General features: G+C 36.8%; 4 protein-coding genes and 1 non-coding gene across 6 annotated transcripts; 1 reads left to right on the top strand and 4 right to left on the bottom strand.

Moving 5' to 3' along the window:
- The first annotated feature begins 1,785 nt into the window (after window positions 1-1,785).
- Window positions 1,786-4,198, top strand: ppp1r15a (protein phosphatase 1, regulatory subunit 15A). Its single transcript, XM_055212191.2, has 3 exons — window positions 1,786-2,031; window positions 2,532-3,408; window positions 3,758-4,198. The coding sequence occupies exons 2-3, from the start codon at window positions 2,548-2,550 to the stop codon at window positions 3,968-3,970; spliced, it is 1,074 nt and encodes a 357-aa protein (XP_055068166.2). The 5' UTR covers window positions 1,786-2,031; window positions 2,532-2,547; the 3' UTR covers window positions 3,971-4,198.
- Window positions 4,199-4,526: 328 nt separating this feature from the next.
- On the bottom strand, window positions 4,527-29,722 carry acer2 (alkaline ceramidase 2). The gene is made up of 6 exons (XM_055212178.2): window positions 29,329-29,722; window positions 28,661-28,775; window positions 16,391-16,532; window positions 16,058-16,195; window positions 9,463-9,600; window positions 4,527-6,771 (listed from the first exon to the last, which is right to left on the bottom strand). Exons 1-6 carry the CDS (start codon window positions 29,431-29,433, stop codon window positions 6,585-6,587), a joined length of 825 nt encoding a protein of 274 aa, XP_055068153.1. The 5' UTR covers window positions 29,434-29,722; the 3' UTR covers window positions 4,527-6,584.
- A 2,399-nt stretch (window positions 29,723-32,121) lies between these two features.
- Window positions 32,122-98,810, bottom strand: dennd4c (DENN/MADD domain containing 4C). 2 transcript variants are annotated; one of them, XM_073859343.1, is made up of 34 exons: window positions 98,564-98,810; window positions 70,037-70,347; window positions 65,619-65,871; window positions 65,269-65,338; window positions 62,298-62,467; window positions 61,624-61,865; window positions 60,505-60,571; window positions 60,351-60,409; window positions 58,865-59,009; window positions 57,338-57,513; window positions 57,165-57,265; window positions 55,726-55,944; window positions 55,490-55,635; window positions 54,178-54,216; window positions 53,390-53,520; window positions 50,139-50,271; window positions 48,399-48,605; window positions 48,099-48,227; window positions 47,393-47,540; window positions 45,306-45,446; window positions 45,057-45,188; window positions 44,769-44,909; window positions 42,359-43,428; window positions 41,962-42,157; window positions 41,611-41,717; window positions 41,313-41,488; window positions 38,693-38,878; window positions 37,578-37,761; window positions 37,134-37,244; window positions 36,888-37,025; window positions 36,240-36,357; window positions 35,011-35,162; window positions 33,648-33,714; window positions 32,122-33,556 (listed from the first exon to the last, which is right to left on the bottom strand). In XM_073859343.1, exons 2-34 carry the CDS (start codon window positions 70,333-70,335, stop codon window positions 33,420-33,422), a joined length of 5,790 nt encoding a protein of 1,929 aa, XP_073715444.1. In that variant the 5' UTR covers window positions 70,336-70,347; window positions 98,564-98,810; the 3' UTR covers window positions 32,122-33,419. The 2 variants fall into 2 exon arrangements, with proteins under 2 accessions (XP_073715444.1, XP_073715445.1); XM_073859344.1 differs by having other exon boundaries at window positions 42,359-43,425.
- Window positions 98,811-99,637: 827 nt separating this feature from the next.
- Window positions 99,638-108,039, bottom strand: haus6 (HAUS augmin-like complex, subunit 6). The gene is made up of 16 exons (XM_073858840.1): window positions 107,560-108,039; window positions 107,155-107,250; window positions 106,994-107,072; window positions 106,161-106,293; window positions 105,643-105,787; window positions 104,786-104,848; window positions 104,654-104,708; window positions 104,363-104,536; window positions 102,960-103,153; window positions 102,454-102,586; window positions 102,193-102,295; window positions 102,023-102,107; window positions 101,769-101,928; window positions 101,276-101,374; window positions 100,684-100,810; window positions 99,638-100,581 (listed from the first exon to the last, which is right to left on the bottom strand). The coding sequence occupies exons 1-16, from the start codon at window positions 107,670-107,672 to the stop codon at window positions 99,944-99,946; spliced, it is 2,397 nt and encodes a 798-aa protein (XP_073714941.1). The 5' UTR covers window positions 107,673-108,039; the 3' UTR covers window positions 99,638-99,943.
- On the bottom strand, window positions 101,020-101,150 carry LOC129418171 (small Cajal body-specific RNA 8). The gene has a single exon (XR_008636014.2).
- Window positions 108,040-108,245: the final 206 nt, after the last annotated feature.

Genomic DNA, 108,245 nt, shown 5'->3' with positions numbered 1-108,245 from the left:
TCAGTGGCGGCTACTATAGCTACTCTATGCGTTTCAAAAGCAAGGGGTGAGCAGTGGACTGAGCTGTTGGTTGCAAATCGCAACGTAACCACTGGATGCCGCTAAAATTTACACACTACACCTTTAATGGCAGTGCCATGTTTGGATAGTGCAGATTAAGGGGCGGTATAATCCCCTTCTGAGATCACAAGGGAAGCCAAATTTCAATTACCTACTTTTTCACATGCTTGCAGAGAATGGTTTACCAAAACTAAGTTACTGGGTTATCTTTCACATTTTCTAGATTAATAAAAGCATTGCAGACTCAATTATAGCACTTTAACATGGCTTTTCATGACATGTCCCCTTTAAGTATTTTTCAAAAGTGTTCATTAAATGAATACACGTAGATAATCAAATGAAACCAAGAAACTGAGGGTGTGATTGGAAAAAAACACATGATTAGTTCAGTTACTGTATACAGATATTGTTTATATTTATTGTTTAACCTCAAACAAAACAGAATTTGTTTACATTTTGGAGAGTAAGTGATTTTAGGACATGGCATGAGTTAAATATCAGCGGGATTTCAGTAAAACATATTTAGGTTTTATTTTTAAATAAATTACTCTTTCTTTTATTTCTCATATAATTTTCTCTTATCATTCTTATTATTTTATTAAGCAGCAGACAGGTATTTAAAGTTGCTATTGTCTATGGAGTCCCAATAATCTCTTGATACAAGCCTTTTGTGCATAAAGCAAATTTTTGCCAACCATGAACTCACAAAAACAAACAATTGCTGTGTGTTTGGAAATACACAAAGACTAATTTTAAAACCTATATTATTCACTGATGAGTGATATGATATACTGGATGATCTAGAATGGATGGCGTTTTAAATGGTTGGTGAAGAGCCACCATGTTCAAACAAGACATCAGCAAGAGCAAGAGGTGGCAGAATGATGATTTGGACAAATCTGGGAAATTAATTTGGGACCACGAGGGTGTATAAATTATATTCTGCTATGGTCTAAAAAATAGAATCGTCTTTCGAAAAATATTTTTTAATGTAAGATAAAGTCCAAATCCAAACTGCAAAAACATCACTGACAGCTTTGTTGCTATAGGTATAAAATAAGAAAAAACTTTATAGAAGACCATCATCGAAAGATACATGAATATGGACAGTAACATCGAAACAGCAACTCTGGATGCCAATAGTGCCATTCTTAAATGAAATGAAAAAAGCAAATATACATGTTCATGTATGTTCAATGAATGAGAAAGTTATTAAAGTTATCTCAAAGTGGAATATTATTTTGTAACATGAATTGTAAATACAGAATCTTCATCATCATCATGTGGTTGCTCTTCATTCCTCACCATCATCCTCCTTTTCATATGCCAATGCAACACATATCATAGATTTTGATTTAAGTAATGATTACTAACCTAAAACTAATACTTTGTGTCTTAAAAGCAAACAAAATGAGACTGAGTGTTTGCATTGCAAATGTTTTTTCACTTTAATGGGGAAATTTTACTTCGCAGTAGTAATGTCCACACAAAATTACCCGTGTTTTCGCTTCGCTTGTTTTTGTTTACAGTCTCTGTTTGAATGTTTTTGTTCTCTACTTTGCTTTCCATATTTGGGCCTGACGCAATCCAGTATCAACCAGTTTTTCTTGTCCTAGCCCCTCCCACCACTCGTGTTTCTCGAAACGTCACGAAACGTGGGCTACGTGATTTCCCAAAAAACGCAAGTACCGCCTCCAAATGGAACGTCACCAGTAAGCTATATAAGCGCTAGACGTCAGTCAAGCAGCATTTCTATTTACGGCACAAAAGAATGAGATATACGATATACACACCGAGCGAGAGATGTTTTTGAACCAAGCCAGAATGGAGGATATGTTTAATACCGAATGCGAATCGTTGTCTTATTTCTCAAACAGTACTTTTGAGAACGTTAGGAAATTCCAGAGAGAACCAAATCTTCACTGGAGCGAATGCCAAGCGACAGGCTAACTGTTCATCAAAATAAGAAAGGTAAGACAATTGTTATTGACTCTTACGTTAGTTAATTTTTTATGTATTTACGTTATACGTAACGTTAATAAACACGTTTGTTTGTTATTAATTTAATGTATGTTTTCATTCGATGCGATATTTTTAAAGAAGCTAAAGATGATATGTTAGTTGTCATAATAATGATTAACATATTAATATGCTATATTTACATGAAACTCAAACCTATTACGTATTACCATAGTAGATTCCCAAATAACCACAGTATTACCATGGTATTATGTCAAACATGGACACGTGATGCTGGTATGTGTCATTGTTTCCAGGAAATCTTGACTGTACAGTCATGACATTTAAAAATAAACCAACCTAAATTTACCCTACATGGACTGTACACATAACTTATATAGTATAATAATAAATTCTATTATTTTTTTAACTGTACGTATTTTACATATTTGTGTACATTTATACTTCGTTTATTTTTAATTATTGACTTTTTTGTTTGTTTTACTTTTCAGAGTGAGTTTGAATACAATGGCGCCATTCATCTTTCATCCACATCGTCCACTGTCTTATCAGTGTCGTCTACCTCTGCCAGCTTTATACAAGCAAACCAAGATGACTTCTGAGTTGTCATTAAGTACACCAGAAACCCATCAAGATCTACCTCTTAGTCCTTATCATCCAACGTCCATTCTACTGAAGATCAGACTGCATCTGTGGCAGATCATTCGGAGAGTTATAAACTGTTGTGCGTGTGTGACCGAGCTTTTCAGCTCCAATATGTTTTTCTTCATTTGTGTGGGAAAAAACATTGCCATGACAGGCGAGTTAAAGAAGGGTACGGCCGAGGCCCAGGAGAGGCCCGGTTGGGAATTCACGAGTGGATCGATGGGATTGGTCGAAGAGATGAAAGATCTGGGGGTAAAGGTCATGGAGATGGATGAGTTGGCCAAGCCTGCTGAAATGATGGATTTGTCAGTGATTGATTCCGATGATGAAGAGGAGGAGGATGAAGCCAGGCTCTCAGAATGGGAGTCTGATGAAGAAACTGATGATGATGACTCTAATGATGAAGAAGAAGAGGAGGAGGAAGGTGGTGAGGATAATGAAGAGCAACCACATGATAATGATGATGAAGATTCTGAATGGTCAGATGATGAAGATGGTGATTCTGAAGGATCAGCTGAGAGCTTTGAGCTTTGGGAATCCTTTTTTAACAGCAGTGACCCGTACAACCCTCTGAGCTTCTCCTGTTCTACTGGATCTAAAACAAACACCACAAACAAGAACCAGCTAACTGCGAGCTTACAAATCAAACAAACAAAGTCTACACCAGCAACAAAAGCTGAAGAGCAATACCCAAAACCAAGCACAAAGGAGGGTGGGAAAAAGGTAAATTGAAACCTTCACAAAAGCATTCAGATTTTGTATAGTGCTAACAAAAAAGTCCACCTTAAATGACAGCAACTGCACTGTTAGGATTCTTTTTTTACCCCAGCAGTACCCAATTTGTCATGGTAAAGGTCCTAATATTTACCATTAGGTACCAAAATGTACTTCTGTGGTACAAATATTACCTCTTTAGGTTCAAAGGTGTACTTCTTGAAAGTGTTAGAAGTCAAAATAGTGCAAATTGCTTGTTTCACATTTGACGTGCTGCATTACAAATAGGTTACACTGAGGTTTCACTGGTCAGGTTTTGAGTAAATTAACTCAACTTCTCCTTTATTTTCTGTTTTAGGTATGTTTTAGTGACAAGGTAACTGTACGCCCCCTGGTGGCTTGGAGTTTTGCTAGCAGAGCAGCACGGGATGGTTCTTGTTGGATGCAGATGGCCAGAGACCGAGAGCGATTCAGAAGAAGAGTGAAGAGTATTGAGAGCATCATTGAGCCCTGCCTTACACCTGAACACAGAGCGGGCATTTGGAAGAGACTTCATAATACTCCAGCTTGATTTATTATTACTGTAAAATGTTGCAGTTGTACTGTGGTGTAACGTATCGTGCTTGTAACCTCAACACAATTTTTTGTGGGGGTATTTTTTACTGTTACAGTATTGTAGTGCACTTTATTTTGAATGGTCTTTGTTAAAGTTCCTTTTCATATGCTTTACATTTATTTATATTGTGTTGTACTACCATATTTTATGTAAAAACTGACATATTAAATTTTTTTTATAGCATTTAATGCCTTATGTGAGTTTCATTTTATTTGATATGGGTTAAATGTGCAATACAAAGAGTTCATAATTCTCTCACACACACAATGCAATTTTTAAGCTCTGCTTCAAAAAGAGGCAAAAAATCTAAAAGCGGGTTAGAAACAAATTTTTAATAAAAGTATAGCAGTTGAGCATTATGTTAGCAAAGCAAAAATCTATCTTTTTATATCTTTCTGGATTAAGTGCAAATGAAAGTTATTGTGGATTATATGAACTGCTGTAGTTACATTCAAAGAAAACATTCACGATAGATGCTTCAGCGTAAACGCGTAAAGAAAAACATGCAGTATTCAAGCTTGTTAATGAGCATATTTTATTAAATAAAATGTAAAAAATACAACTCATTTGGTTACAAACATTCATTAATCAGTGGTAAATAAAAAATATTAATAGGTTACGTCACAAAAATAAATAGCCTTTGTATAATTGGTCCCTTTGTTGCATTTGGGTCTGTGTGGCAGAGACCGAAAAATATACAAATACACATTCACATACGCTATAGCCATGACACTGGCTTACAGTACATATTGTGCATTGCTTGAGCAGAAAGTACCTCTGAAAAACTATGACTTGGAAGGCTGGATCAACGGCAGAAACGGGTAACAATTCAGTATCTCTTTTGTGGCATGGGTAAGGTTTGTATAAATTGGCATTGAATATGTATTAATATTGCATGGTGTAATTTGGCATTTATTCCTTAAAAAAATCCTTGACAGTTAATGGCAGTACAAATTTGTGATCACTGACATTTTGGTCTGAAGATACAAACTGGAAAAGGCATTTGAAAAGTGTTTTGTTGTAAAAAGTGTTAGGAAGTTGAGAAATCTAAATATTTATGTATAGATAATTACACTATATGGACATTCAAATGAAAAACTGACATTTGGCAAATATATGTCAATCATTCTCAAAAGAGCATTTCTTTACATTCAATTCAACAAACAATTTGCATGCACTGAATTCAAATCTTTCAATACATTGTGTGTCAAAAACACTGCTTAATTTCGTAGTAGTGCAACAAGGCTCAAAATATCTCGATTAAAACATCCAGTTTATGCTGCATTCATATAATTAATACATAAATGTCATGTATTAAACTTCATTATGTTACATTTTGTATCAGGAAGTATCAGGCATAGGAAGAATTATCCTCCAGATATGGGGGAAAAAAACAAACTAGTAAAACACCTTAGTAAAGTTGCACGTGTGCCACAAATGTGTAGCATTAACATGGTGTCATGGTTAGTTGCTCATGATTTTAATTCATTTACCAACAAATGTATATTTCTGATTAAGTTTGGCAGTCAATAGGGAAAATGTATATTAAGCATTAAATGAATAGATCCCCAAAAAAAGGAACATTTTGTCATAATTTACTAACCCTCACGTTGTTAAAACCCTGTATAAATTTCTCTGTTCTGCTGAAGACAAAGGAAGATATTTTAAGTGTTTTTGAGCACCATTGACCAATAACCAATATATTGTTAACATGTACAAAAATAGAGATGACACCAACAAAACTGATTCTGATTGGTCAATGAAAACATTCACCAGTCAAATGTATTACGTCTCTATTTTCTCACACATGAAAATAACTTTTATCTTATAAAATGTAATATTTCATGTCTATTTATTTATTGATTTGGCAATAATCTGTTTAATAAGCGGTACACACATAGTAATAAGAGATAAGTCACTTTTTTTTAAAGTTTCAAAAAATGGTCTTTCAACATTCACACAACCTTTCTGTGAAGTGTACAAAGCTTCTACAAACTATAAAAAGGCAAGAAAGAAAAACGTAAAGGTTCTTTGGAGAACCAAAAAAGGTTCTTCTATGACATCGCTGTGAAGAACTCTTTTAGAAGCTTTGTTTTAAAGACCGCAGCTGCCTGTTAACTCAGAAATACACGTAAATCCTTTTAGGGTGATATGTGCCTTTCACCTGTGTCCTGATCTCCCTGTATTAACAATAATTTGTATATTTTCCCTTATTGTATTGTATAGTGAAAAGTAATGAGATTTCAAAATTGTTAATGTAACAAACAACCTAAAGTATTCTCACACTTAAATAAAAGTCTAATTGCTGGTGTAAAAATCTGTTTTGAAAAGGATTGAACGTCCTTCACCCAAACAGGATCTTACTTAACGTGTTAATTGTGCAACATTGTGCGCCTGAGTAAACTCTCCATACTGAGGTCATTCAACACTTTTCACTTAAATGATGCTTCACATGATTTATATTGATTGCTTAACACGTTTCACCCAAAACAAACAAATCCACCTGGAAAAACAGGATTCTCCTTCTTGTGGACCAAACGTATTCAGATACCTTTGAACATGGCACAGTCTATGTCAGCTTAATGGAGGTCTTGCGGTGCACACAGAGAAGAGTGACGTATGGCACCCCAATAAAAGCCCATTTCTCACTGGGCCAGAATTTGAGAACGGGTCCCTGCTCTGGAGCCTCGGATGCGGCGTCGAAATAAGCAAAACACACACATCCCAGATACGAACCCAAGCAGATAAGAATATGCCTGTAAAAATGACAGGTGAGGGGGTTCAATGTTAAAAAAGCAAATAATAACCACAATCAAATAGTCATAGTGACATCAGCGCTGTTGAAAAAATGATACACCGCAGACTGGTGTGGTGGCATTGCAGAGAAAAGGGTTGGGCTGATGTAACATCCCTGACACAGACTTTGCATATCACTGAGGAAAATGTTTAAAAAAACAAACTTGCAGCAGGGTTACATTTGCTTCCAAAGCGACTTCAAGTGATTTGTTTTGTTCTGTGTTCTTTGGGATCAAACCTATGACCTATATGTTGGTAATGCAATGCTCTGCAAACTGACTACAAGAACACTAAATTTTAAAGTATAATGTATAAATATTAGCAACCAACTGTTAACTGTTAAAGTCCACTGTGCTGAAAAGCAAGTTATTATTGTTGCTTATATGTTCACGTGGTGCAAATTCATCACTCAACGGCATTGGCGAGTAGTTTCTGCATAAAATCTGAGTTTCCATAAGACAAAAATTGTGGTATGAAATCTCCTTGGTTTCCTATATCACAAACACGTAACCAATCACATCAACACAGTTGAACGAGTGAATTAGTTGTTCGAGCCATAGATTTAGAATTTAGCATCTATTTACAAATATATATATTATTTTCATATTCATATAGTCTGAGGTGGTGCGAAAGAGTGGATGAGGGGACTATTTCTCAAATTATATCTATGGTTTGAGGTGGTGTGAAACAGTGGAGGCGGAGACTAATTCTCAAATTTATATCTATGGTCCGAGGTGGTGTGAAAGAGTGGAGGCGGAGGCTAATTCTCAAATTTAAATCTATGGTCCAAGGTGGTGCGAAACAGTGAAGGCGGGGACTAATTCTCAAATTTATATCTATGATCCGAGGTGGTGCGAAAGAGTTGAGGCGGGGACTAATTCTCAAATTTATATATATGGTCCCAGTTGGTGCGAAACAGTGAAGGCGGGGACTAATTCTCAAATTTATATCTATGGTCCGAGGTGGTGCAAAACAGTGAAGGCGGGGACTAATTCTCAAATTTATATCTATGGTCCAAGGTGGTGTGAAACAGTGAAGGCGGGGACTAATTCTCAAATTTATATCTATGGTCTGAGGTGGTGCGAAATGGAGGCGGGGACTAATTCTCAAATTTATATCTATGGTCCGAGGTGGTGTGAAAAGTGAAGGCGGGGACTAATTCTCAAATTTATATCTATGGTCTAAGGTGGTGCGAAACAGTGAAGGCGGGGAATAATTCTCAAATTTATATCTATGGTCCGAGGTGGTACGAAATGGAGGCGGGGACTAATTCTCAAATTTATATCTATGGTCCGAGGTTGTGCGAAACAGTGAAGGCGGGAACTAATTCTCAAATTTATATCTATGGTCCGAGGTGGTGCGAAATGAAGGCGGGGACTAATTCTCAAATTTATATCTATGGTCCGAGGTGGTGCGAAATGGAGGCGGGGACTAATTCTCAAATTTATATCTATGGTCCGAGGTTGTGCGAAACAGTGAAGGCGGGGACTAATTCTCAAATTTATATCTATGGTCCGAGGTTGTGCGAAACAGTGGAGGCAGGGACTAACTTTCATATTCATACCTATGGTCCGAGGTGGTGCGAAACAGTGAAGGCGGGGACTAATTCTCAAATTTATATCTATGGTCCAAGGTGGTGCGAAACAGTGAAGGCGGGGACTAATTCTCAAATTTATATCTATAATTCGAGGTGGTGTGAAAGAGTGGAGGTGGGGACTAATTCTCAAATTTATATCTATGGTCCGAGGTGGTGCGAAACAGTGAAGGCGGGGACTAATTCTCAAATTTATATCTATGATCCGTGTTGCTGCGAAACAGTGGAGGCGGGGACTATTTCTCAAATTTATATCTATGGTCCGAGGTTGTGCGAAACAGTGAAGGCGGGGACTAATTCTCAAATTTATATCTATGGTCCCAGGTGGTGCGAAACAGTGAAGGCGGGGACTAATTCTCAAATTTATATCTATGGTCCGAGGTGGTGCGAAACAGTGAAGGCGGGGACTAATTCTCAAATTTATATCTATGATCCGTGTTGCTGCGAAACAGTGGAGGCGGGGACTATTTCTCAAATTTATATCTATGGTCCGAGGTTTTGCGAAACAGTGAAGGCGGGGACTAATTCTCAAATTTATATCTATGGTCCCAGGTGGTGCGAAACAGTGAAGGCGGGGACTAGGGGTGGGCGGTATGAGCAAAAATTCATATCAAGGTATTTTTGACTCTTCCACTCTCCAAACAGTTTCCATAAGACAAAAATCGTGGTATGAAATCTCCTTGGTTTCCTATATCACAAACACGTAACCAATCACATCAACACAGTTGAACGAGTGAATTAGTTGTTCGAGCCATAGATTTAGAATTTAGCATCTATTTACAAATATATATATCTATTATTTTCATATTCATATAGTCTGAGGTGGTGCGAAACAGTGGAGGCGGGGACTAATACTCATAATCATATCTATGGTCCGAGGGCGTGCGAAAGAGTGGACTAATTCTTATATTCAAATCTATGGTTTTAAGTGATAAATTTATCAACTACAGGGGGACTTTAAGAACCAAACTGTAAGTTGCGGCACACTGAGCATGCTCACAAAAGGGAGTATGAATGAGATAAATACATGTGAACAGAAGGAGGGAGGTGCACTTACCAGGCACAGTGTAGATAAGGAAAGTTGACAGACGACCACATTTCACAGAAAATGCGATCACTAATCCAGCACATCAATGCCAGAGTCCACCACAGCCCTGAGAGAAGACCCAGCTTGAACACACGTGGGTTTTCACACCTACAGTAAAACAAACAATAAAAATCTCCTTATGTAATATAATATTACCTTATACTGTAGCTCACATTTACTGTATTGTTAGATATTTCATCAAACATTGCATATTGGTGCACAACTCGTTCTCTACGTGGTTTGGATATAAACTAAATATGTTGCATATGTATTACATTCCAACCTGCTGAAGAGAGATCTGGCTTTTCTTTCATATGTGTAAACCAAAACACAGGTAAAAAACGATGAATTCGGTACTGGAGCTATATTAAAGAGGACATGTAATGAAAATCTGAGCTTAAGTGCTATAATTGGGTCCCCAGTGCATCTAACATAGAAAAGAACAACCCAGCAACTTAGTTTTGGTAAACCTTTCTCTGCAAGCATGTGAAAAAGTAGGTCATTGAAATTTTGCTCTCCTTGTGATCCAGAAGGGAATCTTGTTAAAAAAAAATACAAACGCAACTATCCAACCACCGCACTGCCATTTATTAGAGAGAGAGAGAAAATAATTGACAGCACAATTGAGTTTCAATTTCATGAAACTACGACGATCAGTGTTTGCATTTTATCAGTTTATTTGCATTGGAAAAGACACACCCAAAAAACGGCACAAAGTGCATGCTATAATAAACATGCTATAATAAATTATCTAAAAGGAATTTTGAGCTAAAACTTCACATACGTACTCTGGGAATACCAAAGATTTATTTTACATCTTAAAAAAGAAATCTCCCCTTTAAGAAACCAGAATATCAGAGATTTGGAGATGGGCTATTTTAATTTAGATCAGTATGCAACCTAGTAACTTTTTAGTTACCACCCAAAACCACCTAGCAACCACATAGCAGCATATAAACAACCTTTTTGAATATATAGCAATATTCAGCAACCACCGAGAACATGTAGCGAATAGCAGTCAATGGTGATATTTAACATCTATTAGTAAGTTAGAAAGGAAAGAACAGAAATGCTCTGTCAGAAAAATGGCTTTATCATTAGAAAAAAGTTGCTAACATACAGTGTATATATCATTCTTTTTGCTGAACATTAAATGGCTGCCAATAATGTTGTTTGGTTTGAGAGATTTTAGTCACGATTTTTCACACATAGGATCACGCTGCCGGTCATTTGTCATACAACTGCCCACACAGATTCAATTAAATTAGCAGTAAACAAACATAGCAGTTCTCAGATGAATGTTTCTTGAATATCGATCACTGCTGACATCAGTGGTTAATGTCATAATAACAAAACCCTTAAAAGAGTCAAAAGAAATGTCCAGAAGCAGAAAGTCAGCATTTAAAGTGTTAAAGCTGCTGGGTTAAGATGCGAGAAGAAGTGCTGACAGGATTGGAGCGAGAAAGAGAGAGACGGAAGAGACAGAGAGAGCGACAGAGACAGGAAGTTACTAAAAGTAGAACGGCTGTAACAAATAAATATAGGCTTGAATGTGTTTGCGATGTGTCACTGTATCATATGATCTCTGCGTTAGAAGATTTGTTTTTGCCTCGTTGTGAAACTCAAGCCCTGTTTTCTGCTTAATGCATTTTAAACGTGCCACATTTTAAAAAAATGTAAGCACCAAAAAAAAAAGTTTGAAGCATCAAACAACTATACTGTAACTTCCCATATTTAAAGAAACCATCAAAGACGCATGCGTTTAAAAAACTGGCCCAACTGTAATACAATGGGCCAAATTTACTCAACAAGCCAAACTAGCATGAAGGCATAATTTATAAAAAGCACAGATAGAAGTGGAAATTTCTGCAGCTGATTTACTAAAAAAGAGACACGAGTGCAACATCTCATTTCCATAATGACCAACCCACAAAATGGTTTTAAAAGTTAAATATTGGTGCAAAAAGTTAATTGATAAGCGCAAACGTTAGTAAATCACCTTTCGTGATTTAGTTAAATACTCTCCATACATAAATTTTGCGTTAGTAAAGCTGTTAATAAATCGCCCCCTATGTTTTCTAAACTAAAATAATTAATGATAGTCGTCATGTTACTGGTGACTAGTATCTCAAGAATCCCAGTATGACGCTACATGCACACCGCCAGTGACGCGATCTCATTCATCTAAATGGAAGCTTGTCAATTTCCGGCGACAGAGAATGCTCAGGAAGTGGGTTTGAGTACAGGGCTGCGTTCAGCCCCGACAGACATTGCACAATGTTTTTTTAACGGAAACATTGGTGCGTTGAACACCCTGTTCTGATGACGCAAGAATTGCAACTATGGCAGCTGAGAAGGCCATTCTTTGTGTTGTGTTGTTTTGATCAGAACCTGATGAAATCGGTATAAATACGTGTTCAATACGCTCAGTGTTACAGTCACTGCCCTTGCCGTCCAGAATTAAAGGACAAGTTCAGTATTTTACACTTAAAGCCCTGTTTTCAGATTGTTTATGATGAAATAGAACGGTTTTGATTGAAATTTGGACATATGATGCTGGCCCGAGAATTTTTGGGTGTATCACCTCCCACCTCTACAATGGGTGTATAGGTGCACTGGAACAATCCTTTCTAAAATGCATTAAACTTTCGTTTACAAAGACGTGAAACTCACCGAGTGGTCAGGGGTGTTCATTGATATGCTCACACAAAAATCCCTGCAAAAGATGCATATCAGTGAACACCCCTGACCACTCGGTGAGTTTCACATCTTTGTAAATGAAAGTTTAGTGCATTTTAAAAAGGATTGTTCCAGTGCACCTATAAACCCATTATAGAGGTGGGAGGTGATACAAGAAACACCCGAAAATTCTCGGGCAAGCATCATATGTCTAAAATTCAGTCAAAATCGTTCTATTTCATCATAAACAATCTGAAAACAGGGCTTTAAGTGTAACATACCGAACTTGTCCCCTAAAGAAAACATCCCAACTTGGACACATTGGGCGAGCTGTCTCTTTAGTACCGCATGTTTATCTACGTTTATCTATGTTGCTGCTGATTGGGTTGACAGTTTTGACACCCCAAACAAGAGAAAACGTATCTTAAACCCATTGCACTCTGTTCCAGGAAACATGTAGTTTAACCCGGAAACCATAGCAAAACTTCATTTCTCAAATGACAGAAACACTTCCGGAAGCGACAACCAATGAGAGTGAAGCAGTGGTGGTTAAGTCATCCATCTTTTGTCATTTACTGAGAGGATGGTTAGTCATTAGTTTATAGTTGTTACTAGGACAACCAAAATTAGGAATGCCTTCTAACAACTTCTAAGAGACTAGCGACACACAGCGATGAACTTACTGGCGTTGTGCATGCACAATTAGAAACAAACAGCTGATGTCTATTCAAACAAGAACCATGAATATTTCAGTCTGATCTTCACGGTTTACAAAGTGCACTTTAGCAAAGATAGTTTTGCTGTTCTCTCATGACATCAAGCAAGCAAACAAACAAACAAACAAATGCTGCTAATTTAACATGCAAAGACAATGTTTACATAGATGTCAAAGGCGCAGCAAAATATTTTATTCTTTTTACTGAGTCTGTGGGAAATCATGAAAAGTCTAGGCTAACATTATAAGTGGATCTCGAAACAAACATGTAATTATAAAAAAATGTATGATACAACCAGAGAAACCCATGTCACCAGCAATATTAAAGTTCATGCTTGATCTGAATTGAGAATACTAGAGTAAGAATAAATAAACTAAACTATCAAACTTTCAGAATTCCTTTACACATCCTTCACTATGATTCAATTGCTTGAATTGTAGATGTTGAAGTCCATACCATTGTAAGCCATTATTGTGTGCAACAGTCAAACACTATGCATCAACTGTTCATGTATTACTGCTAAGTGCTAGAATAAGTGCAGACAATGAAAACTTTATTCTAAGTTTAGTTAATATGATGGTATCAGATAAACTCTCTGAACATTTTGCAGAAAGTTGTAAGTCATTAAGGTCAATGGATTTGGCATCACAGCTGAACACACATTCTACTTCCTGTATTTTTTCTGAAATCCTTGGACACCAATAATACAATCCTGACCTCAGCAAGCAATTCATAACATAATTTATGACTTTCTGCAAAATACCAGTCAACACAAAAACCCTAGAAGAGCCAAATCAAACTTAAAGAAAAAAGGAACTGATGAGATGAGAAACAATTTTAGACTTCTTGGAAACTGGAATAGTTATTATTTCTATATAAAGCAATGTAATGTTATATTTAACTCTGTACTTTGAGATGTTTGGTGTTCGTTCTTATAAAAGCATTGTAATCTACTACAACTGTTGCAAATACGTTCACTCCAACAATGTTTAAAGAGCACCTATTTCAATGCTAAAAACAATGTTATTTTGTGTATTTGGTGGTACTGTATAATACAATTTGTCCGTGTGGTTTACGGTACATTCACACGGGGCACAAGCGTTGACGCTTCACATTTACTTTTAATGGGCGACGTCATGCATTGCCGAACTGAATCCGTTGGCACCACGTCCCTGCCGTTGCTCGCAGCAGAAGTTGAACATTTCCAATGCCTGCGTCAGCCAATCAGTTCGCCTTATGCAAATAACCTAGGCAGAGCCAGCCAATTACGTTTATGGAAGACCGGAGCATGTGTTGCGGCCACTGTGATTGGCCGTTGACCATGCTTAAAGGAACAGTATGAAAGAAATTTATATCAATTAATCATAAAATGACCCTGATATGTCACTAGACAACACATTAAGAAATCATTTTCATTTCAAATACTTATATCACTCAGAACAGTGGTCTGGATATTGTCATTTAAAAAGTGGAGTTGCAGCCCTCAACTACTGTTTATGTTGTCATGTTGTGTATTGCAGTACCAGTTTTAGCCACAAGTTTTGTGATTGCAGTACCAGTTTTGGCCACAATCCTACATACTGTTCCTTTAAGACAAGCCTTCCGTCAAGCGTTAATGCTTTCGCTCAGTGTGAATGTACCGTTAAGGTAAAAAAAAACATTATTTTTCACATACCGTTCATTTTTGTAGCTCCAGATTTTACTCTCTTCCTGAAACTCACGGATTTAAAAATCTCTGTGTCCCTGATTGGCCAGCTAATCTGTACGTTGCGATTGGTCTGAATACCTCAGCCGGACGTCAGCCGAAAATGTGACGCGCCTTACGATACGTTTGAAAGATTCATGCACAATGGTTACAAGCTGTGAATCCAAATTGGGAGGAATTATGATAATGTCGGTCTTTACTACATCACCAATCCCAAGAAGTAAACTGTTGCCTACAATCTGTGTGTTTGTTTTAGTTCAAGAAAAGAGATTTAAGTTGGAGACGGTAACTCGCGTCATCATTTACTTTGGGGTTTGTACCTTTTGCATATCGTTAACATGCAGGCTACTAATAATACACACTTACACTTAAATCATGAATCGGACAATATAGGTTCTCTTAGAAAGACAATGATGTAGTGAGAAAACTAAAAAAAGTATTTCCGTTAAAAATTGTATGTACACACGACAATGCTGTCAAAAATATCCTTGTTTACACGGATCTGTAAATATGACTAAATCCACTGTATTAGGTGTGTCAGGCCAGTAGATGGCGATGTTACCTTGTAAAGAAACACTACACTATTACTTTTATATTTTGCGGCCTGGAATTTTTTTTTTATGGAGTAGTTTGTAACTGTAACAGAATACATTTTAAAAGTAACCCTCACAAAACTGTTCACATGAGAAGGCGTCCTAATGAAAAACTTGCACTCAAACACGTATTTAAAAATGTGCGTTTTCAAGACCCAAAAACGTTGTCATAGTGTAAACACATAGCAAAACCAAGGCCGTAACCAAATCGTGATCATTGATTCTTGAACATTGGGGGGATCAAAACATTCAGGCCCCCCTCAATGTCTATTGTGGTTATGGCCCTAAGCAAATTGCATACAAAATGTCTAGTTAACGGTTGAAATCATTGTTGTGTAAATGACTCCTAAAACTACAACATCATTCAAGGTTTGCTAGAAGATAAAGCTGTATCTTACTGGTCAGAATGTAGAGCTAAGAGCTATCTGGTAAACAACAGCAGCTAATCTTGTTTTCAGGAAGGAATTGATAAAAATGTTTGTTCTTTTGCAGAGTGATGCAAATGAACTCCATGAACATCTGGACGTCTTTAGGGAATAGTTACTTGGGTTGTTGTGACTGAAGCGTGCAAAAGAACAAAAGTCACGTTGACATGCTGCTCTCAGTAAGAAAATTTTAATAAAATCTAGGTCTAAGGTTTACCTTGTAAAGTCAGATGGGCTGCATTGTGCGTCACTAAAGATTTTATCAAATTTTTTTGTCTTGTATTTTTAAATGACAAATGCAATGCTGCTTTAAGATTCAAGCTTTGAAACAAAATATAATTTATATTAAGGCAGTCAATGTTATTTGAATATGCAATGCAATATCATATAAACACTACAGAACTGATCATCAGCTTTCAGTGCATATATTTTTACATAGCCACCGACCTCTTTAGCTCAGTAATGAGAAGTGCAGTGCATGGGATTCCCAGTGTCATTAGGGATATGGAATTAATGGCAGGTTTGATGAAGGCCAGGCAGGTGGTGATCCCTGACAGAATGCCAATGACAAGTTTAAACCTCGACCTGGTGAGACAGAGACGGGAAGGAAAAGAGTAAAGTCAGGAAGGAGAATAAAGGAGAGACAATAGGGCAAGTACGCAAGTGATAATGCACCGCCTACAACTTGACGGGAATATCAAGCCTTGAACAAACAAATAAGGATGCACTAAATGTAAATTTTCAAGCAAAACGCGTAGGCTTATGGATGTGATGGCACACCTGTCTTTACGAAATATCTTAGGAAGATATCGCTTAGGAAACCACATGCCAATGGCACACATTAGCACCCACAATATGGCAAGTTCATCCAACATCTGTCCCAAGAAGCTCAGGGTGGCGTGGAAGTAAGTTGAGCCGATACCTAAACAAGATCAAGAGGATAATGTAAAAACAGTTTTATAGCATTTACACAATCCAATATACATTCAGTCAAGCATTAACCTTGGGCAAGAAATGTTTAAGTGCTGTATAAGGAGATGTAAACGATTCTGCTGTATTATTTCATTACTAAATGAAATAAAATACCTATACATATCCCCACTTATATTAAAGAAGTGAGCTGAGCCATATCTATTGACCAGGCGATCATATATATTTGGGAGTGATGCTTTTTGGCAAGTTCACAACACCCTAGCAATGTAGCAGCACAGGAGGCCAGCATCACAATAATAAGACTTTTGTTGTTATAAAATAGTTTTAACATATAAATCTTTATGTAATAATGTCAAATGACATTTTAACAAATATATTACTGTTCTTCACAAATGAATACCAATCTGTCCAGGTCTAATCCTTTAATCCAAAGGGATTATATGATGGTAAAAGAGATTTCGACTCTTAAAATCCTTCCCAGATTAATTAAGTCAGCAGCTTCTTCAACACCAGAAAAACTCTAAGCACATTTGTACAGAGCGGTGTTTGTGCCGAGTTGGCTACTTTCCCATGCTGTTCCTCAGTGAGGTTTTAATACACCAGTGGTTTGAGTTGAGTAAAACTCACCCTTTGCACAGATCTCTTACCAATTTTTCACGTGACCGTTGGCTTTAAGAAGAGAAAAGACAACAAGCAACTCCAAATAAAAAGTATGAAGGCCAAGGAACACAAACAAGCTTGATAAAATTGTAGCTTTGCTTTTCGCAAAGCAGTGAGGGTCACACTATGATGAGAGGAAGCTTTTGTAAACCAAAAGCACAGAGGGTGATAGGACCCTCACTGTTTAAATGGCAGATTCTCAAAAGACCAAACACAGTTGTGAGAATGGACTCTGGTCATGTGAATATTAACACACTTTACTGATGACTAAGGGAAATAAAGTTTGTGTGGCCTTCTGTGAACCAGAAAAACAAAAAATCTACTGACAGGGGTCCACTGAGTGCAGAAAAACACTACACTTTACAACTTACTGTGAATTCTTTAGTTTAAAGAGCCCCTATTTCATTGCTAAAAACAACGTTATTTTGTGTATTTGGTATAATACAATGTGTTTGTGTGGCCCGTGGCCAAAAAACACATTATTTTCCACATACCGTACATTTTTGTAGCTCCATATTTTACTCAGGGAACTACACTAACCTTTTCCACTGGTGGCACTTGCGCTACTAACTTTTTCAGTTACTGGCGCAAAACATGATTTGGTCGCACAAATTAGTTATATTATATTATGGATAATAATGAACAATAATGAAACTGTATTGCATACAGATATGCTTTTAATTTTACTTGCCATCTTTAAACCACATGCCGCCTTGTTTTTTTAACGTTGATCTGACAGATCTGAAATTCACTTGTGGTGGTAGCCTGTGAAAAGGGCAATTATTACCCACCGACACAAAATGGTCTACTATACATGTGACAAAGAACTAATAATGTGTGACACAACACACTACTTTGATTTATTGAACATTGATATTAATTTCACATTATAGTTTGTTAATCTAACCACCCCAAATTTTCTTTGAACAAAGCTGACACTGTTTAGCCCTTTTCACACACAAATTCCGTAAAATACACGGCATATGAATCCTGGATTTTTCCGGAATAGTTAGATTTTTTTTCATTCACACTGCCACGTTAATCCGGCATGTGATGGTCCCGGAAAGACACGTGACCTATTGAAAGTCCCGCCCTCTCTTCCACGCAGCATCTGAAGTTTGCATATTATATATTATTTCTCCCTCCAAGAACCACTCGCGTGCACTTTTGTTTATGATAAGATTATAAAGGAGCGTGTGACGCGCCGTTCTAATGCTGGTGAATGACCTCACTACGGCACGTGCGTCATTGTTTATGCGTCTCATTTATCATTTCCTGATTACTGCGTCAATCTAGTTTGCAACATTTCTCGTGATGAATGTTTATATGCATGTTATCTCGTTGTAAGGAGCTGAACCATAACTTGTGTTGTGATGATGACGCACCCGTCCTCACTTCGACACGCCCATTACGGCATTCTTGCGGCTTCTTGTTCACACAGAGGGTTATCCGTGTATCTGACTAGGTCCTCTTTCCGGCAACGATCCCAGAAGATTAACGGAACGAGTTTTTGTTCACACAGACGCTTGTCTGGCAATTTTACGGGTATTTTCTGGGACCAGAGGTCTGTGTGAATGAGGTTTTTGTTAAAGCACCACAAAAACACTTACTGTTTTTGCACTCATAAATGAAGCAATTAGATGACCCCTTTATATTGAAACTCAATATATACAATACTATGTGTAGTATATTAATAGACAGTGCAGGTCTATAGATTATAAATGTGACTGATGTTATAATGGTTATAATTTCTATTAGATAGGCACTTTTACTGCTTCTGCTCTATTGTTCTATTTCTCTCTTACCGATTAAAAAAGCTTAATCCACTCATTATTTCAGATTTAAAAGTCTACTTGCGGTCCTGGTGACAGGTGACTTTACTTACAGCTTTGCGTTTTTTTATATCTTGAGTCAGTTTGAGCTTTGCTCGTTCAGTGCAATGGTCCTGACATAAACATTGCTTTTTTGCTACCATATCTGTGCAAACATTTTAGAAAAGATATGGTTTATTAATAATAAGATTATAAAAAACGGGAGAAAGCAAATGCAGCACGTAGAAACCGGAGGCACGCTGAAACTGCACTGGAGCTGTTTTTTTTTTGTAGCGCTCGAGGCCGTTCTCCGATCGACTCGGGATTTACACAAAATATTAATCAGACTTGGGACCCGAAGTAATTAAACTAGGACCGACCCCGACGCGACTGACCATTTAAAATATAAACCCGGAACCGCACGGGTCCCGCGTCCTCAGTGAAGGCCTCTAATGGTAAAACTTTGCTCAAGTTCAGAAACATGGAAGGATACAATGTGACACTTGCTTCGCTTCGCACCGACCCAATTCATTGAGAAACAGAAAGCACGCTCACTGGAGAGACAAGACATGCTCTCACGCAAATTGAAGCCAACTTGATGTGTTGTAGGCTCAGAGCACGTTATAAAACGTATTCTTAAAATACACATGTCTGTTTTAATAAATCCTCATAGTAAATCATAGAATATTGCCTAAAACATAAGGTAGGCACAAAAATAATCAGTGATCCATTTGCGACCCAATAAAAATTAGGGTCGCAATGGCATTTCAAAAGGTCACATATGCGACCAAAATGGTCGCAGTGTAGTTCCCTGATTTTACTCTCTTCCTGAAACGCACGAATTTGAAAAGCTCTGTGTCCCTGATTGGCCAGCTAACCTGTACGTGATTGGTCTGAATACCTCTGACGTCAGCTGGAAACGTGATGCTCCTTACCATGTTTGAAAGATTCTGTGACAATGCAATGCTAACAGGATTTAACTTACGGGCTGTGAGTCCAAGCGGGAAGAATTATGATAATGTCGATCTTGTCTACATCACCAATCCCAGGAAGTAAACTACAATCCGTGTGTTTGTTGTAGTCCAGGAAAAGACGATAACTCGCATCATCGTTTACTTTGGGGTTTGCACCTTTTGCATATTGCCAACATGTACACACCTACACACCAAAGGAAATGTAAAAACGTGAATCGGACAATAGGCGCCCCTTAATCTTAAAGTGACTTTTAACTAGAGATGCACCGATAAATCAACCAATAACAGTTCATTTTTCACACGATTTAAAAACAGACGATAGTAATTGGCCGATATATCCTGTCAATCAAAAGAGACAAGGAAAATGCTATAAATTTGAGCTCTGCATATAGAAAATGTAAACAAACATCACTAGTTTAATGTTCAATATTAATGGTCATTATGGGACATTTTCCCGGACAGGTTTTATCCTATTAAAATACTAAAATGCATGTTTGAAGTGCGTTAATTTAAAATCAACTTGCACTGACATATCTTAAAGGGCGCCAATGATCTGATTCACAATTTCCTTTGGTGTGTAAGCGTGTATTAGTACATGTTAACGATATGCAAAATGTACAAATCCAAAAATTTGGTGTCACATTACTGGCTGACGTCAGAGGTATTTAAGCCAATCACAACGTAATGGTAAGCTGGCCAATCGGGGACACAGCAGCGCTTTTCAGATCAATGAGCTTTGTAACAAATCAGAGCGTTTGAGGAAGGCAGGGAAATCTGGAGCAACAAACATATACGGAATGTGGAAAATAATATGTTTTTTGAACCATAAACCAAGCAAATACATTGTATTATTCCAAATACACAAAATAACGTTTTTAGCAATGAAATAGGTGCTCTTTAACATTTTTTGTAAGGTTTGTTTGAGCCATTTTTACAAGACTTTAAGATGTCAAATAAATCTTTGGTGTCTTCAGAGTACGTATGTAAAGTTCTAGTTCAAAATATCATATAGATAATTTATTATAGCATGCTAAAATGTCCACTTTGTAGGTGCGAGCAAATATTTGGCGTTTTGGGTGTGTCCTTTTAAATGCAAATGAGCTGATTAAGGGGCGGTGTTATCCTCTTCTGACATCACAAGGGGAGCAAAATTCACAAATTTCAATGACCTATTTTTTCATATGCATGCAAAGAATGGTTTACCAAAACTAAGTTACTGGGTTGATCTTTTTCACAATTTCTAGGTTGATAAAAGCACTGGGGACCAAATTACAGCACTTAACAGAAAAAAGACAGATTTTCATGCCATGTTCCCTTAAAATGTCCCAATATAACTAAGGCCCAGTGCTGGATTAATTTAAACCCTGTCTGGGAAACTGCCCCTATATGAATAAATCTTCAGAATTTAGTTAATGCACGTTAATATAACCATTAAACTATTGGTATCAGCTTCGGTATTCGACAGATATCAGTCTGAATAATCGGCTTTCCAGTGTATGTCTACTTTTTGAATCCTGCAACACAGGTTTTATTCTGGGTTATAAAGCCGTGCTAAAGATCAGGTTTATACCGAGCCCGTAAGGGGTCACTTTGGTGTATTTTTTAGACCACACTATTGCGTTCCCACGCAATACTTTTGCGTTCCCACGCAATACTTTTTGCGTTCCCACGCAATACTTTTTGCGTTCCCACGCAATACTTTTTGCGTTCCCTCGCAAAACTTTTGCGTTCCCCAGAGAAACCTTTTGCGTTCGCTCGCAAAAAGAGAATACTGTTTCTCGAGAAAGCACAGCGCTTCACAGCGTCACCTGAGGCAGTTCATTAGGCAATGGCATCATTGATGCCCACTGTTTGAAGATTTGATATATAACTACTGTTATTAAAGAATTATACAGTATTTCTTTGTATTTAAGTCCAAGTTCAAATGAATAGTGGCATGTAAGACTAGTTTTGCATATTTATTTCACTCCAAAATGGTCTAGTATTGTCACTTAACTTATGCTGCTTGACTTCTCAGCATAAAGATCATTATTAAATTAATATTAAATATTTCAAATTTAGAAATAGGCTACCCCATGCCATCTAATAAAGAAGTGGGTACCCCGTGCGTGCCGTGTACCCAGCACTACACCATATGGCATCATTGATGTCCGCTGTTAGTGGATATATAACTACTGTTATTAAATAATTGTATTGTATTTCTTTGTATTTGGGTCCAAGTTCAAAATGAAACTCTATAAACCGCTCCGTTGTGAAATGGAGCGGTTTGTGGAGTTTTATTTTGAACTTGGACATAGATACAAAAGATACAATGTAATTATTTGATAGCAAAGTTGTATATCTACTAACAGCGGACATCGATAATGCCATATGGCCCGGCGTTGCATTGCCCCCTCAGATCTGATTTGTACCCCCTCTGTTTCATTTTTGTATTCATGGTTAAAATGTTCAACCTCTTGATTTAATGTGCATTCAGTGCGCCGAAAATATTGTATTTAATTCACACTTAAGTGTATTAAAGTTTATTATATTTATGTAACAAGCACACCCCACAAAAGTACATTTAAGCACACTTATTCCTCGCAAGGGAGGCGCGCACCCCCGTCTTTCAAACATGTATCATTATAACCTTTATAACAATAAAGTAAACTTTATACTTCCACTGTGTTTGTCTGATATGAATAACATACGTCGTCAAATTATTATTATTTGAAAATAATATTTATTTATTATTTGGAAATTACTATCTTATTTGAATAGATTTGTATTGCTGCTTCCACAGACATCAGTGTGTATTTTACAAACTAAATGTAGGCTATTGTTTTACCAGTTCGTATGTGTATTTAAATGTCTGAAATCTAAAATAAACATTATGAGGTTGAAAACTCTGCATAGTGTTGCTATATGACAGCGCTGAGCTCGTCCGTCTGGCTCAGCGCGAAAGACGTTTGAATCTGACAGTAATGTCACCAGGGGCGAAAATCTCATCTAAATGTTGGGGGGGACAATAAACATAAAATTTTTCAAGAACAATTTTTGAAGGGGACACCAATAATACAGGCAAAATTGTACTTGCAAGGAAATGGGTACAGATAGAAAACGTTTCTCTTTCTCTATGAACGGACGCAAATTTAATTTTAATACATATGAATGCAGAGGTGAAAAGAGTAATAAAATTTTCTACTTAAGTAAGAGTAAAGTTACTTTAATAATATTTTACTTAAGTAAAAGGAAAGTTACTTGTCTAAAAATCTACTCAAGTAAAAAGTAAGTCATTTTAATTTTAAGAGTAAAGTTACTTTTTTACAGCGGGGAGAGGTTTCTAGTATAGTTCACAAAGGAAGGATATACATCTCAAACTATGTTTTTAATTGTAAACATCTCTACAATTAAAGTGCAATAACAAATGTTAATAAAATAAAAAGCTTTTTTATAACTAAGAAACATTTATGGAATTATTTAATGAGTTTTACAGGTGAGTTATGCACTTTTGAAGCAAAAATAATATGAGGTCAGCAGCTAGTAAATACAATCATTATAGTAAGGTTGTAATTGATGTATTGCTGGTAACATACATTATGTTATTAAACTATATACATAAATGAGCATATAATGAGATGAGTGCCATGGCTATACACTATACATCCTTTACACGTTTATTAGCTCCCAGACCTGTGTACCTGATGTCTTTCAATCTATCTCTCGCGCGCTCGCTCTCTCTCTCTCTCTCTCTCTCTCTCTGCAATGTCTAATGATCTGCGCATTTTTGAGGACGTTCTTAAATTGTTTGACTTGACGCGAAGCTGCTAGACCTCGGAAGATAATGCACATGTATTAAAAACGCATCGTGCAAATTAGCGGTTAAAACCCGGTCGGCAATTCTCAAACTCCGTACTCAAGAGCATGAACCCTAACTGAATGAAACAATCGCTTTGCGTCAAAGGCCAGGGGTTTCTTTTGTAAGAATTGAATCTGCATTGCCCGCGCCTGTCTCGTCCCTCTCCGTGGTTCTTTTTGCGCGTTCCCCCGCCCATCAATCAATCATCCGACCGTGGCGCGTCTTTATCACCTTACTTTTATATTTATTTTTACTCAGTAACGGATATGATTTAACATGTAGCGAAGTAGCCTACAATACTTTGAACATACTTAAGTAAAAGTAAAGTACAGATTTTAAAAACTACTCAAAGTAAAAGTACACAAAAAACTCAGTTACAGCAAGGTGAGTAAATGTAATTTGTTACTTTCAGCTCTGCCTCACCTCTGCATGAATGCATAAAAATTTTTTCTTGATCGTTTATCTGCTTCTGTTCTCAGAAAACGAAATATGTTCATGTTTATATGTCAACATAGTCCAGTTTTAAAACATATGAGGATAAACTAATAAGTGATGGGAAACGTTGTATATAGCTATTTAACGCGTCGGCTCCGTACACTTCTCTACCACCGGAATGTGTGTCGGTGGTGACCGGTGAGGTAAAAGGGGCGCGGGCAGTGGACCAAACCACTGTGAGGCAAGGGAGGGGGAATCAAAATGTTTAAAAGTTTTTTTGTTGTTGCTCCGTTTGCATTTGTATTGTTTCACTTCTTACACACCTATTTTAAGTATTATAAATCATTAAATTATTTTCAATACACATATTCTAATGATATTTTAGGGGGACAACCCTCAGATAGGGGGGGTCCTGTCCCCCCCGACCCCCCCGGGATTTCCGCCCATGAATGTCACTGAACATTTTAAATCCCATATGGGGGTTAAATTAATATTTAAGTGTAATTAATTTCAAATATATAATATATTAAGTTGAAATAAAATGTAATAAGTTGCCTATAGGCCCGGCTGCAGGATGAAATGACTGAGGGGCAATTTGAAATTGTTGGGGGCTTACCATCAATGAATAATACACATTGAGATCTCGCTTTGGAACGACAGATTTTTTAAATGCAGCGCTCCATAAAACACTCAATATGCAACTGCACAGGTAACCAATAACTCACTAGCAACATTTAAACAGCGTAATAATCCATATTGTAGACGAGAGTATTCACGGCAATGGCAATATCCTCACAACATTATTATTGATCAAAACTTTGACAAAAATTATTTTCAAAGGAACTGCATTCTTACAGTTATTCAAAGATGCACACATTATTCCGCATATGATTTGAATAATAGATGAGAGTATTCATATAACAGCAATGAACGTCTCATATGGCAATAAATATCCACATATTACTTAACACAACAGCATGATGAAATTAATAAACGGATAAGGAAGCAGGATTGACATGTAAATTGTATTATTATTACCGTAAAAACAGCAATATTACTGAAATAACCTCTGAGGTAAATGCGCAAAACATGTTAACCGCATTAACAAGTCTAAGCAATAAAAGTGGAAAAGACATAATTATCTCTTAAAACTTTATATGACAAAAATTATATTTAAAAGAAATGTATTCTTACAGTTATTTAAAGATGCACAAATAATTCCATATATTATTTCCTGTTTAAGAGCACGTTCGTCGGCCTCGCTCTGTTATGTAATAGCTGCTTGACAGCCCTTGTGAAAAATTAGCGTGCTTAAGTGTATTGAAAGCGTACTTTTTGTGTGCTTAAAACAATAAGAGTATACTTTTTGAGAAGTGCACTTGCTGATAATATAATATAATTAAAATTAAAGACCACTTAATGTACTTAAATGGAATACACTTTAATGAGACTATTTATTAACACACTTAAGTGCACTTTTTACAACTGTAATAATATGTATTTAAGTTTAACTTAAAGAAAGTACACTTTCATGACAATATTTCTAAACACATTTAATAAATGATCATTAGACTGAAGTGACCTACTAAAGGATTTGTTAATTTAAAGTTCATGCAGTTCTTTTTTGTTGTCTGTTAAAATGTTAAAAAAAATAACTTTGAGTTTGTTTGTTTATTCTAAGGGATGCAATTATTCAATATTGATACTTGTTTGATTCTAATTTTACAATATGAAACTAAGAGTTTTTTTTTTATTTGTTTGGACATATACAACTCATTATTCATTTATTAAATGTACTTTTGCAAAACAAAAAAATCGATTCATAATTATTTGACTACCAAACTGTTTTATTGTCAGTGTAAGCATTGTGGTTTTTGTTTGTTTGTAATGCATTAAACTGAAATGAATACATATTTAATTAACTAGATTTGTTTTTCAGTATTTTGAGAAGTACATAAAAGTAGTTAAAGTACATACTGTAGAAAGATGCATTGAAATCGCTTTACTGCACTGAAATCACAGTTCAACTGATTGAATTTAATTTTATATTTTTGAATTTATTTGGCAAATTTGTATTTGAAACATTACATTTTATTAATAATTAAATGTACTGTTATATACTTTAACTTATTTTTAATTTCACATTAATTGCTTGACAGCAGATTGAACAGTGCACTTTAACTATATTTTAAAAACACTAGAAGCAATTATGAAAGTAAATATAAAGTTGTATTAAAGACCCACATAAGTTGTTGCAAAAAAGCACTCTTAATGGCAACTTATTGTTTTAATTTCAACTTAATATGTGATACATTTGAAATTAATTACACTTAATTTGTATTCATTTCGCTGAAAACATTGGATTTAATCCACACTTAAGTTTATTGTTAACCGACATTAAAGTGTATTTTAAGTCACATTAATTTCATGTCATTATATTGTGTAGTGCACTTTAAGTAGCCTATATTGTAAAAACACTAGAAGCAATTATGAAAGTAGATATAAAGTTGTAATAAAGTAACAATTAAGTTAACTCTTAATGGCAACTTATTACATTTTATTTCAACTTAATATATGATATATTTGAAATTAATTACATTTAATGTGCATTCAGTGCGCCGAAAAGATTGCATTTAATTCACACTTAACTGTATTAAAGTATATTATATTTATGTAATAAGTACACTTTGTAAAATTACATTTAAGCACGCTTATTTTTCGCAAGGGAGGAGCACATCCCCGTCTTTTCATTATAACCTTTATAACAATAAAGTAAACTTTATACTTCCACTGTGTTTGTCTGATACGTCCGCAAATTATTATTATTATTTGAAAATAATATTTATTTATTATTTGCAAATTACTATCTTATTTGAATAGATTTGTATTGCTGCTTCCACAGACATCAGTGTGTATTTTACAAACTAAATGTAGGCTATTGTTTTACCAGTTCTTATGTGTATTTAAATATCTGAAATCTAAAATAAACATTATGAGGTTGAAAACACTGCATGTTGCTATATGACAGCGCTGAGCTCGTCCGTCTGGCTCAGCGCGAAAGACGTTTGAATCTGACAGTAATGTCACTGACCATTTTAAATCCCATATGGGCATAAGGTTAAATTATTATTTAGATCAGGGGGTTGAACATTTTAACCATGAATACAAAAATGAAACAGAGGGGGTAAATCAGATCTGAGGGGCAATGCAACGCCGGGCCATATGGCATTATTGATGTCCGCTGTTAGTAGATATACAACCCTGTCACCAAATAATTACACTGTATTTTTTGTATCTATGTCCAAGTTCAAAATAAAACTCCACAAACCGCTCCATTTCACAACGGAGCGGTCTATAGAGTTTCCCCCCGAACCAGGACCCAAATACAAAGAAATACAATATAATTATTCAACATCTGTAGTTATATATCTACCAACAGCGGACATCAATGATGCCATATGGTGTAGTGCTGGGTACACGGCACGCACGGAGTACCCACTTCTTTATTAGATGGCATGGGGTAGCCTATTTCTAAATTTGAAATATTTAATATTAATTTAATAATGATCTTTATGCTGAGAAGTCAAGCAGCATAAGTTAAGTGACAATACTAGACCATTTTGGAGTGAACTGAATGTGCGGGACTGGTCTTGCATGCCGCTGTTCGTTTGAACTTGGACTTAAATACAAAGAAATACTGTATAATTCTTTAATAACAGTAGTTATATATCATATCTTCAAACAGTGGGCATCAATGATGCCATTGCCTAATGAACTGCCTCAGGTGACGCCGTGCAGCGCTGTGCTTTCTCGAGAAAACAGTATTCTCTTTTTGCGAGCGAACGCAAAAGGTTTCTCGGGGGAACGCAAAAGTTTTGCGAGGGAACGCAAAAAGTATTGCGAGGGAACCCAAAAGTATTGCGAGGGAACGCAAAAGTATTGCGTGGGAACGCAAAAGTATTGCGTGGGAACGCAAAAGTATTGCGTGGGAACGCAAAAGTATTGCGTGGGAACGCAAAAGTATTGCGTGGGAACGCAAAAGTATTGCGTGGGAACGCAATAGTGTGGTCTAAAAAAATACACCAAAGTGACCCCTTGCGGGCTCCGTAGGTTTACAACTGCAAAATCAACACATGAATTACAGAATAAAGCATTAAACTCATGAATTTGTTTTTACTGAGATAATGAATTTCCTTCAGCAGCCCTTCCCATCATTCAGCTATTTCCTGAAGAGCAATAATATTCCGAAAAGAAGGAAGAGTGGAGGCCCCAAACTACAACAAGTTACTGTCGGTAAATGAGATAGAGATAGATAGAGTGTGTGTGTGTGTGTGTGTGTGTGTGTGTGTGTGTGTGTGTGTGAGAGAGAGAGAGAGATCCAAAGGGGGTCAAAATTTACCAACAACCACAAGCAGAGTCCATATGAGATAGATGCCACTGTTGAAATGCGTGGCATACTGCCTGAATAGACACATGAGAATAGGAGGCAAGACGAAAAACAGCACATTGCTTATCTGAAAAGAGAAAAAGAACCAAGGAATGAATCTCAACAGTTCTGAAAACACAGATTCGGTACATACCATGTTTTTACACACTCTTAACAAAATACCATAGATTATATAGTACAAAAATCCTACTTAGCTTGATATTCTGTATGACATTCTTTACATTTGAGGTGTGGTTTACAAGCAGGATGAATTCAGGTCAACTACTGGCACTTTACACAACTGCCCACGTGAAAAACACTGTAGCATTTAATATAGTAAATCGTATCATAGTAAATAATATGAAAGTAGCTATACTTTAGTAATTACTATTTTGCAGTAGTCTATACTAAAAATTCACTTTAGTAAAGTATACTACAGTATTTTTTATGTGGGGGAAAACTGTCTGTTTATAAGGTCCATGTTTAAAGAAAAGAAACAAAGAGAAAGCAGTACTAACTTTCCACACTTTAAACTGTCAGCAGACCATACTTGCGAAAGTATCTCGCAAATTATAGCACGCGCATATACTGAAACAAAGTGACACATCAAACTTCAGCGTTAGACAACAAAGAGCACGTACCGTGTTATAAAACTCCGCTATTCCGGAATAGATCAGATAATTTCCTTCACACCAATCCACCTCCGAGCTGCCAGCCTTTAGATGAGCCCAAAAATGTACGTCCATCTCTCCTCGAACACTATTTAAAGATTGTCACAGATTATCGAATTCAGTTGACACGAGCTGAGCTGCGCTGAATATCTTTACACAACGCTCTGTCGAAGTTAGGTTGTCGGATTGGACACACGTAAAATAGATCGACTGCCGTCTCCAGGGTTTATTTTAAACAATGACGCATTTGTAGTCGTTTTAGCTGGGCATGTCATCATGCCATCCCGTCCGAACCGGTCCGCTCGTGCCGCTTCTGACCTGCAGTGACTGTACAGTACTGACAATAACAACAGCGCAACATGTGATCCGCGCATGCGCAGATTGACCCCTGTACCTCAGCAGCGTTTCTCAACATCAAGATGACTTAAAATTATTTCAAAATAAGACAAAACAAGCATTAAAATAAGCTGAACAACTACAGATCAAGTTATTACTGGTGTTTTGTTATTTTTATTACAAATATACATAGTTATGCAAAGCTCTAATATTTTATTTGGTGGTTGTGGAAGAGTTTGATAAGTATTGATGTTTTACCAATTTAGACGAAATATTAAAATACTTTTTGGCTTAACAGTGTGTTCGGTTGTTTTTGAAAAAAATGCACATGGTTTGATATTCTTTTGTGGATATGACATTAATATTTTAGGTTTGGCTTTTTGGGGCCAGTGCATAACTGTTTATCGGGACCATGTCATAAAAGGAAGGAAGGAAAAAACAAACAAAAATTAATTGGTTGTGTACTGTGGAAAAAGACAATAAATATTTGCGCGTATGTACTAAATTTAATTTATGACATATTAAGTATGGGTTTCCAGGAAATGCTGTTGCTCAAGCACTGTTTTTAAGAGACAGTTTGTCTGGACTAAGACAATAGTTTATGACAAAGTACATCATGGTAAGGGAGTAACATTTCCTGTTAAAGCATCATTCTTCTCACACAAATCATGTCTGTTAAAATGCATTTTGCATTTAAAAGATAAACATTGACTGAATTATCAATTATACAATACTTCATACACAAGTTTTAAGACACTTAAGCCAGAATGAAATCTGAACAACATGTGTTTATTGCAGTGTGACTGAATTTTGTACTTACAAATATACATCCACTCTACAGAATAGAAGAGGATAGCATTGTTTCAACCATTTTCCAGATCAGCATAGTCCTTTCTTATAATCGCAGTCCTATCATTTATGGTTTAAATTTACAGGTGCATACTGTAATTGGATATAAAGCTGTCCTCAGACATTTCTTTTTTTTTGACCACACAATTAGATTCTACATGGCCACAACCAAATGACTTTAAATGGATGTTAACCACAAAAAATGAATTTGAAACATTTGTACACAGCAGTATATCAGCATTTATGCTAATTCATACATATTTATGGTTTATATATTGCAGTATATTCATATAATGCAATAAACTGTATTATTGTAAGTATTATAAACTGGTTGGAATGTTATATTAATGTAAGAGATTCAAGCTCACCGCTTTAAATATTGTATAATTTTCAAACAGTTTGAATATGACATCAGTGTTATTACATTATAAATGGCTATGTAATGCAATCATTGACAAAAAACAATAAAGCAAGGATATGTCTGTATGTGGTTTTAGATCAACTGTTCATTAAAAGCTAGATACAGACTTACTGCACTTCTGGATTGAACAGCAGATGGGCTCTTATAATATTTGTAACATATTTGTAACAAATATTACAAAAGCACCGTTATAGTTTAAAGAATGTGTGTTATGCATAATATATAACATTTCCTGAAAATTATGATCCTGTATATACTTTATTTTTGACCATGAACCACAAAACCAGCTATATGGTGTTAATTTTTTTTTAATTGAGATTTATGCATCATCTGAAAGCTGAAAAAAAGCTTTCATTGATGTAGTGTTTGTTAGAATAGGACAATATTTTTGCCAAGATATAACAAATAAAAATCTGTAATTTGAGGGTGCAAAAAAATAAAATAAATACTGGGCAACCCGCCTTTAAAGTTTTCCAAATGAAGTAATTAGCAATAGCAACACATTCATATTTTGATATATTTACTGTAGGAACATTTACTTAATTTTCTAATGATTTTGGCATAACAAAATCGGGTAACACTTTACAATAAGTTTAATAAACTTTAGTTAATGTATTAACTAACGTGAACAAACCACGAGCAATACATTTGTTAGAGTATTTATTAATCTTTGCTAATGTTAGTTAATAGAAAGAAAGCTTTTAATTGTTTGTTCATGTTTGTTCACAGTGCATAAAATAACGTTAACAAGATTTATATTAGTAAATGTTGAAATTAACATTAACAAAGATTAATAAAGGCTGTATAAGTCCAGTTCAATATTAGTTCATGTTAACTAATGTAGTTAACTTATGAACCTTTTTGTAAAGTGTTACACAAAATCGATAATTTCGACCCATACGGTGTATTGTTGGCTGTTGTTACAAATATATCTGTGTGACTAATGACTGGTTTTGTGGTCAAGGGTCACAATAACATTTCCTGAAAAAAATGACATCATAGAAATTTGATGATGCTTTATATACTTAATATTTGGCTTGTTTCAGAGAACCAATGTTTGTTGCATTTTGTTACAATGTATATGAAAAAACACATTTTGCTTAAAATAAAATTAGTAAGACTGTGGAAAAAAAGATAAATAAATTAAAGCAGACCAATTGCACTCTATCATGTTAATTTATTAGTAGTAAATAATCTTAAATTTTACAAATTCTATTAATCCTACCTCGAGACTTGATAACAAGGCACAATGACTCTTTTGATTTCTTCACCAATTCATTTACTAATGACAGCAACTGAAAGGTTTATACATCCTTTGGATTCACTTGTACAATAGGACTGAAAGAGTTTAAGACCAAGTTTTTTTTCTTCCAGAAAATCAGTGGACACTAGTATGTTGTAAGACTAAACTCATCTAAAATGCAAGTTTAAAAAAATTGAGATACATTCTTGTTCATGTGAGGTTCTATGGACGTTTTCCTTTTTTGATGTTAAAGATCAATTTATACATATGCGTGTAAAGAGATTATAAACTGTTATCATTGAATCATTTCACAACTACAGTATGTGCATTTAAGAAAATCAAGTATGAGCGTGTATGAATGGACTATTAAGGAGTTAATTCCCAATTTATTTTTTGCCTAATACCTCATTGCCCCATTCAGATCTAAAAATATGCATGTTTAAGAAAAAATACTCAATAGTTTATCACTTTATAATCATTCATCCTTATTTTACACTCTCTTTAAGACATTAAAGATGCGTTCTGGAATGTTATTCATCTGATTGTCTGTTGTCACAGTATATAATTTTAAGGTGGTGTAGCCAATGAACACGCATACACCCTCACACACACACACAAACTTCTCGCCTCGCACTGTTACGCTCAAAACCCAGGTTAAACTGAGGGGATTGATGTTTAAGACTCCACAGACATCTAAACAAAGATCCCTCGTGTTAAGAAAGGCAACCAAGTTCGAATATCCCATTATAGAAAAATATACAGGTATATAAAAACACAATGCAACAATGAAGAATGACAAAGCAACCATTTCTGAAAGTGCACATCGCATAAGATCGTAGTCAGACACTCCATATCTACAAGTCTCCTTCCACAGGTAGGCGGCTTAGGGGAGAAACTTTCCAAGTCTTACAGTGAGAAGATTCGTTTGCCCTCCATAGAGTTCATCCTGTGCTCGACTGCAGTCTGGAAAGGGCTCGCACAAAAACGGCAGTGTTCAACATCCGAAGCCCGACACAGGAAAACATGTCGACCCGCTGTACAGCTGGAGCCGTGACATTCCAGAGTAAAGGAGCCCAATACATTTTTATTCTGATAGATGATCAAAAAGTACCATTTTGGGTGATGGTGCAAACAAAGGCAATAACTGTTCAAGAGCTCGTCCTTCACAAAACATCATCTATTCCATTCCTTCAGAGCTTTTACAGTCACAGATTAGATAAACGGAGCTCCGAAGCACTTCAGACACCACTGCACATTGATGCTGGGTGGTCTGTCGATGGGGGACAAAGCTTTAAGCTGCTCTGCGCTGAGCTCATTGTATGCAAGACTGTATTCACGATCAAAGGCCTCTGTGAAGAAACGGCAAAGTAGGAAAATGTTAACAACGGATGTGCATTAATTACCCGGAATGTAATAAAGCATATTACGGATTTTACATACCAACGTCAATGTTCTCCTTTCCCAAGGCAACAAGTGACAGGAACAAGATTTCCCTATAGATACTCCTGGAGATGTAAAGAAGAGGTGGTCAGAGCAGAAGCTACAGTCTCATATCTGTCAAACTGTGATTTTTGGGGGATACATTTTTAATTAAGGATAAGGATTAAGGATAAGTCAATTTAAAACAAAAATCCAGATAATTTACTCACCACCATGTCATCCAAAATGTTGATGTCTTTCTTTGTTCAGTCGAGAAGAAATTATGTTTTTTGAGGATAACATTCCAGGATTTTTCTGATTTTAATGGACCCAAACACTTAACAGTTTCAATGCAGTTTAAAATTGCAGTTTCAAAGGACTCTCAAAGGAGGCATAAGGGTCCTATCTAGCGAAACAATTGTCATTTTTGGCAAGAAAAATAAAAATTATGCACTTTTAAAACACAACTTCTCTTCTTTCTCCAGCTGTGCGACCTCACGCAATTGCGTAATGATGTCTAAAGGTCACGTGTTACATATATGAAACGCACATTTACGGACCATTTTAAACAATAAACTGACACAAAGACATTAATTAGTATCATTCGACATACAACAACGTCGGAACGGTCCTTTTTCTCCACACTTGTAAACACTGGGGCGTAATTTCGCATACGTCATCCGTGACCTCTTGACGCATTACGTGGGGTCGCGCTGGTGCGTCACACGACCGGAAGTAGACGAGAAGTTGTGGTTTAAAACTGCATATTTTTCATGCCAAAAATGACAATCGCTTCACTAGATAAGACCCCTATGCCTCATTTGGGATCGTTTAGAGTCCTTTGAAACTGCAACCTTAAACTGTTTTATATTGGGGTCGTAATTAAGTATTGGGGTCCATTAAAGTCCATTAAAATGAAAAAAATCCTGGAATATTATCCTTAAAATAATTTCTTCGCAAATGAAGAAAGAAAGACATCAACATTTTGGATGACATGGTGGTAAGCAAACCATCTGGACTTTTTTCTAAGAAAATCGACTTATCCTTTAATATAATTGAGGAATCAGATGGGTCAGAAATTTTTAATTACTTCAGTAATTCATAATTGTGTTTATATCATGCACATCAATAAAGAGTCACAGATCTGGAATAACCTGATCTGCACCAAGTTAGGTAAAAATTATGCTTTGTGACTATTGTAAACAATCTGGCATGCTGTTTGTAAAGACAAAAAAGCATCAACAAACAGCAATTGCCTGAGAGACGTCCATTGTAAAAGCATCTGTGTACACAAATTTCTTTGTTCGCGTTTAAAAAACGAGGTGCATTTCGGACGTCTTGTCTCGTGAGTCAATATCTAGCATGTCAAGTTCGTGTCTATCCTCTGCCGTTTAGCATCTGGCCGTTTCTTGATCTCTCGGAGTAGCAGGTTGATGGGGCTGTAAACGTCATTCGTCTGTATGTTGCGAACAATTCCATTTAACAGAGTTCGTGTCTCCTGGTGGTCAGTAGGGGCTAGAGTTCCCCTTCTCTGCACTGCAAGAAACAAACAAGACATATAAAGCCATTAAATAATGATAAAACAAAAGAAACAAACACTTCACTTAAAGGGGACATTTTACAATACCCTTTAAAGATGCCAAATAAACCTTTGGTGTCCCCAGAGTGAAGTTTTAGCTCAAAATACCATATAGATAATTTATTATAGCATGTTAAAAGTTCCACTTTATAGGTGTGAGAAAAAATGTGCCGTTATTGGGTATGTCCTTTTAAAAGCAAATTAGGTGTTCTCTGCACTAAATGGCAGCACCGTGGTTGGATAATGCAGTTTTATCCCCTTCTGACATCACAAGACATCTATTTTTTCACATGCTTGAGGAGAATGGTTTACCAAAACTAAGTTACTGGGTTGATCTTCTTCACATTTTTTAGGTTGATACAAGCAATGGGGACCCAATTATAGCACTTAAACAAGGAAATAGTCAGATTTGTCGAGATGTCGGGTGCATGATTTTTGAAAAAAACTTTGGAAAAGGGAGTTGTGGTTTTGGAAGAGAAGTTGTGGTTTAAAAGTGCATATTTTGCCAAAAATGACACTCGTTTTGCTAGATAAGACCCTTATGCCTCGTTTGGGATTGTTTAGAGTCCTTTGAAACTGCAATTTTAAACTGCATTAAAACTGTTAAGTGTTGGGGTCCATTAAAGTCCATTAAAATGAGAAAAATCTACTCAAGACTAATCCTTTAAAGGCTTTATTTTTACCTGGCATACATGTTGTATGTTGCTAAAAAATAAAATGTATTGTGTCCAGTTAAAAAGTTGTTGTTTGTATGGGCAGACATTTGAAAATAACACATCTGAGTTGCAATGGCAATAACGCAACACTGTGAAACTGCAGTATTTTTGCTTAAGGTTATCATACCGCCAAAATCTCACACTGTCCCATGCCTAGATGTGATGCCTCCAAATGGCCTGCTTATAAACATTTATAGAATATTCTAAGATTTCGTTTTGTTTTGAGATTCTGCTAAACACATCACTAAACCACTAGTAATATTTAACAAATAAATAATGCACTGAAAAAAAGCCATATGGTCACCCTGTTGTACTTACAGAAGGTCCTCCAGAGCTGATAGAGAGGCTCAGTGGGCTCCTGATGCAAGTTCACATTGTCCCACAACAGCTGAACATACACCTGCTTACTGTCCTGAGACAGAGATGTTTGTGGCAGCTATGGAAGCACAACAGAAAGAGGAAAGTTATCTTCACTTCATTCAGCAAGAACTGCAGTTACTAGACTCACAATGGCCACAATGAATTAACATAAAGAGGGCTATGATAACATAATACGTAAGGTCATACGGCTAGTGCAAGACGAGAAGTTGTGGTTAAAAAGTACATTTTAAACTGCATTGAAACTGTAAACTGTTGAGGTCCACCAAAGTCCAATATATGGAGAAAAACCTGGAATGTTTTCCTCAAAAAACCTTATTTATTCTCGACGAACAAAGAAAGACATAAACATATTGGATGATAGAGGGGTGATTAAATTATCATTTTTTTTATAAAAAGCTCCAGATCTAATGAAAATTATCTTCAAGAAGGATTGAATAAAGTAACAGCATAACTCTTCTGAACAAAATGCCTAAACCTAAATAGTAATAGTTATAGCGATGTTTGCATTTTTCTGAAACACTAAAGATGTGAGGGCTCAATCTGAATCTGTGATTGGCAGGGAGGCATTGTTAATGTAATAAAGACCTGAACTCCATTGTTGCAGTGTTCTGAGGTCAAAATGAGTCCAGGCAGAATGCTGGGTAGATCCAAACGACGAAAATACCACACCAGATTCCAGAAGATGATGGGATGCTGACTAAGAAACTTTTGGGTATAGATTACCTGAGATAAAGAGAGCATTAAAATAAACAAATTATATTACAAGAGAAACATTGAATATCTCGTGTGTTTACTGAACACGTAACATTGTTTCTGGAGGTGTTTGAATACCTGATCCCCCTCGTTCTCTAACAGTGACTCCAGTTCTTTACGCAAAACCAGTGGACTTAGATACGGCACAGAAACTGGTTTGGGATTGGGTCGCTTTTGACCCAGCGTGTCCTAGAACATAAAAACACAAAATTAACCAAACAGCTGTAGACCCATGTCAGTTAATATCAGAGTCTTAGCTATGCGAGTTATTGTTGGATAAAACAATAGTTTTGAATTATTTAAGACACTTTTTACCACAAAATAAGCACAGTATAAAATAAAGTCCAAACTAGTTCAATGAAACACGTTAGGAGGAAAAGTGAGTTATGCAAGGTCATGCAAGCTTCACCACTATGATGAAAGTCTATTCTGAGGGTACTCTGCTAAAGTGTTTAGCCTGAAATAGCATATTTTAAGGGTGTGTGTTATGACATTAAGCAAAAGTTGTTGATAGACACTCACTGCCATCTCCTGCAGGCTGTTTGGTAGGCTGGTGGTGGATATGCCGTGATTGGGCCGTTGAATGGAGTCCAGACTCTGCAGCGGGCCACCCACACTGTTGCTCCGGGTTAAAGAGGTGTTGCGCTTCTCGGCTTGTCTTTCCATTAGACCCAGTGGGTCTGAATTTACTGGCTCGGGTACAAAGCTGTAAAGTCAGATTTCACAATGACATAGTCGTCAGCTTGGACAAACACGATCACTTCTGACCAACTTGGAAAAAAATGCTACATTTAAAAAACATGAAATCAAAACGAAATGAGCTGTGGTTAAAGAAAGAGTCAAATTAAATCTATAATACATTTAAAAAGTTACCATATATACCCAAGTATAGATATTTCTATATGTTTGAGACATGTGCTATGGACTTACAATATGTGCAGGACAAGAACATGAAGGACAAGAACATTGTTTATTACTTTACTATATATAATCTAATAAATGTGACCCTGAAACACAAAATGTGTCTTATGTCGCACTGGTATATTGTAGCAACAGCCAACAATACATTATATGGGTCAAAATGATCATTTTTTTATTCCAAAAATATATTAAGTAAAGATCATGTGCCATGAAGACATTTTTAACATTTTTCCAACCATGAATATATATAAAAAATATTTATCATTAATAATATGTGTTGCTAAGGACTTTATTTGTACAACTTTAAAAGGAAATTTTTTCAGTATTTAGATTTTTTTTGCACCCTCAGATTCCAAATATTGACCTATCCTAGCAAACCATACATCAATTGCAAGCTTATTTATTCAGTTTTAAGACGGTGTATAAATCCCAATTATAGAAAACTGACCCTTATTACTGTCTCTGTGGTCCAGGTTCACATATATATTCTGACTTGTGATATAGGAATTCAAGTTGACAACAGAAATACAGTTTTTATGTCATTTCCTAAGTTTATTATACAAATGATAATGTATAGTTTTGTAGTATTTTGAAAATATTTGAAAGTATTTGACTTTCTTTATATTTGTAAGATTTAATCTCATATATCAGCTTGCATGAAAACATTTTTCAAATGTATAGTGGTAAGCAACAGTGGGGCTGTTTACAGTACATACATCTTTGGAGTTCCAGTTTGGATGGGCATCCCCAACGGATTCTCCCTGTCTTCAGGGGATTCTGGGAAACTCATGAGACTAGAAGGCTCTCCAGGACTGCCCACTTTAACTTCTGAAGAGCCTGAAGTGGCCGGCTGTGTGCTGGAGCTGTGGATGCTGTCTCCCGATGTACTCTTCAAATAGAAGCTGAACACCAAACAAACAAAGATGATTATTTTACTCTCTATTAAATAAAATAATAATAATGATTATTATCATAAAATATAAATATTACACTCTAATTAAAATATTACAATTATTATTATTATAAAATTAAATAGCTATATTATTTTAAATAATTATTATAAAACATTATTACTTCATATTGATTAAATAGTATTATTATTTTCTATTCATTACATTTTTTTATTATTATAAAATATACATTTTGTTCATAAAAATGTAAAACATTACAAAACATGCTAACATTTAATTTGACACATTTTACATGTACTTACTATTAACAGTACATTATGCACAATTACGTGCAATTTACCCTAAACCAAACCCCAATCCTAACCCTATAGTAAGTATATGTTGATAATTAACATTACTCCGTACTTAAAGGCAGGGTATCTGATTTGATCAAAAAACATTTTTAGTTACACTGGTTAAAAGTCTCCTCACATCATGATAGCAATCACTATGTTAAGTTGTTTAAATGTATTTTATAAATATTATGTCATCTGTGAAAGACGTAGGACCAAAAAATGTTTGAACTTAGACCGAACGCAATAATTGGACGTTTTCTCACTGGTGAACGAGACATGGGATGTGGACCGTGGATGTCTAGTCTGTGCGTGTTCATGTGTTTTGGATGAGGGGTGGCTTTGGATCGCGATTTGCATGGAGGGTGGGATCGTGATTTCAGTGCTAGTAAGCTACCGTTAGCATTCTTCAAAATCAGATACCCTGCCTTTAAATGTAAAAATACCCTTTAAAAAAGACACCTTAAAGGATTAGTCCATTTTCTTAAAAGAAAAATCCAGATAATTTACTCACCACCATGTCATCCAAAATGTTGATGTCTTTCTTTGTTCAGTCCAGAAGAAATTATGTTTTTTGAAGAAAACATTGCAGAATTTTTCTAATTTTAATGGACTTTAATAGAACCCAAAATGTAATACTTAACTCAACACGTAACAGTTTTTTTCAACGGAGTTTCAAAGGACTATAAACAATCCCAAACGAGGCATAAGGGTCTTGTCTGGCGAGACGATTGTCATTTTTGACAATAGAAGTAGAAAATGTATACTTTTAAACCACAACTTTTCATCAAGGTCCGGTCCAGCGGTATCTAACGTAAATGCGTAGTGACGTAGGGAGGTCACGTGTTACATATATAAAACGCACATTTGCGGACCATTTTAAACAATAAACTGCTACAAAGACATTAATTAGTATCAGTTGACATACAACAACGTAGGAACGGTCCTCTTTCTCAACACATGTAAACACTGGGGCGGAGTTTCGCGTTCATCCTCTGTGACCTCTTGACGTGATGACGTATTGCGGTGACGTAGTGGGGTCAGCTGGCGCATCACGACCGGATTTACACGACGAGAAGTTGTGCTTTAAAAGTGTATATTTGTTATTTTTATTGTCAAAAATGACAATCGTTTCGCTAGACAAGACCCCCATGCCCCGCCTGGGATTGCCCATAGTCCCTTGAAACTCCGTTGAAAAAACCTGTTAAGTGTTGAATTAAGTATTAAATGTTGGTTTCTATTAAAGTCCATTAAAATTAGAAAAAATTTGCTATGTTTTCTTCAAAAAACATAATTTCTTCTCGACTGAACAAAGAAAGACATCAACATTTTGGATGACATGGTGGTGAGTAAATTATCTGGATTTTTCTTTTAAGAAAATGGACTAATCCTTTAAGATAAAGTGTAGCCAATAATATATGTAAGGAATAATTGACGACGGGGCGGGCCATTGAATTATAAGAAAATAATGCACACCAAGGTGGTAATGCGGCACGACGCGAAGCGGAGTGCCGTTACACAGCAGGTGTGCATTATTTTCAAATAATTCAGGGGACCGGAGTCAATTATTCCGCTTATACCACGGTTACCACAAACATTGCTCTGGGGCCTACTTTTAAGACATTTGAAAAGTTAGGTGTGCGGTTACAGAAAAATAATCAACACCTATAGAACACTTCTCAGCCAATCAGAATGCAGCATTCAACAGACCCGTGGTATAAATATATATATATATATATATATATATATATATATATATATATATATATATATATATATATATATATATATATATATATATATATATATATATATATATATATATATATATATATATATATAATTCTCTATTACTTAAAATAAGTTTCTCAATCTTAAAGTAAACCAAAAACTCTGAATGAATAAATGTAAACATATAATAAATAAATAAATACATAAATACTAATTAAAACATTATTATTGCTGTGTATTGATCATATAAAATCAATAAATGTAACGATTATTAACATTTATAAATAAAAACATATTTGTAAATTATATTAGTTTACCAATCTAACCAGTCGTATCCTACAGTTATTCTTACTGTAACTTACCCTGGTGTGGCGCGCAGGTCATGGAACTCCACGTGAAGCAAAGGTAGAAAAGAGATTTGGCAGAAAGGACACGTGGAGTTGAGGTTTGAGTCATCCGCCGTCCAACCTGCCATGATCTCCTCATCATATACCAGAGCTTCACAGGAGCGGCACTGAGAACAGCTGGACATCAGAACCTGAGGGAGAAACCGGAAAATTAAGCAAAAATTAAATTAGACACACTAAACACATACAGAAGACAAGGAATAACACAATTCTGTAATGACATTGTGGTATCAGCAGAGGGCGCTGCTCTCACCTCTAAAGCACAGTTCTGGTAAATGCTGGATGTGCTGGCGTTATGAGAGGAACTATGTTCAGACCTTTCAGAGTCTCCGCTTCTCATTGACCGACCTGGAGTCAAAGCTGGAAAAAATGTCAAGATATCAAAGTTATATTTATTTTCACAATATGTTCTTAACATTATGTAGGATAAGTTTATGTTTTATAATCTTTTACTCATGCATTACAAAACAATATTATAAAAATATATTGGCAATGCAAAAAATGTACATTTTTTAAAGGTTTGTGTTGGGTTATATGTAGGAATAGACATACAGTAGTAGGCTATATAACACAGCTGCTGATTGTATAAGTGTGTAAGACGTACGCGGTGGATGCTGCGGACGTCCGGTGTCGCTGCTTCCACTGCTGCTGCCCAGGCTGGTATTACTGCGCGTGAGCCCGTTTAAAGCCAGACTGGGCATGAGGCCTCTGGGTAACGGGTTGTCTCCGGTCACCTCTGAAGATAGCAGCTGCTCTTCAAACCGGGCTGGGAAACTGTCTCGTGGTTGGGTGTTTTCATCCTGGATTACACACGTGTACATATTTTAAACTGGTCATATCATACAGTACATTTTCAAATACTCTTTCTTTTGGGGTCAACATGCAGTATTAGTACCAGAAAAGTCATAATTTAGTTTATGACAAGGTAGACTTACATACTAAACAGTCAAATACAGTAACAAAGATGTGTTTTTATATCTTTAGGTCTTTATTTCTCTCACCTCATCATCTGAGTACGAGTACGCTGAGGCCACGGCGTCCCACATTTTACTGGCCACATTGGCCGCCTGCTTCATCCCTGACTTCAGCATGTCTACTTTAGGTCCTGTGAGCAGGTTGTCCATCTTGATGCCTGATATACTGTTGATCATGGTCCCCAAGGAGCTGCTCGGTGAAGGCTTTACTAGTGTGGACAGTGATGATGACCTTTGACCTGCAGAGCCTGGGGTCTTTGCTGACTTGACAGCGAAGGTCTTCGAGCGTGTGACGGCAGGGCTACGTTTCGGAGTATCTGGTACGTTGGGCACTTTGACCGGACCAGCTGGAAGGCTCGATCTTCTTTCTAAAGTCTGCTTTACTGCTGGAGAATCCGGGCATTCGGTTGGATCACGGTTTGCCCCTGGTTGTAACTCCATGCTGGGGGATTTTGCTCCTAGTGGGCTTTTGAGATTCAGGTACATCTCGATCTCATCAGCGAGTTTTCGTGACACCACCGGTGGAAAGGCCCGGGTAGAATCTTGGCTCTGAATGGATGCCGCGTCTTCGGTTTCTGAGGCAAAAAGCGACAGAGGGTCCGCACCCGCTTCGACATCCGCCCTTTCTACGACTTTAGAGGAGGTGGAGCCACCACTTATGCTCCGCCCAAGTCCGTCAATTTCTTGGGGTGTTGACGACTTCATCTCCTCATGTTCTTCAGAACTCTGTGTTTCGTGAATGTTATCTGGCTTATCTTCATGTTCCTCCTCCTGGAGAGAGGGGTTTATTGTAGGCTCCATCTTAAACTCTTTAAATGAAGAGATGGTCGCCGAAGGTGGAGGCGTCAGACTTCCGGGGAAAGCAGCAGCAAGAATTTTTGCATCGGCACCCATATTATCTACACTGAGCTCCATGCTGCCTTTCTTTTGAAGCATGCCGGCTTTGGTCTCTAAGCTGAAACTGCAGCTGCGCTCCGCAAAGGCTTTTGCTCTCTGCTGCTGTCCGGTCTGAATAACAGCGCCTGGGTTTGAAGAATCAGTCTCCACGTCTTCACTCCTTTTGCGGGGCATGAAGAGTTTACCTGTGCAAACCCCTGCTGGAGATAGAAAGAAAGCAAGGTGATTGATTTTATAAAAAAGCCTTTAATAATAAACACTAGATTAAAAGGAAAAAGGAGAAATGCTCCTGTAGCTCAACTGGTAGGGAGCAGTGTGTTAGAGTCTCACAAAAAATGGGTTTGATCCGCAGGATACAGATAAAACGTATACCTTGTAATGCACTGTAAGTCGCTTTGGATAAAAGCGTCTGTCAAATGCATAAATGTAAATAAAGGAAATACTAATGGGGCGTACACACGAATGCAACGATTTGCGTGAGTAGGTTACATACAAAGTCAATGCAAAGACGCGAATAGACACAAACTTGCGATTGCTGGTAAAAACAAATCTCATACCTATTAATACAGTCTGAGACTATAGGATCTTTAGCCGCATTACCTTTTGGGAAAAATTAACCAGTCAATCAGTGGCTGTGGGCAGGGCTTTGTTTGTGTGATGTCACATTAAAAAGAGAATCAAAATACATGTCTAACGAGACTGCTTTGGTTATACTCTTTCTCTGCCAGCATTTTTTTTTTTTAAAGTTGCCAGCCAACACATACATTTTTTATAATTTTCACAAAGGTTAGCCTTCCAGAAAATTCTTCTTCTTTAAATACATAAACATACAATATATTAAATAAAAGAAAAGGCCCTCTGCTTTAAAAAAAAAATGTTTAATTCTTCAGTTCTCTTTTTATCACCTTTCAAATATGGGTTTTTCTTTAAAAAGAAAAAAATGTTGAGCAAAAAGAGATTTTTGCATTTTTGTAAAGCACTTTTGTTAGAGATCAGATTTAGAATGGTGTTCAAAACATACAAAGAGTTTTTATTGTTTTTGGATCAGTGGATGCTTCAGTGTTTTATAAGTTGGGAAAGAGCGCCACCTAGTGGATAATATAGCGGAAATATGGTTTGTTGTAAAAACTCGTCATTGGCAGGGAAGTGTTTTCTCATAATTGACCAGATAACTCACCAATGGCAAGGAAAGAGTTAATGGGGATTACAAAATAAGGATAGGGTGTATTTTTTTCATTGTTGGTTGGTTGTGTTTAACTCTAGGGGAGCTGGAAAATAAGCATAATTTTAAAAAAGTGGAGTGTCCCTTAAAAAGAAGATTTTTACATTTTCATCTCAAATGTAAAAAAAAAACGTTTTTAAAAAAAGCTAATACACTGGGATTATTAACAAAACGTTTAAATAGGGTCTTGCAGGTTGAACTTGAAATGACTGACAAAAATTGCGGATCAAAACAAAAATGGTTTTAAACACAGTGCTGCTTTGTAAGCCAAGTGGAGTAGATGGACTGACAAACTATTACAAACATCTAGTTACTGACCAGTTTCTCCTCTGCCTGCACTGCTGTCCAAGCTTCCAGTGGATAGTTTAACAATGCTGGCAACAGGGGGCGCCATCTCGGCAGGGCTGGGGGGTTCAGTCACAGCCACAACACTATCCACAGAACTAGCCATATCAACCCCTGTAAAATCAAGGGAAAATATTGCTAACTTGGAATATGATTTAAATAATATATTAACATGTCAATAGAGAGTCGATGAAGGCTTGTTAACGTAATAGGCAAACATATATCAATAAATCAGTAAGCCAAATGAAGTAAACCATTTACCATTCTCTTGGGTCTTAGCAGCTATACTATTGCTAGTGTAGTCACTGGACAGGGGAGGAGATACTAAAGATGCATCTGATGGGTCCTGTGGCAGGTCATCTTTAGATCCATAACCCTGATCAGACTGACCACCTTAAGGGAGACAATACATATCTGGACTTTTGTGTATTGATATAGATATTATAAAAAGATGTGACCCTATCTGTGAAATCCATGCTAACGTCTGATAACCTAATAATTTTTAAGTACCTGTACTGTAGTGACAGTCTATTGTTTCCTCAACTATAAGGTTTCGTGAGAAGAGGGTATGTTCAGTCTCATTTGTGCTGTCCGCACTGCCGTGACTGAGTCGGTCTCCTTCAGAACCTGCTGCTTTACCTGCAGAGACATCTGCACAAACACACACAGACACCTCAGTCATCTCACACTGCTAAGACTTAAACATTAAATACATGTAATCTGAATAAGGTGCTTTGTTACTGTGCTTTGACAATAATCACTACACATAATTCCTATAAAATCCAGCTCTGCATTTATACCCCTAAAATGCAAGATTTTGTTCAAAGCAGAACTCATGATTTAGTCCCCCTCAAGCCATCCTCGATGTACCATATTTTCCGGACTATAAGTCACTGCGGTGTATAGGTCGCATCAATCAAAAATACGTCATGAAGATGAAAAAACATTCATAAGTCGCAATGGACTACACGTTGCATTTATTTAGAAAATTATTTCACAAAATCCAAGCCGAAGAACAGACATTTAATCTGGAAAGGCAAGTTATTCAACTAAACAATAGCACACAGAACAGCAGGTGAATAGGTGTCCGTACGTTAACGTAATACAAACAGTTATTTACACGATACACAATAGCATACTGAACATACCTGGAAGGTTGAATAAGCTAAATTAAGACAACAAGCCAATGCACATTAAGTTCGCAGGCTCGTCATTCCACATCACTGAATCCATTGAATTACATAAATACAGGAAAAGCATATAGCAGACTCGTGCGTCTGTAAACGGCAATGTTGTCTCTTGGTTCATATATGTCAAAATTAATTCATACTGACTTACAAGTTGCGCCTGATTAGAAGCCACAGGAACAGCCAAACTATGAAAAAAGTACGACTTATAGTCTGGAAAATATGGCATATGATTTTTTTTCTTTCAGGCAAACACAATCATAGTCATTTTAGAAAATATGCTGGCTGTTCCAAGCTTTATAATGGTAGTAAATGGTGCTTCTGATTTAAAGCCCCAAAAAGTTTCACAGAAGTAATCCACACGGCTTTAAGTGGTTAATAAAGGTGATTTTGTAAGATAAATATCAATATTTAAATCTTTACAAACCAAAATAAATAGCTTCCAGTAATGACCACTACCATTATAAAGCTTGGAACAGCCAGGACATTTTCTAATATAACTCAGATTGTGTTTGTTGGAAAAAAAGGTAATCATATACATCAAGGATGGCTTGAGGGCAAGTAAATCATGGGGTAATATTTATTTTTGGGTGAACTATCCCTTTAAGTCAGGCATAATTTAAAATTAAAACTAAAAAAGTTTAAAATAAATTTAAATCAATGTCAAATATATATATATATATATATATATATATATATATATATATATATATATATATATATATATATATATATATATATATATATATATATATATATATATATATATATATATATGATATAATAATAAACATTTTAATTTTATAAAACAATTAAAGGGATAGTTCACACAAAAAATGAAAATAATGTCATTAATGACTTACCCTCATGTTGCGCAAAACTTATTTTGATTTTTGGGTGAACTATCCCTTTAAGATAGTTCAATAGACAATAGACTATTAATATATGCATTCCACTAAATTCATGAACTTTAGGGTTATTCAAATGTAAAAGTTTACTTGTAAGGGATTAAATGTCATATCTTTTCCATGGAGAAAAACTTGTTTAAATATAAAAAGTATACTATTTTAATAGACAAGCATTTGGTTTTAAAGACATGAAGTTAAAATAGAAACCTTACATAAAAACCTCATATTTAGCAGTAGTTTATGATAATCTGGTCTCAGCAATTATTGAACAAAATGCCTCTTTCTTCAACTACAGGCTAAATTTTATGTAGGATTGTTTGTAATATATTAATCCTGTTAAGTTTTTTATTTGTTGTTGATGAAAGAAACGATTATGGATTTCAAATTTGAGTATTTCATAAACCTTTTCGAAATGCAATAGACACATTCAATCCTACTCCTTTGATGAGGAGCTTATTACACATGACCTGTGTTTGGTAGGGTGTGTGGTAGGAATTCAAACCTGTGGTTAACAAAGAAGGTCCTTTATGGAGGGCTGTCCCACGCAGTGCCTGTTTAAACTGCACCACTCCTCGCACAAGATTTCGCATTTTGGTCCACATGAATTGTCCACTGCGATTACGACTTGGCCAAGGACTTTCCAGAACAGCCTTGATAAAGCAAAGCCAAAATCAGGTCGGGTAACCATTACCAGCTTTTACAATGGGAACACATTGAAATTTGAATCTTCTTGTTCACTGGAGCAACAAGTGCCAAATACTATAATGATGGAAAATGTCTTTATAAATATTGATAGAAAGTTTTCAATATTTAATGTGTGATGGAGTTCAAGATTCATAAGTTTATCAATTCTCGATTGTTGGATGAGTGGAAAAACACTATCAACAATTGTGAACACATTTTCATCATTGTACAAACTTTTGTTTACCGTTATGTCTTCAGGCACCAGAGGTAACAAAGACATTTATCAGCTTACTTAACTTATAATTCAATTTAAAACAGCTTATCCCATGACTGTGATATTAGGCCTTCATAAACAGGAAAATAAAATCCTGGGTAACATTAACAAATCTGTATTTTAATATGGTATATTCCTAAGCATTGTACACATAAAAATAAATCCACACTGTTTTGTAATATCAGCACACAAGTAGTGTAAGAATACTATAGTTTTCACAAGTCTTATAATAAAGCATTGCTCTGTGTACCTTGTTGTAGTATCCGTAAGTAATAGCATTAGGTTGAACTCCAGCCTTCTTCATTTCCATTAAGACACGCACAGCCATGACCGGCATTCCCCACAGACCACACAACTGCATCACCACGCGATAACACACCTGTTAAACATATCAGTTTTAACATGCGCAGGAAAGCACTTCATGCGTGTTGGAGACCTATGTCTCCATTTAATACTGATACTAAAATTTTCTTAAATCACATACGTTTTTATATTATCTCCAAGTTCAGGTGGATGTTTTAATAAACATAACGCACTCATATGCACAAACCTCATCTAAGACCTCCACCTCGGTGCTCCTCATCTTGAGCAGGACGTTGAAGGCCTGTTGCATGGCACGGGGTTTGGACTGGGCTGTGCGCATGCCAGCAGGAAGACATATAAACCACAGACTGTAGCAGTGACTAAACAGACACTTTGCCCACTGGGGTGGATTGGAGTAGAAACGCTTAGCCAACTTGTATGCCATTTTGATTTCCTGTGTGGAACAAAACGTAACGTTTGAGGTTTTGGGATCATGCAAAGCCATTGAAGGAAGTTCTGTTAAAATAGCTTTGGGTCCAAACATATTATTAGAACAACCTGACTCATAAAATCCATTTATTCAGCAGTTTCTTAAGAAGACTATGAGTACTCATAAAAAGACTGATTACATGATGCGTTTATGGTACTTCTGTGTAATTCGGTTTAGGGACAAATAGTACTGTAGCTTTCATCGTTTGCACCCTCGTTCAGCATAACATCAATATACTGCAACTCCACCCAGTCATGTGAATTTGTGTTTCATAAAGGGGTCAGGCCATAGCTCAAAATTGTACTACATGTGTATGCTTGTTCTTTCTTAAATAAGCATACACTGTGTTTATGTTCTCTATCCCAATAACAATGTACAAAGGAGACTTAACAGTGGGGGAAGACGAACAGTAGCTACTAAGAAAACTGGTTTATTTTTCAGGTCAGTGGCTGTTCAAAGTTCGTCCACTTTTAAGTTACTTTCTTTCCTTCTGTTGAAGTCTGTGGAGTGTGCATGACGCGTGTTGTTATTGTACAATTTGTCAGTGCACAGAATGTTTTGAATGCTAACTAGGGTATCTCCAACCACAAAACCATCAGCCAACAGCATTTTGGGGAAGTTATTGCATGATTATTTTCAGCTGATCTTAGCTACTGCAAATTGAGCAGAATCAGAAGGACAAAAGTGGAGTTTTGAATTTAGCCTTCAAAGTTCCTCAGGCCAAGACTAATTTAATATATCAATGTACAGCTGAGCAGCCCTTGATGACGCAAGACTGCTTTCTTGTGAGGAGTGAATCAATAGCCAGTAAGTGTCAGATGACTGGATGATTCAGGGATTTTTAAACAGATTTTATGACAACCACAACTACTACGGAAGATGAAAAATGAAGTCATTCGATGCTCATAATTCACAAATGACTTATGATTAGTAATGAATAAATTAAGAATAAAAATAAATAAATAAAATGTAGCAATACAGAAATAGTAATGCCCCTTTAGTATGACTTTATTCATTTATTTCAGTGTTTATTTACTTATACCAAGACGAAGGCTGTCCCAATTCGAAGGCTCCTTCACATACAAGCCTTTTTTGCAAGTTTTTACTATTATAAATGATGTTTTAGTGATGTGAATTAATATTATTGCTGCAATATTGTGCGTGTTGGGTTTTGCTTTTGTGTATTTCTAAGTTTGGAGAATTTTACATACTTTTGGGTAGCATCAATGTGTTATATTTTCTAAAATTAAAAAAATTAAATAATCTGCCTCCATATTTGATAGGTCTCAGCTGTTGGGTCCCGCTGACAATCGTAGTGGGCGGGAACAGCAAGTGACGCAGCTCCCCACGTAGGCTAGACTTTCTCATTTCAGTTCGCTTTGTGGCCTTTAGAGGGTGCCGCCTTCAAATATCGAGCCTTGCCTACAAAGTCTGCGGCCTTAAAAGTATCCAGACCCTGATTTGGGATGCACCCATAGTGTAGTGATATAGTGTCACCTGTTTGGTTCTCTTGGCAAGCAGGGCGGGGCTACTGGACAAACTCGCCCCTGCGGCTCTGGTGCTCAGTGCTGGCCTCAGCTCTCGTGGACGATCAAACAGCTCCAACCGTAAACGTGGGAATGTCTTATAACTGTGAAAAACAAAACAGAGGACTTCTGTTCAGAGGAGAACACAATGAAAACATTGTACAGGCGACAAAACCACAATACAGGAAAGAATAAATATCATGAAAGCCTAATCTATACAGTATACACAGAAACTAAATCTGACACACAATGTATCTGCAAAATAATAACACTTGTATCGAACATATTGAATATAGTATTGTTCATGTGCAAACTATATAGTCTTTATGCAGATGACGGGTATAATCCATGACAAAGCTCTCTGAAATATTTGTAATGCACTGTATGAATATAAAAAAAAGGGGATATTCTGTGTACATGGAAAGATAAGTTGTCTTAAATGTTTGACATGTGGTCATCAGGGTTCCCACACCATATTAACTTCAAATTCAAGGACCTTTCAAGGACTTTCCAGGTCCAATACCCTCAAATTCAAGGACTAAATGTGGGGACAAATTTCAAGTGAGAGCAAGTTTACATTGTGTTACCTTTTAAGATACATTGTTACAGTTCGCTTTCGAGAGAACTCGCGCTGCGTCACTGCGGTGACACTTTGGGGACGCTACCAGGGGTAATTGCGTCTGAATGTGTATATCAAATTCAACCAATGGTGAGGCTAAATGACAAAGACAGGGTTAAGCGAGAGCCAGGAAGTATATCACTATCTGAAATATTGCCAAAGACGACGTTACAGGGACGAAGGAAGTATGGCAAGGGAGACGAAGCACGAGTTTCCTTCTCAGGGAACAACAGTTACATACTTAACCCGAGATGTGTCAAACACAACTATGCAAAAAAGCATTTTGGTATGAATCAATATTCGCATACAGAATATATAAGCATTTACAGCAAACAATTTCCCATGTTTGCTTAAAAAGTCTAGAATTTTTATGATGATATCCTACACTACACAGGGAATAATATGGATTTTTTTCCAGAAAACTTCTTGCATAAAATAGATTCAAGCACTTTCAATGACCTGTATACATCTATGTATATTTTCAAAAACTTCACAGGGCCTTGAATTTTTTCCCAGATTCACAAACTTTCAAGGATCTGTTGGAACCCTGGGTCATAGTAAAAAAATATAAAAATATAGATTTTTTATGAGCCTTCTGAATTCTTTATTTTGGAATCATTTTGTAATTCATCAGTGCTAAATAAAGAAAAGCTCTTTTAACATGCTTCCCTAAAACTAATAACCCACTACATTTCTGGGCTACTGAATTTAGTTTTATTACTCTAAAAATCCGCCGAAATCCAATTCTCTGCTCTGTTGCACAGGGAACAGTGCCAGCCGAGAGCAAAGTGCTGTATCCCTGAGCGTTGGCCTTCATCCCAACGTTGGATGGTTAGTGGCAGGCAGGGACCCATGATCCAAAAAAGCATAGAAATAGATGACACTGGCCTTGTGCTAATGGATAAAAAGGCTTTAGATGCAATTAGAGCAGAGGGAGGTATAAAGCGTGTATGAGAACGACAGCCAGATAAAGTGGGTGATAAACAAACAAGCTGCCTTGAAAAAAGTAATAATAGAGATGAAAATGAAGGAGTATGATAATTATATAATAGTTAATTATACTCTTTTTTTTGCAATCCCTGATGTTTTTTATTTCTGAAACAATATTCAAGCAAAGCAAGGATTTTTCAAAGAAACTGTAAAGAAATCCTGTAATCTTGTCGACCTTCAGAATATTGACTTAAAACTGAAATGTGACTCTGGACTACAAAACCAATCATAAGGGTCAATTTTTTTTAATTGAGATTTATACATAATTTGCAAGCTAAATAAAAGCAAAATGGAATATTTTAACCCATCCAGTGTATTTTTTGGGCTTTTTCTACAAATAAATCCATTTGACTTGACTGGTTTTGTAGTGATGTAGAACTAGAGTCTGGTCTCAATTGGTTCCTTCTCAGATTGTCTCGGACTTGTTCCTTCATAGACTCGAGACCAACTCATATTTTTAATGTTCATATAAAAAAACCACACAACACATAACAATAATAATAAAATGCAATGTTGATGGGCATTATTTGAAAATAACATCCCATGGTGCAATGCAAAGATATTGCCATCAGAGCCGTTTATTTATCTCTAGAAATAGGCAGAAGATGATGGACGTGTTAGGGATTTTTTTTAATGATAGTAAAGCATAGTCCATATTAAGACTGCTCCCCTAAACAATTCCCAATCTAGCTTAGTCTGTAGGCCTAACTTTTGATTATTAACTGGGGTAATATTAAATCATGGATATGAAAACTGACATGTTTTTATGGTCTTGGTCTCGACTCCTAAAGGATTCGTCTCGACTCAAGACTTGCTTCCTCAAAGCCTCGGTCTTGACTCGGACTCGACTGTATTTGAAAACAAACGGACTCAGTCTCGACTTGGTCTTGACCCTTCAAAGACTCTGCCTTGACTCGGCAAATGCGGTCTCGTCCCCATCACTATGGTCCAGAGTCAAAAATGTGTAATTGTTACACACCTTGTGTGCCACATCATTGTGTTTTTTTAAAGGTGCAATGTGTAACTTTTAAAATGATCTCTTGACAGAAATGCAATATAATATACATAACAATATTATCAGTGGTGTAAAGACCTTACATAATGAACTGTATTGTTTTTATTACCTTAGAATGACCCGTTTTTATCTACATACAGTGCGGGTTTCCTTACATCACAGTCGCCGCCATGTTTCTACAGTAGCCCTAAACGAAAAAACGTTTCCTACGTTGTCTCGGATGATAACATGTTTGTCCTGTGGCAGCTACCGTAGCTTCTCATTACCTTTGGAAATTGAAACGATTCACAATCTCACCACTAGATGCCCCTAAAACCCACATTACAAATTTAAGCTATACAAGAGCTTTGGTAAGAACAGAATTTTTTTTTTCGCTGAATGTTTCAATGAATACAGGATGCTTGTGTTAGATGCTTAAAAAAACTTAAAAAGTTTGCTTCTTATTTATGTCTTCATGTAATTTTCCCTTTTTAATAACATGCACACGTATAAGAAAATGAAAGCAATTGCAAACTAGACGTTTAAATGACATCATGCTTGCGTTTAATATGTTCATTTTTGCTGTGGCATCATGACATCATTGCAACTATGTGGGTACCTGTATTTAGCAGGAGGGTCAGGTCCATCTTCTGGAGGGGGTTCAGGGGGCATGACAAAGACCGTATGCTCGCTTTTCAGTGACTCATCTAATTCCATCAGCCTGGTGTCCTCGGCAGACTCCCCTTCGACCTTTGTGCAATACATTCGCACTCATTAATCTGGCTGATGTAATGGCAATAATGCAATAACCCCTTGTAACGTTTACTAATCTTAATGTGTTTCATAATATAGTAAGTAGAAATTCAAGCAGGTCACAGGCTGAGCAATATGGTCGTACACCATTAACAGAATTAATGGAAGGTTTTTGGTTTCTTTTTCTTACTTTTTGTAACAAACAATGCACTCAAGCCTATGTTATCCATCAGTCTGCAGATATTTCCTGGAACTTTCCATTACTCCCTTTCTACTCTCCATTATTCCCATGCTAAAAGTGTTTAGATTCATGATGTGCCAATGCACCCGACAGCAGATGGAGGAGTTAATTATTTACTCCACTAAACCGACTGCCCAGTGTATGGAGACCATCTGCTCTACATTGCACTTAACTACAGATCCCAGACCGATGTCCTTTGTCACAATCTTTACAACTACCATCCCAAAACAGCCTTGAGCTCAGTAAAACAGTGACTACGATTATCGTCATCTCCATCTGGGTTTATACTCTAAACATGCACTCTTGCACACTTTTGTTTTGCCTTACACTGGGTGTAACCCTAAACTGGTGTGGAACATGACACGGTGAAGCCATGCTGCACAGTAAGGAGACGTAATGAAAATAAGGCTCACCTTTGTGCCCTTCTCCGCTCCTTTGTCGGAAGGAAAAAGCTGCAAGAGATTTGGAAAATAAGTTGAATCATAGGAAACTCTGGATCCTCTGTTCTTCCCAATGGGAAGTGAGCTATTAGTACTTAGGAAAAGAAAATATTTTGCAAATGTATGCAGGTCTATAGAAATATTTCACCAGCAAGTGGTGTGATACACATGCCAAAGTTTAAAAACTTAATTCTTATCAAGCAGTACGAACAATGAAATATATTTAGGTTTCTTTTAAAAGGCACATATTATTCACAAGATGTAATACAAGTCTTAGGTGTCTAGAGTGTGTCGAAGTTTCAGCTTACATATCCCACAGATCATTTGTTTTAGTATATCATACATGCTCCTTATTGGGTGGGAGCAAAAACGAGCCATTTTCATGTGTGTACCTTTAAATGCAAATAGCTACTACTCTCCCTTACCAACAAAAAGTGAGTGCTTTTGGTGGAAATAAATCTAATTCCTATGAATACACTCTGAGATTATGTCTTAAGCCGCATTAGTGCTACAATGTGCTAACAAACACACTCAGAAAAGCTTCTGGGTAAAATTAACCACTCAGTCAATGGCTGTGGGTGGGGCTTTATTAGTGTGATGTCACATTAACAAAGACAATCAGAACAGCAAGTCTAATGAGACTGCTTTGGTTAAAGGGATAGTTCACCCAGAAATGTAAATAATGTCATTAATGACTCACCCTCATGTCGTTCCAAACTCGTAAGACCTCCGTTCATCTTCAAAAAACAGTTTAAGATGTTTTATATTTAGTCCGAGAGCTTTTTGACCCTTCATTGAAAATCTACGTATGGTATACTGTCCATGTCCAGGAAGGTAACCCGGGCGCACAAAAAAAACAGCTGGGGCACACCAGATAACACGTCAGCCATGTCATACATCATCTACTTTGATGATGTTTTTATTACCTTTCTGGACATGGACAGTATACCGTACGTAGATTTTAAATGAAGGGTCAACAAGCTCTCGGACTAAATCTGAAACATCTTAAACTGTGTTCCGAAGATGAATGAGTTTGGAACGACATGAGGGTGAGTCATTAATGACATTATTTTCATTTTTGGGTGAACTATCCCTTTAAGGTGATTAAAAATAATGGAGAGTGTGGATTACTTTCATTGTAGTGTGGTCGTGTTCACACGCTGCCAACACACATTTATATTCGAACATCTTGCAAAAGTGGATTTTGCATAATATGTGCCCTTTAAAATATCACAGAGCATTGTTATTGTTTAATATGCGTGTTTGTTTTGTATAATATACTTACTTTATCAATGCAGTCATCAAAGAAGGCCAGACCAGTGTCTTTGTCACTGACGAAAGTGCATTCCTCAACGAAGCGGATGAAGATCTGAGTCTTGGTGAGTTGAGAGTAAAACTTCTGGTGAGCTCGATCTCGACTCTTCAGAAATCCTAATTTTAGGTGTGGACATTAGCATTAGTCATCAATGACATCGAGGGTAACGGCTGGGACAGCGATATGATATAAGTTGGAGAAGTTACCTTGCAGGTCGTAGAGTGAATCAGCAGCGGTAGCTTTCTCAGAAGGTGCCTGTGTGATGGGTTTGAGGTAGCTTCGGTAGCCCTTCAGTATGGTGGCCATGAAGCGCAGGAAAGCTTCTTGGATCTCCATCTCTAGTTCAGTTTTTTTCTTGTGCCAGGTGAAGTCTGCCTCGATAGGGGTCATCTCCACCGCAGATTCTTCTTGTGCCGCCCGCCGAACTGTGTTGAAACAAATGCTAAGGTTTGCATTTACAGGTTGTATATACCAAGAACCTATCTGACATCTTTTAACTAGATTTTATTGTGCATAAAAATATATGTTTTGTTGAACAGATTTATTGCATTCTGCAGTAAAGGGGGACTGGCGTTTATCGTTTTTTTAAAAACCTTTATTTAACCAGGATAAAAAACTCTTGAGATTAAGAATCTCTTTTACAAGTGTCCTGGCAAGTCGTTTTGGGATAAAGGGGAGAAAAGATGACAGAATAACACGGCGGATATCGGATTTTGCGTAAAATTAAGAATTTATTTTTTAATATTGACCTGATACAATGCTGATTTTGGTGGTAACTACTTTTTTATAATGTGTTTATCGTGTTTTGGAACCAAACTCTTCATATTTAATAAATAATATTTTTTTTAATAACACTTCAGAATGGGGAACTTTCTAACTACTAATTTACTGCGTATTAATATTTAGTAAGGTAGATGTTATAGCAGTTAAGTGAAGTTATGGGGTAGGATAAATGAATGAATAATATGGGTTGGGATTAAAAATGAAATCGTAAGGTCGGGAATCAGATTCGTAAATGTAAAATTAAAAATGTGATTCCTCTTATCGCTCCCTGCGTGCGCACTTTAAGGAAGTCAGGTGCTGCGTCCATCGAAACTTTCTACTTCCCTACAATATATTAGGCAAAAAGCAGTAGGCGAAGCGAGTAGTATGTCCGCATTCATATTAATAGAAAAACAATACCCGAAAAGTACCTGGATGACCTCTACTTCTGGGAAAATTTTGAAGTTTGCATTTGATTCCCCTGGGAGAGGAGTCACCCTTTTACTAAAGTATTTTTCTGTTATGTAAAAGCCCTGCTTATAAATATATTATTTTGCTAATCAGTCAGCAATAACTGGACTAAATAGATGTGGTTTGGTATTGAAATGTTTCTCTTATTATTATTTTTTTTTATGGAATTGAAACTAGGAATAGAAAAGAATTGATAAAATACAAACGATACCCAACCCTATTAAGTACTAATAAACAGCCAATATGCTAGTAAAAGGCCACTTGTTAAAAATGAGGAATAGGTCCCCATACTGTGTTACCATTTTTACCATAAACTCTTCCCTTAAAAACATTTTTGAACAACAGATCTACAGTAACTGGTGAGTCTTGAGATTCAAAACATTTCTACAGAAGATGAAACAGAAGTTCATACCAGTGGCAAGCTGACGGTACAGGTTCCCCAGAGAGCTGATGAGACTCTTGCAGGGCTTTTTTGGAAGGTTCTTCCAGTTACTGTGTCGTTTCTCATCAGACCTAAAACACAAACAATCAAAATGTAAAAAAGCCTCTAATGCAGTCTAATGATTGTAATGTTTTGAGACTCACAAGTATATAGTGTTGGTGTCCAAATCCACACAGACCACGTCAGGTGGGGGATCATAGAGGTCAAAGTATCTCGAATCCACACCCACAATAAAGGGTAATGGTGCGTTCAGGACACCCGCCAGAGAGAGAGGACACAGGGGGATATATGGACACTGCCACTGGAATGGAAAGATCATCTGGAGGAAGAGTATAAGATGATGAGTTACAAAGAATGCTCAATCAAGTGGTTAAATGGTTGGGACAAGAAAGTTGCAAGTGAAAATTAAGAGTTTGGTTCCAAAACGCAATAAATCCATTTTGACTTATTTCGGTAAAAACATGTTTTCTATACCAAGAAAGTGACAAGATGAAAACCACTATTTTCTGTTACAAACTTTCACATAGCATCTTTAGGTTATAAAAACAAAAAATTCAAATCCATAATTTGATTTTTAAAGATGTATTATAAAAACTGATTATTTTTTCCACAAAATGCAATAAATCCATGTTTTTTTCCAAAATGCTATAAATCAATGAATCAATACATAAATGTGCATTCATGTTATAGCCATGTTATATTCATTTAGTTGACTAGTGGTATACACTGATTAAAAGAATAAACATTAATGGCAATAAACAAAACACTTACTTTGTCATATTAAGAACACGGTCATTGCTGCTGTTATAATTGGGAAGTTTCGCAGAACTTTTTTGACAGCGATCAGCTGTAAAATGGTTTGGTCCTGCTCGTTTTTCGTTGGCTTTGAGTAAAATAATGGAAAGTTTTTCATAAGATCCCAATGTGGGGTTAATGTGTTAGCATGACAGAAGCTTGATGCTGTCGTGTGTGAGCAAGCAACAGCCGACATTTTTCCGTCTCCCGAGTGCCTCTCGCGTAAATTATTATATTTTTGATGGCTTACGTTTCTTCCCCGTCACAGACCAACAAAATAATTATTCTGTTTTTGTTTGTTTCTTAATTACGAATTACAAAGTAGATGAGGAAAACTATGATTTTGTGTGTATTCAACGTGCCACCATTGTTGTTTACAATGTGTGTAATGATGCGCTTTGATTTGTGAAGCAGATTTATTGCATTCTGCAGAGAAGGAGGACTGGCGTTTATTGCGTTTTGGGAAAAAAGGGAGAAAAGATGACACAGTAACACGGCAGATATTGGATTTTGCGTAAAATTAAAAATTTACTTTTTAAAACTGACCTGATACAATACGGACTTTGGTGGTAACTCATTTTTTAAATTGGCTTTTATCATGTTTTGGAACCAAACTCATCAAATATTCATATCAAAATTATTTGAACTTGAACAGCCAAGCAGTCATGGATTTTGTGAGCTGAATGCTTAACAATAACTGATTGGATTTAATGAACAATCTGAAAATATTTTAGAAAAGCCTACTATGATATTAATGTTAACAATATGCAACTGAAAGCAGTGCTGAACAGACACTTTTCTCTTATAAATCATCATTTCTACTTTCATAAAACAATTGGGGACAAGAAGTATTTTTTTTTCTTTCAGACACTCACTGCCACCACGGCCTCGGCCACTCCGGTCAGCACGGCTGGTCTGAGAGAGTGAAGCAGGATCTTGTTTTCTAGTAGCACAAAGTGTAACAACGTGGCACAGTTTTCTGGGCCCAGGTTCATGAGCAGAGTCCTGTAATCTGCTCCACTGGATAAAGGAAGAGAAAGAGTCCACGTGAGCAGGGTGATTTTACAGAAGCTGTTTGACTCTGTGGTATGACACTTTATTTTCCAGTGGTAGAGTATTAACTTTATTTTTACATAAACACAAACTGCCCATTACACGCGGTAGGAAGTCTAGATAGTAGTTCGAAAGGAGAATATTCCATGATAAAACAGACACCAAAAAACTTTAATCACATTGAGATATTGGGCAAATTGTAAAAGGATATATACTAGATTATATCAAAGATTACAATTTTGTTCTTACAATGGAAGCTCTATGGGACACAAATATACTAGTCAACATTAAAAGTTGTCTTAAACCAATTTTCAATACCTGTTCTTGTCTTTGAACAACTTTGATGAACTTTTTTGTATTTGGATATATTAAAAGTTTCTGTGTCACTAATAATTGTATTTTTGAGAATTGTTAACTGCATTACTTTATCTATTTTGTGATTTCTGGACACTTTTTACATTTAAATTTAGCAGGCGCTTTTTTCCAAAGCCAAAACAGCCAAGCAAATACATTTTTTAATCATTTTAATTCTGGTAAAACAAAGCACACATGATGTAAAGCAGCCTGGAGATGTTTAGTTTTTGATTCTTAAACAAGACTGCAGCAGAAAAACAAATAAAAATGTATAAATAGTTATGTTTTTGTTTAATGTTCTGGTGATATTGTTTAATGATCTGGGACCAAGAGCTTTCAGTCTCATAAAAGCTTCTAGGCCAGATTAAAAAGATAAAAACAAGAGCAGAAAATCCAGAGATATTTGTCTTTCAAGATGGAAGCATTTCTTTTGGAAAATAGGTGCCATAAAACAGTGGTTCTCAAACTTTATCGACGTGTGGCCCCCCTTAGGGTACAGTGTATACCTTTGCGGCCCCCCAAAATAAAATGTGTGACATAAAACATTCTAAAACATATAATTTTAATTAAAGAAAACATATTCAATTATACAACGTATTGCTGTAGGTTAGTAGCTTTATCTTTCTGAGGTTTCATTTCACAGAATTTTTGATAAATTAATGTATTTTACAAAATGTCATAAAACAGATTGAGAACCACTGCTATAAAATACCCACAATTCCTCTCATCTAAATTCATGTGCTTTATGATAAGAGCAGACATATAAAAGTATTTCTGTGTTCTAAAAGCATTTGCACACTTAAGCCACACTTCAAAATAAATTAACTCAACATGTACAGTATGCCACTAGTATAAATGGCAATACATCTCTAAGTGTGCCTTAAGTGTTACATTTTTGCACCCACATTATCTCATTAAATTTGATGCACATGCACACAAAACAAACTTGTTTACCTTAGTGGTAAAGGTGTACAAACAGGTTGGGACAGGATAAGGGTGTCATGTGCCGACAGCTATACAGCAGGAAGAAGAAGAAATAAATAAATACTTTTAATTCTGGTATTGCAGACAATAATAAAAGATCTATAGGACAGATGGCAATGGTTACCTGCACAAGTATTCTGGGCCTTTGAGGAGAGGGGAAGGAGACATTGTGCATGAAGTGGGAAATGTGCCTAAGAAAATAAAGAAAGGGATTATTTTTATTTACCTGATGATAAATGAGAAACCACAGCACACTGGGCTTTCCTGTTCAAAACAGGTCTGAATGATTCATACCTATATTACAGGAATACTGATATCATTAGGTGTAAAATTTCCAAAACATAAACATAATATAATAAGCCATGTCTAAGACTTAAAGGAAAACACCACCCTTTATTTATATTTTAGTATGTTCTTACATGAACTTAGACAAATTAATACATAGCTATCTTTTTTCAATGCATACACTTAATCTCTGGACAGCGAGATATGAATCTGTTAGCATTTAGCCTAGCCCCATTCATTCCTTAGGATCCAAACAGGGATTAATTTAAAAGCCACCAAACACTTTTCCTTATTTAAAGACTGTTACATGAGTAGTTACACGAGTAAGTATGGTGGCACAAAACAAAATGTGACGATTTTTAAGCAGATAAAAAATGAGAACTATATTGTATAACTAAGTGCAAACTAAGTGCTCTTCCGCCATAGAATGTAGTTCTAATTTTTTAACCGCTTAAAAATCGCCACATTTTTTTGTGCCACCATACTTACTCGTGTAAGTACTCATGTAACAGTCTTTAAATAGGGAAAACATGGAAGTGTTTGGTGGCTTCTAAATTCATCATTGTTTGGATCCTAAGGAATAAATGGGGCTAAGCTAAATGCTAACACATTTAGGGCGCGGTGTATACAAATTAAGTGCACGCATTGAAATAGATAGGTATGTATTAATTCGTCCAAGTTGAAGTAAGAACACAGTAAAATACTGAAAAATGGTGGTTTTTTCCTTTAAGCAATGGGGTGTCTACTACTTCATAGGTTGAGGCCACCAGATACAAGACATAATTATAAATTATTTGTAAGAAATTATGTAATTTACAGCAAAAATAAAAATGTGTATGCCACCAATACAAGAAATCAGAAAATTATTTTATTCAATATGATATTAGTGCCATTTTTAAGACAAATAAAAAAGTGATAACGAAGGTGTAGCTGCAGTTAAATAACAATCCGTTTGTACTTCTCAATGGGAAGAGGGTTGACTCCATTGGCAGACAGCTTGTAAAGAAACATGAGGAACTTCCTGAAGGACTCAAAGAAAGGCCAGCGAGACAGCACGCAGATGCACTTGTTGGTGTTGACCGTGCGGTTAGGTATGACCTCCTTATTCACAGCCGTGAGCAGACCCAGCTGAATCTTCTGTCTTTCGCTGAGACCCTCTATAGAATAAGGCTCATAAAACTGAATTCCAGCTCCGTAAACCTGTTGAGAAAATAGAAACATGAGTTAAATACAGAATGATTTTGGGTAACTTAAAAGCAGAAGTGGATCATTGCTGTCCTATTGGTGTCTTATCTTACTTATCTTACTGATGCATATTAAGCTAAAACAGAACAACATCTTTCTAAAAAAAAAAAAAACTAAAAAAAAACAACAACACCAAGTTCTTTGGTAATTTTGCCATTCATTAAACTTGTTGAAAGGCCCTTTAGATTTAAGTTTTCTTTTTTACACTTTCCAAGTGGAATTCAATGAACTACAGCCAACAAAAACATCGAAAAAGAGGGCAATTTATCTGCTCATTAAGATCAGAACCAAAGATATAGAGAGTAAAACAACTGTAGCACACTGTAGCAGCTGAATACCAGTAAGATCACACAGACCTCAGTAAACTTAAATAAAACAGTACTCTACCTTCTCTCCCATGGAGTTTGTCAGGACAAATGTGGAAAAGACGGGTAAAGGGTAGCGTGTGTTAGGTGCCCAACACTCAATTTTGGCTCCCATAGGAAGACAGAAGAGGGGCACAGACTCAGAGAGGGGAAATGACTCATAATCTTCTTCTGGATACCGAAATATCAGACCTTCAAAAAGAAAAGATTGTTAGAAGAAGTTATAAAAGTATTTGAGTGTGTTCTATAGATAGAAGGGATCATATCTTTTCTTTTCTGACACATGTATACAATAGACTTCTAATAAGTATTATGTACATTATTTAAAAGGATAGTTCACCCAAAAACGAAGAATTCTGACATCATTTACTCACCCTAATGTTGTTCTAAACCTGTATGAGCTTATTTTCTCTGTTGAACACAAACAAATATATTTTGATCATAGATTGTAAGCATACAGTTCATGGTACCCATTGACATTCAAAGTAGAAAAAACAAATACTATGGAAGTCAATGGGTACCGTCAACTGTATGCTTATCATCTATGATATCTTCATTTGTGTTCAACAGAATAAAAAAAACGTATGGGTGATTCTCACGAAACCATTGAAACACCACGGCACTAATGATTTTAGCTTTAAAATGTGTAATATAGTAACATTAAAAAGCATCAGAATTAACACAATACTGTGTTCTACCTTGCACAATGTGTGATTTCAACATAAGAATTTATAATTGGAAATTTTATCTCATTTTCTGCTGAAATTCTGATTACCGCAATGTGTCCGGCTGTGTTTGAACATGCGTTATGTTGTAATTTAATCAAATTAACACAAAAATATTAAGAAAAAAATAAATGGATGTTTTGCTAGACTACTTTAGATGACAGAAAAAATATTTACTGAATATTCATGTATAATAATAATGAAGAAAAATTAGGAAAATGATGTGTCCATGCCTGATGTTCTCATCCTCCGCAACACTTTTTGAGAACAGTTTAAGCACACATACAGAATTTTAATAAAGTTTGATTTTGAGTGACCAAGCACATGGACCAGTTACTTCAAGATGGCTACCAGGTAAGATCATTTTTTTACAGTTAATTTGAAATATTGTCTTGTCAGAATGCTTACACAACATTTTGATTATCATTACCGCAACAGATGCTTATTAAATGTTAATTTAATTAATAGAAGCATAATACTTTGATTTTAAATGCATGTGAAGAATCTCCAAATTATGTTCTTTCAGGTTTGTCATGTCATTTTGAAAATATGTCAGTGTTGATGTTTTCTGACTGTTGCGGTAATGAGATTTTTTAGGATTAATTTTTTTAATTATGTTAAAAAAGTGTTAAATGATAAGTAAAAGTTTTTAAATTAATGTTCCCATTTACTCCAGACTTTGTTTTTCAATGTCTGGTGGGAAAAAAGTAAATTTAAGCAATTTTTACATTTTCATGCTTGACATTTTTAAAACCAAGTTTTCGTGAGAATCACCCGTATACAGATTTAAAACAACATGACAGAATTTCATTTTTTGGGTGAACTATCCCTTAACAAAATATCTAAATAAAAAGCATATATTGATTATGATAGGACAAGCAAAACATTTAAAATTCTAAAGATTTATTAACTTTTGACTTATGCAACAAAAAATTGTTTGTCAAACAATAAGATGTTCTCTTACTGTGCGTTCACACCAGATGCGGAAGAGGCGTCAAAAACGCGCTTTCTCACGTAGTTGGACGCTTGAACATTTTGAGTTTAATTGCTTCATTCGCGCGTAAAATTCGAGATATTAACGCGTAAATACGCATCATGGGAGGGGCTTATATAGCTCAAATTGAGTAAATTTACCAGATTGTTCGACCTCCTCATGCACTTTCTTCCATACAAGATCATTTTAATTCCTGCAAAAGTACAAAGATGTCTCGTGTAATGATGACGATTGTCCTCCATTGTTGTTTTGTTTTTGGCCTCCACTCGCTTCCTGTAATCATGTCACTGCTAGAGCAAGCTCCTGATTGGTTTACACCCCATTCGCACTTACCACGCCGCAGGATGCCTATTCGCGTCTTTGCATTGACTTAACATGTAAATCACTCGCGCTTGTCGCCTCTTCCACGGCTGGTGTAAACGCTACATTAAGCTCTGGTTGTTTTGCTAGGACACACCTTTGTGAAATGAATCTACTAAAATTACGTGATGATTAACAAATAACTGTTTTGCTAGAAATACTCTTTAAAAATTTTAAATATGTAAAAGGTAATTTATTTACAGATGCCTCTTGGTTTGATTATTTTGTTATCTAAATGCAATACAATTCTTACATACTCTTAAAAGTATGGCTTAAAAGTTCAAATGTCTTGGCCACTGTCGATATGAAATCAAATTACAGGGCAAAGGTCAAACTATTTTGTATTTTAAAATGGTATGCTGGTATTTAGAAACAAAAGTTTAAACTGAAAGTAATGAGACAGGAAGTTTTGCTTCTCAATGATTAACACAATGTCATGTGACAGGAAATGATGCAGCGTGCAGATAAAGAAACTTAACTGCTTTCATAAAAAGTCAACTATGATAAATGCTAAAAGCAATAAAAGTGTGAAAGGTCATGACCAGTCGCTAAACCGCATTCAGTGTGTATGTAGACTTTCCTCTTCTCTCAACATTATTTAAGGATGATAGCCACGCTGACAGAAATTGGTCCTGGGATCTGTTTTGCATTTATGAATCACAGACATGTTGACGGTTTAAAAACACTGCACAAATGTCATTTCAATAAAATTACGGTTGCCAGCGTGTTTAGACATTTCTTAGAGGAAATTACAGCAGAGATGGGATGTTGTTTACTGTGAAAATAGCTGGGCTGATATTTATGAGTCTCTCTCATCTACAGCAGGTAGAAAGCTTCTGACAGTTCAAATCAATCACCTGTGTGTGTGTGTGTGTGTGTGTGTGTGTGTGTGTGTGTGTGTGTGTGCGACTCACCAGCTTTATAGGCGATGGAGTTTGAGGCAGACACAGACTTCTTGTAACATAAAAACACACTTGATCCCCACTGAGAAACACAAAAAAATAACCATGTGACAACTGAACTGCGAATACTTGTGAGTAATGCTCCACAGGACAGATCATTGCCTTTTTCATGCAAAATATCTGCTTGCATCAAAATATACAGCAACAACATATTATATGACATTTTATGATGCTTTTGACACAAGTAAAGCCTACAAAAAAAATTGTCAGCATCACTGGACTGTTGCATTGAGCAATCAGCATCCATTTACAAATGATACTGTAAAGCAGCTACTTTGCTCTTTTGACATTATTTAACTCACCATGCCACAGTTGAGGTTCTTGTCCACCTTGCAGAAGGTATGAGGAGGAATTTCCCCCTTGTTTGTGATGATGACACAGATGTCTGTGACCGCCAGCGAGTTTTGAGGCTGGACGGGTGGCGCGCGTCGGAACGTGATGAAGATGCGCTGGGACGTGGCCGAGCTGTTGTTGACATTTGCGCAGCGCCCAAACGGTGTGGCCTGGATGACCTCACAACCCTGAATGAGACGCTCTTTGCCCTCATACAGAACCCTACAATAAATGCAGATAAGCATATCAACTCACAGAAACACACATTTAAACAAGAAACATAAAATAACACATTAACAATTACTCTAGTCTACACAGGCCATCCTCTCAATTTTTCATTCTGAACCCACTTAGACTAGTATAAGTAAAAGTGACGTAATGCCCAATGTGACCTCGAAATGTGACCTCTGCATTTAACCCATCCCAGTGAGTAGTAAACACTCACCCGGAGCAGTGGGCAACCATTCACTTCAGTGCCCAGGGAGCAATTGGGGTTAAGATGCTTTGCTCAAGGGCACCTCAGTCGGTCACTGGCGGCTGTAAGAATCGAACCAGTGACCTTTGGGTTGCAAGCCCACTCTCTAACCATTAAAGGATTAGTCAACTTTCTTAAAAAAAAAAAATCCAGATAATTTACTCACCAATATGTCATCCAAAATGTTGATGTCTTTCTTTGTTCAGTTGAGAAGAATTTATGTTTTTTGAGGAGAACATCAAGGATTTTTCTCATTTTAATGGACCCCAACACTTAACAGTTTTAATGCAGTTTAAAATTGCAGTTTCAAAGTACTCTAAACAATCTCAAATGAGGCATAAGGTTCTTATCTAGCGAACGATTGTCATTTTTGGCAAGAAAATTTTTAAATATGCACTTTTAAACCAAAACTTCTCGTCTTCCTCCGGCTGTGTGACTCGCCAGCGCGACCTCACGCAATACGTCAACACGTCAAGAGGTCACGAATGACGTACAAGTGTGGAGAAAGAGAACCGTTCCGACGTTGTTGTATGTGGAATGATACTAATTAATGTATGCGTGTCAATTTATTGTTTAAAATGGTCCGCAAATGTGCGTTTCATATATGTAACACGTGACCTCTCCACGTCATTACGCAATTACGTGAGGTCGCGTTGGCGCGTCACACAGCTGGAGGAAGAAGAGAAGTTTTGGTTTAAAAGTGCATATTTTTTATTTTTCAGTCATTTCGCTAGATAAGACCCTTATGCCTCGTTTGGGATCATTTAGAGTCCTTTGAAACTGCAATTTTAAACTGCATTAAAACTGTTAAATGTTGGGGCCCATTAAAATGAGAAAAATCCTGGAATGGTTTCCTCAAAAAACATAACTTCTTCTCGACTGAACAAAGAAAGACATCAACATTTTGGATGACATGGTGGTGAGTAAATTATTTGGATTTTTAAGAAAATGAACTAACCCTTTAAGCTAGAAGACTATCTCACTATAAATCGCATATCTCTGAAATGTTTTTTAGACATGGTGCCCAGCCCTTGTATTCAAGCAAGTTTGCATATAAGTGAGAGAAAGGAAATGAGAAATAGGCTAATAAAAGACAGATATAAGGAAATAATCACAGTTGAGTTGGGCAGGGTGACTTGTAATATAGCATGTAATACAGAAGTAGATTCTAAATAAGCTAATGTTCAGAGACCTGAATGATCCAGAGTAAGATAACAGTCTGGAAAGAACTGCTGGAGGGAAATGATTCATTTCAACCAGTTATATAAAACCTCTAATGCTTGCCACTGCTTTAACTATTCCACAAACGTCTGCTAAAAAACATTTAAATACAACCTATAAGAGTTCAAATAAACTTAAAACCTTGCTATATTTTTGTTAATTGTAAACATTGGTTTGTGACCCACACTTCAGACAACACGTTCACCAATGAGATGCCCAAAATAAAGCCAAGTGCAACCCTATCATAGTAGGTGTCCTAATAAAACCCAGCCCTGGCAGCCCTGGGCAAACGGAGTAAATGCTTTACCAATGACTACATTACATTCATCTTGATATTTAATATCCTGAAGAGAGATGGCCATGAGTCGCACTAATGCACTCGATAACACTCACAGTTTACTGGTGATGACCGCAAATAGACTTTTTTGAATGCACGTGTCTCACTTCGCTTAGTACAGTGAAGACACACAGGATGCTAATAATTGTAAATATAAGAGTATAAATTAGAAGAAATGTAAAGATTACCGGTTTAATGGTTAACCCGCGTCATTTATTACAGTGCAAGCATCACGGCTCGAAAACACCAGCATCAACTAATTTAAGCAATAATGTGAGACGAACACATTCATTCAGGTCTGCTCCCATGTGTTTGTGATGACAGTGCTGTCCTGACTGAATTTAAATCCAAAAATTTTCACATTTAGGGAAATCTAGTTGTACTGACACATGTTTACTTTATATTTCTGTAGACAGATCCATCTTTTCTATTCAATTTCCATTAAATATGTTTGTTTCATCCACGATTGCTTTGAGAGCAGGTGCCGTACAGCTTACTTCTGGGTCATAAATTTGATGAAAATCTGATTTACTCACTTGTGTTTTATTCGAAATAGATGAACACCCCAAATGTGCCATGATTAATGTTATTTATTTGATGTTTATGCAAACAAAAGTGCACCTACATGTAAAATCTATTTTAAATTTGGTTTGCATCAGTACTTTTTTACATTTCTAGAAATTGTTCACAAAACCTTTGATAATCACATTAATAACCGTGGTGATTTTGATCACTATAACCAAAACAAAAACGAATGTTTTGGTGTCCTTAAGATGAGGGAAGACGGTGATCATGGATTACCGCTATATGATGGGAGGTTTGGCAGCCGATCTGTAGTTAAAGGAATAGTCCATTTTCTTAACGGAAAAATCCAGATAATTTACTCACCACCACGTCATCCAAAATGTCGATGTCTTTCTTTGTTCAGTCGAGAAGAAGTTATGTTTTTTGGGGAAAGCATTGCAGGATTTTTCTAATTTTGATGGACTTTAATAGAGCCCAACATAACAGTTTTTCCAACGGAGTTTCAAATGACTATAAACAATCCCAGATGAGGCATGGGGGTCTTGTCTGGCGAGACGATTGTCATTTTTGACAAGAAAAAATATGCACTTTTAAACCACAACTTCTCGTCTAGATCCGGTCGTGATGCGCCAGCGTGACCCCACGCAATACGTCATGACGTCAAGAGGTCACGGATGACGTATCGAAACTAAGCCCCTGTGTTTACAAGTGTGTAGAAAGAGGACCGTTCCGATGTTGTATGTGGAATGATACTAATTAATGTCTTTGTGTCAGTTTATTGTTTACAATGGTCCGCAAATGTGCGTTTTATATATGTAACACGTGACCTCCCTACGTCACTACGCATTTACGTTAGGTCACGCTGGACCGGACCTAGACGAAAAGTTGCGGTTCAAAAAAGAGCATATTTGTTATTTTTCTTGTCAAAAATGACGGTCGTTTCGCTGGATGGGACCCTTATGCCTCTTTTGGGATCGTTTATGGTCTTTTGAAACTCCGTTGAAAAAAACTGTTACGTGTTGAGTTAAGTGTTGGTGTCCATTAAAGTCCATTAAAAAAAGAAAAATCCTGCGATGTCTTCCTCAAAAAACATCATTTCTTCTCGACTGAACAAAGAAAGACATCAACATTTTGGATGACTTGGTGGTGAGTAAATTATCTGGATTTTTCTTTTAAGAAAATTGAATATTCCTTTAAGATTGTATACATTATATAGGACACATTGTACACAGTAATGTTAGCTAAGTGTAGTTTTTGATATGTTTTGGCTATGATTTTAGCTAAGGTAATCTACTTGTTTATTTTGCTTGTTATCAGAAATACACTACTCTAAAAGGACTTTATTGTTATTGATTCTTAGTGGAGTTTACCGGAAGTTACGTTTGTTCCACAAAAGCCATTTGTTTATGTTGTTACTACTGAAACTGTCTATAGACGGGATATGCATCTGGTCCAAACTTTACTTCCGGTTTCTGTTTTTTTTTTAATGGTCTGACTAGTTGCTAAACTGAACTCTTGAACAAACACCTTGTCGAAAATAACTAAAGTTTTGGTTTCCTAGGTAATCTACATGTTGTTTATTTTGCTTGTTATATAAATAAACTAGTACGTTTAAAGTACTTTGTTATTATTTATTCTTAGCGGAGTTTACCAGAAGTTACGTTTGTTCCACGAAAGCCATTTGTTTATGTTGTTACTGCTAAAACTGTCTATACAGAGTCTTAAAATAAAACAGAAGTTATGGTGTGAGGTTTAAAATAGTCAAGACCATGACACTTAACAAACATGAAAATGTCTATTCGTTATAGATTGCACTGCCCCAAACTCACCCAATGTCAATCAGTGGGGGTTTTCCATGACCCCTCTTGTAACACAGAAACAGTTCAGGGCTCTTGAGGCTGCCGTGGTTCAGATTGGCTGGCTGGCCGCTGTAGGTGCTCTCGATGCAGGTGAACCCCTCAGGTACGGTTTCTCCCACTGACTTGTTGATGACAGCTAGGTCTATGATGGGTGCCTTTGGTCCACTGGATTTGGCTTCGGACAGATCCTGCTCTAATGGTGTGGATTTGTCCGTCAGGCCAGCCACGACGAAGTAGTCCGTCACACGGTGACCCTTATCCTCAATCATGGCTGGACGGGCCTGTTAAGAGAAGAAAACCACATAGTATTTATTAAAGACAGAATATGTAATTTTTCACCACTAGGGGTTGCTAAACAACAACAACGGCGTAGCTTGATGATGCTGTGAAACTGTGTGAAACAATGGGAGTTGTAATTTTCACCTTCGCTGTTAAAAGCAATCAATCAGACAGGACTCACAAATCATATTCATGAACGAGTTACATTATAATTTAAGCCCACAGTGTGCCTTGATAGAAGCGGTGTGTCATGCTAGATGCTACAAGCACTATGTCTGCACTTGGCGTGGCACAGATCACTTTGCAAATGTGATTTATGGATGCTTTAATACAAAAATCTTACATATTGTGCCTTTAAAAGTCCACTGTGTAGATTTTTAGCAGCATTTAGAGGTGAGAAAGTGAATTGCAACCAACGGCTCAGTCCACAGCTCAGCCCTTCCTTTCGAAACACATAGTGAAGCTACAGTAGCCGCCACAGGATGTCAACTTATGTAGCGACAAAACGATCTACAAAACAGTTTGTCCGTTTTGGGCTACTGCAGCAACGTGTGTATATATAATTTAATATATAAACCTACACACTAGCACTATTTAACCCCAGTGCTGGTGGGCTACTGTGCTGCAGAGTTTAGCTCCAACCATAATAAAATGCCGCTACATACAGAGAAATACATACAGAATTTCCATGTTAATGTATTCCATTAATAATGCAATGAGCAGTTCTTCACTAGCTAAAAGTTTGCTGCAATGCATAACATTTAAACTTACAATTTAAAGCAAAGTGCACACAAACATCACATTTTTCAAGGCAGGAATATTAAAAGACAGTTTCTTTAGCAAGAAGCTGCATTAAGCAAGTGTTCAAAAGTCCTCCTGTAGTCCATGAGATGGGGCCGGACACACTTATTAGTTAAGCATATGGGCTATGAATTGGTATCACTAATATAGCTATCTCCAGGCAAATAAGCTCTCAATTCGGCTTTCTGTGCTCTACTAAAACGCTGCCTCCTCATTTCTCTACATTTATTCAATTTTGAAACAAACCAGCAAATGTTTTATCAGAGAGAGAGGGGAAGATGGAGTACTTATTAGGACTGCACAATAAATCGTTTTAGCATCGACGTCGCAATGTGTGCATCTGCAAGTCACATCACCGAACATACAAAGCTTGCTTCTTAAAAGAAACACTATTTTGGACCCCTTTGCCAGTGTTACACTTCATAAGAAAGGTTTTACATGACAGAAGTAAATCACAGATGTAAGAAATCCGTAAAAAAAGGCAGCCGCAGAAGTTAATTCCTTAAGTCATTTATTATTTCTTATATATCAATATACATTGCAAAAAAACATAACATTGCAATGTAAGTTCCCCCAACTAGCGTGCAAGCCTACTAGTACTTATATAAAACCTTTTCTTTGCCTCACTGAAAAGGATTTTACCTGGTAAAGCCAGGCCCATATATTCGCTCTGCCCATAGCAATAACCAATACTGCAGCCAATCACAGCAGTCTGCCTCAGGTCACAATGACCCAATGGCACAAATGAATGACTGAATACAGCAGGAGGGCCACAGACCGCTGCATAAGCTGAAAACAGCATCTTTTATTGAATTCATGGACATTTCTTTATGTGTCCATTACAATGTGTATAATAAAGCACATCAAAAGATCTTGATGTCCAATATCTCAGTACAAAATGTTCAGTTTTTGCCACCAATAGGACTGAGAAATTGAAAAGTGCATAAAAGAGACACAGTTTCTAAAGTGAAAGGGCAGATATCTTGCATATTTAAAGAGAATCTAGCGCTGAAGAGACGCTAACAGGAGTACACATTGATTAAAGGCTTTCTGTGTAATTACGTTCTGCCATTTATAAAAGCCCAATTCTGAGGATGTAATTTAACAAGAGAGACACTAATTAAGTCAAACCTTTTTTAATTAGAAGATGCAAAGTACTGCGCAAGTTTTAAGGCCAACTTTTAAATGAACAACTGATGCAATTTTTTTCCTTTTTATGAAGCTGGACTGACACTGCTTGATTTACAATTACGCATTTAGCATTAATCTTGACTTAAAGTGCATCAAAGGTTTATCAGAAACGTATCGTGTGTTGAACCCATTATGTTTAGTGACGCTTACATAATGCTCTACAAAATGAGCTGCAGGAACACTAAGACCAGAGCAAGACATGATGGTCTTAACGTTCGTCAAAATGTAATAACTTTTCACCCCATGTTTTTCTCTAATGTCATCTCAACTCCGCAGGCTGTTGAGCAATACTAACCAACAATAGCCAAGTACATGGCTTTGTATTGTAAATGTAACGGAGGGCATTGACCTCTGCTTGGTCCCAGCAAAGGACAAATACAGGAATATACTGTAATAGCATTTAACCTTAATTTATTTAACCTTTTATAATCTATAAAAATTATGCTCAGATTACAACGTTATCATGGCCTCCATGAAAAACAAAAATAGTGCCAAACATAGCAAAATTTCAAAAGGACTTGTCAAGAAAGCCATCGTTGTTCAACAAAGAACTCAAGTCAATGAAATCCAAGTTCTGCTCTTTGAAATTTATCCAAGACGTGTAAAGACAAAGAGTTCAAAATATAAAAAATAAAGGATGTATTACCTCTCAAAACAAAGGTAAAACTTAAGGATCAAATGACTGGCAGTGAAAAAGCGAGACTACAAATGTGAACATTCCTTAAAGAATTTCAGAATGAGAAAGGAAGTGAAAGTTTCCAGTCATCATTTGGCTGGTCCAGTCCACTTTACTTTTTATAAGCCTTCTTAAAAAACCTTTCCATAAAACTTCAGATGAGATTCGTAACCAATTTAGCTGCAGTGGACAAGTATATTGACACCATGTTCTTGCATAAGTACAGTGTAAATTTAAGTGCTGATTCATTCCCTGTGGGAAGAATGAATTGAAAATCATTAAACTCAGTTATAAAAGTTCCCGTACTGCATTAATATTTAAACAAAATCCATTCAACTGGGTCAAATAAGCAGATATATAAAAATATCCATCTAGGAGACAAAGAGAGAGAGAGAAAGGCAGTTCGTTACATTGGCTGAACCGTTGTTTTGACCATATTTTACTCAGTCTGACACTACAATGAAAGATTACAGGGATTAAGCGTCAAGATCTTGGCCAAGTTCATGATGGAAAAACCTGAAGCTCTCAACACAATATTCGCTTCAAAGCTTTCTGACAGTGAACTTACACAAAACATAAAATTGACATATTATAACATTTTGTACCTGATTGTCTATTATACGTACACAATGCCAACTCCGTGTTATGGTGGACATTGTAAAGGTTGTACATTTGGACTTGGAAAAACAAGATCTACAAACAGAAAGTTTGGTTTGGTTATTAAGTATGACCAAGCAGACAAAAAAGTTAGAAAGTTAAAACAGATTTACATTTAATGGTGTCATTGTCAGTTTACAAGACCCTATTTTACATGGCTGTGTGCATGACATTTTTGTCAGTTTGCATGTGGATTAATAGTGCCTAAAACCCTTACTAAGTACACTACTTTGTGATGGTTCACCTTTTGTAAAGAGCCATGTCTATCTGGCTTGTTGCCATTGGCATTGAAATCTTTTATGTAATGACATAGTTTGAAAGACCCATACTGTGAGAGCCAGGAAAATGATTCAATGACTTCTCACAAAAAAGGGAAATCATTAAAACTTCCCAACAATAAGACCCCACATCTCTCTTGTCCGGCTCTTTAAGACCTGGGGTGGTTAAAAATGTGCCCAACAAAGGACTTGGCCTTGACCAAAAAATAGTCTGATGACGAATGATCACTAACACACAAAAGATGAGAAATTACAGAAGATGAAAAGGAGTTCAGTGCTCAGCAAAACAAGAAAAACATCACTGCAGAATTGATCTTTATTGGAGGGATAAACCATCATTAGTTGTACTTGCTAAGGCAAGCATCTATATTACTATTGCTTATATAAACCCCAACCCTCAATTAAACTTAACTGGGCAACTCTTCCTACACTGTTTGTGCTACGGACATTAACATAGAAGAACTTAAATATTATATATAGGGGAGCTGGAAAATGAGCATATTTTCAAAAAAAGTGGTGTGTCCCTTGAATGAGCAGCGGATATGCGACTTGCGCGCTCCTCTTATACAGAAACAGCGTGTGCATATAGCACAGTTGTTTGTGTTTCAATGGCTTAAAATCACTTGTACAAACGTTACGTTTGTGTGACCACGTGCACAGCAATATATATTAGGGATGCACCGATACTGGTATCGGCCTCGATACCACATTTTCTAAAGTACTCGTTAAAAGTCCCCCGATACAGAGGACCGATACCACCGTCTGAGAATTGTCTATGTTTGAGCGCCGTGTAAGGGGTTAATGCCTCGTGTTGTCCAAAGATGCAGAGTTTACAACAAACTGAAAAAAATACTTGAGTTGCACTGTCACTGTTTAATTTTTTTTATAATTATTTATTCTGTAATATATGTTGCATACAGCATGCTTTTCATTTTAAATAAATGTTCTTAATTCCAAACCCTTGTTTTTTGTTAAATTATATGACTAAAGCTGTTACCTGTAAATTTAAATCATGTTTTTTTTAGGGATGCACGGATATGGAAATTTTGGCCGATACCGATAACCGATAATTCTTTATATTTGGGAGCCGATAACTGAGATATATATATAGGCCGATAAATATTCATATTAATTTCACAATGAAAAACTCCCAGACCGCGGACATCTTGTATTTGCGCTAGACTAGCATACTCTTCTTAAGCCCGCAACATGTGTCATCTTCGTGCTATGTCACAGAAAGCACCAATCAAAACTCCACATGGCCAGCAATGAGCAAGTGAAGTGGTTCAACAAACCAAAATAATCCATAATTTATCGGCTTTCATTTATCGGCCTAATTTTGCTTTCAGACCGATAATATTAAAAATAAGCAGTTATCGGCCGATAACGATATGTCGGCCGGTATATCGTGCATCCCTAGTTTGTTTATTATTAAGTACTCGGTATCGGCAAGTACTGAAATGCAAGTACTCGTATTGCAAAAAAGTGCATAAAAATAACCAAAACCAAAAGTTACTTCACAAAATATAAAAACCTAGTTTCGGCAATTTCCAGTCAACAACCAGATGCATAAACTCCAAAGCAAACTAGCTTGCAAGCTGGACAGTACAGCATTTAAGTCCTTGTTGATTTTCTTTTCACTAAGCTGAGATTTACAGCAGTGTGGCCATGACTACAGTTTGTTGGTCATTGAATTGTAAAGCCAGACACCTACCCTCCTATTTCACTCTGGTTTTTCTCTTCTACTTCATTAGCCACACCGTAAAAACAGCTTAGAAAGCGGCTTTAATACACAACGCAGATCAAGTTTGAATTCTGGTCATTTTGATTGGTTGAACATTTCTGAAGCGTGGGCAGTGAAAAGTCTGGGTTTTAACAGCAGCAAGGAAACAGTTTCAGTCTTTCCATTCCAAAGATGGAAAGCATTCCCGGTCTACAGAAAGGGAAAAGTGGACATGTTCACACATCAGCAAAAAACTGTTGTCAGTTCTGTTTAATAATGATATAAAACACACATTTCAGTTACAAACAATTAAATTGTACAGTTGAAATGATTCCCTTAATTTCCCTTAACATTGAGAGTAAGTGAGTAAGTGAGTGATTTTAGCTATGCTGTATGTATGAACTGGACTGAAGCAGATATCAAAGCGTCTAGTAGTACTACACTAAATTTAATTTTATCCAAAGCGACTTATAGTGCATTCAGAATATACATTTTTTTATTATTTAGCGTGTTCCCTGGAAATCAAACCCCCAACACGTTACCAATGCAATGCTCTCCAGTTCAGCTACAGGATCACTCATCACTGCCACGTCTTACAAGACAACAAACACACTGCTTGTCCCAAACCCAAAAGCATCACACAACCTGTACAAATAAGCACCAATACAGCCATACAAAGTCAGCGTCTTTGTTCTGAGCATTAATAGAGATGGGATATGCATGGGAAAGACTGAGTCACTGGAGTACAGTTTACGCCGGCGTGGGCACTGCCATCTGCCAGGCATAAGTTCAGTCCTAATGTGGTGCTTGCTGTGATTGGCCTCCGACAACAAACATAAACAAAGTGAGAATAAAGCCAAATTGCGTTTTTACGCCAAGGAAGCTGGGCCTAAACAGCAAACAAAAATGACATAAAACACCACAGACATTCCAGACTAAAGTGAATGTGCCAAATATGCTCAAGAAAATATTTGTAATGGTCTCTTGCATTACACAAAATTCCTTGATGTTAGTGTTTTGGTGGTGCAAATTTGCTACATAGCTGGACTTAAATTTGTGCAAAACACTAAATAGCCTAGAATAAATGTGAAGACAAACTGAAAAGTTTGGAAGCACTTTGGAAAAAAAAGGACTAGGCACCAAGTGTCTGATAATTGTTGGGGGTGAGGAGGAGACGGCTTGAAAATGTTTATTTTTTGGAAAACAGACAGGGTTGGGGAGTCTAACAGGTTTAGGAAGCACTGCTCTAGGGGGTTTAATCCTATCAAGTCCTGTTAAAGAAAAACTCAAGTCTACTTGCTAATGAGATGTTAATTTGGTTACATGCCATTTAGAAGTAGCTTACAGGGTGCTAATTGCAGGTACAACCTCACCCCAACATCCTGTGGCTAAATGTCTCGCTTCAGGGCACCACTGTTATAAAACAACATTACAAATAGGGATGTCCCGATCAGGTTTTTTTGCCCTCGAGTCCGAGTCCGAGTCATTTGATTTTGAGTATCTGCCGATACCGAGTCCCGATCCGATACTTCTATAATACATAAAAAAAAGAATAAATAAGAGCGAAAAAACAGAACCAGGATGTTCCTTATGTCATGCCGCACGCATTGCTGTTTCTGTGTGGAGTCAAAAGAGTCTAACTCTGTGCCAGCGCATAACTACAGATGTGTTAAATAATAATGAGAATATATATAGTATATGTACAGGGGTTAAATTGAGATTTGTTTTGTGGGGATGCTCTGTTGGGATGGAGGGTTCGAGGGGTAAAATGTTTAATCCTGATGACAGCAAAGCCACTGGTGTGTTTCAATGACATTTTGGACCTCTGATAGGATTTTATAAGTTTCAGTTTTAAAGCTGTGCCACATGTTGACCCAAACTTTAAAACCTGAACTTTAAATTATGCAAATCTATGTGTCTGACACCCTATATGCATTTGTTGCACATGTCATTATGCACAATTGATCAAACTTGGAAGGAAGTTATAAGAATCAACCTCCTTGACTAATTCTATGCATAAGATAGAATACCCAAAAAGACTCAATTAACAAGAAAAACAACATACTGATTCGATCTTATAAAATAGCCATAGAGATTCCCTAAGCTGGTCAGCAGTTAGTTATAAAATACCTATAGTTTGGTCGTAATTAATCTGTATAATCAAAATACATTATTTTATTAAACTATACAATCAGTTGTATCCAGTTATCCAGTTAACATATTGTAATGAGATGAGTGACATGGCTATACATACTTAAATACTTTGTTTCTAGACTTCTATTAAGTTTTCTCGACGTGGGCACCATTCTTACCTCTCTCTCTAGCTCTCATCTCTACAGTAATGTCAAATGATCCTGCGCGAATGCGCGTTCTTGAGGTTCTGAGTGAGACGCGGAGCTGCGTCTGAGCACATGATGACAAAAACGATCAACGCGTCGTTTAAATGAGCGGTAAAAATCCGGTTTTGTCGTGGGTTCCTTGCACGCACGAGTGTGAAGCCTATGAATGAAAGCACGTCAACAGGCTCGTTCAACTTCATGCGGCGCCGCAACACGACAGCCGGGTGACGTCAAACCACCGCGAGAGCGATCCGCGAAATCATACGGAGGAGTTTGCTTTTAAATCGCTCTCGCGGAACTTTGACGTCATCCGGCTGCCGGTCCCCGCGGCGCCGCATGAAGTCGAACAAGCCCATTCTCTTCTCATCAGTTCACACGCACCAGCGCAGCTCGTACACTGGCGCGGAGCAGAGCGAGACCTTAATGGATTTTAAACCCTGCATATGTATCCGAGTCCTGATCGGGAGGTAACGTCCGATTCCGATCGAGTCTGAAACCACGTGATCGGGGCCGATTTCCGATCACGTGATCGGATCGGGACATCCCTAATTACAAACACCCTCTAATGTCCAGGTTGCTACAACCTCAAACTGAAACTGTAAACAATATGCAAGCAATACAGGTTTGGTTGAACAAAATTCAATAGAAAAATAATCCACGTATTATTTGAACAATACAACAGCATCTGAGGTATTCCCTAATTTCGTACACATCTGTAGGTTGATCTAACACCACCAACATGCATTATAAACTCTAGAAATGTGATACAGTAATGTACCCCATTTGTACAACATTGTATTATGTTTTGTATTAAAAAAAACCGTTAAGGTACCACCCCAGCGACAGAAAAGTTACAGTTTTGTATTTATTTCCTGACAGTGTATAGCATTTTTTAATCCAACTAATATTACAAGTAATACATGAAGAGTTTGGTTCCAAAGCGCGATAAAGCCATTAAAAAAAATAGTTACTGCCAAAATCAGAATTGTATCAGGTCAGTATTTAAAAGTAAATTCTTAATTTTACGCAAAAACCGATATCCGCCGTGTTATTCTGTCATCTTTTCTCACTTTTTCCCAAAACGCAATAAATGCCACTCACCATTTTCTGCAGAATGCAATAAATCACGCGAAGCCAACGAAAAGCGAGCAGGACCAAAACATTTTACAGCTGATCGTGGTGTAAAAAGTTCAGCGACGACGTCCCAAGTATAACAGCAGCAATGACAGTGTTCTTAATATAACAAAGTGTTTTGATTAATGCCATTAATGTTTATATTTTTATCAGTGTATACCACTAGTCAACTAAATGAATATAACATGGCAAAGATAAATGCACATTTATATATTAATTCAATAGATCTATATCATTTTGGAAAAAAAAATGTGCATTTTGTGGAAAAAATAATCAGTTTTTATAATACATCTTTGAAAATCAAATTATGGATTTGAATTTATGTTTTTATAACCTAAAGATGCTATGCGAATGTTTGTAACAAAAAATTGTGGTTTTTTTATCTTGTCACTTTCTTGGTATAGAAAACATGTTTTTGACGAAATTAGTCAAAATGGATTTATTGCATTTTGGAACCAAACTCACATATCTAAACATTTTATTTATTCACAATAGTGTAAACTAACACAATAAACTAGTATGAAAGTAACTAACATTAACAAAAACTAATAAATGTTGTAAAAACATACTGTAGGTTGCTGTTAACTAAGGCTTTAACTAATCTTAACAAACAAGACCTTATTGTAATGTGTAGCCAATAAATGGATAGATAAAAAATATCTAAATAAACTAGTCCGCTTCACTAACTAGCTGGTTGTTGCATGAATAGTCAATTATTGACCCATTGCCAATTACTACCTGGTAAGACTTTAAGCTCATTATTAAATGTGGAAAAATAATTCAACCTGATGCTCCCTGCATCCTAATCACTATTCAGTCAGCTATCTCAGTAGTTTGCCTCTTTACTGTTGCCATAGCAACAGCTCCAACTCAACTGAACATAAGGAAAGTATCTGCTGTACTCCGACATGGAAAGCTTTTGCCCGTTTTGTTTCTTTCCCATAAAGTCCAGGCACGTTGTCTCATAAAAGCGAGCAGCACATTGAAGGTGATTTAAAGATTCTGGACAAAATGTGTGAGAAAACATGGGTGATGTGGGGAGATGAAGACTTAGCTCACAGGATGGGAGAGAAGTGCCTGCCAAACATCTAATCCAGCGTGTTAAAAGCCAGACTAATTACTGCAGCTCACATTGCTAAGAGGAGGACAGAGATGCATGCAGGGATATTCCCGCTAGGAAAATCACATGCATCACAGACCCGATAACATCTAAGCAAATTTTAGAATAAGAATATCAGATTTTAGATACCACAGGTACAAAAGTGGTCACTGGGGTGGGGTAACTTTTCAAAAGGTACACTTTTGTACCTAAAATGTGCATATTGGTATCTCAAAGGTACATATCGGTACCAAAACAGTACATATTAGGACCTTTTTAAACTTTGTACCTTTTTTTAAGAGTGCACTACAAAAAGGTGGGCACCCAATATGTAGAAGACAGAAAGCGGTTTTGGACACACAGCTAAAGTCTTCTGTTTTACACAATGAACAAATAAACATTGCTGATGTCATCATAAGTCAAGCCATGCACAACGATGCCAACAGTTTGATCAAAGAAATGTTTATCTCTCAGACTTATCTCTTGATAAAGTTTTATAACTGTTGCCAACACAGGCGCCATGCTTTGTTAATGTTTATAAAAATGTTTATCACTACCTGGATTTGTGATTCTGTATGTAAAAACGGGGATTAAAGATGTAAAAAAAGGGAGTGGTGACTGGATTTAGCTGCAGGATGTGTGGGTCCAATGATCAAAACCACCACAGATCACAAAAGGACATTAAACACAGATACACTGAAACACACAAATGGACATCTGCCTATAAATCTTGGGCAGGAAGAGGCACCATGCAGACGGTTTATCCCAAGAGCTACAGGCTCAAAGCAGCATTAACAACCTGTTTCCAAACAGTCTTTATTACACAAGACCTGACATAAATGAATATCAGGGTGGTTCAAATGCATAGGGTCATTAACAGGTTACTTCTAAGCTGTTTCTTCTTTGCATACAAATTTTTTTACACTTCTTTAAAAGACGCTTCTAGAATTAGAGCTTACAAGATGTCCATATATCACTATGGAACTGAAGCTACGAAAAAACTTGTGTTTGAACATATGGAGTAAAATCTTGCAGTTGAATATGAAGCTATGACTGCTGGTGTTGAGCATTAAGTCAAACTGCTGTAATAAAATTAATAAATAGGTGCTTCAGAGCACATTTATACCTGGTATTAAGATGTGATTCAATCAATCAAAGCGCAAGTGTATGAGAAATATGCATGTCAGTTCACACGTGGTATTGTAATCAGTCTCTTTTGACCACTTCAGTTCTGATTACTTTAATGGGGTGGTCTATGGTCGAGGCGTTTGAACACGAGTAGGGTTTAAGTTGACATGCATTAATATTATGTCAAAGTCTGCTGCTTGTGTTGTTAGAAAATATGCTGCACAACATCAGGTCAGTAGGCGAAGAGTAGACTGACTTTTGTGTCCGTTCGAACGCATCTGACCACATGAGCGTCTACAACACAAAAGCAATCCGGTCCAAAGTGTTTTTGACTACCTTTGAATGTGGTCGGGCTGAAAACTTTTTACACCTGTATCTGGTGTCGCTCAGTTGTGATCCGATTCATCACAATACCAGGTGTAAACATGGCATAAGAGTCTGTTTAGACCTGATATTAAGACATATTTTGGTCGTTCGGATCACAAGTGGACGATACTAAAGACAGATATACTGGATTGCTTTTGTGGTGTAGACGTGCATGTGGTCTATTTATCTAATGTGAGTACCGAGCACAATGTTTTACATCGTTTCCCACTTCCATCGCAAACACAGTGTACAGCTATCTTTAGGCATTCATTGATAAAACTAAAGCGGCTGCTCTCCGCATATTTCATTAGTTTCATTTTGCGAGCATGTGGAAGTTGCGCAAACTTATTTCATCAATTGCTCTGAAATATCAAAGAAAGCTCTTACATATACATGTACAAAACACTGTTCAGCATGTTTTCTAACAACACAAGCAGCAATTCAATTTAAACCGAGGGGCAATCTTCCGATCTCTCTGATGAAGCCAATACGGAAGTGACTTAAACTGCAATTCATCGACTGGCCGCTTGAGGCAGGCTCCAAAAGGGAGTCAATTCCCAAAAATCTCCATGTTAAATGGCCAACTTTACAGTAGAAAATAATATGTTTACAGCCTGGTACAATAAGTGTTTTTGGTCTGTATAGCTAATATATAGGGGTTTCAACAATAATCGATTCGGCAATGCATCGCAATGCGCGCATGCACGATTCAGCATCGATGCAGCAAAGTGCCATAATCGATTATGTCACTGTTTATTTTCTGGCCTCGAGTGGACAATAAAGTCGTGAAGTTTCAATTACTTCCGGGGGCATAACAACAACAACAATCAAGATAGCATAGAGAGATGACCGCGATAGACGGGTAAATAAAAACGCAAGGGAACGTTAAAGGGAAACTAGACAAGACTTACGCTGTGTGTAAAATTCTCATCTCAGGTATATAATTGTCATTGTCTTAAAGGAACACGGCCAGATTTTGGGATTTTAGCTTATTCACCGTATCCCCCAGAGTTAGATAAGTCCATACCTTTCTCGTCTCCGTGCGTGCTGTAACTCTGCCTGACGCAGCCTCCGCTAGCTTAGCTTAGCACAAAGACTGGAAGTGAATTGGCTCCAGCTAGCAAACTGCTCCCAAAAAGTGACAAAATAACGTGAACATTTTCCTATTTATGTGTTGTGATTTGTATAGTCACACCGTGTACATATAACAAGGTCATATGAGACACAGCCATCTTTTAACAGTAGACATACTGGGAACTATATTCTCAGAAGGCAAAGCACTGCTACATGGGCGGAGTGATTTGCTCACAGCACCCGACAAGCCCCTGGTGAGGAGCAGAGAGTTTGGTCAGAGTTGTGCAAATCACCCACGTCCCGTCTTTTTACCCATTTTTGGATATCGGCGAGTGATGCATGGTGACGCGTGGCCAAGATGGCGACGGCAGACACCACCTACTTTAAGCTTCAAAAACGATCTTCAGAAAACTACGGGTGACTTCACGGACACTACGTCCATCTTTTATTACAGTCTATGATTTAAACCTGTAATTTCTACCGCTCGCATTTAAATGCCCACCATCTCCACAGACCACCTCCTCAAAGTAAGCAGGGCAGAAGCGGTCGAAAGTGGACAAAAAGACAGATTAAAATAGCAGGTGTAAACGTGAATGTATCTCTCTTGTCCACTTGAAGTCAGAGAACCAAATTTAAGGTTGCATCCCCTTTGCCTCCACACTTTTGTCCCTTTTGTAAAAACGTAATTCAATGCCGTGCGACTCCTCCAGAAATGGACCCTCTTAATTTCAAAACTGGTTTCTCTGATACTCACAGAGCAGTAGATCATGTGTCAACACACTTTTTATGTGGATTGTTTTTGAATGCTGCCTTTCTCAAGAAGAAAAGCCTGTTGCTCCAAAAAAAATCCATCTAAACAGTCATTTAATGCACACATTCAGGTGAAATTTGTAAAGAGACTTTGTACAGCACTTCACATGTTGCTTTCCTATGGCTATGTTTACATTAATGCGTTTATGCTTTAAAACGCGTTACTTTTGCTACGTTTACGCCTTTCATCTACACTACATCACCGTTTTCGACCCTCATAAACGGATTCGTTCGCAAACGCTGAAGACCCTGTTTTAGTTTGAGAACTCAGACGTTGCTCTGAGTGTAAATGAACGTAGACGGAGTCTTATGTAAACGAACAGCTGATGTTAACGTGACAGCGCATCATTTTCAAAGTAAAAATTATTTTATTCATGTAAATATTGGTTTGCAACGGAGGTTTTGCTAAAAATAGTAAACATCTACCAACCAGCTATTATAAACGCTATATCGGATTGTTTTAACATGTATCCTTTTAGATGTCTGTTTTATATTAATGTTTGAGTATTGTTGGGTTTAATGTGTTTATGTTTTGTTTAAATTTAGTTAGCTTACGAAAGATAGACTATAATTTAGCGCCATATAGGCGTTGCAAAGGCCAATATGAAGGGAGAATTCTAATGGGTCAGACATTATTTTCCAGTTTAATGTAAGTTTTGTTTGCTTCTTTAAAATGAATTTCGTTTCAGTTAATTTGTCTCTTAATTTTAATCGATGTTTTGTTGATAAGTTTTGTGAATATAAATTAATAAAAACAATAAACTCAACGTCATTAATATAATGCTCGTTTAGGCGCTTGGCTTTTAGCTATTGTGTGTTGCTAGCGGAGGACGTGCACGGACCTCGCACACTTTTAAAAATTAATGCAATAAGCATTTCTGGTAGGCTAAAGCAATACTTCACTTCTTACTATGTTTGATTGAAGTTTGCATTTGCGTAAATTTATTTTTGCTTCAAGTTCGCTACTGTTTACTGTTCACTTGAATGCTTTCTTTTTAAATCATAAAGACCTTTCTGTTTAGTTATAAAATTAAAATTAACCTATTAATCATATTAATATGTTGTAGGGGGAGCTAGAACAGTATAAGTGTTTATGTTTTGTTTAAATTTAGTTAGCTTACGAAAGATAGACTGTAATTTTAAATGCCATATAGGCGTTGCAAAGGCCAATATGAAGGGAGAATTGTAATGGGTCAGACATTATTTTCCAGTTTAATGTAAGTTTTGTTTGCTACTTTAAAATGAATTTCGTTTCAGTTCATTTGTCTCTTAATTTAAATCGATGTTTTGTTGATAAGTTTTGTGAATATAAATTAATAAAAACAATAAACTCAACGTCATTATTATAATGCTCGTTTAGGCGCTTGGCTTTTAGCTATTTGTGCGTTGCTAGCGGAGGACGTGCATGGACCTCGCACACTTTTAAAAATTAATGCAATAAGCATTTCTGGTAGTCTAAAGCAATACTTCACTTCTTACTTTGTTTGATTGAAGTTTGCATTTTTGCTTCAAGTTCGCTACTGTTTAGTACTGTTCACTTGAATGCTTTCTTTTTAAAAATGTTTAAAATTAACCTATTAATCATATTAATATGTTGTAGGGGGGAAATAGAACAGTATAAGACTTTCCCAAACACATTTTTATAGGTTCAAAAATAGTGTCTGTTATAGTTGCCAGCAAAGGACCCATGTATGAATTTTTGTCAATATCGCACACCCCCTAGGCTGCGTAAACGTGCAAAGGTAAGCTATTATTAGACTAATAAGTTATTTTACACTTTTATGCGCATGCCCAGTTACGTGATTGGTCATGTTTCATGCGTTTATGGTGGTGTATAGTGTGGATGAAGATTCTTTTTAAAATGCCAGTATAAACGAGGATCGTTTTCATTTTAAAATGCCGTTTTAAAACGCAAATGCTCTAATGTAAACATAGCCTATGACACACGGCTAAATGCCTAAATGTAAACGCAACGCAACTGTCTAATGCAAAAGATTTAAAATTGCATAAATTCTTGTTTAAATGTTAAAGAAAGTTTTCTTTAAATGCTGATTTTTTTACTTCACTAAGAGCAATATATAATAGCTTTCAATAGGTAATAGTTGCCTAATACCAGACAAAAAAAACTGCAAAACTAATCAAATCAATGGTCTTTAATAAACTTAGCAAAATGAAAACCGCATTAAAATCATTCAAATAACCACAATGTTGCTTAATTTATATCCCTGCTAAAATCACAGCAAATTTATTGCGATTATTCAATATTGCAATTGTGGTGGAAATACAAATATTGTCACAAACTCAATTTTCATCAAATAACAATATGGCATGGCATGCCTAGGGATCAACAAAGACAATATTCGATACAAGCTAAATATTTGCACTATAACAAACAATAACAAATGTGTTGTAACTAAATTGGCAGAGTAGAGCAAAAGTCTTGGGTTCAACTGGGAACACACATACTGACAAATAAAGTATAACTTTGCATAAAAGCATCTGCCAAATGAATGCAAAAACTGACTCAAGCGATTTAGATTTTTGCATTTGTCTGGGACGCAGGTGGGAAACTTCAAACATTTTTTTTTACCAATAATTGTAGACTTCGGATGCAAAACCCTCTAAGCTGTATTTCAGAATGGCTTGAAGCTGGAATTAAGCAGATTTCAAGCGAAAGTATTGGATGAAGGTATAATACGTACCAAGAGCATCAAGTAATATCATCATCTCAGTTTTAACAAGGTGGTGTTTTTGTATAGGAGCTCCTCTATTGTTTTACATTGCCTAATCCTTTCCACTGAATCTTCCTTTCTGACATATGTAGAGAGCCAAACCCTTTTGTTACTGAACTGAGGTCACATTTTTTGGCTTCGTTACCTTTTGGCCCAACGATCTTGCAAAGTCCAATGGCCTATGGGCAGATGTCAGTTTAACAGCAGCTGTAAATTTATGTGACCAATGCTACCTCCTCTTCATATTAAATAGCCAATGTCTTTTTAATAAAGTTCAGCTCTCCATTTTTTATGCCATGCCTGCATCTATGACTATGTTCATGCCGAGAATTTGATTTTTAATTATGCAGAATAAAAAAAAGAGTTTAAGATTAATTTAGTCTCCCAAAGGTCTTAAAGCTATCAAGTAGATCTGTGTTAAACAATGTCAGCAAATGGCACATTGACAAAGCTTGCAGTCTTTGCAATGCTTCACAGTTTACCCAAAAACAAAACATGTTGTCATTAACTTACCCTGAGGTAACCTTACAAAGTCATTATATAATAAAATTTTCCCCATCCACTGTAGCTCCCAAATTCACATGTACATTTTATGATGCATAAACATCCATCACAATATTGGCATCAATGACGATTAGTCACAACAACAAACAAACCAATGACGTACAAATCTACAGCGCAAGACTTTATATTTCACTCATTTGTTTTTAAGACTTCATTACTGCATATCCACTTCTGTGTCCCATGATGGACCAAATTAAATCACATGATTTGGATTTTTGTAAACAACCCTTTTAATAATGCATAGAGCTGTTTATAACATACGACACGCTGTGCAAACAGACACCTCAACCTCTTACATGTCTCTCTGGTTACCGCCCAGCACTTACACATCCCAAGTACAAAGGCCCGAGCACTTTTGTTTTTGAGGGGTGCTTCACTGGCTGCGGGGCAGAAGGGGGGGGGGGGGTGGACAGACGGCCAGTAGCCTTGTGTCATGCACTGCCTGTCTCAATTCACTTGGCTGCCTCCGAGAGGCCATGAAATAATGCAGCTCGATTCAGCACGGTCGGGCATGAGAGGAATTGCAATGAGTGACGCACACCCACAAACACACAAAATACAGCAACACAATGCAGCAGCACGGGCACCATTAGCACTAATGAGGACGTGTCATAAATTGACACGCACAGGACTGTCTGAGATAAGACTGTGAGGACAAAGGGGCATTTACAAAGAAAGTGCTACGATCAATTATAAGTGTTTGTTGAATGTTTGCGATGCAATATGATTAATGCAGCAATAAAAATATTTGAAAAACAAGATAATACTACAAACTAGGGCTCCAAGACGTAACAAAATCATAGAAATATCGCAAACATGAATCTCTCGAAAACTGACTGATTTCAATGCTTCAGAAAGTAATGCAGAGTCAAGTTTTAGGCCAACGCAGAAAGCAGAAAGACTGGTGAGAGACAGTGAAGCATGTTCGTTAAATACTTTTTTAGTTTTTAAAGCAACTCCAGCCAAATATCAAAATAACCATGATGTTCTCACCCTCAAACAATCTAAGATACATATATCCATCATCTTTTAGACAAACATATTTGGAGTTATTTTAAAAAATGCACCAAAAGGAAAATTCTTGGCCAAAGAAATTAAGGGTTTTTTTACCATTGCATATAATTTCCAGAATGTCCATTTTACTATATTATTTAGTTAACAATGAACAGTTCTTTAACATTCAGACATTAAACATTGGGAAGGTTGTCTGCTTGCATCCATGCACAGGCTTCAGTGAAACTACAGTACAGACCGTACAAGAAAGTGAGACGGTGTGATGATTGACAAGAGTAAGACAGAGGAAAAGGCGCTTGACAAAGCTCTTCTGTCTAACAGAAAACTTTTGTTAATAACCATTTTATTTCTTTGTTTAATAAGTGTGTTTGTCATTGAAGGATTTCCTTCTAGAACGTTTTTGTTACGCACTCCCATCGCTATTCATCGCTCCCCTTCTCATCTGTGAGATTCAGCGCTATCCGTGCTTGTTCATTCAACAGACAAAAAGGAACATTGTTGTGTCTTTCTTGTACTCTGGCACTGCATGTCTTGATGAAACTTGTAGTGCTGTATGTTTTTTTTCGTCTTTTTCAGACACTTTAAAATGTTTTCACCCACAGGTTTTGCTGCATTTATGAAGAGTGTGCAGCTCTTCATTTGCACTGGTTGCTATTTGATTTTGTCATTGAAGACCCTAAATTTTATTCTTCTACAGCCGAATGCTAAAAAGAGTTCTTTTTTATTTTTGGCAGAATAATGTCCGTTTCCAAACTTTCGGTGCATCCCTAGTTAATTTAGTAAATGTCCTTGCTTTTCCAAGCTTTTAATGGGAGAAAACAGGGATCGTGGATAAACTTTTGACTTTGAAGCCCAAAAAAGTGCATCCATCCATCAAAGAAGTAATCCACACGACTACAAGGGGTTACAAAAGGTAACGGCACCATCTTGGACTCCCATGGCAACGAGCGCCTGTGCCCGCTCACTAGGGCTGGGTATCGATTCAGATGTTCCAGATAGGTTCGATTTCGATTCACGAGCTATCAAATCGATTCGATTGCGATTCTCGATTCAATTTTCGATTCCGGTTTTTATACTCGATTCTCGATTCAACTCAATGAATATAGATTTAATACAAATACTATATTAATAAAAAAAGAACAGTGAACAGCAGTTTACAAGTGGGTAATTGATAAAAAGAAATTAAAAGCCACAACACTATCGTCGTCGCCTTGCTTGTGAAATCTAAAATGCTTCCATACTTCTGACTTTTTATGTGAAGGTGGCATCAACGTTGATGAAGCACCTGAAACTGCCATTTTAAGCACTGAATAAATGAATGACAGGCTCGCCATCTCGCTCCTTGGTAACATTGCGCAAGGCAAAAAACAGGGTGACATCTAGTGAAGAAGACTAGTAATTAGATTAACATTAATCTTACGTATGTTTGTGGAAATAAATATGAAATAAATAAAAAATCGATTCTGCTCTTTAAGAATCGACTCTGAATCGACTACATTTTAAAAAACGATTAATCGAAAAATCTATTTTTTTGCCCAGCCCTACAACTCACTACGCTGTCTCACCTGAATCATGTCGGTCCAGGATGGCGCGATTACCAGAAGCTATTATAGTTTGTAAAGTTTGAAATATGGATTTTTTCTTACACAATCACATCGATTACCCGCAGAACACGTTTAATACTTGAGAGTTGTGTGGATTTCCTCTGTGAAGGATGAAGCCACTTTTTGGGGGGTTTAAAGGGATAGTTCACCCAAAAATAAAAATAATGTCATTAATGACTCGCCCTCAAGTCGTTCCAAACTTGTAAGACCTCTGTTCATCTTCTGAACAAAGTTTAAGATGTTTTATATTTAGTCCGAGAGATTGTTTACCCTTCATTGAAAATCTACGTATGGTATACTGTTCATGTCCAGAAAGGTAATAAAAACATCATCAAAGTAGTACATGTGACATCAGTGGGTCAGTTAGAATGTGTTGAAGCATCGAAAATACATTTTGGTCCAAAAATAACAAAAATTACGACTTTATTCAGCATTGTCTTCTCTACCGCGTCCGTTGTTAAACGCATGCGTGAGACTAAAATCAGGTGACTGCAGTGGTGTGGATGACATACGAAAGGGCTGACGTATTTTCTGGTGCGCCCCAGCTGTTTCTTTTTTGTTTGTTTGTGCGCCCGGGCTTCGTTTACAGTCTGAGAGAGACGCACGCTGTAAATCTGAAAAAAAAAACTTCGCAAAAATGTCTGAGGATAACACGTCATCCGCGTCACTGCAGTCACATGACTTTAGTCTTGTACATGCACTTCACAACAGACGCGGAAGAGAAGACAATGCTGAATAAAGTCGTAATTTTTGTTATTTTTGGAAACTGACCCACTGATGTCACATGGACTACTTTGATGATGTTTTTATTACCTTTCTGGACATGGACAGCATACTAGAGCTGCACAATTAAACGTTAAAAGATAGTGATCTTGATTCGACCCCCAAACGATCTTAATTCAGAATTTCGACGATTCAGGTAATTAAATTTTTAAGGAGGAAAGACGCAGTTTCGTCAGTTCTCTGGACAACACGCAATCACAGCGGCCGCGATAAAGTCTTGTCGTCTCATTTATTATTGCACTGGTACAGCGGATGCTTTCGCCGAGAAGTAAGACAGAAAGAAACAGAAACTAAAGAGAATGAGTGAGGCAGAGCAATGCGCAGGTACGTCCGACAAGAACCTTGACATTGTTTTAGTACCAAAAAGAGGATCTTATCCCTTCCGAAAGGGTTTTTAGCACAGGTGGAAACATTGGCTGCGTCCGTCCAAATAACCACACTTGCTGTCTTTACACTTGACTGCTTAAATTACGTTTTCTTGTATTTGGCCCAAGTGTAGTGGGCGTGAAGATTAAGCGTGCATGTAGATTTATTCACCTGATGGACGTTCACGTGCCAGCGAGAGCATCAAAAAACACTCGAATGCATTCTCTAGAAATCTCTCATGCAGAGGTTTCCACCTTCCGATTGGTTGGCGCCAAACCTTTCCGCCTTGCAATTGGTTGGCGCCGAACCGCGTCATAGCTCATTACCATAAAGTAATGTAATCCATGTCTACTTAAAATGTATATTTTAACTTTTTTCCTTTAAATAAAATGAATACATAATAACTCTACAATTAACATTAACTGAATTTAAAGATTATGTACACTTATCTGAAACTTTCAGAAGCATAATTCTTTGCACCTGTAAAAACCAATGTAAAACTAATGTTCAGGGGTTGTACATCTTTAAAATTAACAAAGTTCTTGAGAATCGTGATCTTAATTTCAGGCAAAAGAATCGTGATTCTCATTTTATACAGAATCGTGCAGCTCTACAGTATACCATACGTATTTTCAATGAAGGGTCAACAAGCTCTCGGACTAAATATAAAACATCTTAAATATTGTTCCGAAGATGAAGGAGGTCTTACGAGTTTGGAAAGACATGAGGGTGAGACATAACACTTCATTTTTGGGTGAACTATCCCTTTAAAGTCAGAAGTTGATTTCTACCATTATAAAGGATAGAAGAGCAAGGACATTTACTAAAATAACTCCAAATGTGTGAAAGATGACGGACATGCATATGTCGGATTGCTTAAGAGTAAATTATGGGGTAATTTTGATATTTGGCTGGAGTATCCCTTTAAATATATTTCATTATTATTCAAACAGATTTCACTAACCTAAACCATTATCGTATCGCATATCATATATTGCATAATTTAACAAGTTATCACATTTCACATCATTACTATAAAAACACATAATACTATAAATAATGTAAACATAAAAATCCTATATAAAATGATGAAAATTATTGTTTATAAAATAAATCACCGAAAATTATATCATTATAAAAATGATGACAATCAAACGCTGAAATTCAGTTACATGGCTGATTGTGATCCTTCTCTACCAACTGAGCTATAGGAACAAACTATGATAATAATTGATACATAGCCATTGTTCAAGCACATCTTCAGTAAAAACTTCCCATTACACAGATCTTAAGTGGCTTCTTAGTAAACATTCAAATGCCTGTAAAATAGTGTCAGGTCTAGGCCACTTCAAATGACATGTTGAAGCACCAATCACCAGCTGGATATGTGGCTTGCCAGCTTAGACACCTGCCAATGGTTTTTTTCTTGCCGTCTATGCTAACAATGTCAAACCACAAGCACAAGATTCAGCAGAGCACAGTAAGCCATGTTAATGCCTGCAGAAAATCCCGAAAAGCAAGTGGTTTTTTGAATCAAAGGTAAAATGAGGTTACATATGATATGAATTAGAAGCACATGCTGTGTTGAGTTCTGGAGTGATTATTACCTTGCCTAGAATCTACAAAACATGACTTTTACAAACCGGCAGGAAAAACGTGTTTGTGTCTGTTATATCCATCAGCAAAGCAATCAGCATAACAAAATCTACATGGACGCGGCAAATATCAACTGCAAACGAACTTCCTGGCACACATATTTCGCAATACACGTTTTTAAATGGCAACGACTTTTTCCTGCAGCTCAAAATACAGTTTTAATGGTTATACATGGTTTTTGCTGTAATGATCAAGAGCAGCCGAAAAACAGGCTTTTCCATGAGATCCACCCACAGCTTACACAGGGAAAATGAGTAATTTTATAAAAAAACGCACTGTCTGGGCTAACAGACAGCACTTTACCATACAAAGGTGAATTACCTCTACGTGCTCAATGCCCTGAACAAAACTAAAGCATGGGACATAAAATTAGCTGATAGGGTGCATGTTGGTATCTAACCAACAAACAAACTAACAAACAAAAGCATGAACATTACATAAAGTTATCTTCGGACTAGGAAAAACTATCGTTAACAGGCTATACTTTTAAAAATGCATAAATCTTCTTAAAAATACATAAATGCTTGCGAGAACACAATGCAATGAAAATGTGCTAATTTAGAGCCAGCAAGCATCAGGCAGTTCCTGCCGCTCTAAATTGGCAGGTACATCTGAAATAATTGCTTCCCAAAATCAAAAGAAAATGAGCAAGCCTAGCTGCGGCAGACGTCTTTGACATCTGATTGCTTGTCTAGCTCAACACATCACGCAGGGTTTCTGAGACATTCACCTTATGCATATTAATAAGGCCTTTTCAACCTGGTGGAAGAGCTTTGGAGACTCCAACTGATGGACAGCTTGTGGAGCCAGACTGATGCTTCAGTGACAGATGAGTTTCTGTTGGCAGACCAAATACAATCTGCTGACCCGACTGCTGAAGGTGTCAGTCAGCCAATACAATCACAGTTCTATTTTCTAATTCTACTACTTTTATCTACTATGAAAATCAATGGGTACCATCAACTATGTGGTTACTAAAAATGAACATAATTAACTGCTTAACGTTAATTAATACTATCAGTTAAAGGGACATTCCACTTTTTTGAAAATATGCTTGTTTTTCAGCTCCCCTAGAGTTAAACATTTGATTCTTGCCGTTTTGGAAACCATTCAAGCTGATCTCCAGGTCTGGTGCTAGCACTTTTAGCATAGTTAGCATAATCCATTGAATCTGATTAGACCATTAGCATTGCGCAAAAAAATAACCAAAGAGGTTGGATATTTTTCCTATTTAAAACTTGACTCTTCTGTAGTTACATCGTGTACTAAGACCGATGGAAAATTAAAAGTTGTGATAGTCCTTGATTATTACGCCAGTTTGAGAGTATAGTTCCTAGCCATATCTTCCTAGAAAATCTCAACTTTTTATTTTCCTTTGGTCTTAGTACACGATGTAACTACAGAAGAGTCAAGTTTTAAATAGGAAAAATATCGAAACTCTTTGGTTATTTTTTAGCGCAATGCTAATTGTCTAATCAGATTCAATGGATTGTGCTAAGCTATGCTAAAAGTGGTACCGCCAGACCCGGAGATCAGCTGAATAGATTCCAAAATGGTAAGAATCAAATTCTTAACTCTAGGGGAGCTGGAAAATTAGCATATTATCAAAAAAAGTGAAATGTCCCTTTAAAATTTTAGCATGCTAGAAGAAGACATATTTGGTTCTACACTGAAGTATTAGAGAATGTAACTTTAGATATATAAATATGTGAATGTAAATAGAGCTGAGATGATTGTCATAATCACTGCACCACTGTGGTGGTGTGCACGACACAAACTGTTCTCGGCCAGCAAGGTGTCTTCAAGTTCGTGTGAATGCAAACAGCCAGCAGACTTTAGGGGGCGTGCACACCGAAGCATTTACGCCGATGTATGTTTTCAATTGTTACCAATGGAAGCATCCGCCTCGCATTTTAGCCGCATTTAAAAGCTTTGGTGTGCACACCCCCTTAATACGTTATTTTCAAGGGGAGGCAACTGATATCAGTGATGACCCGCTGGCTTGGGGGTAAACAATTAGACAAGATATTTTCACTTGGTCAATCAAGGTTGCCAAAAAGTATTAATCTGCGCTACCAGTACACCATCAGAAATTGTTTTCGGTGCGGTTGGAAACATCATAACCCCCAAAAAGGTCAATCCTGTGGGTGCTCCGAGGCTCAGCTCGAGTACCCACCGAAATGCATATATGCTCAGTTGACTCACATTTCGCGTTTATAATCATGTGAAAAACGTGACCGCGCTGCTTTCCTCCTTTTCAAAGCATTTGGGTGCTCCAGACCGTCTTTCATTGCTAATGAATGAAAGACGGTAACCTAAGTAACCTAAGCATTGCTTGATGTTAAGACGAGCACCCACTGTCAGAAAAAGAACCTGACACCTTGAACACACACATTTGTTAAAAAACGCATATCTGATCCTCATTTATATTTTTACATTTCAAAATGCATTATATACAAGCCAATATGCATTAATGTGCCCACAAACACTATAACCATCCCACCACTGTGGTGAATTGGTGCATTACTGCCAATGTCACGCCCAAGACATAACAAATGATCATCACCATAAATGCCGTGTTGTGTTGATTTTCAGTGTTGATGCCCTGCTTGCTTTAAACTGTAGAAACAGTAAAATGGTTCTTTATAGTTGTGTGAATCCTCATGATTCACATACATGAGCATTCCTATTGGTTACCATTATCAACATATCCTCTTTTGCATTAAACAGTGGAAAGAAACTTGTGACATGACGGTGAGTAAACGATGACACACTTTTTATTTTTTGTGGGAGTATCCCTTTTAAATGCAAGTACTTTAACAGCACTAGACTTGAAGTGGGTTCTGCCTCTGGTTAAAAATGCAAATACCATATGAACTGTTCTAGATTGTGCTCTCATCATCGGTTAGTAGAGAATGGAAATTTCCCAATGATTCACTTATGTTTTTAAAATGAAAATAAAAACAGTTCACTTCTGCAAATGTTTGACATGTTTGAAGTACATTTAGCCTGTTGTTATGGCTCTGGTCCCTCTTTCAGTACATGTTTATTGGACATTTTGCACCCGTTATATCCTTCAGCAAGTAAAAATCACTCTAAAATCTTAAGCTGCTTATCTCAATTATAATTTTCTCCCCTAAAAACTGTGTTTTGCTATATCAAACAGCACTAGACCAACTGCTACAACATTTGTTTCGGCAAACCTGTCATGATAAGATAAAACAAACACACACATATTGAATGTAAGTGGCTGGTTAAACACTTGTCAACATCAATGAAGATCACACATGCTTGTTACATTAATGCAGGTGACAACACTTTCAGGACATTTTAAATCAGTGGTTCTCAAATAGAAATACATACAATGTAGTGCTATTTGTTAGTTTTCTAATTTTCTAAGCTTAATTGCACAAAATTTCTGATGAATAATTTGAAAAAATTTCATAAAACTGGGCCCCCGGTACCATCTCACGCCTCCCAGTTTGAGAACCACAGTTTTAAATGGTGACTCAGCTGTTATTTCACCATTTGCAGGAAGAAACACTAGTTTGCATTCTGTACTAACAGGTTTAAAATGAAACAAACATATGCACAATTATACAGTGCTTAATTACCAAGAAAACACTTTCGCAATGGAAAAAATATTAATCAGTAAATAAGTTTAACAATCAAACTACAGTATCAACGACGCCAACAAGACCTCTGAAAAGCAAGATTTCTTAAGAGAACAGCTTTCAACACAAATCATAACAATCACTCAGTTTAAACATCTCATTATTGATTGCATTTGTCTGAAAGATTACATAACTGTTTCCAAGGTAGACGCATAGAGATCACGCCAACAGTTTTATTATCATGTGGTTTTGTGTTTCCCTTTCACTCGAGCTGCCCTGCCCTCTTGCCACACGGTCTCCTTTACGTCATACCCACAATACCTTGCACTAACCACCTTTAGCCACTCCTGGGGACTGCGCTTTTTATGAATCCAGTCACCTGATGCAACCTCAAAGTACACCGGAGTGAACGCAATGAGGCACAAGGTCAGCACGCATGCACAGAAACATAGGCACAACCTTCAGCCTACTGTTCATAACCCAGTATATAATGCACAGAGCCTTACTTCCCAGATATGGGAAGGTTAGTACAGATGTCTGGTCTTTATTCTTTACAAGGATTTCTTAAAAATAAGTCTTTCCGGAAAGTTTACCTCACTGCAAACACTTACAAAGAGAAATATTGAGTTTATATGGACGTGAACTAATATTATGTCAGAGTCCACTGCTTGTTTAGCAAGTAGACATGCTGCACAGTGTTTTGTACGTGTATATGTTAGAGCTTTCTCTGAATTTTCAGTGCAATTGATGAAATAGAATCGCAACTTTCACAGGCTTGCAAAATGAATCTGTGGAGATCAACCGCGTTAGTTTTATCAAGGAAAGGCTAAAAATAGCGCTGGGTTTCAACTACCTCTGAATGTGGTGGAAAGTGGTCGAAAGTGGACACGTTCAAAACGTTTTGAAAACCGTTTACACCTGGCATTAACGTCGTCCACTTGTGATCCGATTGACGAAAACACATCTTAATACAAAGTGTAAACAGCCCCTAGGTTTAATCAGGCTCTTATGGCCCTTTTTCATTGCATAGTACCGCACAGGTCAAGTCGCGTCAGCTCACTTTACTTTGGCTCGGTTTGCTTTTCCATTGAGTTTAGTACCACTTCAGAGTTTGAGAGATTATAGGCGTGCCGTAATATTTGCGCTGCCTACTGCTCTGACATCATACAAGTGGGTGCGAGCAACAAGGGAGCATCGTTGGAATGCAGTGTTTCCCATAAATTTATTCAGATGGGGTAGAATCTCTGATTCTTAGCCTGTAGATGTTTTTCACCACTAAAAGGGAGTTTGGGAACTTACGACATCTAATCTTGCATTTAGCGATGATGCTGGTAGTGACGATTCTCTCAGACCAATCAGTAATCTACAGTGTTTTCAAGTCACGTTTTAGTATCAGCTCCGCTTGCTTAGAACCTTAACCAAGGTGGTACTTAAAAAAGTATAGGGTACTATGTACTGTACGCAGTTGAAAAGCCCCCAAAAGTAAGCTGACCCAACCCGAGCCATGGGGGACTTCTATGCATTCAAGCATTACACAATGTACCAATTCTGCTATCCCACATACTGTAAGATTCTTTACTATACATTACACTGAAGTAAATTTTTGTACACTGTAGTACATTATAGTAATTCCTACACTTTGTTGTAGTATCCTATAGTAACTAGGGATGCACGGATACAAAATATCTGGGTAAATTCAGGTAGACGGAGACACTTTTTGCAATGGGATGACTGTCAAACACTGTCCAAATTTACCCCACATTTCCATTTCTGTCTTAATAATGACATGCACATACATACATATATCTAACTATAAGAATTATTCCGTAACAACCCCCTAATATAGACAAACTGAAGTGTAAAGGAATGAATGACACATATGCAAAGATTTCTTTAAAAACAATAACAACAAAACGTCCACATCTTTCAAGAAAGTACTAGATCTACAAATGGCTATTCAGTAGCACTTTAAGATCAACATTTACTGATAAATTCTAGCTAGCTTAAGCTGAGTACAGGCAGGGTTTTATTAAGTTACAATCATATACATAATACAAATCCCTGGATGACTAAAGTGGCTTTTGTCTGTAACTTCCTGGATTTAAAATGAGGCGGATGTGTCTAATATCGCTGCTCAGTTTACCTGCATGTCGACACACCCTTAGCACCTGCACGCTTTATTTTAGCCGACACCGGTCTGCAAAACTTGTAAACTGTCTAACTAGACGACATTATAGGTGCGCACCGTATCATCTGTACTGAGTTTATATAAGACTCAAAAGCGATTATGAACCCCAAAAGTATATTATCTAGGCAGCACGCTAAATTTTGCAACACCTCCATTGTCGTTTACCTAACGAGGCCTGCGAAATAGCTCCAACTGTTGCATCTTCACTAACTAGGAAAACTTCACACACAACTCGGCAAGCATGAATTTCTTATCGTTGCTATTCTTTCTCAACACAAACAAAACGAGCGATCGTCTTTTAACACAAACGCCGCGCGGCTCGTGGAAACACGTCACATAATGTGACATTTCCGAAACGTGAGAGAGTACATAAGAGCTCGATGCGTTTTTGTAAATTGAACAATTTCAAAGTAATACATACCAGCTGTTCAGTCCTCTATGGGAAAGACGTTGACATGTAGGCAAGTTGCACTTTTCGCCCCGCACTCTCCTTCTCTAGCGAGAATAAAACGCGCGCTTGATGTGCGCGCACTCTTCTTTACCGCTGGAAACTTTGTTTCTGTCCAGCGCTAGTGTGTATGGCAGCGAGTAGACGCCATGTTTGTGTTTTGTTACTCTGCTGCGTTTCTCCGTCTGTCTGACTGCTGGAGGCGGATGGACCCGCCCATGAGTGATTCTCTCGCTCCGCATACTTTACTCTCTCTCACGTCAAGCGTGTTCGACTTTCTGAGGCGCTGCGCAGTTTGATCGATATATGACATCACAGTACCGCGAGAGCGCTTCTAAAGTACAGCTTCCAAATCGCTCTCGCGGTACTTTATTGTCATACGCTAATCACTGCACACAGCACCACAGGAAGTCAACACACCCTGTCGTCTTTCTTCCGCCCTGCACACGCACTCACTATGCCCCCTATCTAAATGCAAGTGCGCAGCAAGAGTAACAGGTGGCTTACATGTTTTATCCCTTTAACACGAATAATGTTACCATGTGCCCTGCTGGTGAACCTAACATAAACCATTTCAGAAATTCTTATGGATTTAATCGGAGCAAAAAAGGGAGTTTATTTGTGACGTACATAACTACACAGTAGAATATATAGTAAAATGCTTTGCACAGAACTATTCCCACAGTATGCAATAACAAATATACAATAAAAAATAAACATAGAAAATAGAAAGTTTAAGATTTAGAAAAAAAATGAATAATTAGGAACAGAATATATGTATATATACACATCAATATGAAAACTACATGGTGCATTATGGCAGATGCGACAGCAACACTGAACTGGTGATGATGTATTGGTTTTAATGGAAACGATAATGGTTTCAGTCAATAATTGTTTATTTAGTAAACAGCTGATGGTTCATATATTAGTATTTGTAATGGAAACTAAGATATGCGTTTAATCAGGAAGAGCTTTATTTTTTTAGCTTTATATACATTCTCAATTAAAAAAGAAAACAAAATCTGGTGTACCACAAAGACTGAAGAGGGTTTGCAAAAATATCCTTTATTACAAAAGATGTACCACATTAACATTTCATTTACCTCTTACATTGTACAAGTGCACAATTTAATTAGTTTGTACGTACTAAAACATTTAGTATAGATGTAATTCATGAACATACATGTGGTATGGTGAAATGACAAGCATTAGTTTACAGACAATAGCATTACAGCTGGTTAATAGCAATGTCATTGCAATTAAGCAGAGCGAGTCAAGTACAAGAAGAAATCCCATTTAGCAGATGCTCTGGGTAAAATTAGTATGTAAACCATAAGAGTCCTTTATGCATTAGTATTCATCTAAATTAACATTAACTAAACAAGGTAGACTAAGTTTCTCTGGTGGAGGAGGGGAAACGCTCTCAAACTTGTCCAATTCCAGAGAAAACAAAGTCTCATCACCTGCCCAAAGGTTTAACCCTGGGCTTTTCTTTGAAAGTTCTGGGGATATAAAATCAGACTTGATGCACAAGTCTTTAGTGGTCATCTGTAGTGGAGATTCTCCATCAGGAGAATGTGACAAAACAGGCAACAGGACAAGTTCTTGTTCATTTTCCTTGTTCCCCTGGATCTCCATTGATCCGTCGCTGTTAAATGAAACGTCATCCTCAAAAAGTTCTGGGAGCTCCTCATGAGCAATGCTGAATTTAATAATCTCACTTGAGCTTTGGCTGTTATGAGCCTCCAGCTGTGAGGAGTCCCATGACAAAGTTGAGTGCAAGGAGGACCCCTGCTGGACAGGAGGAGGAGTGCACTGATGAGTAGTGTCAAAGAAGAGTGATGGCTCTGGACTTGGCCTATTCAACTCTGCTTCAGCCAGAGGCGTCTTAAGCCAAGATAAGCTATCTTCCTTAACCCAAGATGCTTGCTTTTTCTCTGCAACCCCTTCCTCCACAGCTTTTCTCCATGAACTTCTGACATCCTTAACTGAGGTAGAAAAAAAGTTACTTAAAACCTAAACAATTTTCATCAAGATGCCATGTCAAAATTTAGCAAGGCTTATGTAATCTGGTATTTAAGTAAACTTACTAAGACTCTCAGGTGTGCGGCACAGCTGCTTCCTAGTTGAAAAGGGGTCAGATATGGCATTCAGCAACTGCCCCAGGTCCATGTCGCTCCTTCCATTCACTGGGCTCATGATCACGGCATCTGCAAACTAAAAATCAAAAAAGGAGATTAAACTTTGGTATTTAGTAAACTAAACTTGAACATGAACCACTAGGGAATAGTCCACTTGGGACAACTATGGGCTCAGTGTTATCCAAAAGCAAATATTAGGAACACTACAGCAACATCCCCAGATACAACATTATCATGACCACCGGGAGCTTTAATATAATCTAACTTCAAGAAAGCAAAGGAAAAGATTGTCTGCTCCGTATCTGTCCGTGGCGATTTCTCTCAATTCGCACCGGTCATCAGAGAGCAGGTTTGATATAGGGAGAACTTGTGATAGGCAGAGCACTGCTTAGGACCACCCATGTATCAGCCTCCCAGAGTAAATCTACAACACTAATACAATCACATCTTCGAAAGCCAGTTTTAATAAAATGTATGAACCTGCTCTACATCAGTAGGACTCTAATCTTTGTGGTTACTAGGATCAAAATCAAACACTTACTTGATTTGCCAAGTTGTCACATTCCAAATCCAGAATCTGGGCCTTGTTTTTCATGACAGAGGTCTTTGTTTTTGAGAGCAGACTTTTTCTGCGGCTTGCCTGCAAGACAGAAAAATGTCAAGTTTAAGTCATGAAAGTGTGATACATGAAAGAACACACCTTTCACTCTTCACAAATATTGTAGTTAATGGTTCAAAAACTTTCAGATTTTTAGTCCTGCAACTTTAATACTACACAGTTTCAAGTATTATGCAAGGCCAGGTCAAGTCATTTTAATTTTGTATGTAAAGAATAACATTTCTTGCAAAAGGAATATTAATAAAAAGTAGTCATGCATTGCATAGAACATTTTGAATCTACTTATGGTTTTGATTCAATTTTATACATTAGGTGTCCCACAGCTTAATAGCTATAAAATTTTCTTTTAGCATATTTGTGATGAAACACACAGTAAGTAGATACAGAGCAAAAATGTATTGCTCTAAATACAAGCTACCTGTAACGGACTGGGTGTCTGGACCCCAGGAAGAAATTTGACTGGGCGAGTCAAAGGAGTTTCACATGGAGGAACCTCACAAGAACTTTCTGGTCTCGGAGAAAAGCAACAATCAGAGGAAAGCAAAAACCTTTGACCTTCAGCTGGCAATGAAGTGCTGTTGAGAAAGTGTGGGTGATGGGTAAAAGTTAAACTTTGTTCCTGATTAAATAGCACAAGTAGTAACTACAAGTTTTACACAATGTACTTTTTAATTTCTGGTTCCGGCTTCTGGTTCTGGATGAACTGTTGTTTCCTCCACCTCTGGTCTTCTTTTAGTGGTCTGCTCTAGCAGCTCTGTATGTGAAAGGAGACATTAAATTTGCACTAGAGCAAAAAAAAAAAAAAACAATACAATCTACTAAGAAAGCCATTAACTTACTAGGTAGTTTATGTGGATATTGTGAGATGACACTAGCTTTGAAGCTAGCATCAGAAGCTGGCTCAAATGACAGAGGTGCCATCGGGGAGACAAAGTCAAGAACCTGTTAATATTAAAAGAGATTATGGGTCGCAAACCAGAGTCGATCATTAGCCAGAGAAAATACAACGTATTTGGTAACAACTTTAGTCTGTGGTAGACTGGGACTAACAGACCAATCTAAATAAGAACTATGACCATAAACTAAGTTAGCAAACTTACAGGTTCCTCCTCCTTAAGAAAGGAAGTCAGTGGTGTGTTTTTTAAACACTCAGCCCACGTCCTTTCCCACTCCTCCTCCAGCCTCCTAATGGAGTTCTTAATATCAGCTGTATCCTCTTTGACAAGTTTTCGCCTGGATAAGTAACAAAAAACAAGAAATGTGTGAAAGTGTTAAAAACCAATAAATTACCAAACACCATTAAATAACAAACTTAAATAGGGTAATAACTGAGTTCAGAAACAAGCTTGTATGTGAAACCACCAAACAATTTCACCCCTTGACTGCTTCTGATGTCTTTATACTACAGGTGCCTAATAAGAGGGTGTGGTCACAGATTGTGAACACATGAATCTAATCAGAAGCTGGCTATCAAAGCCCAATTACCAGGTGATGACAATAGGCAAAAAATGCTATTAATCTGTCTAATACATTTCTTAATGTGTAACTTAACAAACAATTTTAAAACGAATGTACTACCATCAAATTTCCATTACATTTTTCTTACCTTATGAGCTTGAGGTTTTCTTTTGAGCGATTAAACAGCAAAGCCTGTTCCTGAAGAGCCTGGTGATGAAGATGTGTAGTGGGCCCTGCAATCTTCTCTCTTTCCTCATTAAGGATGCATAATCCCTCATTCAGAAGTTCAAGCAGACGCACAAGGACAGGCTGCCCTGCCTCATACAAGCTACCAACACTGGACTAAAAGCAAAGACAGATCATCAAATCAAACACCAATATTAGAAATGCTAAACCAATAAACATTTAGGACGTGTTCATTAAGGACACATCCTCTCAAGCCCTTTGGAAAGAAGGAATACACGCTTTTTAGATGCTTTATAATGGCCCCTTAAACGTTTACATCAATAATCAAACGAATATGAAACTAAGTAAATAAAAATCTTTCTGTGGGCCACAAAAAAATATTATGTTATGTTTTGACAGCAGAAGCCGACCAGAGAAGGGGAGAGAGGGTTGCAAATCTCTGTCAAAAGTTCAATTACTTTACAAAATAAATCCAAACGGCTCCAGGATGATAAATAAAGGTCCTCCGAGGGTAATCCGCAGGGTGTTGCTGTAGAAACATCCACATTTAAAACTCTATAAACCAAAACAACTACCCTCCTGTAGCGCCGCCATCCTAGACTCCTCCGCATTCAGGAGAGAGTATTAGCGTAGTGTACGCACTTTTCTTAGTGACGTATGACAAATTCGGAGGGCGGGGGCACAGAGCAGCAGCAGAGTAACCTCCGTACGCTGCGTAAGCTCTCATCCTGAATGCGGATGCGACTAAGATGGCGGCACTACCGGATGCGAGTCACTTTGGTTTATAAAGTTTTAAATGTGGATATTTCTACAACAAAACGGCGTGGATTACCCTCAGAAGGACCTCGTCTATCATCGTGGAGCCGTTTGGATATATTTTGTGAAGGATGGATGCACACTTTTTGGACTTGAAGGTCATGGACCCCGTAACTTCACATTTGATTAACTGAAAGATCTAAAACTGAAAAAATGCCATTGTCTGAAAAATTGTGGACGTGTGCATCTCGGACGGCTTCGGGGTGGGTAGATCATGGGTTTAATGTCATTTTTGGCCGAACTATCCCTTTAAGAGGGGTTTGCATCTGGGGGCGTCAAATTTTACCCAAAAGTGAGCTTGCATTTAGGATTGCTTTTGAATACAGCCAGTAAAGACAAAGACATCACAGATGTCTCCATTGATAAAACAATCAAAATAACAAATAAACATCTGTATTATTGGTTTGAATGATATGAATTATTAAATCTGTCTGAGCAATTAATATATTAAAATCTGACTACTACCTTAGTAAACTGACAATAAATATAACCTTTACTGACACGATGAAGTTCAACTAGATTTATTTTTTCCTTTCCTGTACCTCTTACCTGGTGTGATAACCGCTCCAATCTTTCACGCAGAACCGTTGGTATCTTCACATTCAGGTCCTGCCCATCTAAGGTGTACTGATCTACCTGTCCTCGGATCACACTCTCTACAACTTTTCGATCTCCTTCAAGGATGGTTAAGACTCTGTCTGTCTCAGCCCAAAGGGTTCGCACCTGAAAAAGTGAACCATTCACAAATACAACTTATATTATTAGGGAGAGGGTAAATAGCAATATTAGTGAATTAATAACCTTCTCAGGGGGAATGAAATGTAAACAATTGACACAAACCTTCTGATACTTGGCAAGAATTTCTCCCTCCAAATCGGTGCTACTATCTTGTTCTCTACAAACAAACAACATATTGTTTTAAATTAAGTGACACTTTTTTAAACATCCGTGTGATTTTTAAAAAATATTTACTTAAGTAAATGATCATATTTGGCATCTTCTGCATCAAGGTCCCTCAAAGACTTCTCCAAACCTCTGAAAGAAATACAAATTGTATGTCATTCTAATATGCATGTGCAATAGTTTCTGGGTATGGCACACCACTCTGATAAAACAAGATCATTTGACTTCACACTATGCATACTGTACTGTACGGTACATTAAGTTTGACCCCCAAATTATGGTTTGTTTGACTACTCTGTAAAAAGTTAAGTGGATCAACTTAAAAAAATACTTCAATTGGTAACACCCTAGAGTTTAACCAAAAATGTCTTACTTGAAGTAAAAATGTAAGTAGAAAATGTTTAAATATTTTAGGTGTTACCAATTAAAGTAATTTCTTTAATTTTTCACCTAATTTTTTTTACTCGACTTGAAAAACGTAAAATAATGAATTGGCGTTACCAATTGAAATAATTCTGCTCTTAAATCTCTCTTATGTTTCTTAATGTCATGTTCCAAACTGCACAGTGCCGCATGAAGTCAAACACACCTACTAAACACAAACTTATAATTACAATGAACTCTATTGTGCCGACTCTGCTCAGAGAGTATGCATTTTCAGGTCTTACTTCAAAACAATCGCATCACAATGATGTGAGGGTACTCTGCTCCGGATCATAAAGTATTGTGTGAGTGCGGACCAGCGGGGACAATCGGAATCGGGTACGGTTCGATACAGCATGAGTAGCTCAAGTTATACCATCTATCGCAAGTCATCTGCATGCATCTTGATATCCAATGTTATAATCAAACATTTACATAGTTAAAAAGCTCAGAGTCACCAGAAATACAGCAAACAAAATCTACCCACGTTACAAGCCACTTACTTTGCTCTTTTCTGATAATCTTGAATAAGACGGTCCTGCTCTACAGTTACTCTCTGAAACTGTCTCTTCACCATCTGAAATCTCTTTTTCTCCAAATCCTGTGAACTCGATGGTACCGCAGCAGCTTCTGGGACCCACACACCATCTAAGTATTTATGAAACAAACCAAAATATGATTTAAACACATAACATCACTGAGCATCCAAAGTTATTTATTAAGGTGATATTCTGTTTTCTACAACAACAAAACAAAAAACATTCTATGTAAAGAACATTGTGTAATATAACCTTGATATCTTTAATATGGACTGAGTAAGGTCATGTGAAATCAATGACTGAAATCAACTTTGATGCTCCTAATTTCATAATTAGATTATGTAACTTTATTTTGGATTTCACAGAGAGGGTAACAAGAAAAACAGAAATAGTTCCAAGATACTCAAGACTCCATGTCAGCCAAATACCCATGTTTATATTAAACATGGGTATTGGCAAAATCTTATTTAATAATGGCATACCTATGGCAAATGTCTTCAATGTTTTCAGCATGACATGTTTGGCTAAGTGAAGCATCAAGTTGATAAATCTTGGTCCAGACGGGGAAAGCAAATGGGATGCAGCCACTTTGGGAAAAGCGCTACCTTCTTCATTCTAGACATAGAGAAATTTTAACACATTACATAGAAATACATCACAGAAAAATGTAAATAGTTAAGTGCATTGTAAAGTCATGATGGTATTGCAAGATTGTGTGTTAGTTTAAAAACATTGTCCACACTTTGTCTTTGGTTCAACACAATTAAAAACAGCCTATGAACAACTACAAACACAAAATAAACATAAAAAAGCACTAAATTATAAAAATAAATGGTAAACAAATGTAGTGAAATAGATTAAAGGGGCCATGTTACAAGACCTTTTTAAGATTTAAAATAATTTTTTGGTGTTCCCAGTGTACACATGTGAAGTTTTAGCTCAAAATACCATATAGATAATTTATTATAACAAGTTAAAATTGACATTTTGTATAACATTATAAGGAGAGCCTAATTTCAATGACCTAATTTTTCACGTGCTGGCGGAGAATGGTTTACCAAAACTAAGTTACTGGGTTGATCTTTTTCACATTTTCTAGGTTGACAGAAGCACTGGGAGCCCATTTATAGCACTTGAAAAAAGTCAGATTTTCATGCCATGGCCCCTTTAAAAAAGTCAGAGCCTCCTCAGGTGTAATAGCATTTGACAGGTTTAAAGTTTACTTATTGTAAACTGTAATCTACTGCAAGCTAAAACCCTTGTGTGAAGACACAATACAACCAAAAAAGGTTAACAACAGACCAAATGCACGTACCGCTATTTCTTGGAGCCATCCAAAAGTCACCTTACGAAACTCAGCATCACGTTTATGATCCCAAACTGGCCAGCAATTTCTATGAAAACAATCATTTTTGAATCGGTAATACTAGTAGACAGCACAGGATATGACAGCAAAACACTGTTGCATGGATCTACCTGAAAACATCCTGAACACGAGTGGGATTCAGTTTCTCAAACAAAAAGTGGATGACAATATAGAAAGCCTCTTTGTTTGGCTTATCAAACATGTTCCTGTGAGAAAACAGACATTGAAAGCACTTAATACAAAAATGCTGTATAAACACTTAGCTAATATACTTTCAATTAAACAATGATACAAAGCACTGAGAAACTTTTTAACCCTGACCACAGCAAATCATAATTCTTTCTAATATGTAAGTTTATTGGGTTGGTATTTTTTATACTAAGCATCTATTATTTGAACATAAGTTATGTGTCTGTGGTGTAAACGCCCATAACACACACCAACACAAAGCGAAGACACTTAGCTAATAAAAATAATTATTTATTTATTTAAAAACAGATAGTTGGTTGACTTACACTCCCAAGTTGAGGTGTTTTATGTTTTTTGCTGCGACATCCGGCCTGAATTCGAGACTTTGGAGGCACCACCATAAATATTTGCCGTTTGTCTTGTGGAGTTTAGACATCATGCTTTTCAGAGCAGCAGGCTAACGGGACCATACGACAACTAAACGAACTCAATGATTTACTGGACAAACCGTGTGGAAACTATTAAATAAAACATCTACACCATAGCAAAATTAATTTGATGCAACTAACTCCATACACAAAATAAAAAGTGTTTACATGTATTCGACAGCGAAACAACTTCCTTCCAACCGCCAAATTATTTGAGCGTGTTTACAGCGCGCGAGGCCGCGTCTCAAAACTGCGTCGTCGCAGTCTCGTGCCCTTGTTTAAGCCTGTTTTATATTTCACGTAAATCGACTGAAACAAAATGGCAGGAGGTTAATTTCAAGTCATTTCGTTTGTCCTGGTGTATCCAGGTTGCTTATAAATCAGCATTAACACAAGCGACAAGACGACAGCCCGTACATAGTTCTTCATGTATTTGAACACGGCCATTGAGTGTGGGCGGGGACTCTGTGACGGCGCAGTTCGCGTTACGGCAAGCGACAAAGATCAAGTATGGTGATAAAGGCAAATGCGGATTGTCATATCGCGGAAGTTACGTTCCGTCCAAAAAAATAATATATGACAGT

Source organism: Misgurnus anguillicaudatus, chromosome 21 (genome assembly GCF_027580225.2).
Source record: "Misgurnus anguillicaudatus chromosome 21, ASM2758022v2, whole genome shotgun sequence".
Classification (NCBI taxonomy): Eukaryota; Metazoa; Chordata; class Actinopteri; order Cypriniformes; family Cobitidae; genus Misgurnus; species Misgurnus anguillicaudatus.
The sequence above is the reverse complement of the archived record's forward strand: the minus strand, read 5'-3'. Positions and strand labels throughout refer to the sequence as shown.

What these genes read in the sequence shown, in the direction of transcription:
- ppp1r15a (XM_055212191.2), top strand. Translation starts at nt 2,548, where the DNA reads ATGGCGCCATTCATCTTTCATCCACATCGTCCACTGTCTTATCAGTGT. An exon ending in CAAAGGAGGGTGGGAAAAAG is followed by an intron (nt 3,409 to 3,757) that starts GTAAATTGAAAC and finishes TTTCTGTTTTAG; the next exon opens with GTATGTTTTAGTGACAAGGT.
- acer2 (XM_055212178.2), bottom strand. Translation starts at nt 29,433, where the DNA reads ATGGACGTACATTTTTGGGCTCATCTAAAGGCTGGCAGCTCGGAGGTG. An exon ending in AAGATATTTCGTAAAGACAG is followed by an intron (nt 16,196 to 16,390) that starts GTGTGCCATCAC and finishes CTGTCTCACCAG; the next exon opens with GTCGAGGTTTAAACTTGTCA. An exon ending in CTCATTACTGAGCTAAAGAG is followed by an intron (nt 9,601 to 16,057) that starts GTCGGTGGCTAT and finishes GTTTTACTGTAG; the next exon opens with GTGTGAAAACCCACGTGTGT.
- dennd4c (XM_073859343.1), bottom strand. Translation starts at nt 70,335, where the DNA reads ATGATTGAGGATAAGGGTCACCGTGTGACGGACTACTTCGTCGTGGCT. An exon ending in AGACTGTCACTACAGTACAG is followed by an intron (nt 45,189 to 45,305) that starts GTACTTAAAAAT and finishes GTCTCCCTTAAG; the next exon opens with GTGGTCAGTCTGATCAGGGT. An exon ending in GGCCAGATGCTAAACGGCAG is followed by an intron (nt 33,715 to 35,010) that starts AGGATAGACACG and finishes CTTTACATCTCC; the next exon opens with AGGAGTATCTATAGGGAAAT.
- haus6 (XM_073858840.1), bottom strand. Translation starts at nt 107,672, where the DNA reads ATGATGTCTAAACTCCACAAGACAAACGGCAAATATTTATGGTGGTGC. An exon ending in TGGAGCGGTTATCACACCAG is followed by an intron (nt 103,154 to 104,362) that starts GTAAGAGGTACA and finishes CTTTGCTTTTAG; the next exon opens with TCCAGTGTTGGTAGCTTGTA. An exon ending in GAAGCCGGAACCAGAAATTA is followed by an intron (nt 101,929 to 102,022) that starts AAAAGTACATTG and finishes CTTTCTCAACAG; the next exon opens with CACTTCATTGCCAGCTGAAG.